The sequence below is a fragment of the Lycium barbarum genome, chromosome 4 (assembly GCF_019175385.1).
Source record: "Lycium barbarum isolate Lr01 chromosome 4, ASM1917538v2, whole genome shotgun sequence".
NCBI classification, from domain to species: Eukaryota; Viridiplantae; Streptophyta; class Magnoliopsida; order Solanales; family Solanaceae; genus Lycium; species Lycium barbarum.
This window is the reverse complement of record NC_083340.1, coordinates 133,914,033-134,058,211: the sequence shown is the minus strand read 5'-3', so window position 1 is coordinate 134,058,211 and position 144,179 is coordinate 133,914,033. Positions and strand designations below refer to the sequence as shown.

Below are 144,179 nucleotides of genomic sequence, written 5' to 3'. Positions count from 1 at the left end.
CCGCAGCCCGGATGACTCCTCCTATTTTACTTGTCTTATTCGCTACTTCTGAGATAGTATTTTATTTTGAGACTATGTATTCAGACTTTTAGTTATGTAGTGGTTCTTGTTCGGCTTAGACCAGACTTTGGGATTGATATAATATTTCTGCACTTATTTACTTATCTATTTCAGACTTATTAGATATTTATGTTGGTTGGGTTATTTTATTATTGTTTGAATGATGATTACGAAATGGGTTTGCCTACCAAGTGGGAAAAGGGTAGGTACCTGCACGTTCCTTGATTTGGGACGTGACACACAACTCTATTTGTTACCTTCCTTCTTTTTGCTTTTTTCTCTCTGTTGAACTACTCCTTCATCATCAGATATGTCATCTAGATAGTTTCAAAACTGGCAGCTTCATCTGAAGGGTAATAAGGCTTATCACCAGCCAACTTACCTTCCAAGGTGTCTCTATTACCACCTTTTGATTCATCATACCCCGCATCTTGCTCTTTCAGTCATGTTCCTAACTTAACGTGTTCAGGAACAGGAGGTCTTTCACCCCTCTTCCTTTTTTTTCCAGCCCTCTTTTCCTCCCTAAGACCCCTTAGCTCCCCATCTACATCACTCCCACTATGTACTTATTTTTCATCAAATGATCCATCTAGGTCTGATTCTAAATCACTATCAGATTCAACAACATCAGGGTTAGCCCTAGTTTGTGAAAATCCAGCAATAGTATAAGAGGCAGGATTTGATTCAGCAGTAGTATGAGGGGAAGGATTTGATTCAGTAGTGTCAACAGTTGGAGGAATAAAAGGGTGGAAAGGGACGTAAGTTGGAGGACTAGGTTGGAGAGGGGCAGTATTTTGATTTGGTTCAAATTGAGGCTCATTGAATGGCTCTAAATCAGCATCAAAAGATGCATTATGTACACCACTACCCCCAATGTCTTGACCAATCCCTTTATCAAAAGAAACACCAATTTCCCCCTCCACATAGCTTACATATTCTAATAACGGTGGGACCACTAGAGGCTTTTAAACCATATGACAAACGAAAGCCTCCAAAATATCCTCATCAGATTTAATTTCTACCAATGACACACTATTAGCCAATCTAACATAAAGTACGCATTTACCAGGGTCATACCCTAATTCTTTCACACAATCCAGCAATTCAAAGTAAGAAAACTTATCTAAATCCACATGTGTAATATCAATAACTTCTCCACAAACATAGGGATTTTTTCCCATCGTTAAATTCCCACCATGGTAAAATCTCAAATTAATCAGTTCAAAAGACATTGTACGGCCTGAAAACAGTACAAATACTTCAATTTCATATATAAAGTCAAACACTTAACAATGACCAAATCAACAACAATACATGCCACAACAACTTATTTTTACATATTCAAGTATTTACCCAATCATTTACACGTCAGATTGAAAAAAAATTAAAGACACCAAAAAACCCTAGTTCTAATCGCATTACATAGAAATAAAATGAGACAGGGGGCTAACCTTTTAGTAATAGAGACGATGAAATAGGTGTAACCTCTAAGATTGTCTTGCAAACATCAACAAAAATTCCAACTTTCAATTAGTCCAACTTCGAAGAATCACCAACACTTCAATTGTAGGTTTTAAAGATGAAGATAAACAAACAAAAAAATCTATGAAATCCAACAATATTGAGCAGATAAACTAAAAAACTCTATGATTTAAGCAAACATTGAACGTTTTCAAGTGGTGTCGTTTGGTTTCTTCGTTCTTGGGATTTGGACGACTGGGTTTTGAAATGGGTTTGGGTGTTATGAAATGGGTTCGGTGAAATAAAATGGGTTGGATTAATTAAATTTGTATATTTCCAAAGAATGGTGTAATTAGGAAATTAATTAGTTCATTTAATATGTGGCATCACCACAGGGCGAGTGTTTCCCATGCAATTCATTGGGGGTTTGGGTGTGCGAAGGGGTAAATTAATTCACTTTTAAGATATTCGGAGGTATAATAGGTCGCATGTATAGTTTAAATGTGATATCGACATTTTGGGTATAGTTTAAGGGTCATTTGATATATTTTGCCTTTTTTATAAGGTGCTATCTTCAATGTTTTATTCAAACGAAAGTGTCCACAGAAAAATTAGAATTAACTTTTATTTGCAATTATATATAAAATAACTATTGTAATATAATAATAAAAGATATATTAATAAATTAACAGGTATTATCTGTCCACATTATTTGAACACAATTTCAAATTGAAAACTTACATATGTCTAAAGGTAATTTTAAAAGATGATTTATTAAACCCCATAATGTATTTTGAAATTGTAATTTATATGCTCAATTGATGTGCAAATTTAATTTAAGCAATATACAATGTAAAATAAATCACTTTTTAATATCACGTCACAAAAGGATACCTATGATTAAGTTTTCATATAAAGTCAGATTTATAATACTAAAAATAAGGCAAGTTACGCATAATAAATAAATGAAATTTGATAGTGCAAAACTTCTTTACACTAACAATATATATGGCATAAATTCATTTAATATATATTGTTTGTTCCATTCTTCCATAGGTAATTTCAATGTATTAATAAATTGTCTATATTTTTCATTGTAATTCATATTATTTTATTATGAAAAGTAGCATCTGACATATCTATATAAATAAAAACAATTATCTTATCTAGTTAAAATACATTATTTATTTACTTTTACCTGTACATTATATTCATAAAGAAGATTGTACATTTTTATTGAAAAAGCTTTAGAATACGTATAATTTAATTATGTAGAATAATATCAAAATATATATTATTATTACCAACTAAATTCATTTTAAATGAGTTATATAATTTAATTACCTCATTGAGTTACTACAATTTGTATTACATTAATCTTTGTTGGTGTATTTTCTTTCTCTTTGTTTGAGGTAATATATTGTGTCATCGTGCATGCAAATCTTTTTGGAAGCCCTCTTTGCTTACTGTATTAAATTAGTGTATTTGCCCGCGCTTTGCACGGTCGTAAAAAATAAATTTAAATATGATTAAACTCATAGACGTATCTACAAATAATTTGACAGATATAATTTGTGAAAACTAAAGTATGTTAAATATCAAAAAATAAAGCTAAATCTAATATTATTTTATTTAGTGGAGGAGACCACTTCATAATAAGAGAAAATTCACATGAAATGAGAAAACATTAAGAGATAATAATTTATATCTAAAGATGTTAACTTTCCAGTGCAACATATATGATTAAAGAAGTTAAACAAAGATTCATAAAAATGGTAAATAAAGAAATGAGTTTTATAGAAGATTAATTTCCAAATTCTCTTTTACATTAATCATTTCAATTCAAACTAAATTTAACAAATCAACTATTATAATATATAATCGTCTAGGATGAACTAATACTTCTAAAAGAAATATTGGGCAGGAAATGTTTTACAAAAATAACTAAGAATAAGTAAATTAACATTACAATGACTATACAAAATGTCAAGAAAAGAGAGAGAATGAAAACCACATTTACCTGAATATTGAGGGGAGATGATTAAAGTTGTTTTTACCTTTTTAAAGTTTTATAATGAAGATTTGTAACTAATTAAAACGTCACGAGAAATTTCTATTTAGAGTAATAAGGGAAAAAATCAAAAACAAAAAAAAAACAAAAAAAAAAAGAGACAAAAAGATAGTTATGTTTCTTGGCCACAAAGAAGTGTCACACTATCTTTCTCATTTTCAATTTTTTTTTTCATATATCTCCGCTATCTTAAATTTTTTCTGAGCCCGCTCCTAAGAAGCAAAGCAATGGTATTGTACCAGCTTCAGAAAGTAGATTATGAATAAGGTAATTTAATTAAAATATTTTATGAAGCTAATAATTTATAAATAATGAATTAAAACGTAGAACTAAATTATTAAAAAATCCAACCAAATAACAAATACTTTTGCACATATTTACACAATAAAGTGCAAAGCCTCATAATCATAATTCTCATAACATCGAGACTACAAGCTTGCAAAAGTTAGTTTGAGTCATAACTTGTTTATTAGTTATTTACACATTGAAATGAAAGTTAAACGGGCAGAAGCAATTCATATCCTCATTAAAATAGTCAAAAAAAAAAATGAGAAAATTGATAATTATGTTCTTGACCAAAAAGAAACTGTAACACTACCTTTCTCATTTTTAAATATTTTATATATCTCTGTTATCTTATAATCTTTTCTTAACCCGCTCCTAGGAAGCAAAGCAATGGGATTGTACCTGCTCCAGAATGTAGATTATGAATGAGGCAATTTAACTAAAATATTTGATGAAGAAAATAATTTACAAATAATGAATATAAACATACAACCAACAAACTAATCCGACCAAATTGTGAATACTGTTTGTATATATCCACAAAATAAAGTTTAAAGTTTTATACTCACAACTCTCATCGCATCTGAGACTATAAGCTTGCAAAAGTTACTTAAGTCATAACTTGTATATTAGCCGGTCACATTTGAAATGAAAGTGAAACAAATAGAAACAATTCATATTCATAGTCAAACTAACCCACAACAAAATCTCTATGAGCAAATTTTTTGTCCTTTTCTATCTATCCTCATGTTGTCGACCATTTCTCTCCTTTCTTTGTGGTCCAGCGGACATTGTTTGTCAGAGATTTAGTGCTGATTTATCTGCTTTTTTATTGTCAAAAAATAAATTCAACTTGATAAAAAAAGAGTAAAAATAAATTATAAAATAAACTCAAAAACTAGATAAAATATGTTATCCAAAGAGAGAACATCAAGCTTATTTGTGGAGAAGGAAATATGAGGATAAGGAAAAGAATTAATCCTCCATTATCATCACATTCAAGAATATATTAAAAGCATTAAATTAATTTAGGTGTATGGAAATCGTGCCCATTCCTTTCATTTAAATGATCAAACGTTACTCATTTTATGTTAATCAATTTGTCAGCCATTGTGGCTCTTAATTGCATTCATAAATCTTTATTTAAGATACAAATGTGACTTCTAATTAATTTTTAATCTAGCACATAAATTTTTTTCTAATTAATTTTTAATCTAGCACATAAATTTTTAAACTAAGGAAAAATGAAAAAAAAAAAAGGAGAAAAAATAAATAAGATCCTTGGCCAAAGAGAGGTGTCACATTACCTTGTCTATGTAGATTCTACGTCTTCATACGGGATCTAGACTCTACCTCACAACTCACGTTTTCTTATAAGAAGCAAGTTTTATCAAACTAATATAGGGAACTGAAAAGACGCAAGATATTATATGTCTAGAACTTTAGCATTTCTTAAATCTTATAATGAAGGATTTATAGCGGAAACTTCAAGAAAAATTTATGTGATTAGTAACTGAAAATTTAAGAAGAATTTATATTTAGGAAATTTTATTTAGAAAAATATAGGGAACTCTAATGACTCAACATATTATATGTCTAGAATTAAATATTTCTTATAGCTTATAATAAAGGATTTGTAACGGAAAATTTAAGAAAAATTATGTGATTAGTAACTGAAATTATAAGAAGAATTTATGTTTAGGCAATTTTATTTGGAAAATATAGGGAACTCAAAAGACTCAAGATATTATATGTCTAGAATTTAATATTTCTTATTGCTTATAACAAAGGATTTGTAACTGAAAATTTAAGGAAACTTTATGTGATTTTAAATGAAAATTTAGGAAGAGTTTATATTTAGACAATTTTATTATTTTGAAAAATAGTATTAAAGTGAGAAAAGTTCCAAAAAAATTGAGAAATTAGATAAATAGTAATCCTAGCTCATTAGAGGTGTCACGTCACCGTTCCTATTAGCATAATTATATATATTATATAGATATATATATGTATATGGATTTTCTACGAATCATTTTGCAAATACAAAAATTGGCATGACTTCTTATAAGAGTAATAAACGAAATGCAAAAATTGGCATGACAACAACTACGTACAAAGAAGAACAACAAAAAGAAGAACATATGTATATATATAGATTTTATATGAAACAACTTGCTTCCAAATTTACTAAATTATAGAAAATATGATAAACAAGCAAAAAACTGGCATGACAACAGCTACAAAGAATAACAACAAATAAAAGAAAGATAAATGACATGATTTTAATCTCCATAACCATAGTGTAGAGTTCACACAACACAAGCTACTAATTTTAAGCTCATCATAAATTGGTGCATCTATAGAAAAGAAACAAATAAAAATTCTAATACCCCGGAAAATTGCTATAGTGAGATGCCAATTCATGTAACAATATCGGACAAAGACGGTTTATCTTGAAAATTTAGCTTGGATAGATAAATCAAAAATATCTATGACCCCTCACTGGCTCCATGCGCATCTCAAACCTCATCTAGATTATCTTAACAATAGATGTCTCGTAAGTCAGAATGTTTTCAAGTAGTGAAAATATGTTGAGGTAAATAAAGGTGTGAAGACATTTCTAGATTATCTTAACAATAGATGTCTCGTGAGTAATTTTTATCTTTATTTGGAAAAAGTGACTGGACGATTTGGATAAGCTGTCCTACTCTTCACTCTGTCAAATTTAGCTGTCAGTTTTTGTAGTTTTTTCCTTCAATATTTCTTTCTTTAATTTCACTTCGTTGTTGGTGATTAGAATTTGATAATCTTAACTTTCTCAAATGTCCTTTTTTATTCTATTTGACTATTTGTGTCTGGTGTGAGCTCTCTGTTTGAGTCCGGAGCCTAAAGGGTATAAAAATACACGGTTTTTACCAAAAGGGAACGTTAAAAATTTATTATACCAAAACGGGTATATCGTGGGCTGATCCACGATATACCCCAAATTTTTTTTTTTTTTTAAATTATCAGAAAACGAAAACGAAAAAAAAAAAAAAATTACAAGTATAACGTGGACTGATCCACGTTATACAAAATAAATTGTATAACGTGGATCAGTCCACGTTATACAAGTTTTAATTGTATAACGTGGACTGATCCACGTTATACAATTTATTTTGTATAACGTGGATCAGTCCACGTTATACAATTTATTTTGTATATTTGGACTGATCCTTTTGCCCTAATTTATTTACCTTCGTTCCCATCCCCCTAAAATCTTCCGCCGCTTCTTCATTCCCTTCGTTGTCTTCTTCATTCCCTTGCTAAAATCTTCAATTCTCCTCCATTAATTACAGAAGCTCTATTTTCTTCTACTTTTCCTTCTCCTCTATTTTTTTTAAACCCTGCAAAACAATCTAATTTTTGAAGTAGCATCTCCAGCGTATTCATCTATTATTGCTATTTAAATTGAGGTATTTTTTCTAACTCATATAATATTGTATATTTATAATAGATATAGATCTGTTTTTCTTATATATCTTAATTGTTATTTTTTATTTGTGTTATTTAATACGTTTCTGTTATTTTGTGTTATTTTAATTTGAACTTAAAATATGATTGTTAGAAGCATTATTATATAAAAGGTCCTATTTGTTTAGTAGCACTTTTGAAGAAATTTGTTGTTATGTTACTGTTATTTTTGTGAATTCTTATATAAAAGATCTGAATAACTAAATAATATATTTTGTTAGGAATTGTTATGTTGCTGTTATTTTTGTTAGTGTTGTGGATGTTTGTAAAACGTGGACTGATCCACGTTATACAAAATATAGTGTATAACGTGGATCAATCCACATTTTACAAGTTGAAACATTGTGGAACTGGATATTGCCAATAATAGACCGATGATGACATTTTCGGTACAGGAAAAAAGAATTGTGAAATGTGTCAAAGAATCGAATTTTTTCCTCTCTTTTTGTGAATGTTGCTTTGTTTGATGTATTTATGCATTACCATAGTAATTTATGACCGCAGAACCTGTAATTTCTTCAATATATTTTGTTATGGATTTTTATACAATATATTTTGTTATGGATTGTTATACAATATATTTTTTTAATAGTGAGTTACTCCAAATAACTTGATCTGGATTTCCTATTTTTTTTTTGTATAAGGTATGGAGTTTCCACGGGTATGCGTACATCCGGGGCCAGAAGTGTACGATGTGTTAACACTCCAGGAGAAGCATCGTTCAGAGGCTGTGTGGGATGGTTCCTTGAGAGGACCGACTGGATGCCTGTTTCCTCGCCGCGCGGATACTGAATTTTGGAAGCATGTGAGGCGTCATCCTTTTCATCCTCGCATCCTTGACTACTTTGGCCTGTGTGGATTTAGGGGAGTAATAGAGGTAGGATGTGTATCATATGATTGGGCAGTCATCACTGCACTTATAGAGAGATGGCGTCCTGAGACGCACACCTTTCATCTGCGTACAGGTGAGGCGACCATCACATTACAAGATATCGAGGTCATGTTTGGCTTGGTTGTTGATGGTTATCCCTTGAATAATCTTAATGCTAGATATATCGATATTGGTGGGTGGCAACAATTGATCCATGAGCTTACTGGTTGGGCACCCGGTCTGGATTGTTTTAATGGTGTTAGTAGGTTAGAAGTACATAAATTAATTGAATATATTAGAGGCTTAGATGATATTACAGATCAGACCCCAGAAATTGATGTGCAACAGCGGGTTAGGTTGTACTTGCTATGGCTTTGTGGCGGCACGATATTTCCGGATAAGTCCGGTGACTTACTGAATTTAGATTATTTGCTTGGCATGCGTGACCTTAGAGCAATGAATGAACAAGCTTGGGGATCGGCTGCATTGTCATATTTGTATACTTGTTTATGCCGTGCTTCGTTGAGGAAAGCGAAGGATGTGTGTGGATTCATTTCCTTATTGCAGGTACGTGACCTTTAAAATTATATAATTTTATTTGGTTGTCCTATTTGATAGTTATAAGGTTTTTATGTATTTATTTTTATTTTTTAATATAGGTTTGGGCTTGGGAGCGCATTATACCGATGCAGCCACCATGCAGGGCTCTTCCGCCACACACGGCTCTTGCACGAAGGTGGACTCATCGTAAATCCCACGAAAATGAGGCACGCGATGTTTTACCCATATGTAGGGATGTATTGGACAACCTAATAGATGGCCAGGTATTTTATCATAATTATGGTTGTTAATGGCGTTTTGATAGAATAGTTATGCTTATGTGTAATTTATGTTCTTTCTATCGTAGTTTGTGTGGCAGCCTTATTCAGAGGCCATCATCAACAGACTCCCTGAGTGGTGTCTGCGTGGCCGAGATATTTGGATGGCGAAAGTTCCCCTTATTTGTGGGATCTATCGAGAGTGGCACATGGTAGACCGCGTTCTCAGACAGTTTGGTAGGAAGCAACATATTCCGGGTCCATGTGCAGAGATTGATCCTTTTCATTACAAACGTGACAAGCGGTATGCTATAAAAGTGGAGGATCAAGAATATTTTACAGAAACAGACTTTTTGTGGGGAAATCGTCGAGATAGTTTAATTCAGGCCGAGTATGAAACTCAAGATCCACAGTCACTATCAGAGTATTTTTGTTGGTATCGACGTCACTCGCGCACTTTCATAGGAAATCCTGCGCATAAAGTGGATAGAGGATACCAACACATGGCAGGCAGGCATGAGGCACTGGTACGTACATTACATTCCATTAGATGTTTGATGTCTTTATATGTGTCTTAGACCACTATCAAATATCGATTTTTTTTTAGGCTTTAGGACATCAAGAATCATACAGGTTGGCTCAGCAGACTATCCAAGATCCAACCAAGTCTAATGAAGTGAAGGAAATAGCAGAGATGTTTAGCCACATTAATACAGAGTCCATGGCTGCTGCCTCTCTGGGGACGATGTTGAGTTTCGCTCCATATTATACACCACCGGCAGAGTATGTTGAGCCGCCTACTATGCAAGTGCCTCGTCATCAACGTCCTAATGTACCAAGACCTGCGGCGCGTGGTAGAGGACGCCAATCAGGTAACAGACGGGGTCGAACTCCCGTGGATCACCAGTTGGTTGATGAGGAAGAGGTTCGTTTTGATCAAGATATGCCCAGCTCAACGATGCATACAGATGATGATGCATATCACCCAATAATAGATTTTATGTCCAGCTCATCGACGTTAGCTCCCGAGGTTCAATCACCAGCAGTAATCAGAAGTGAGGGGCCTTTTCAGGCATTCGCATCGTCTGGGCCTATTAGCCTGGCAGTTATGGCCCAACATTTTAGTGGTCAAACAAGCAGCTCTTATGGGATGACTGAGGGGCCTTTACCTGCATTCACTGGACAGAGCTCTTCAATTGGGAGGAGACTGAGTTTTACCGATGTGAGTATTCTAACCACTCAAATAGCTTGTATCTTGTTTAAAGTAATGGCTACTTTAATCGTAAAAAATATTATTTATTTTGCATAGTCTCCCATGGAATTTGATGTTGGATCCTCACACATTCCTGTGCCGGATGTACAGACTTTAGAGCCACAGGTTAGCTTTTAATTCAATTTTTTTTGAGACTTGTGGTTGTTATGTGGTGTTTTGTCTTGGTTGCTTTGGTTGTTTGTGTTGGTATATGGTATTGGAGGAACTCCTTGTTACAGGGGAGATGCTGTCCGATTTTACGTAGACAATCAATGTTTGTTATGGCATTTACAGGATACAGGTGTGATACAAGAGGACGATCACCAACGTAGATCAAAATGAGAACGTCGTCAAACTCGGTGTGGCACGGGGGGGAAAAAGGGACACTGTAAAAATTAATTTTTTATTATATAGTGGGTAACTTCAAGTTGGGAAAAATTACTATTTTTATTTGCCAATTTCTGTCTATTTTTATTCAATTCTGGTTCACCTCGTTTCTGCATATTTAATGTGTGTAAAGTTTGCAACAAAATGGAATTGAAAAAAGTTGGAGTGTAATTTTGTTGGCCAAATATGAATTGCAAATCGTTGGCAACGTTTTGCAATTCATATTATTGCAAAACGTTGGCTGGAAAACGTTGGAGTAATTTTGTTGGCCAAATATGAATTGAAAACGTTGGCTGCCTTAAAATATTTCAATCCGGGGACCGTTGTTGAGTGGGAGCACCAATCAACTACAATACAAGGTGAACACATCTTCAAGTTTCTGTTCTGGGCTTATAAACCAAGCATCGATGGATTCAAAAGTTGCAGGCCTGTCATCTCAATAGACGGTACTCATCTGTACGGTAAGTATGAGATGAAACTGCTAATTGCTGTTGGAATTGATGCAAACAATAACATTTTTCCACTTGCATATGCTATTGTTGCACGTGAGAGCTTTGAGTCCTGGACGTGGTTCCTTGTGTTGTTGTGGAGACATATTGTTCGTGAGAGACAAGGAATTGGACTTATTTCTGACCGTCATCAAGGAATCTTGCAATGTGTCCAAACACATGATTGGTTACAACCACCATCCACACACCATAGGTTTTGCGTTCGGCATTTGAAAAGCAACTTCAATAAAAAGTTCCTCAATACTGACCTTGAGAAGCTAATGTGGTTGGCGGCTACAGAGCACCAGAAGAAGAAGTATAAAATGAGGATGAAACAAATCAAAACAATGTCATCTCTAGCGTATTTGTGGTTAAAAGCTCTTCCGGAGGAAAAATGGACATTGCATAAGGACAACGGTCATAGGTGGGGGGCTATGACAACGAATGTCTCCGAATCTTATAACGGTTTATTGAAGAAAGCTCGTGGATTGCCAGTTACTGCCATGGTCCGTTATACGTTTAAAAATCTTGTTGATCGGTTTGTTGAGAGAAGCACCCTTGCTGATTTGTTGATTGCGGATAAAAAATTTTGGCCGCGCGCTGTTGAAAAGAAGTTTGATGAATACTGGGAGAGGTCCCTAAAGCATACTGACATGCAGCAATACAATGCAACTGAAGGGGTCTTTGAGATTCTAACATTTGCACACGAAGGTAAGGGCGGAAATATACATAAAGTCTCTGCCGAAGGGAAAAAATGTTCGTGTGGAAAGTGGAGAAACTACCATATGCCATGTTCACATGCAATTAAATTTTGTGATATTCGCGGAATTCAACCAAAGACCTATGTTAGCAAGTACTACAGTTGCATGTTTTATAAGCAAACGTACAGTGAAAATTTTTCACCGTTGGGTGATGAGGCATATTGGCCACCTTCTCCCTTCAGTTTAATTGCAAACACTGAATACGAGCGAACTTCAGGAGCGCGGAGTACAACTAGAAGGAGGAATGAAATGGATATAGCTCCTGCTCGCATGGCTAGAAAATGTAGTACGTCCAAGCAAACAGGTCATAACAAGAATCGCTGTCCCGATAGAAATCAGTAGTTGTTGTTGCTTGTTGGTTTTTATGTTTTTTCTTAACTTGCACAATTGTTGTTTCCTTATGTACTCTTTCAAGAATATATAACATGTCTTGTGCAGTTTAATAGTTAGTATGTAATTTAACATTTACCATTTAGTTAATGTGTGACGTTTATTTAACTTATATTTAATTTTTTATTTCTGTTCGCATATATAACACATTTAATTATTTGCATGTGTTAAAATATTTATTTGAGTTAATCATGCTTTAAAAATTTAAAAAATCAATAAATTTTTTTTATTGATAACATAACCGAATATGATTTAAATCTAGACAACATTATTTGGTAAACGAAAAAAAAAATATTTACAAGTATAACGTGGACGGATCCACGTTATACAATATAAATTGTATAATGTGGATCAGTCCACGTTATACAAGTTTTAATTGTATAACGTGGACTGATCCACGTTATACAATTTATATTGTATAACGTGGATCCGTCCACGTTATACTTGTAAATATTTTTTTTTTCTTTTCCGTTTTCTGATAATTTAAAAAAAAAAAAAAATTTGGGGTATATCGTGGATCAGCCCACGATATACCCGTTTTGGTATAATAAATTTTTAACGTTCCCTTTTGGTAAAAACCGTGTATTTTTATACCCTTTAGGCTCCGGGCTCTCTCTGTTTTGGCAAGTTATTTGTTGCAATCTTTCTTCGTTGGTGATCAAAAGTTTGTGGGTATATATTTTTTTTCTTATTTGAAAATATCTGTCCATCGCATTAAAGTTTTGAATCACGTAGTAGCTATAAGTTGCTTCCTCCACTATTTCTTGCAAATATCACTTACAACTTTTGCAACAAAGGTGTTTGATGATATGTATGACTCATTCTATTTGTGTAACAAAACACACAAATCTTATTTTCCACTTCCCCTTGGTAGAGTTATGCTTTTTTAATGCTTTCAAGTTGGCTTCTCAGGTAACAATTTAATATTGGGTGCAACATAATGTGTGATTCCTTTAGAAAATTCTTCAGAATAGAAAGATAGATTATCTCTTAAGTGATAGGTGCAGAAATTCTCATTTCTTTTTATAATAAGGAAAGTGAATCAAATGAAAAATCCTTTCGTGGAGCTCCACATTTTGGTTATGTTGAGTTGCTAATAATTTGGCTAGTTTTACCTCTATTTATTTACTTTACCAAGCAAACGAAAAAAATTAAACCAAAGGACATGAGTAGATAGGAGGTAATTCTTTATCCAGGTGAAAGAGTATACCCTCTAATTTATCATAGAGAAGCTCCATCTGAAAATGGACTCATACATCTATTTTTGCACATGTGGCGAGAAATCAGAGCTAATTAACAATATTTTGATTCAACAAATTCTCTATGATCTGAAGTTGATGCATCATTTCTGAGTGGTTGTAGTGTTCCTGTAATGGTGCGCAGATCATGCACAGATAATGAACCGAGAAAGTATCTACTTCATTTTTTTTTTTATTTTTTTTTTTTGTGATTGATTCGATTTTTCGTCCATCTCTCGCTTCTTATAAAAAAAAATTTAGAAACTGCTACACATATTTCTTTGAACTGGTATTTTAGACTCTATATGTTTATTTGCATTGAGGAAACATAATATATACATATACATATATTGTTCTTCTAGATGATGATCTTCTAACTTCCCTGACAATAGTGGTGGTTTAGACCAAAAAAATAATTTCAACAACTTAACAATAGGTTCTTTCACATGTTGCCAACTTACTCATGCATATGCAGGTAGTTAGCTGATCATCTAAATAATGTTTTTACAAGGTATGTATACCATCCATTTTTTTTTTCATAGTTAATTAGTTGGATGTCATTTTGCCAATGCATACGCCTGATTTATTTGTCTCCGAAACTTAAAAAGTATGTGTTGTATAACTTCATTTTTAGAAGGTACATATAAAATTCATTTTGCTTCATAGTTTAGTTGGAGATGTTGAAGATTTTCAGAATTTATCAAAAACATGTAGGTGTTTCTACTAAACTCTGCTGACCCAGATTGCCTTCTATATTTCCTAATGGATTCCTTGTTCGATTGACAGTGTCCAAACCATGGGAATGATTTTCAAATTCCAAGGAAGACTAAACAGTACCTTATCTGGGAGCATCTTATGAAGCCATTCAAGGAAAACTAAACAGAACCTGATCTGGGATCATTTTTTTTTTCAAGTTCAGTGTGTATTTGTGGATATGCCATTTTGTTGTTTGAAGACTTCCACCACATGTATTTGAGATTTCAAATGGAATATAGTTTGAAATGAATGGGACTTGCTTGCATTAACGTTAGAAGATATATATATCAATGAATTATTGGTCATCAAAAATTCCGACCTGCTGATTCATCAAGTACAAGGCGAATGGGCCACCAAGAATGAAAAGATCTTACCCTATGTAAACTTGGCACAAAGATTGTGCAAGAAGTTCAGTAAGATCGAATTTTGACATACGCCGAGGGCTCAAAATGAGTTTGCTGATGCACTAGCAAAAATAGCATCAATGATCCAGCATCCTGAAAGAAGTCACATCGACCCGTTAAGGATAAACCTGAAAGAAGAACATGCCCACTGTTGCCATGTGGAATATGAGCTAGATGGCAAGCCATGGTACAACGATATCAAAATGTATCTGGAAGGATGGGAATACCTCGAAGGCATTACAAATGGACAAAAGAAGACCATAAAAAAAATAGCAAATGGTTTCTTCCTAAACAAAGAAGTGTTGTACAAACGGATGCCGGATTTGGGCCTACTTAAATGTGTAGATGCCGACGAAGCCACCAAACTTCTGTAAGAGATACATGCTGGGACGTGTGGGGCCCATATGAATGGATTCGTACTAAAAAAGAAGATTTTACGAGCAAGGTACTATTGGATGACTATGGAGAGTGATTGCTGCAAATATGTGCAAAGGTGCCATCAATGCCAGATCCACGGTGATCTAACCAAGGTCCCTCCAAGTGAGCTTAATGTTATGAGCTCACCATGGCCTTTCATTGCTTGGGGCATAGATGTTATTGGACCCAATGAACCCGCAACTTCAAATGGCCACCGGTTCATTTTGGTTGCCATGGACTATTTCACTAAGTGGGTGGAAGCAACGTCCCACAAATCAGTAACAAAGAAAGTGGTGGCGGACTTCATGCGAAACCACCTCATATGCAGATTCGGTGTGCTCGAGTCTATCATAACAGACAACAGAGAAAATTTCAATAGCCACCTGATGAAGGATATCTGTGAGCAATTCAAGATCACCCACCGAAACTCGACAACTTACTGGCCGCAAATGAACTGAGCCGTAGAAGCAGCCAACAAAAATATCAAGAGGATATTGAGGAAGATGACTAATAATCATAAGGGTTGGCATGAGCAGTTGCCTTATGCTTTACTGGGATACCATACTACGGCCAGAACTTCAACAGGAGCAATTCCATGCTTGCTGGTCTACGGAACTGAAACAGTCATACCCGCTGAAGTTGAGATATCTTCCCTGAGAATCATTCAGGAACCGGGATTGGACAATGTTGAATGGGTCCGAGCTCGATATGAATAACTGGCTTTTAATTGATGAGAAAAGACTAGTTGCCGTATGTCACGGTCAATTGTACCGACAAAGGATGGCAAGAGCTTTCAATAAACAAGTCAGGACCAGACTTTTTCAAACTGGGCAAATGGTGCTCAAAAGAATTTTCCCACATCAAGATGAATACATAGGGAAGATTGCTCCCAACTGGCAAGGTTTTTATGTGGTCTGCAAAGTACTCTCTGGAGGAGCAGTAGTATTGGCAGAAATGGACGGACAAGAGTGGCCGAAGCCAATCAACTCAAATGCAATCAAGCGCTACTATGCATACAAAAGAAGTTTCTTAGTTTTTAATAGTACTCTTTGCTTGTAATTCTATTTGCTTGTATTAGTTGTTTCCTTTTGCTTGTATTAGTTGTTTCCTTTTTCTTGTAATCGTTTTGTAATATATAGGCTAAACAAAATACCTTGTGTAATATGAACTACGTAATGACCTGATTTCCCTATAGTGGGATATGTAGGCAATCCATCTGGGTCCCAGTCGCTTTATTCATAAAACCAAAAGTCCATTATTTTATTTCTGAACTACGGTCGAATTGAATTCCTGCTGCGACAAGATACATAGGTGCTCTTTGAGCTCGGTCGCATCAAAAGAAAAACCTAAGAAAACCCCTCGGAAGCCTCAGAGATAAGACTTTGCAAAGGAGCAAGGACTGCTGCACGCTCGACTAGGCAAAATTTTTGAAAGGATCTCAAAAATTCGCACCGTCATTCCACTACAAAAACTCAGCTAACCCAGAACTCTAAACTGGGGCAGAAATTTTGAGGTTTTCTCAAAATTTTCGAAAGATTCAGCATGAGAATTCATAGATCGAAATTTAAACTGGGGCAGAAATTTTGAGAAAAGGTCTCAAAAATTCCGTGTAAGGAAGCAAAAACCCCAGTCACGGAAGAAAGGATCTCCCTCCTTCAAAGCGCATGTCATGAAAATTAATAATGCTTTTATTTTTCCACAAATTAGATAACCTTATGGTAGCATTACAAAAATGATTTTTCTACATAATGAAAATAGGTTTATCTTTCAAATACCGGAGCTAAAGGGGTTTCGGGTCCAGAAAGCCGAAGATGCGATAGCGCTGGCAACATGGATCAACTTAAAATAGGATAAAACTAACCCATTTATTATGCAGGTCCCTAGGACATCGGAAGACGATATGTTTCTAACTGTAATGACTCGTTTTATCGTTACCGTGATAATTCCATTTTTGCCCTCATTGACCTATTCCTGAGTCTCATTAGAACTATTATGACCCAAGGAAATAGTTGGCATGACTTCCTAGGCATCGTTGTGGGCTTTAGAATGTTTTCTAGAAAAATTGGGCTTTAAGCGAAAATGAGTTGACTCAAAGTTGACTTTTGAGTAAACGGACCTTTCTTGAAAATTCGTCGATTCCGAGAGGTCCGGATGGTTGTTTAGAACTTGTGTGGATATTCATTTTGGTTCCCAGTTCCCAATGTACTTGGGTGCATTTTAGGACCTGGGTTGAAAGTTAGTTTTGAGGTATCGGGGGTTGAGTCGGTCAACGATACCTCTGATAGGAATTCTAAGGCTACGAGTGCATTCGTAGTACGTTTTTATGTATATCTGCATATTTGGTTTGTGTCCGAGAGGTTCCGGGATGGTTCTGAGGGTCAATTTCAAGTTTGGAAGACATTAGAAAAATCTGGTGTCTGGTGCGCGCATGAAGCGCACGCGAAAGCGCCGCTGAACAGCTGGAGAGCTGGCCGAACTGCTGGAGTGGTCGTGCGGCAGTACTAGCCAAGCCACTGGAGCCTTCGCGCTGTAGCACTGGCCGAACCGCTGAAGTGGCCGACGGGCCAGATTTTCTATTTAAAAACTTTCTAAAACCCTTAGACATTTCCCATAACTCCTAAACTTGTTGTAAACACTCTTGGAGGCGACTTGAAGGTCTAGAGATCCATTTTCTTTCTAGGGTAAGTGTCCTAACCTTATATCTATTGATTATGATTTTCTAAATATGATTTCAACCTTGTAATGACTAGAATCAAAGAGGGTTTTATGAGATTCATGTGAAGAAGGTTTAAAAATGAAATTGATTCTTAGATGATGTTTAATGATGAAAATATTGTTGTTCATGCTAGATAATGTCATATCTAAGCTTGTTAATCATTAATCTTCGATTCTAGAGTTGATTTTCCTGAATTAAAGTTAGGGTTCTTAGACCCAAATTTGGGGGTTTTCATATTAATGATGATTTTGAGAATTAATTGAGTATTCCTATGATTAAGTAATGGGTTTTGACCTTTTGGTATTGAATTTGGTATTTTGGTCATAAAATTTTTGTTTTGCCCTTAAGACCCGTTTTTCCTAAATTAAGGGTTGAAATTGGACCCGAATAGAAGGTAGCCAATATGGGTAGTATTATTCATGGTTTCTTACATAGAATTAATATGTGATAGAGTTTGACTACTTAGAGACGCTTCGAAGGACAAGGCAACGTGTGGGTTTGTAGCACCTGTTCGGCTGCCAGGTAGGTTACGGCTTCCCTTCAATAGACTCCGGTTAGTTTCTCATATTTTTGTATTAGAAGGAACGCAGAATACATGTGTAGGAAATCAGAGATTTGGGATGGAATCCCAGGATGATATTGTTATGTGACTTGTTTGTTCGGGCTTGTGGCCTGTAGATTCCTTAGGTTGTTTGATGTGATTTTTCTTGAATATCGGTGGATTTATGTGACTTGGGAGTAGCGGACGAAACTTATTTTTGTGCCTAATGATGAACATTTCCCGTAATATGTGATTACTTGTATTATGCCATTAATGGTGAATCTAGTGGATAAATGAGAGGATAAAATGTACCAACGATTGTGATTGAGTTTTAAATTAGTTGTGACGAAGGATTTTGAGTGTAGGGTGAGATTCTTGTTCTAAGCTAATAGGATGATTTAAGGAAGTGGTAATAATGTATATCGATTGATTGACCTGTTGTGTGTTGGAACTAGCCACCCCGTTGTGTTGTGTTTGATAGTTCTATTGTGTTGGCTTGATGCCATGAGTTGTTGATATAGATTAGACCCTGATATTCATCTTGATTTGGATATTTTATTGGCATACCCATTGTGGTATTTGTGGTTCGGATATATTGTTGGCATACCCACTGTAGGTATTGTGATATAGATACATTGTTGGCATACCCACTGTTGGTAATGTGATATTGATATATTGTTGGCATACCCACTGTTGGTATTGTGATATAGATACATTGTTGGCATACCCACTGTTGGTATTGTGATATAGATACTTTGTTGGCATACCCACCATTGGTATTGTGATATTGATACATTGTTGGCATACCCACTATTGGTATTGTGATATTAATACATTGTTGGCGTACCCCATTGTTGGTACATGTGATATTGAGCTTGAGTATTGATGTTGATACACTCATTGCATTCATTCTTATCCATTCATGATGCATGGCCAATACCCTATGATGATCCGGTATCGTTGATTGAGTGAAACCGATATTTTGATAAAACTCTTTACTTGAGTGATTGGGAGATGGCCGATGTACGAGGATCAATTCCGGAATCGTTGATTATGTTAAACTGATATTTGATAAAACTCTTTACTTGAGTGATTGTGAGATACCCGATGTTCGATGATCAATTCCGGAATCGTTGAATGTGTGAAATTGATATTTGGTAAAACTCCTTTACTTGAGTGATTGTGAGATGGCTAATGTCCGATGATCAATTCCGGCATCGTTGTTGCATGGCCGATCCCGATGATATTTTCGAATCGTTGTTAGTGCATGGACTCCGCGGGTCCCCCAGAGTGGTGCTGGTGAGATCCCCCCGTGGGCAAAGATCTGGGGTCCCGTCTGTCTGTTGGGCAAAGATCCGAGATGGGTAGCACTTAGACTTCGCGAGTCACGCTGGGTTGTGCTACCAAGACGTCGATATTTTCGTTCGGAGTACATGTGTATACCTCATTTGCATTGCATTCATACACTATTACATTTCATTGCATTGCATTCATACACAATTGTATTGCGTTGCATTATGATTTGATTTTGAGATGTTAGTGTCCAACTTATGGTGTCGGATTCGGAGTTGATAAATTCAGACTTGGCACATTTGGGATTAGATGCTTTATTTAGGCAATGACGTGTACTTGGGTTTGGATTTATTGATTAAACTTGTTAAAGTATCCCATATATCGTCCGTAAGATTAGTTATATATTTGGTCTCTATGTGATGTAGGATAACGGGTGCCTTAATGATGAGTTGACTACTAGACTAAAATGAACGATTAATGATATGTGAGTTGCGAGATTATTATAAGATTGGCTGGCGATTATTGGGGTGAAGTTAATGATTAAAAGCTATTGATGTATAGTGTGTGGTAGATAGACGTATGAGTTGATTGGGTTGTTATCATGTTTATCTTTGAATTCTTTTACTGATATGTGTTACTAATCATTGTCGGCCTATGATACTTACTCAGTACGCGTGGATTATGTTGATATTGCACTTGCTACACCCTTTTTGGGTGTAGATTGTTTCAGGTAGTTGATTGTGATATGAAGCGGAAATGTGCGGTGCTATCTGGAAGGCCTCCTCCCATTTCATTTCGGGACGGAGGTTGAGTCTTAGAATGTAGTGGTAATCTGAGATCATTAGTCGCTCTTGTGCTAGTCTAGACCAGGTCATGGGAAGTTAGATTGAGTCTGTAATTATTTATTTGTTGTAATCTCTTAAATACTTGAGTTTATGGGAAATATTATGATGTTTCGCTGTTATTTCTAAATATCTATTGGTTTAAATGAATCTTCTTTATTTAATTGATGTGTATTCAATGAGAGAATTCGCCTATCGAGATGGGAAAGGTAGGTGCCCGTGTGACCCCGAATTGGGTCATGACACTAACCATGCTTCATGTACAGGAAATGTTACGCTAAAAAAGGTCCAATCCGCTATTGAGATCCGGCTTTCGAAGTATATATCCAGCCGCGAGGGCTATGAAAGATTTTAACTATCGCCAAGGACAAAAGCCACAAAGGCTAAGAAAAATCAGAATACCATGAGGGTTAAGTATCCAGTCGCGAGGGCTATAAAAGATCAAAAGGCCATAAGGGCAAAATATCTAGCCACGAGGGCTCTAAGGTTTTGAAGGCCACAAGGGCGAGAATATCTAGCCACGAAGGCTATAAGGTTTTGAATGACAAAAGGGCAAATATCTAGCCATAAGGGCTATGAAAGATTTTCAATGCCAAAAGGGCAAAATATTAAGCCACAATTGCTAAAAAATGCCTGGAAATTGCCACAATGGCAAATGTTTAGCCAAAAGGGTCATAGTAAAACAATACGGCACATCCGACCAAGAGGGTCACAGCCGAGATAAAGGACGAAAGAAAGACGATTCAGCCGAAGGGGCCATATCTGTCATTCGCATCACTTCTTCTTATTTGCCAAGAGAGCCATTGCAAATCTATTTTCTGCTTTCAAGAGGGCCATCACTTCTTCTTCTTTTCCAAGAGGGCCATTGCAAATCTATTTTATGCTGTCGAGAGGGCCATCACTTCTTCTTATTTGCCAAGAGGGCCATTGCCTATCTATTTTTCTGCTGCCAAGAGGGCCATCATTTCTTCTTATTTGCCAAGAGGGCCATTGCATATCTATTTTTTTTACTGCCAAGAGGGTCATTCATACAAACGTGCCAAGAGGGCCATTCATACAAACGTGCCAAGAGGGCCATTCATACAAACATGCCAAGAGGGTCATTCATACAAACGTGCTAAGAGGGTCATTCATACAAACGTGCCAAGAGGGACATTCATACAAACGTGCCAAGAGGACCATTCATACAAACGTGCCAAGAGGGCCATTCATACAAACGTGCCAAGAGGGCCATTATTTCGATTGCCGAAAAGGCCATGCATATAAACTACCGGATGCAGCAAGACAACAAAGAGATGTAAAACCGGTCATGAGACCACAATATTCACCCCAAAAAGACAAAGAGATGTAAAACCGGTCATGAGACCACAGTATTTTCCCCGAAAAGATAGAGCGATATGAAACCGGTCATGAGATCGCAGTATTTGCCCCAAAAAGAACAAGACGATGTGAATCCGGTCGGATGACTGCAGTATTCGTCACCCAAAATCCATCAGCAGATTGGTAGCCGCCAAAAGAGCAGTTGATCAAATAAAACCAAGATAAATTTGCGGAGCAAACGTAGAACTTTTTCTTACGCAATCGATCGAGATAGAGTTCCCATGAGAGTCAAGCTCTCCAGCTAGGACTTGGAAGACCACTCCTCACCATGCTCAGCCGCACAAAAGTTTGCTTATTTGCTTATATGCTTGTTTGTTTTTATTATTCCGCAACCGGTCGGACATACACCGGAACACACAAAGGCATTCCCCCATAAAGGATACCCTTTTCCTTCGATCGAGTCGAACTACAAGTGACTTGATTCCCAAGAATAGGGATATGTAGGCGGAGTCAAAACCAGAGAGTTGGTCACACTCCTACCAATCACACCAGACATCCCAGCTTGACAGCCGGAGAATCTGAGAATTTGCTTTAATTTGCATTTATAAGTCATAATTGAGTCGAACTACAAATGGCCTGAATTTTCATGAAACCTGAGATATGTAAGAAATCTAGAAACCGGGGTCCGGCCATGTATTTTGAAAATTGCATAAAAATGAAGGGCAATATGACTTGAGTCAGTCAAAAATCAAGGTTAGTCAAATTTCGTTGCTCGGGAATTGTCCCGCCATCCCCGAACACCGAAGGGGAAGTTGTTGACACCTAATTTTTGACCTCCCATAATCTATTTTAATTGTTCAAAATGTTTGAATATTAAACGGGGGAATATTTTTTTTTTTTTAGAAAAAATCAGATTGATTTTATAAACTATGCAGATAATATTTTACCTTTATTGTTTGGTAAAATAATTTCTATAATGAACCATTTAGAAAATATTCCACAGCAATTAATGATTCATTTTTCTAATTTCAACTAGAAAATAGTGTAAAAGAGTTATTTATTTAATTGTGCAATTATCAGAAATTAATCAGAAAATATTTACCCCATTTTAACTCAAGGAAATTGATTTGATTGAAATGAATAGTAATTTTTACCCTCATAGTCTCATTTCTACATACCCATTTATACAGGCAATTCTCAAATTAATTATAACTAATTTGGATAATTAATTATAGCATATTTTTAAAATGCTTATTATAGGTTTAATTATAGCTATAATTGAAATAATCAATTAGTTAGTCAAATAGGGCCATAATTGAAATAACAAAATTCATTGTTTTATTTCAATTAAGGTCATACATGTAAAGCCAATGTTTTGTGAAAATCAGTTGTGGTTTTAAATAATTGATTATTTAGTTTTAATTAAATTTTTTAGTAATCAATCCTTTTTTTTACTTACTCATTAATTTTCATTTTTAATCCCTTAAAATATATATATATATATATATATATATATAGGGAAAATACATAAATACCCCCCCCCCAACATATACTCGGATTAATTATGACGCACCCAAGCTTTGCAAGCGATCTATTACCCTCCTGACCTTATTTTTTCTGTATTTTTGTACCATTTTTTGGCTGACGTGGCACAAAAATAATTAGATGCCCAGTTGCACAGTGGAGAGTGTTGCACACTCTCCGCCACATCGGTGTCATGTCAGTGCCATATTGGCGCCACGTCACTAAACCCTTCGCCATGCCAGTGCCGCATTGGAGCCACGTCACTAAACCCTTCGCCATGTCAGTGCCATATTAGCACCACGTCACTAAACCCTTCGCCATGCCAGTGCCACATTGGCGCCACGTCACTAAACCCTTCTTCTTCTTCTTCTTCTTCTTCTTCTTCTTCTTCTTCTTCTTCATTCCACCCCACCCCTCATTTTCCCCACCCATTTTCTTCTTCTTCATTCCACCCCACTCCTCATTTTTCCCACTTATCTTCTTCTTCTTCTTCTTTTTCTTCTTCATTCCACCCGACCTCTCATTTTCCCCACCCAACCCTAACCCCACCGCCACCCCCATTCTTCTTCATTTTTGCTAATGTTACTTTTATTTATTCTTTCACAATTTTTTACTTTCTTTTTCTTTGTGCAACTCTTCTTCACTCTCATTCTTTTTTTTTCACTTCCGAAACTCCATTTTTGTCGATTCAATCCTACATTTTCCTCCAATGATAGAAAAATTAGAGGAAAATGTTATTGGGTTACCAATTGTGAATCTGAAATTTTTGAATCTGAAGTGGAGTAGTCGAATTCTTAATTCAGAAATGGGTAGTCGAAAATGTTGTTGGGTTACCAATTTTGAATATGAAATTTTTGTATGTTGGTGATTTGTTAGTCAAAATTGGTTTGCAAGAAAAATCTGATGGGAAAGCTGTTGTGACCTCCATTGTTACTTACTCCGGTGAACTCCATTGTTACTTGCGCCATTCTTTTTCTCTGAAATTGTAAGGGGAAATGATTGATTTATGGTTTGAGCCAAATGGGTTTACTTTATCAGCAATAATTAAAGCTTGTTTTGATATTGGGAAGTTGAAATTGGGCTATTTATTTCATGGTGTTGCGATTAGTGGTGGATTCGAAGAGAATAATGTGATTAACAGGCGAATTTATGAAGAAAAAAAAGAGGCGGATTGGCGTAGGGTCACCGGAGACCACCAGGTCCACGGCGATGACCATGGCGGAGTTGACCATGACGGCGACATTCGAAGTTGTATGCTGACTTGAAACAAGTTGAATAGTGAAAATCTCAGATCTGTATTGTTGGGTTCTTGAGATTGAAAATTGCAGCAGAAAAAAAATGGATGTTGTAATTAACTGTTGTTTAATCACCTGGGTATTACTATTTGGAGCTTAAAAACACTAGTGAAAATTGTTTGAAGTTGTTTGTTTGTGCTAAAGTTGAATTACAATTGAGCTTTGCATTACTTGATAATCATGGAAGCCGAAAAAGGGTACAAAAATACAGAACAAAAAGGGTACAAAAATACAGAAAAAATAAGGTCAGGGGGGTAATAAGTCGCCCGCAAAGGTTGGGTGCATCATAATTAATCCGAGTATACATTGGGGGGGGGGGGGTATTTATGTATTTTCCCTATATATACATGTATGTATCGGGCCGCCCCCTCCCTCTTTTTATTATTGGACCTATTCTAGCCCAACGGGGCAAGACCCGGCCCACGCCCCAAATATTTAACTCCCTCCCCTCAGAGAAATGGACCCCTAAGGGATCATTTGTATTTTGTGCCAAGGTTTCTTTAAGAAAACCTAGCCGCCAGGAGGTGACTCCCTTCTCTCTTACTTGTATCACCATTTTTGGCAATTTCTCAGAGTTGTCACAGGCATGGCAGTCGTGTTGGGTCTTTTTTTAGGAAAGCATTTAATGCGTCTTCCTCTTTCACTCAATACCGAAGCCAAACGAGGTATAACTTGCTTTTTCTACTCTACCTTTTTCGATTTCAACGGATACATGACTGGAAAACCTTAATGGGTTTTGTTGTATTTGATTTTGAACGATTGGTTTCTATTGGTCCTTAAGAGACCCTACATATCTACCTTTTGTTGGCCGATTCTTGTCCTTTGTTGTTTAATTTGAGTAGATCTCAACCTTACAATACGAGATTGTGAGGAGGAAACCCAAAAAGACTGGGTTTATCCCACATCGTGAACTTAGGGTTTTGATAAGTTTGAGATTCCTATATAAAGGGGCTCTTTACTTGCATTTAGAAAGAGGAGAAACAATATTACACAAAATATATAACTTAAACTCAAGTTTTGGCAATATTTTGCTTTGAGACTAAGAGTTTAAGGAGTTTAAATTTTATAACCTTGTTCGTGTTTGTGTGGTTGAGTCTGGATTTGGGAGCAAGGGATTTCTAATTCCTATTCTCGACAAGGTTGCACCAACAAGAGGTAAAATCCTTACCTTTGTTGTTTGTTTTATTCTATAGATCTAGTTTCTTTATGTTTACTTGCATCAAGGATCATGTGTTAGATTATATTTTTTATATGTTACAATAGTAGTTATTTTAGCCAATTGTTTGTTTAATTTATGTAGATTATGTTTAAAGTAATTAATCTTAGGGGGACCCTATCCCTACTTGTTTTGTGAGATGCATTTGTTGTGTGTAAATAAGCCTAGTGTGGGATTATATAGTTGTAACGACCCGTTTTGTCAATACCGTGATTCTTTCGTTTTTGCCCTCGTTGACCTGTTCCTGAGTCTAGTTAAACTATTTCACCCGAGGAGATAGTTGGCATGACTTCCTAGGCAGTGTTTTGGGCTTTAGAATGTTTTCTAGAAAAATTTGGCTTTAAGCGAAAATCGTTTGACCGGGAGTTGACTATTGGGCAAACGAACTTCTTTCGAAAATTCGTTGATTCCGAGAGGTCCGGATGACCATTTGTGAGTGATTGGTAGGTTTGGTTCGGTTCCTAATGCACTCGATTGCATTTTGGGACTTGGGTTGGAAAGTTGATATTTAGGCCATCGGGGGTTGACTTGGTCAACGAAATCTCCATTGGAAATTTCGAGACCACGAGGGCATTCGTAGAGCATTTTTATGTATATTTGCATATTTGGTTTGTGTTCGGGAGGTTCCGGGTGTCGTTTTCAAGTTTAGAAGACACCCGAATTTTCGGGTGTCTAGTGTGACCGCCGCAGCGGTAAGAATGACTGCTGCAGCGGTACCGCCGCAGCAGTAAAGGTGACTGCTGAACAGTAACCGCTAGAATAGTAAGGGCGACCGTCGTAGCGGTCGACGAGCAGTTTTTATGTTTTAATGCCTCGAAAAACCCTTATTTCCTTCCATAACTTCTATTATATTTTCTTACCACCTTGGAGGCGACTTGAGGGGTTAATGGTCAAATTTCTCTTGGAAGTAAGTTCCCTAATCCTAATCTCTTCCATTTTCTTTCCTAAGTAAGAATTCATGCTAGATATTCCTAGAAGCTTAAGATTAAGAGAGGGTTTATGGGGTTTTTCATAAAAGGGTTTTAAAAACTATTTGGATTCCTAAGTTATGGTTAAATGTTGTTGTTCATGCAAAATAATGTCATATCTAGGATTGTTAATCATTAATCTTCTATTCTAGAATTGATTTCATGAATTAAAATTAGGGTTCTTAGACCTAAATTTGGGGGGTTTTCATACTAATGATGATTTTTGAGAATTAATTGAGCATTCATATGATAAATGTAATGGGTTTTGACATTTTGGCATTGAATTTGGTATTTTGGTCATAAAATACCCTTTTTGCCCTTGAGACCCATTTTTCCTAAATTAAGGGTTGGAATTTGACCCGAATAGAAGGTAGCTAATATGGGTATTTCATGGTTTCTTACATAGAATTCATATGTGATAGAGTTTAACTATTTGGAGACACTTCGAAATACAAGGAAACGTGTGAGTTCGTGGCACTTGTTCGGCTACTAAGTAGGTTATGGCTTTCCCTTCGGTATACTCCTGTTAGTTTTTCATATTTTTGTAATAGAAGAAACGGAGAATTCATGTGTAGGATATCGGAGATTTGGAATGGAATCCTAGGATGGTATTGTTGTGTGACTTGTTTGTTCGGGCTTGTGGCCTGTAGATTCCTTAGGCTGTTTGATGTTGTTTTCCTTGAATATCGGTGGATTTATGTGACTTGGGAGTAGCGGACGAAACTTATTTTGTGCCTAATGATGAAGATTTCCCGTAATATGTGGTTACTTGTGTTATGCCATTAATAGTGAATCTAGTGGATAAATGGGAGGATAAAATGCACCAAAGATTGTGATTGAGTTCTAAATGAATTGTGACGAAGGATTTTGAGTGTAGGGTGAGATTTATGTTCTAAGCTAATAGGTTGATGTAAGGAAGTGGTAATAATGTATATCGATTGATTGACTAGTTGTGTGTTAGGGCTAGCCACCCTTCTGTGATGTGTTTGACAGTTCTATTGAGTTGGCTTGATGCGATGAGTGGTTGATAGAGATTAGACCCTGATATTTATCTTGATTTGGATATATTATTAGCACACCCATTGTGGTATTTCTGGTTCGGATATATTGTTGCTATACCTACTGTAGGTATTGTGATATAAGATACATTATTGGCATACCCCCTGTTGGTAATGTAATATTGATATATTGTTGACATACCCACTATTGGTATTGTGATATAGATACATTGTTGGCATACCCACTGTTGGTATTGTGATATTGATACATTGTTGGTGTACCCCATTGTTGGTACTTGTGATATTGAGCTTGGCTGTTGATGTTGATACACGCATTGCACGCATTCTCATCCACTTATGATGCATGGTCGATACCCATGATGATCCGGTATCGTTGATTGAGTGAAACTGATTCTTTGATAAAACTCTTTACTTGAGTAATTATGAGATGGACGATGTCCGAAGATCAATTCCGGAATTATTGATTATGTGAAAATGATATTTGATAAAACTCTTTACTTGAGTAATTGTAAGATGGCTGATGTCCGAAGATCAATTCCGGAATCGTTGATTGTATGAAATTGATATTTGATAAACTCTTTTACTGGAGTGATTGTGAGAAGACCGATGTCTGAGGTTCAATTCCGGAATTATTGATTGTCTGAGACTGATATTGGACAAACTCTTTTACTTGAGTGACTGTGAGAAGGCCGATGTTCGAGGTTCAATTCTGGAATCGTTAGTTGTGTGAGACTGATATTTTCAGGCTCTTTAATTGAGTGATTGTGAGATGGCCGATGGCCTATGATCTATTCTAGCATCGTTGTTGTGTGACCGATTCCGATGATATCCCGAAATCGTTGTTAGTACATGGACTCCGCGGGTCCCCCAGGGTGGTGCCAATGAGACCCCTCCCCCCTCCCCCCCCCCCCCCCCCCCCTTTGAGTAATTAGCCAGGGTCCCGTCTGTTTGTTGGGCAACGATCCTGGTCGGGTAGCACTTCGACTTCGCGAGACGTCGATATTTTCGCCCGGAGTACATGTGTATACTGCATTTACACGGAATTTCATTGCATTCATACTATTATCGCATTGCATTGTATTATGACTTGATCTTGAGATGCTTGGTATTGTATTCGTGATTGAATGGATTAGAGTGGATGTATTCAAACTTGGCAAGTTGCGGATTAGAGGTTTCACTTAACAATGACGAACATTTGGACTAGATTATATGTGATTTATATTATTGACTTGTGCCTGTTGAATTAACCTAAAATTACTCGTCAATTATTTCTAAGTGAGGTAGGATAAAAAGGTGTTATAACGATAAGCTTGCCCCTAAAGTCAAATGAATGACTTGGGAATTATATATATTGAGAATCTGTGTAGGGTTGATTGGTTGACTTACAATTCATTAGAGAGTAGTTGTGACCTAAGGCATATTGACATTGTGATGTACTATATATGGATGTGTGATTGATTTAGTTATTATCATCGTTATTCGTGAATTTTTTAACCAATATTTGTTACTAACCATTGTCGGCCTATGATACTTACTTAGTACGCGTGGATTGTACTGATATTGCACTTGTTACACTCTTTTGGGGTGTAGATTGTTTCAAGTATTTGATTGATAAATGTGCGGTGCCTATCTGGAAGGCCTCCTCTCGTTTCATTCCGAGACGGAGGTTGAGTCGTAGAATGTAGCGGTAATATGAGTCATTAGTAGGTCTTGTACTAGTCTAGACCAGGTCATGGGAAGTCGGATCGAGTCTGTAAATTTGTGTTGTTGTAAACATATAAACCTTGTGTTTATTGAATATTTATAAGTGGAATTCCGCTATATTTCTTAATTATCAAATGCTTTAAATGGAATGTTGTGTGATTAAGACGTTATATGAATAAGAGGGTTCGCCTACCAAGGTGGGAAGGTAGGTGCCCGGACGAGCCTAATTTGGGCCGTGACAAGTTAGTATTAGAGCTTAGGTTACCGGTCTACTGGGTACAAACGCAATGTGTAGAAGAGTCTCGTGGAATGGTGCGGAGACGTCTGTACCCATCCACGAGAGGCTATGAAGCATGTTAGGAAAACTCCCTTCATTCTTTCTATTTGTGCTATTTTGGTCGAACTGTATCTTGGTAGGGTCCAATTGGTAGCTAGACGAATTCAATCGGTATCTGTGTATTCTTTTTGTATTCTCCTTCGAATGGCAGAAATCCATTCTAAATTCTGTGCTATCGATTTTGTATGTCGGGTTGCGATATGATATGAGATGTGCCGTCTTGATTCGGACGCTTGACCAAGTTCAGTTTTAGCTATTGTTTGAGTTTTCGTTATGGAAATTTGGTTAAGACTATTTCATTGTTGGTTCTTTGAGAGATGGGGAGTTGGTAATAAGAGCCGAAGGATATCTGTGATCCTAGTGGTCGATTTCTCGGAAATGGTTAATGCATGAAGGCTTAGTAAGAACGATCTGCTTGTGGATAGCATTGGTTTTGGGAAAAAGTGGTTTTGACTCCGACAAAGGTCGTGAGGGTATGCATGACACATGTGAATCTATGGCAGATTAATGATTCTTCAATGGTTAAGCTTTTAGCATGGGTACGTGAAAACGTGTATGAGTTTGCTAGGGATTACCAAATTCGGCGAGTATAGTGGTTGCATGTGGTAGATAAGAGAAGTTGAGAGTAAGTACTAAAAGGACGAAATTGTGAGAGAGCATAGAGAATCCGAATTCTTAATGGGATTGGTATTTGCACTTGTTGTGTAGCTTCTGTGAGTTTTTTATTTATCGGTGTTTTTATCCGGTTGAGTTAATGGTATAGTTTCTTGAATGGTTAGGTGTGATTCTATCTCCAAGGTTGGTTCGGTAGTGTGCAAGACTTATGATTTGCGGTAATTGATTTAGTGGCTTCGAGAATTGGTTAGTGTTAGTCGAGAGTGGCGGGAATTAGGTACACCCTTGGGAGTACTTGAACCTATTTGAAGGTGATATTGTTGTCTAGTATGGAATAGACAAGCTTGTGATTTTTGTGTGATTTTGAGAAAGTAAGTTTATGGAATGGGTAGGTGATAAGAATTTGTGACCAGTGGCTGAGTGAGAAGTGAGATTTCTCGTAACCGACATGATGGCTTTATAGGAAATGCCTTGTGTTTACCCCTTGGACAGTTTCGCAGTACTTTATAGTGGAAGAGTTACCGTTAGTTTAAGAGGAAGGATTTGTAGAAGTCCTGGTATGATAAGGTTAGCATTATATTCTCGAGAAGGGACTTAGTTGTGCTAAGTGATCTATGTATGAGCGATATTGATGGAATGAATTCGGTCACAATGGAACTAAAGTAGTTTTGTCGATTAGCACAAGAGGTTCTGAGATTTGGTTCTTACGAAAGTGTTATGGGTTATCAAAATATTACAGAGGAAATTTCGATGGTTAGATGATTGATTTATAAGGATACCTGTCTTCAGTGTCGGAAGATGCGAGTGGTACCAGGTATGCGTATTGGGTAATGTTAAGGAATGTGAGGTTCCATTCGCAAGATTAGTTATCTAGGACCTTGAGAACAATTTGGACAAGATTCAGCTTTTAGAGTCGAGAGTGATAAATTATGGTTTACTCTGCGTGGTTGGTTGCTAGCAAACTTTGAGGTATTTCATTCGATTTAGCTTACGGGTTAGTACCACGGGTTATGATGGGCACAGTTATGTTTCGAAAAGACTATAAGTTTGTGATAGGCTCCGTCCTAATCATTGGAGTTTGTCGAGTTTTGTTCTACGCGCTATTCTTTGGTATGTTCCTAGATAAGTGGTTCGGAGAGTTAAGAAGACTTAGAAATGGCCAAACTGTTTGTGAAAAAGATGAGTTTCGGTGGTATGACTTAAAGTTTCTGTATGTTTGGGATTCTCCTTTGGAAATAGTAAGTCATGGTCCCAGTCTATTTTGTGTGCTACTAAGGAATTTGTGGCTTAAGGAACGACTTGGAAAAAGGGCGAAACAAAGGATTAGCGAGATTAGAATATCTTACCAGCCCAGAAAGTACTATGATTTAGTTATGTCTAAAGGTTCGTGCTATTCGATTAATGTATGTGAGGTGATTTCCTTGGTTACCGTAAGATTCTCCTACTCTCGTTCTTCACTCGAGGACGAGCGATGGTTTAATTGGTATCGAATGTAACGACCCGTTTTGTCGTTACCGTGATTCTTCCGTTTTTGCCCTCGTTGACCCATTCTTGAGTCTCGTTAAACTATTTTCACCCGAGGAGATACTTGGCATGACTTCCTAGGCATCATTTTGGGCTTTAGAATGTTTTCTAGAAAAAATTAGCTTTAATTGAAAATCATTTGACCAGGAGTTGACTTTTGGGCGAACGGAATTTTTCCGGAAATCCGTCAATTTCGAGAGGTCCGAATGACCATTTGTGATTGATTGGTAGGTTTAGTTCGGTTCCTAATACACTCGGTTGCGTTTTGGGACTTGGGTTGGAAAATTGATGTTTAGGCCATCGGGGGTTGACTTGGTCAACGAAACCTCCGTTGGAAAACCAATATATTATCAAGTGTTTGGCTTAACTTAGGAAGCGATAAATCCTTACTTGTTTAAATAGCCTAGTATATTGTTCCTTGTGGGATCGACCCCGACTCATAGTTGGGTAAATTATATTGCGACGACCGTGTACACTTTCTCTTTGAGGAGTGAATTTGGACGTTATCAGCAGTACTTTATGGTGGAAGATTTAGCGTGAGTTTAAGAGGAAGGATTTGTAGAAGTCCTAGTATGATAAGGTTAGCATTATATTCTCGAGAAGGGACTGAGTTGTGCTAAGTGATCTATGTATGAGTGATATTGATGGAACGAATTCAGCCAATATGGACCTGAAGTAGTTTTGTCGATTAGCACAAGAGGTTGTGAGATTTGGTTCTTACGAAAGTGTTATGGGTTATTGAAATATTACAGAGGAAAGTTCGATGGTTAGATGATTGATTTATAAGGATACATGTCTTTAGTGTCGGAAGATGTGAGTGGTACCAGGTATGCGTATTGGATAATGTTAAGGAATTTAAGGTTCCATTCGAAAGATTATTTATCTGGTACCTTGAGAACAATTTGGATAAGATTTAGCTTTTAGAGTCGAGAGCGATAAATTATGGTTTACTATGTGTGGTGGGAATGTGTTTGCTTCCGAATCTTGGAATCGGTTTGAGTGGTTATTGATGAATTTCTAAAAAGGTGCGTTCATTGTGGGTCATTATGGTTTAAATTGAAATGGTTAAGTCGAAATTGTAATTCTAAGAGAAATTACGGATTTTAAGTAAAATCAATTTTATGGATTCGAGAAGGGGCATTATGACCTTGAGGTTGGTTGCTAGGGTATTTCATCCAGTTTAGCTTTTCGGTTAGTACCACAGGTTGTGATGGGCACAATTATGTTTCGAAGAGACTATATGTTTGTGATAGGCTCCATCCTGATCATTGGAGTTTGTCGAGTTTTGTTCTACGCGCTATTCTATGGTATGTTCCTAGATAAGTGATTTGGAGAGTTAAGAAGACTTAGAAATGGCCAAATTATTTGTGAAAAAGATGAGTTTCGATGGTATGACTTAGAGTTTCTGTATGTTTGGGGTTCTCCTTTGGAAATAGTAAGTCATGTTCTAGGTCTGTTTTGTGTGCTACTAAGGAATTTGTGACTTAAGGAACGACTTGGAAAAAGGGCGAAACAAAAGGATTAGCGAGATCAGAATATCTTACCAATCAAGAAAGTACTATGATTTAGTTATATCTAAAGGTTCGTGCTATTCAATTAATGTATGTGAGGTGATTTCCTTAGTTACCGTAAGATTCTCCTACTCTCATTCTTCGCTCGAGGACGAGCGATGGTTTAATTGGTTTCGAATGTAACGACCCATTTGGTCGTTACCGTGATTCTTCCATTTTTGCCCTCGTTGACCCGTTCCTGAGTCTCATTAAACTATTTTCACCCGAGAAGATAGTTGGCATGACTTCCTAGGCATAGTTTTGGACTTTAGAATGTTTTCTAGAAAAATTTAGCTTTAAGCGAATATCGTTTGACCGGGAATTGACTTTGGGCAAACGGACTTTTTTCGAAAATCCGTCGATTCCGAGATCTCCGGATGACCATTTGTGATTGATTGGCAAGTTTGGTTCGGTTCCTAATGCACTCGGTTGCGTTTTGGGACTTGAGTTGGAAAGTTGATATTTAGGCCATCGGGGGTTGACTTGGTCAACGAAACCTCCGTTGGCAATTCCGAGACCACGAGTACGTTCGTAGAGCGTTTTTATGTATATCTGCATATTTGGTTTGTGTTCGGGTGGTTTCGGGATTGTTCCGGGTGTCGTTTTCAAGTTTAGAAGAAACTAGATTTTTTAGGTGTCTGGTGTGACCGCCGCAGCGGTAAGGGTGACCGCCGTAGCGGTAACCACTGGAGCTGTAAGGGCGACCGTCGTAGCGGTCGACGAGCAGTTTTTATGTTTTAAAGCCTGCAAAAACCCTTATTTCCTCCCATAACTTCTATTATATTTTCTTACCACCTTGGAGGCGACTTGAGGGGTTAATGGTCATATTTCTCTTGGAAGTAAGTTCCATAATCCTAATCTCTTCCATTTTCTTTCCTAAGTAATAATCCATGCTAGAAATTCGTAGAAGCTTAATATTAAGAGAGGGTTTATGGGGTTTTTCATAAAAGGATTTTAAAAACTATATGGATTCCTAAGTTATGGTTAAATGTTGTTGTTCATGCTAGATAATGTCATATCTGGGATTGTTAATCATTAATCTTCTATTCTAGAGTTGATTTTCATGAATTAAAATTAGGGTTCTTAGACCCAAATTTGGGGGTTTTTTCATATTAATGATGATTTTTAGAATTAATTAAGCATTCCTATGATTAAAGTAATGGGTTTTGACCTTTTGGTATTGAATTTGGTATTTTAGTCATAAAATACTCTTTTTGCCCTTGACAACCATTTTTCCTAAATTAAGGATTGAAATTTGACCCGAATAGAAGGTAGCCAATATGGGTATCATTATTCATGGTTTCTTACATAGAATTCATATGTGATAGAGTTTGACTACTTAGAGACGCTTCGAAGGACAAGGCAGTGTGTGGGTTCGTGGCACCTGTTCGGATGCCAAGTAGGTTACGGCTTCCCTTCGGTAGACTCTGGTTAGTTTTCCATATTTTTGTATTAGAAGAAACGGAGAATGCTTGTGTAGGATATCGGAGATTTGGGATGAAATCCTAGGATGGTATTGTTGTGTGACTTGTTTGTTTGGGCTTGTAGCCTATAGATTCCTTAAGTTGTTTGATGTGGTTTTCCTTGAATATCGGTGGATTTATGTGACTTGAGAGTAGCGGACAAAACTTATTTTGTGCCTAATGATGAAGATTTCCCATAATATGTGATTACTTGTGTTATGCCCATTAATAGTGAATCTAGTGGATAAATGGGAGGATAAAAAGTACCAACTATTGTGATTGAGTTCTAAATGAGTTTTGACGAAGGATTTTGAGTGTAGGGTGAGATTTGTGTTCTATGATAATAGGCTGATGTAAGGAAATGTTAATAATGTATATGATTGATTGACCTGTTGTGTGTTGGCACCGTTGTGATGTGTTTGACAGTTCTTTTGAGTTGGCTTGATGCCACGAGTGGTTGATAGAGATTAGACCCTGATATTTATCTTGATTTGGATATATTATTGGCATACCCATTGTGGTATTTCTGGTTCGAAAATATTGTTGGCATACCTACTGTAGGTATTGTGATATAGATATATTGTTGGCATACTCACTGTTGGTAATGTGATATTGATATATTGTTGGCATAACCACTGTTGGTATTGTGATATAGATACATTGTTGGCATACCCATTGTTGGTATTGTGATATTGATACCCATTGTTGGTGCTTATGATATTGAGCTTGGTTATTAATGTTGATACACCCGTTGCACGCATTTTCATCCATTCATGATGCATTGACAATACCCGGTGATGATCTGGTATCGTTGATTGAGTGAAACTGATATTTTGATAAAATCTTTACTTGAGTAATTGTGAGATAGCCGATGTCTGAGGATCAATTCCGGAATCGTTGATTGTGTGAAACTGACATTGGATAAAACTTTTTATTTGAGTCATTGTGAGATGGCCGATGTCCAAAGATCAAATTCGGAATCATTGATTGTATGAAATTGATATTGGATAAACTTTTTTACTTGAGTGAATGTGAGAAGGCCGATGTCCGAGGTTCAATTCCGGAATCGTTGATTGTGAGAGACTGTTATTTGACAAACCCTTTTATTTGAGTCATTGTGAGAAGGCTGATTTTCGAGGTTCAATTCCGGAATCATTGATTGATTGAGACTGATATTTGACAGGCACTTTACTTGAGTGATTGTGAGATGGCCGATGTCCGATGATCTATTCCGGCATCGTTGTTGCATGGCCGATTCCGATGATATCCCGGAACGATTGTTAGTGCATGGACTCCACGGGTCCCCCAGGGTGGTGCCGGTAAGACTCCCCCTGTGAGCAATTAGCCAGGGTCCCCTCTATATGTTGGGCAAAGATCCGGGATGGGTGGTACTTAGACTTTCGCGAGTCACACTGGGTTATGCTACCGAGACGTCGATATTTCTGTCCGGAGTACATGTGTACACCGCATTTACACGGCATTGCATTGCATTCATACCATTATCGCATTGCAATGTATTATGACTTGATCTTGAGATGCTTGGTGTTGTATTCGTGATTGAATTGATTGGAGTGGATGTATTCAAACTTGGCAAGTTGCGGATTAGAGGTTTCACTTAACAATCACGAACATTTGGACTCGATTATATGTGAGTTATATTACTGACTTGTTCCTGTTTAATTAACCTAAAATTAGTCGTGAATTGTTTCTAAGTGAGGTAGGATAAAAAGGCGTTATAACGATGAGCATACCCCTTAACTCAAATGAACGACTTGGGAATTATATATACTGAGAATCTGTGTAGGTGATTGGTTGACTTACAATTCATTAAAGAGTAGTTGTGGCCTAAGGAATATTGACATTGTGATGTACTGTATATGGATGTGTGGTTGATTTAGTGATTATCATCGTTATTCGTGAATTCTTTTACCAATATGTGTTACTAACCATTGTCGGCCTATGATACTTACTCAGTATGCGTGGATTGTACTGATATTACACTTGCTACACTCTTTTGGGGTGTAGGTTGTTTCAGGTATTTGATTGATAAACGTGCGGTGCCTATTTGGAAGGCCTCCTCCCATTTCATTCCGGGACAGAGGTTGAGTCGTAGAATGTAGTGGTAATCTGAGTCATTAGTCACTCTTGTACTAGTCTACACCAGGTCATGGTAAGTCGGATGAGGTCTGTAAATTTGTGTTGTTGTAAACATATAAACCTTGTGTTTATGAATATTTATAAATGGAATTCCGCTGTATTTCTTAATTATCAAATGCTTTAAATGGAATGTTGCATGATTGAGGCATTATATGAATGAGAGGGTTCGCCTACCAAGGTGGGAATGTAGGTGCTCGCACGAGCCCAATTTGGGTCGTGACAATGGTTAAGATTCCTTTTACTAGTTTAATGTATATATGGGGTTCATTAGTCTAATTCTATATACCAAGTCTATTTGGTTTGCTTCTGCCATTATAAGATCATATTATGTAAATTAGTTCACTTAGAGTTAATAAAGTTCATATTTGGGGTCATGTCTGTGAGATTAGGAACATGCTAAGTACTTTATGTTAAAATGCTACTGGACATATTCCTAATAACAAAGGCTTAAGTTCCTTATTGCGAGATGCTGACTGATTTCCTACCCTGTTGTCTTTGGATAAAATAGGACCTATAAACTGTGTTATGTATGGAGTTGAGTAGTATGTATAATATCCCCCTCTAGATCATTTCTTGCTAAAAAAAAGGATCTGTTGTTGAGGATTGCTGAAACTTGAGGCAATAGCACCTCATAACTTGAACCTACTGAGATATAGGTGGGGAATGTTGGTCATAACATACTATCACATCTGTTTTTAATCAGGTATACCTAAGTAGTTGACCTAATTTGTTTAATCAAATATGTTTAAGGGATTAGCTTTTGACTTGTCTACTTTGGGAAGGTGTTTATATGTAGTTTGACTAAATTGCTTTATTATGTGATGGTAACTTATACTAGGTGTTACACCTCGGAAAATTTCATGTCGTTGCACGGTAAATAGACTAACGTAGGGCAAGGAGTATATGATGTTCTTACAAGTAAGAAGGGGTACTTAATGGCTCTAATTAAGATTTCAAAGACATTTGAGGCAAGAGAAGAAAGTTCTTTGAAGAATGTCAAGTATAAGTCATGTCTTGAAAAGGGTTTGCAAAGTATCGAGCTAATGTTGATTTAATAATGTCTTGAGGAAAAGTTATAACTCTCCTTAGATTGTTAATGAAGTGTTAAACAAGCGTTAAGAAGGTTCCATAAGGATCGGAGATCAAACAAAATGACGAGAGCAACTTCGGAAAAACTGGGAGTTATACAGCCAACTTATACGGCCCGTATAACTTATACGGTCCGTATAAGGGACCGTATAACCTGTCCAGAGAAGGGTCCTCCACTGGAAGTATTACGTATAAGTTATACGGACCGTATATGTGTCCGTATAATACCCGACGGGCAGATTTTAAATTTTATACAAGGAGGCCCCAAATTCATTTCTTTCATTTCCCATTTCGCTCCAACACTCTCAAAACCTCTAGAACTCTCTCCACGCCATACCAACACATATCCAAGGGAAAATCAAAGATCAAACACCAAAAATTAGTAGAATCAAGTGTAGGAATGCTAACTAGGGTTGATGGAATCTAGAAATCTCCTTGGAAATGAAGTGAGGGTTTTCTCCAAGAGAAGTATTTTCATCCAAAGACCATTCCTACATAATCAAAGGTGCGTTTTATGTTCTTTTCATGTTATTAAGAGTATTGAATGGTTGAAAGACTTGGATTATAGAAGAAAGTGGATTATATAGTCTAAATATGGAAATAATGGTGTTCTTGAATAGTGACTTGATTTGAATTATAGTTCTTGACATATTATCAATATAATCTTGTTATAAATGATATTAATAGTGTTGAAGAAGCATTGTGTGTGGACGAATATGATGTAGTGTGGTAATTTGGGTTATGGATGATTTGAAATAGAATTGGGAGAATTGAATGATGTATAGCTTGATGAAGATTGTTGATTGTGATATTGTGGTGTTGTTAATGATGTTTGGGAGTTGTTTTCTATGTGGAGAAAGTTGTAGAAACAAGGGAGATACTGCCCAATTTTCGTTAGCTTTAGCTTAAGCTTAAGTATGTTTCCAGTTATCTAACCTTAGTACGAATTCTCTTGAATGTAGAATCGTGAACATTGGAGGGAAGCGTTTAATCGATAAAGTTAGAGAGGTATAAAGGTATGTGAGGCTAGTCCCTTATTTTTCTAAGGCATGACTCCTATAATATGATTTCCTTTAACTTTCCATGATTTTCTCATATTCCGAAACTATGAGTCTATGATTATTAAGAGCTTCCCATGAAATAAAGATAAGAGATGCATTGTGAATATGACAATGATAATGATAAGTCTATGTCTAGAAATTCCAAGGCTCACGAAATGATATACTTATGAAGCTAATGATCCTTATATGATTCCTTGATGTTATTCACTATTGCTAGACTCACCTTAAAATGCTAGTTCCTTCAAGGTGAGACATGATGATCATGACTACTCCATAATACAATTGGGGGTTCTCAACCTTACGTCACCCCGATAGAATTGTATCATTTAATTGATTTCTTATGCATGCTTTATGATATGTATATAATGATGAGATTACACCGTGCCTAGATGGCCGGGCATAACACCGCGAAGGCGGGCGGCTTATGATTACACCATGCCTAGATGGTCGGGCATGATACCGCTAAGGCGGGCGGCTTAAGATAACACCGTGCCTAGATGGCCGAACATGACACCATTAGTGGGCGGCGTGTGATGGTTACCCGGACGCGGGTTAACGATGATGGTATATTTGATATGCATACATATGTTTTCTTTTTAAAAGTTAAGCAAGCATAGTATTCGCCTCGAGAGGCAAATTATGTACTGGTTATATCTTCGCCACATGTTTCATTATTTCTTTACTATGCCATTATTATTCATACCTTACATACTCAGTACATTTTTCGTACTGACGTCCTTTTATTTTAGACGCTGTGTTCATGCCCACAGGTAGGCAGGGAGGTAGCCCAGATATATAGGAGCTACTCAGCAGATTTACAGGAGCACTCCACTATTCCGGAGGTGCCATTTTTGATATATTATTTTATTTATATATTTGGGCATGACGGGGTCCTGTCCCGTCCTAATGTCTTAGTACTCTAGTAAAAGCTCGTAGATACGGATGCGTGGGTAGTTGTTGCCTTATGGATACATCAGTGTATATTCATGGATATCATTTTTGCAGTCGTGAGGGCTTATGTATATTTATGTATTCCCTTGGAGAGTATATGTGTCCAGGATGAGCATGATGACTAGTGTAATGAGTGGTGCTAAATATTTAGCTCCGGGTACCCGTCATGGCCCCCTAGTCGGGTCTTGACACTAGGTACTGTTAAATTTGCTTGAAATTTGTATTGAAAAGGGGTTTTTTTTAGTTGAGTCCATACTTAACAAAATTTTGTTCATAGTTCAATGTATCTAATTAATAGAAAAGGTCTTACAAACTTGGCTGAGTGTGAAATAGCATTAAAATAGACCTGGATCTGTTAACACTAGTTGTCCAGGCTGTCTTGAACTTATCATTAACCTTGATAGAGTCTAAATGAAGGTTGAACAACCTGTGACTTGCTTACTATCCCTAGTATGTGTTTGCCCCTTTTACCTATTTGATAAAAGATTATGTTACAAGTTGTCTGCTTTTGGTTTTGGTCCTATTTGATCTTCATAAACCTCTGTCAACTTAAACGTTTGTGGTTCATCAGTGGAATACTGTCATAAGTGTATCCTCATTTTTATCCTACCTTGTTGCTTGCTTGTGCTCCTGTATGATTCTTTAAAGGCAAAGATATGCCTCTTTGAAGATTTAATGGTCCTTATCCCTGGTCTGATTATTTCAACTTGTGAAAGAGCTATTTTCATTTTATTTTACAAAGTATAAGTGTCTCAGTCCTTCATAAATCTGTTTGGTGTCATTTAGTCACTAATTTACCTATTTGAAGGTTGTTAAGTCAAATGAATTTAATACAAAACCACATAGGATCGCTAGTGACTAGTTTAAATACTTGCAAGGTTATTAAGAAAGTCATTTTGATACTATGGATTGGAACTTAAGAGTCATGTTTTTCCTTTGAGGCTGTTGCTATAATGATTCTGTTTGAAGGGTAATACCTGATTTATGGCAGAAAACAAGCAAGTCTTTGAAAGTTACATGTCACATTTTGTTTAATTAGGAATGTTCCACCTAGCAGTTACTGGGCATTGGAATTGTTGTTTTCTTTTCTTCTCTTTCTTCTTGCTCCCCTCTTCTGTGTGAAGTTTGGGTTGTGTATTGATTAGGTGTGTCTGTGAACCTAGTGTTGCCACAAGGGTTCCTTTTTCTTGTCTGCTATCTATCACTCATAGTTGAGATTGAGTGGGAGGTATATATCTCAGTATATTTGGTAACACATGGCCTGATTAATTGGGGTATATCACCTATGTTAATGGAACTTGCCTTTTTTTTTCTAAATCAGTATCTAGTTGAGCACTGGTTTTCTTTTAGCTTGATGAGACTGAGATTTTTTTGTTGCTTGCTAACCCTGCTTTTGTAACTTACTTGGGAGATCATGTTTTTCTTTACTTCTTCAAAAATTTTAGTCTGGTGTTGGGAATTAATTGTGCTGTGATTTCTTTTCTTTCTTGCACCATATTAGTTGATTAATTCTAGTATTGTATAATGTGCATTCTGTTTAGTTCCTTTTGCCATAAGAAAAACACAAGCATGGGATAAATTCTTCTCCTATGTATGTCATGGGTTCAATACATAAGTGGAGAATTGAAGTAGCACTTGGGTATTAAGTTTGAACCTCCCCTAATGTCTGCCATGTCTGGGATTCCTAGAAACCCCTTGGATCTTGTGCGACATTAGGAACAACGGGGTAAAACTTTCCTTTTTGAGCTATTTTTTACATCTCCATGGGTGTATACCTATGGTATATTGGCTGGAAAATTTGTATACCCTCGTTTGTGTAATGAATTCCATCTGGGCAGATGACTTTTGTGAACCTTTTTTTTTTATCTATTTCTAATATTGGGCTTTTCTCTTCTATTGATACAATTCATATCGCCTTTTCATATATTTGGGTCTATGTCGTATTTGTATTTGGGCCTGCTCCTTCTATCTGTTTCAGCCCAATATTGAGTAGGTTATCTTCAGTTCAATTGTTTGCTACTAAGTAGTATATATATCTTTTCATTATGTGATTTTTGCTATATTAAGTATTCTTTTCTAAGTTTAAGTGTTTGCTTAGATGCTTGCTAATCCTTATTTCCCCTCTTTTCTTTGCATGAAATACCATCCTTGGGAGTCTCTTATTGCGTAAAAACTATTGCGCCAAAGGCCCAATACCACTTCTTGATCGATTCCGCCTAAGAAGTAAATGGGAAATGGAAGCTAAGTTATTTGAAAGCCCAACTATGGGTGAAAATAGTTTACTAGTGGGCTTGGTAGGCCCACCAGCCTGAGTGTAACGACCCATTTGGTCGTTATAGTGTTTTTACCCATTTAACCTTGTTGACCCTTTCCCCAAGTCCCATTAGTATGATCTATTACTTAATGAAGTTATTGGGTTGGTTCCCGCAAGGTTCGAGTGTAAATTGAGTCATTGATGGAGAAGCTAGTTAAGTTAGCGAGTTAGGGTTGACCACGGTCAACGTCACATTAGGATGACTCCGTGTCAATGTTTTGGAAGTTCCAACATGTTAATATTATTATTTTGTACTTGTCCACAAGTTTTGGTGAGGTTTCGAAGAGTTTCAGATGGGTTTGGGTTTTGTCGCGCTCCTATTCGATGTTTTCGCCGTAGGTTTGTGGATAGAAATGGATCCAGATATATCAAATGACTTTTTTAGTGAGGTTTAAACCATTAGATCCGTATCGAAATTACGAATCCATAGCAAAAAGAATCATCGCGTTTCGCCTCTAGATGAGGGAGTTATGCCCTTTTTAGTGCGGACTGTTCCAGCAGGTCCACTATAGCGACCAAGAGGCTGCTATAGCTCAGCGGTCTGGAGACCACTGCCGCAGCAACCAACGGGGTCAGAAAGTCCTATTTCTATACGCCAACTCCGAACCATTACCCACAAGACCCCAAAGTCAGTTTTTAAGAGAGAAAGAGGCAAAATTCATACCATTCTTTGGTGAAAGCATCTTGGAGGTAAGTCTTCATCTTTATTTGTTCCTTTTCCTTTCTTCTCCAAGTTCCATGATTATTTTAAAGTTCCATTAATGGTGGGTGCAAGTTAGAACCCAAGAATTGATGAAACCTTCAATAGTTGAGGGGTTGGGAGATAACAATGGAAAACCATTCACAAGCACTTTGGGGTAAGATTCTAACCTAGTATTCATTATTTAATTGTCGATCATCATCATCTCATAGTCATCCTACACACTAATTATGAAGAACTAATGGGTTAAGAATCCTAGGGCTAAAAATAAGAAAGATGAATTGGATATCTTGTGATGAATAGAATTCTATAAAATTAAGATTGAAGGTTAACTAGATGATGGGTAACATAATTGTGCACCAAATTTCTCGTTTTACCTTCATGAACCCGGATTCACGTTGTAGGGGTATTTTGGGTATTTTTCTAGCAATATAGCATTGTGGGTATTGTTGGACTCGTTTAGACTCGTAGAGTACTATTTTGACTATAGTGTATCTGAATTTTCAATAAAATTACAATTTTTCCCTTGTGGTTCGGGTTTGGCTATTTTAGGTCAATTTTTGGGTTTTGGGTAAAACTATGACAATATAGGTATCCTTAGATTCGTATTTTGACATAGAATTCATATTTGATAGACGTTAATCATTTTGAGGTTCTCCAAAGAGGAAGGCAAGGCTAAGGTTTGGCGATTCGAGACTATTGCTCGGCATTCCAGGTAGGTTACGGCTTACTTTAGTTAGACTTTGATTAGCAAAATGTATGTATTGTGTAGAATTGATGGGAGAAAGCATGATTAGGTCTTCGAACATGGTGTTTTGGTTGGATACTTGCTAGGTTGGTATGACTTCTGATTTTGTGGGCTCGTCGCCATTACTTTATGTATTGAAATATGAGGTGTAGTTGTATCCATACTGTAGCAATTCGGGATGGATTTCTATTAGGTTGATTGTTGTTGATGGTGGCTTATTGCCCTATTATTGTGATTAGACTTATTTCTTAAATTGTCGTGTCGTACTTAGTTCTCTCTTATTGTGACATATATTATCGGAGAAAGGAAGGATAATGAGTTTAGGCATGAATTGTGATATAAACTTATGACAGTACGTAGATGAAAACTTGATGTACGATTTAATGTTAATGATAATATATAGAAAAGTGAAGCTTCATGGTGATACAAGACTTAGTTGTGAGGTGTACTTGCTATATGAGGAAGTAAAGAGGGACATAGACTCTTATGTTGGTTGAGACGATTTGTATGATTCATTTCATGGTTGAGTTGATCCAAGTCTTGATATGACTTGTGGCTTTGTGACTTTTACCTTCACGGTTGCTTTATTTGGTTTGCATTGATTTGCCATGTTTACACTCATTTATGCATTCATACACTCATACATGGTTCGAAAACGATTCATGAAAGACTTGTGGCATGATGCCTTGTGTTTGACATTGATATTGCTAATTATTCATAGTCCATGCATACTAGTGAACTGTAATACATTGAGACATACATTGTGATGTGAAATTAGTGAAGAAGTTAATATAATCTTCTTGTTGAACTTGTGATACTATTTGATACATGGTACTTGATGAATTGATCATTGAGAGTGATGTGACAGTGTTACTAGACATATGAAAAGACACATTTGATCGAGGGTGAGAATGTGGCCTAGTTGTGGGCTCGTGGTCCGAGGTTCGTTTCGGAACGAGGGATATATCGATATGGCCCGCGTCCGAGGTTCTTTCCAGAGAGGAGGTTTATGCTTGGGTCCGAGGAGTGGATTCGGAAAGAGTGGTACATGGACACTATGGGTCCCCTGCAGGTCATGACTACTGAGCTATGACATCAGTAGCATATGTGTACAGTGTGTATTTGGCCAGTGCATTGCATTACATTGCATTGCACATCATCATATTTTGCCCTGCACATCATTACATTTTATTTTGTATTATTATATGGCTCGTTTAGTTCTGATTTTGGTGTGTTTGCTAAAACGGCTATTGTGGTATTGATATGATCATTGACTGAGTTAAATTGTGGATTAGTAACTCTACCTAGGGAAGGAACTTGGGCTTGCGATTATCAGGTGAGATTATTAAAACTTGACAGACTTGTGGGTTAGAAGCTTCATCTTAGGTTATGACTCTGTTATGGGATATTCTGTGACTTGGATTTGAGTATTAAGTGTCTATATGTTTATCTTGTTGATATTGTACTTATATGTGTGAACTAATCTTAGTCATCCTATGATGCTTACCGTATATAGTGTTTGTACTGATAGTACCTTGCTGCACCCTTTTTGAGTGCAGATTGTATTCCAGAGATTTCATCCAGATTACATCTCTAGCTTGAAGCTAGTTTACTCTATCAGATCCGAGGGTGAGCTTTTATACATGTCATGCCACCTGAAGATCTCTCTTTCCAGATGTCTATTTTTATTCCAGACATTAGTTGTTATTATAGTTGAGATATACTTCATTCTTTAGACATCGTTGGTTAGAGTCCTTGTACGATGACTTTCAGATTTTAGCGGTGTAATAGTTAGACTTCCGCACTTATATTATCTATTAATTATGACTTGTTTTATTTATTCATTCATTCACTTATCTATTAACTGTTAATAAATGATTAAAGAAGTTGAAATTGGCTAATGATTAATGGGTTAATGGGTAAGGGTTCGCCTACTAGTGATAATAAGGTAGGTGCCCGCACGATCGGTAATTAAGGTCGTGACACTGAGTTCCCTCCTTATTTCCATTATTATATATTTCATGTATGTGTATTTGTAAAAACTCTAAAAATATTGGAACCCTATCCATGCTTAGAATTTAGGCAATCAAATGTTTAGTGCCTTAGGAAAGTCGTCAAACTTTTTAAAATTGGGACAACAAGCAAGTTTTCGCATGGCAATTCAAACACCTTAGATAATTATTCAAGTGGCATTAAGTAATATTGTTAATGGCCAAGCAGTATGAAAAAATAGGATTTTTCTATCAAAAACAAAAAGAATTAACGACTAATGCTTTTTCTAAAAAAAAAGTGGTAATTCATTTCATGACTCTAAAACGAAAAGGGCCACCCGACGTTTTTTGGATTTAAATAGTGTTGGAACAGCTCTTGGCAAGCTCGAGAAGTTGTCTCATTTTCGGTCTAAAATACAAAAAATGGTTATGTTTCCTGAAGACTAAAATTGGGCTGTTGAGTTTTGAAGAATTTGATAAAAAAAAAAGGCAAAAGATGATTTGGGCCAGGAAGCCCAATGGATAAAAATAAATAAAGAGATTTTACTTGCACCCAAAACAGAGGTAAGATGAATTTTGGACTTTAGGAGTGGATAGACTTTATGGGCTTCAAAGAATAATTTTTGGACCTAAAAAGACTTTTCTCATACTTATATACATATACCTATGTATAAATATAGGAGAATATTCCATATTTTCTTATATATAAAAACCTATAAGAACTAAACCCTTTTATTAGGCCTAGAATAGTAGCGACTCTACTCGGGAGAAATCCCTGGTGTGTTCTAGTCCGGCAATAAAGTGAGTTGAACACTTATGTTGATTTTTAAAACCAAAACCCTTTTTTACAAGGGGAATTTTTTTTGCCGCATTTTTTCTTGTTTGACATTTTTGCGGAAAACTAAACACTTTTGATAAATAAATACGTTAATCACACATTGAAACTCGTAGGTCAACCGTATTCTATAGATCTTTAATACTAGGGTGCGTAAAACCTTCCCTAGGGGATCACCAGAACCCTTACCTCGAACTTTGGTACCAAGAAAGATTTCTCTTTTGTTTGAAAAATCTTTTACCCGATTTTTTCTAATTTCCCATAATAAATTAATTGACCACTCTAAAAATACTAAATCTAATTAGAGCACCAACAACCTCAAAGTAACTTTTATGCCTCACCCACGTAAAAGCGAACCGTAACACCTGAGCTCAACAGGAAACATCAGCTGACCCCGGCCGAAGAGAGAGCGGGCCAGTCCACTATGTTGTCTTAAATATAAAAGATGGCAATTTGCGTGGGCGAAAAATTTGATGTGGACTTTTCTGGTGCATTTGCTGAGGTCCCTCACACTCCATACTCTCGGTCTCTTATGGGTGAGGAGTCTAGGCTATCGGCCGATGAGGATATGAACTCGTTGGACTTGATAGGGGCCGACATCACCGCTAGTGAGGAGGTGGAGTCGTAGATGGCAGAGGAAGAGAATGAAGACGATGCTGAGATGGAAGCCGAGCCTGAGGATGGTGAAGCTGATGATCTTGAAAGGATGACTAGGCCTTAGTGGGCCCCAGGGAGTATTTCGTACCTTCTTGCTTTTAATTTTTCCATCTAGATGCACTGAGGGCATTGCATGATTTTAAGTGTGGGGTGGCAAATACATACTTAGTTTTGTAACAACATTTTGAGGTTACGGATCATGACTAGTAGATGCCTTAGGATTTTAGGATTTTTTCAATTTAGTTTGAGTCTTAGTGTCGGGAAAAAAAAATAGAAAAAGTTGAAAATTTTCAAATAGATTTTTATTTTCTTTGTTTTTCTTTGATAACTTCTTAATTCCCTCATTAGTTGGCATTCATCCTCCACCCCCTTTGGTTTTCTTATGGTCTCGGTTCTTTCCCTAGGGGGGGGGGGGGGGGGGGGTTTAACCGGGCGTAGTTAGATTTTTTCAATTTAGTTTGAGTCTTAGTGTCGGGAAAAAAAAATAGAAAAAGTTGAAAATTTTCAAATAGATTTTTATTTTCTTTGTTTTTCTTTGATAACTTCTTAATTCCCTCATTAGTTGGCATTCATCCTCCACCCCCTTTGGTTTTCTTATGGTCTCGGTTCTTTCCCTAGGGGGGGGGGGGTTTAACCGGGCGTAGTTAGATGTTTCTTTTTAGTCGTAGAAAGGGCTTTTTCAAATGACAGGTGGATGACAACCTGCTTGAGAGAAAATTAATTCTTAGGTTAGTAACATTCAAATGCTAGGTGCGCGGCTTAGGCGACATATTGGCACTTGAGTGATTCTTCATTTTAAATTGAAAGCATTCCTTGAAATTGCATCACTTTCTCGAAGCACCTGAAAATTGGATTTGTTTGACTTATGCATGACCCACTTGACATTGTTGATGTATTTTTGTATGATTCCAGGGACAACTGGATCCCTCATGCGTTGATTGTTGATACACTCAAATTACACCTATTAATGGTATAATGCGGACGTTGTTAAATATAGTAACCCAACAAGGTTGGGTCGAATCCCACAGAGAATATGGTGTGAAAAGTTTACTAAACAAGCAGTATACAAATCTTGCGGTCCTGGTGTATTCCAGAAAAGGATTTTATAGTTGATTTGGTTTGTGGACTAATTTAAAGTGACTGAAAATTTAAAGTTGTAAATATATGGGTAAAAAGAACCAAGGTTGTGTCCCCGTCAGATAAAGTGTATGATCATGGGTCTCGATCTTGATATACTTCTAATGGAATGTTTGTATGGATGCACTTAACCTCTATATGAATCTAAACTATTTCCCAATAAGAAAAGATTATTTCTTTCTATGTTTTTTCCAAAGATAAGAAAGTATGCATGAAGAACGGTTAATTATGCCAAGTAAATTCCTCTTATTCCTAAGTGAATTTATTAAACAAGGTTTAAAGCCCTGAGTTCTTATTTGTTCTTTACCTAACCCTAGCTATTTTCCCAAATAAACTAAAGTTTATGGCGTGAGCTAATGTTTGCAACCACTAACTATATGATGAATACGAAGAACAAATAAACCCTAGCAATCCATTATGCGTATATCTTTCACGATCCCCAATCACAAAACACACATCCTTGGGTTCACAACCTTAGTAAAGGTGTTTAGCTACTCATGGCAACAAGAAAACAATAAAAGATTGAAAATTGCATAATTGAATTATTTTATTGAACTTACGAATAAAACTTGAAAGTAATGAATGTAATTGTCTGGAAATCTTCAATAGCAATAATAACTCAAAAGTAATTACTACAAGTCTAAAACTCCAGACGTCTAAAAAATAAAACCTAAACAGATATTTATACAAGTCAAAACTCGGAATAATCAATCCTAGTCCTGTTCCATCTCGGCTTGCACTTCGACGGGTCGTCTTTGCACTTCGACGGTCATCGACATGCTCGACGACCAACTCGACGATCTGAGTATAATTTTATCACTCTGCAGGAACTCCACCATCGAAGCACTTCGATGGACCGTCGATGATGTCGACGGTGCAAGTCGATGATCTGATGATGATATGATGAATTGTCACTTCGCAGGAACTTATCGACGAGGCATCTCGACGGGCCGTCCAGCATGTTGACGGTCCATCCTTATGCTTATCAGAACAGATTGTTTCTTTTCCTCGATTTTTCGCTTTCCGAGCATTCTAACTTCAAAACACCTGCACAACACACAAAACACATCAAACTAAAACAAACTTGCTCGAAAACAAGTAAAAATTATAGTTAAAAGCATTAGATGTGCCAAAATTCCCGGCACATCAACACCTCCAACTTAAAGTCTTTGCTTGTCCTCAAGCAAGTCAACTAACAGACTCAATCTACAAATGTCTCGATATCACAAAGCAAAGTTGTCTACAGTGGTTGTGGCAATTAACTTCCGACACATCAAGTGTATCCCTCTCCCCCCAATAAAAACAAAACCAATCAAGGACTCGTTGCAATTAACCATGAGGCTTCAATTTATGACATCTAGTTATCACGGAAACCATAGCGCACCCGAATCAAGACTCACGGGAAACCAGTCACTTAACAAATTCTAATGCCCTCACAAAGACCAAAGAATGTCCCAACATATATGTACACACAGAATGGGACAGAAGACAAAGGAGAAGAGAAACACTCACACTCACAAAAAAATCTCTAGCTATACATGCAAATACCATAGGCTTACCCTTATTTTCAGCGCCCTCAACTTTGGACAGTTCAGCTGTGATCACTCTAGGACTTTTTCAAGGTTGTAATGTAGGCTTGGGGATGGGTAGGATAGATATTTGGATAACAATGACTCACTCTCCTTGAACACTACATCTTATTCGTCTCTTTTACCCTTTTTACCTTTTGTTTTCTTCCCTTCTTTCTTTTTGTTGCCTCGGTGTGGTTCTTATTGTGATTCTACTTCTTTACACATTTTTCTCTTCTTCTTTTTTCTGTGGATTTTAGCTTCAATCTTAATATTCTAGTGCCAAGGAGGTACTGGGTGCAAAAAGAGATGGATATTAAGAACGGGTATGGTCTTGTTACGGCTAATCAAAGACAGGTTTCAGGCTCAAACTGGCTAACAAGGGATATTAATCTATGGAAAAGCTTATATTCAGGCTAAACAGGGGTTTCCTAACACAAACAAAGCCTAAGATCATTTCACAGCTTCACTTATCTTCATAATATAGGCACAACTAACCAGGCAAGTTCTAGATTACATATAAAACTAGAGAATATATCCAGAAAACCTCACAACACATGGCATCAGAATTGTCAACACACTAGTCTCCCCGCTATAATTCCGCACACAAGGTAACCCAATAATCTAAATGTCACACAAAGAGGTATGCATGTCAATTAAAAAACCAAGTCCATTTTATTCAAAATTTTCGAAAGGGAGTACTTTTTCTCAAAATCAAAATATGACAGCCCTAAGTTAATCAAACCACCACCACATAAGTCAACAATACTCTACTTTATCTAAACATGACCTAAACATTCCAGGTTCAACAAGAATTAAACCCCTCAGGAAAAGAACCATAGCAAATAAAAGGGGGGGGGGGGGGGGGTTCTAAACACATATGATACATCAAATGCCCCCATCCCCAACTGAAAAAGCCTGCAATGTCCCAATGCAAAAAAAGTAATACCAGGGAGAAAGAATACCTGTGGCGTACTAGGCGCGCTGCTCATCTCGCGAGTCATCGGTCTGCGAGGCATCAGGTGATACAATCGCACCAACAGCAGTCTCTGTAGCAGCATCAGCAGCAACATCAGTAGTGGTGCCCGTAGGCACTGGCACTGGAGTAGGAAGGGGTAGTGGCAATGCCTCACCACTGAGAGCACTGCTCGAGGTGGCTCCTCTAGTCCCAAACTGGACATTCTCCATGAGCGATCTCTGAATGGCCTCTGTCACCTGCTGCTCCTCTACACTCGGGCCCCTAGTGCGAGTTCTCTCTCACACCTCCTCCTCATCACGGGCCACTCTCTTTCTCTTTCCCCAACCACTTGTTGCGGCAGGCGCAACTAATTGCACCACAGGAAGCTCCTCCTCAATATCCTCCGCAACAGACAGTGGTGCTGCTACTAGACTCGGATCACAGGCCTTCAATAATGCAACATCAGCCTTAAGCTGCTCTAACTCTGCCCTCATGGCATCTGTGGAAGTGATTAGGCGAGCCATCTCCAATGCAGTCAATCTCAGCTCAAATCCATCCAACCACGCGGATAGTGTCGTCCTCACAGGATCTAATGCCTCCTCCACTCTCATCCTCACATAAGCATCCAGCTGGTTTACTATGATCTTTGACTGCTGGTCCGCTGTAGCCGCCTGTTTTGTAAATTTCCTAAAGTTGTCCATTGAGAAGGCATATGGATCAACTCTAGCAGTACCTTGGGGATTTGTAGCTGGACCCGTTGGCTGTGGGACTGAACTCGGAGGCGGTGGAGCCGAAGTCTGTGGGTCAGGAATAGCAGTCTGAGTCTCTACGGAATCATCACCAACATCAGCAGCTGGAGTCTCAGAATCTGCAGCCTGGACAATCTCAATAATAGGGGTAGCAGTGGCGGGTAACTCCAGTGTAGAGTCACCCGCGGCCCCAGGATGAACAGGCTCCTACGGTTGGGGTACCCCTCTAAGTGCCACTGGGAACCCATCCGCTTCCCCTTGGCTCTCATCCACGGCCTTATTCTTGCTCTTTTCTATCAAATATACAGACGAAGCTATAATCCGGTGGTCGATATCATCTATCCACCGCACTTGTGACCTCCGAACAAGCTCTGTAATCAGGCATGGAAATGTCAGGGAGTGTTGGGCTGGGAAACCCTCAACTGTATCTCCGTACTAGCCAATTCCCTAAAATCAATCGGGTATCTGGACATCAATGCGGCTACAACAACCTGCCTGTCAACCGTAAGAGCATTATCGGCCTGAGTGGGGAGAAGTCGCAACTGCACCACGCTCTACCAAAACTTTTCCTCTAGAGTCAACCACTACTTCTTTATTTGATTCTTCAAATTAGTACACTCGGCTCTCTTGGTCGGGCGACCAACCACTGTAGATACCCAGTCCCTGACGGACTGTTCCTTGCACCTCCGCAATTTATCTTCAAGCTCAATCGTCTGCCTCGGGGCGGTGTAGTTAACACCGAAATATACTCTGTTGATAGCCTAGGCAGATATATCAAAACTTACCCCTCTAATCTCAACCTCGCTCAGTGGCGGTATCTCCCTTAATTTTCGGCGCTTCTTTCTAACTTTTCTGATCAAAGCCCCATATGCAACATATATCTCGCGAACCAAGACCGAGCAATACTCCCCAGGCAACTCTCGCATGAACTCTAACTGATAGTGGCAAATGAGCTCCCTGGCCCTGGGTAAATCTCTAGCCCCTTAAAATTGATCCGTCGCTCCTCATTTATGGTGCGGTTCTCATGCTGAGTGTCGTCACCTTTCAATTTAATGCCATATTCATACAGTTGCATGGCACCCTCAATAGTAAAACTATCCTCGGGCCTTTTGCTTCTTAGTTCCCGACCCCTAGCTGCCTCGGCGTCAATATCAGTATCAGCCTCATCATCAGCCCCCGGCTGTGAGCTTTGACGTCAATATAGAATGTGCCTGAGAGGACTGAGCAGCCTCCTCAATAGACTGTGCTCGTGTAGCAGGTGAGCCATCTCCAGATGCAACCTCTGATCCCTCCTCTTTGGATCAATCACCGGACCCAGATGTAAATGATTCCTCCTCGTCATACTGGGAGAAACTGGGAGGTGTAGGAGTCGGTACTGTGACCTGCTTGTTCCACGGGGGAGGAGCAGCCTGGTCTTCTTCACGGGCATAACCTCAGGCTTATCATCCGACCCCTCGTCTCTCAGTGTGGGTTGGCCACCGGGCCTCCTTCGACCCGTCGCTTTTTGCGTTTGCCTCGAGCCACCCCCTCTGGTGGTTGTCAACTTAGATGGCGCCATACCTGTAATCAGCAAAAACCACAATCTAGTTAATCCGTACAAGTGAAATCTAAACAGTTAGTGTCTGAGAAAAAAAATTGCTTCAGTTCTCGGATGTCTCAGTCTGCAGACCGTCGATGTGCTTTGACGGGCCGTCAAACCGGTCGACGGACCGTCAAACGGCTCGACGGGACCGTCTTTGTACAAAGACGGTTCGACGACCTGTCGACGGTACCATCGATATGTTTACGGCCCTGTAACAGTAACCAACAGTCAACAGACATCAAACATTTATTTTAGCTTTGTGTTTTCCACTTCAATCAATTAGAGAACCAAGTATTCGTTATTAGGCACATTTGCGATTTTGGGTTTTCGGGTTACTCAGACTTCACCCTAATTTTTGACTTTAGGCAATTATTCGGGTTTTATTTGGTGGGTATAACGATATAAAACCAAGGTTTTTAATCAAAATACCCTCCGACCTGTTGGAGTTACTCAGATTTCGCTCTTTAAGCATCAAGTTTCAATAGAGAATTGGATTTTCCTTTTAAGACCATTGGCGGGCATAATGAACCAATAAGTTCATCAAAATGCCCGCCGACTCAATGGGGGCACGATATCTCGTCCTCACGAGTCCATTTAACAACAATCATACCAAATTCCCTTCCCCCATCCATAATTTCACACTTTTGCCAATTCAAATATAGATTTCATTCAAACAATACAAACCCTAATTAAGTCATAATTTCTACCCTTAGTATTCATAGCACATATATCACCCAAGTCTCCTCATTAAAAACATACCCGACTTATTTCAATACCATCAAATACAGCCTGGGTCCCATACCCAAATATTTCAATTAATTTAGGAACCCTAGCCTTTACTTTAGCAATTTTTGAACAAACACCAGCATTTCAACCAAGAAAGGGCTGAAATTTATGCACCATACCTGATTATTCAAGGAAACTTTGAAGAAAACTTGGCTAAAAAAAAAAAAAAAACAGAGCCAATTCGTAATTTAGGGCAGAGGTGGTTTGATTTTCAGTGGTGGTAAGAGTGAAGGGTTGTGGGATTGTAATGGGAGTGATTTTTAGATGAAATTATGGGGATTGATGGAGGAAATAATGGGAAGTTATGGAGGGAGTTCGTGGGAGTTACTGAAAATTTTAAAAGCCTCTGCCCTTTTAACTTGGTTTAAACACCTACTGTTGCCCTATTTTTTTTCAAAGTATTTGGACGAGTCGTCGACATGTCGACGACTCGTCAAAGCGTATTTACGACCAAAAAATGTAAGGATAGAGCATACCTATTGACGATCATTTCGACGACATCGTCGAACGTGTCGACGGTCCGTCAATATGCTCGTGGAGTTACTTACCTGCAGATGAGCAATTTCTAAGCCTCAGAATCTCAGCTCTGCATACCGTCATTGCACATTGACGGTCCGTCAACATGTCGACGGCCCGTCTTTGTGCTCTGATATAACTTTACTGGTTTTTTCAAGTTTCAGTTCCCGCGCTCTCAACACCTGTAAAAAAAAATCTAAAACCTACAAAAATAAAATTACAGAATTTTAAACTTGGGTTGCCTCCCAAGAAGCGCTTAATTTAACGTCGCAGCACGACGATGTCATCATTTTACTCTTGGTCGGGACTCGCCGCTTCAGCATTCGTCCCAAGGTGCTTCAATCGATATCGGTCCACAATTCTATCTCCGTCAATCGTACCATGGTAGTGCTTTACCCTCTGCCCATTCACCTTAAATGTCCGAGTTTCGTCTTTGGACTTTAATTCAATAGCTCCATGGGGTGAGACACTTACCACTTCAAAGGGGCCTGACCACCGTGATTTCAATTTGCCCGGAAGCAGCTTCAATCTAGAATTAAACAGCAAGACAGGGTCACCCTTGTAGAATTCCTGCTTCAGGATTTTCTTGTCATGATATTGCTTCATGCTCTCTTTGTATAGCACTGCACTTTCATATGCCTGATAGCGGAACTCATCCATCTCATTGAGCTGAAACAACCTGAGTTTGGACGCTTCTTCCCAATTCATGTTCAGCTTCTTCAAGGCCCACATGGCCTTATGATCAAGTTCAACCGGCAGGTGACATGCCTTTCCGAAAATTAGCTTGAAGGGTGAAGTTCCAATCGGAGTCTTGAAGGCAGTTCGGTAAGCCCATAGAGCATCATCGAGCTTGCGGGCCCAATCAATTCTATTTGCATTCATCGTCTTTGCTAGAATACTTTTTATCTCCCGATTAGAGACTTCAAATTGCCCGCTTGTCTGAGGATGATACGGGGTTACCACCCTATGATTGACTCCATACTTCTCCATCAATCCCGCAAAGGCTTTATTGCAGAAGTGAGAACCACCATCACTGATTATTGCCATTGGGGTACTAAAACGAGTAAATATATTCTTTTTCAAGAATACCATGACACTCTTAGCTTCATTATTAGGTAAAGACACCACTTCTACCTATTTGGAGACATAATCAATAGCCACCAAGATGTATTTCATGCCACAAGAGTTTACAAAGGGACCCACAAAATCAATTCCCCAAACATCGAACACTTCAACTTTCATTACAAAGTTCATAGGCATCTCTTGCCTCCTACCAATATTCCCCTACCTTTGGCACTAATCACAAGAATGCACCATCAGATTAGCATCATGAAAGAGAGTAGGCCAATAATAACCACATTCGAGGACCTTTGCAGCCGTCATCGTACCACTATAATGTCCTCCAACTGGAGAGTCATGGCAAGCCTTCAAAATCTCCAATACCTCACTCTCTGGGACACAACGCTGAATAATGTTATCAGCGCAAGTTCTGAATAAGTATGGTTCATCCCAATAGTACTGACGAACATCCCGCAAAAACTTTTTTTTCTAATATGATTTTATCTCGTCGGGAATGACACCAGTCACTAAGTAGTTAGCTAAATCGGCAAACCAAGGTCCACTTGCATCGACACTGCCAAAACGTGCCCATCTGGAAACGCATATTCAATGTCAAGTTCTTCTACTGGCACCCCAGTTTCTTCAAGCCTAAAGAGATGATCTGCGACTTGATTTTCGGATCCCTTTTGATCTTTTACTTCGAAATCAAACTCTTGTAACAGAAGGACCCAACGAATCAGTCGCGGCTTAGCTTCCTTCTTTGCCATCAAATACCTCAACGCAGCATGGTCAGTGTACACCACAACCTTGGACCCTAGCAAATAGGACCGAAACTTCTCAAAAGCATAAACTATTGCAAGTAGTTCTTGCTCGGTCACAGAGAATATGGTGTGAAAAGTTTATTAAATAAGTATTATACTAATCTTGCAGTCCTGGTGTATTCCAAAAAAAAGTTTTTATAGTTGATTTGGTTTGTGGACTAATTTAAAGTTGTAAATATATGGGTAAAAAGAACCAAGGTTGTGTTCCCGTCAGATAAAGTGTATGATCATGGGTCTCAATCTTGATATACTTCTAATGGACTGTTTGTATGGATGCACTTAACCTCTATATGAATCTAAACTATTTCCCAATAAGAAAAGATTATTTCTTTCTATGCTTTTTCCAAAGATAAGAAAGTATGCATGAAGAACGGTTAATTATGCCAAGTAAATTTCTCTTATTCCTAAGTGAATTTATTAAACAAGGTTTAAAGCCCTGAGTTCTTGTTATTTGTTCTTTACCTAACCCTAGCTACTTTCCCAAATAAACTAAAGTTTATGGCGTGAGCTAATGTTTGCAACCACTAACTATATGATGAATACGAAGAACAAATAAACCCTAACAATCTATTATGCATATATCTTTCACGATCCCCAATCACAAAACACCCATCCTTGGGTTCACAACCTTAGTAAAGGTGTTCAGCTACTCATGGCAACAAGAAAACAATAAAAGATTGAAAATTGCATAATTGAATTATTGTATTGAACTTACTAATAAAACTTGAAAGTAATGAATGTAATTGTCTGGAAATCTTCAAAAGCAATAATAACTCAAAAGTAATTACTACAAGTCTAAAACTCCAGATGTCTGAAAAATAAAACCTAAACAGGTATTTATACAAGTCAAAACTCGGAATAATCAATCCTAGTCCTGTTCCATCTCGGCTTGCACTTCGATGGGTCGTCTTTGCACTTCAACGGTCGTCGACATGCTCGACGACCAACTCGACGATCTGAGTATACTTTTATCACTCTGCAGGAACTCCACCGTCGAAGCACTTCGACGGACCATAGATCATGTCAACGGTGCAAGTCGACGATCTGATGATGATATGATGAATTGTCACTTCGCAAGAACATATCGACGAGGCAACTCGACGGGCCATCGAGCATGTTAACGGTCTGTCCTTATGCTTATCAGAACAGATTGTTTCTTTTCCTCATTTTTTCGCTTTCCGAGCATTCTAACTTCAAAATACCTGCACAACACACAAAACACATCAAACTAACACAAACTTGCTCGAAAACAAGTAAAACTTAGAGTTAAAAAGCATTCGATGATGTGCCAAAATTCCCGGCACATCAATTGTGTGCCATGTGTGTGTTAGGTTTTGCTACTGTATTCATGCTTGGTATTGACATCTAGAACTTTCCCCGTATGTTCGTGAAGCGAAATGAAGTTTGAGTGAACCTAGGAAGCGATAGAGGCATTTCTTTGATTAGTCACTAAGAAGCCTAAATTGGTCATCCGCCCAATGTGTAAATATGACCCTAGTTAACCCCTTTGAGCCTTTGGCCTTTTCTTTGATAACAGTCTATTAGCCCGTGCCTCTTCGTTCTACTTGGCTTGACTTTTGATTCAAAATACTCCATGACCACTGATAAGTTGGTATTTTCCAACTTATTTCTTCTTTAATCTTAGACTTTTGAATTGTTTGATTGATAAAATGGTGCATTTACTATGGTTTACTTCAATTTTATAGGTTTATATGATTGAAAATTCATCATGAATAAATCAAATGAAAAACAAGTCAAAAAGAGGTCAAAGTAAAGAAAATGACAAAAGTGGCTACAAGTGCAAAAAGTGGCCAGAACTGCAATTTCGGAAATCTGAAAATATGGAGGCTGTTTTTGTCATTTTTAGTAGAAAAACTGGGGGAACTACAAAAGAAGACATGAGAGACATTATTCTCATCTTTGGCCATTTTTACACAAGTTTGGGAGCTAGGGTTTTATACCACACTTTGAAGTTGAAGATTTGGTTGAACACTTTCTTGAACCTTTACTTCATTTCTTTAATTTCTTGCTTTGTAATGAATATCTAAGTGTGTAGTATTTATTTTCTTCACTTGAATCTTGTTTGTGGAAATATTCTATGATTAAAGTGTTGAATCAAACTCTTGTTTTGCTTATGTATTAAATGATTTTTATTGCTAATGAGTGGGTTAATATTGTTTTAACTAATCTTGTTCTTTAATGTTTCTTAAGGGATTAGCTAACCCTAAGACCCGCTCATTTACTTCGATTTGAGCTCGAGAGAGGAAGATTGAGGTTGGGAAAGATTAATTAACAAGAATTTGGGTCATTAAATCCCATCTAATAACTTGAGCTAGAGATAGGAAAGTTACTTGAGATTATATTGATTGTGCTTAATATCAAACTCTAAGGCTTGAGAAAGCTTAGAGTGAAATTCATTGATTTAGTCGAGAGACTTTTGATGAGATTTTAGAGATCATTATCTAATTAGCATAAACTCACTCATAGTTGTAAAATCATAAAATACATTGGATCGTTACTTGAGTGTAATTTCTTTTGTCTTCATACTTGTGGCCATTGATCATTTGAACCGCTTTCTAGTTAGTTTTATCTTTGTTAGTTATTAAACCAAAAATCAAATATTGAAAAAGACTTTGGCTTAGCTTAGTTGGTGATAATTCCTTACTTGTTTAAATCGCCTTTATATTGTTCCCTGTGGATTCGACTCCGACTCATAGTTAGGCAAATTATATTGCGACGACCGTGTACACTTTCTCTTTGAGGAGTGAATTTGGACTTTATCAAGCACTTTAATGATTGAAATATGTAATGGGAGTTGGGATGTGAATAAAAAGGGGGATTGGTTGTTGATTGAAATCCGGGAAGTCTATGGGAGCACCAAATAAAAAGAACAAATTCACTTGTTAGTTGGGAATTGCTTAAAGAAAAAGAAAAAAAAAAGATATGAGCATATAGAAAAGAAAAAAAAAAGTTTCCCTTCTAACTTGTGCGATAATAAAGAATGGTGCTTCAAATGAAAAAAGAAGAAAAAGGGTGAATTGGGAGAAGTTGAATGTTGGTTGGTGGTTGGTTTTTTGCTAGTGAAGGAAGTGTGTGAAATAATAAGTGTATATGTATTAAAGTGCTTAGGGAGGTTAGCCACTATTACCCGAATATTTCCTATCCGTCCCTTAGCCTACATTACAACCCTCTAAGTCCTACTTGATTCTAGGTTCATCATACTTAAATTAGTAGAGCGGTTACTCTACGGGCAAGCCTATGGTATGTCTTATTGAGCATGTGATATTCTTTGTGAGAGTGAGGCGATTTGTAGATTCTACGTCCACTAACATAAAGATATATGTGATTCATGTGAGATATAGACAACTCTCTTTCGGTGAGGGCACATAGTTGGCAATAGAGTGGTGAAGTGTTGATCTCTTGAAAAACTTGCTTAATATGTTTAAAGTGGTGTCGATTTAGTCAAGTGTTCTAAAAGGGAAGTTTTTTGAGATAGTGGTTGTATGTACTAAAATATGAGATATTTTTTTATCTTTGGCATGACTTTCGGAAATATTGGCTCATTGTGTGGTTTTGAAAGATTTTTTGTGAATCTGCAGTATTAGCCAAAACCCGTTGCAGACCTGTTTGAATGGCTGGGCGTGAAGTGTAGTTTGGTGTTGATCAAGGTTTGCTCGAGGGCGAGCAAAGTCTAAGTGGGAGGTGGTGATATTTGGCACAAATATCTATGTTTAAGTGTCACTTTACCTCTCGTTCTTAAGACTTTAATCGCTAATTATATGTTGAAATTGTTGTATTTGCGCTTATGTTGGTATATTTTGGGTAATCAGGTATAACGAGGACAAACGATGGAAAATCGGGAAATTTTGGTTGACTTTGGGATAAATGAAGCTTACACGAGGTGACGAGATAAGAGGCCTGAAGTTTGGAACTGATGAAGACATAAGGAGGCAGTAAATGTGCTAGCCCTGCGTCGTGGGCCCATGACAAAAAAACACAGCTGCGTAATATGGACAAATTCGTGTCATCGGGCTCAGCACAAATGGAAGCCAAAATCACTGAAGACCCCGTGTTGGATCAGCGAAGCGTGGCCAACGCGAGAAGGCCCAGTTTTATCCGATTTTAACTAGGATTAGGACCTTTTTATTTGGTTAATAACCCTAAACTATAAATAGATGTTGTATGTGTTATTTAGGACGTGCTGGGGATTATTCTAAGACTTGTAAGTCGTCGTCTTTACTTTCTCTCTAAGTTTTATTTATTTTCATCTTTTCTACCCTAGTTTCTTTATGAATTCTAGTTGTTCATCGAGAATCATGAGTAGCTAAACTTCTTAATTTTGTGGTTGTGGCGAAAGACATGATAGTTGGTTTGACGACGATTTCTATCAATTAAATTTTCGTATTTTAGGTTGCTTATTTATTCTTGATCTCAATTGTTTGATTATCTAGCCAATAGTTGAACACTATCTGTGGCGTGTGAATTAAACTAGGGATAGGAAATTTGCATGCGTAATAATAATAAATAAGGCTTGTTCGATATAATCATTTCGCTAATGAGGATAGGAATATACCCTTTAGCCTTGCTTAGTTGGGTATGAAGAATTAAATGCGTTCTTGTTACCTCTGACGACCATAGGGATATAGGCAGCATCTACATGCTTGTGAGCAACTCGGAAGATACTCATAAAGTTATAATTAACCTGTCAACTAGTAACCCAGGAAATAAGATAGGTAAAATTGTCAGAAGATCAACTGGATTGTCGAAAGACATGACCCTGGAACTCTCCATCATCTGATAAACCTTACAATCTTTGTCGAAATATTCTCAATCACAAAAATACCCATCATAAATTGTTTACTTTTTAGTTTTAGTTTAGTCACAATAAACACTTTGATTTTCACTTTCTTGAATAGTTTTATTCGAATTTGAATTAGTTTAACAGTAAAATCTAAGTCTCTGTGGGATCGATATTTGGACTTAAAAGTTATATATTACTTGTACGATCACGTATACTTGCGTGTGCATTTGGGAGCAACAGTGTCTTTTAAAAATATGGTACGGGATCTTTGACATTACTATCATACATAATGATTCATGTAAATCGTCATACATTCATATTCTATTGTATATTCATTTAACAGAAACAACAACAGAAATAAGAGGGTGTTTGGATTGGCTTATTTTAAGTGTTTATTGGCTTTTAAGCACTTTTAAAATTTGTGTGGTGTTTGGCAAAGATAAATGGAGAAATTTCAATAATGTACAATCCAGCATAAGAAATTACATCCAAGTAGCCATATTTTTAATTTGCATTCGCATAGCCAATTTTTCACGGTATACAACATTATACAGCAATGTACAGCTTTATACACCTACTGTAAATAATGTATCAACCTTGTATAAAAGTGTATAAGAGGTGTTTATACACACTTTTATACTGTTATACAATATTATACAAACTTATATAAGAAGTTTTTATACATAAGCGGAGTTTATATATAATGTATAAGAGGTGTTTATACACACTTCTATGCTATATAAAAGTGTATAATAATGTATAAGAGGTGTATAATCATAACTTTCACAATGCACTAGGTGAACAGGCAGAAAGTTCAATTAAACAATCACTCACAGAATCATAATGCACAAGTTTTCAAAGGAGACGCAAATTCAAACAATGTAGGCAAAAGCTTTTTCCCTGAGCCTTCACTAAGCAAATCCGAAGAGAAAATAACATCACAAATCAATAGCAGCAACATATTTTTTGCATTAGAACAAGAGGGAAGAACCATTGAGCGTTTGAATCAGCGAATCGAAATGATGTTGTCGAAATTTCTAACAACAGCTTTGCGGCACACTGTCCCTAAACCCTCTGCCATTTCTCCACGACGACAGCGGCGTCGGTCGGAGAATCCAACACTACCGGCATAACAATGAAAGGTGTAAAAATCTGAGATGACAATAACAATGATTTCTATGGGTCGAGGGATCTCTGTTGAGGGAGATGAGAAATTGGGAAGTAGAGTATATGTTTTGTGGCTTATTCGAGTAAAATATTAAAAATGGGCTAAAACGAGTAATTATTTTGCCTTGATTGTTATAGAGTGTAAAAATCTCAAGATAAAAAGTGCTTTTAAGCACCTACTTTTAGGTAAGAAAAATATAAAAATAAGTCAAAAATTAAAAATTGAATATTTTCAACTTATGAATTTTAGTTTAGAAGCTACTTTTAAAAAATCAATCCAAACACCCTCTAAGTCTCCCTTACGTTGACTTGTCATAAATGATAACGTTTGGCCCATTATGTCTTATCTAAAACAACAGTGGATGTAGGAATCAACAATGAAAGAAATCTTTCGTAGATGGCATTCCTCCTTTACTTTATATGCTTACTCGGTATGAGTTTGAATTAGTCGAGGTCCAAAGGATGTAACGAATATCGAATGAAAGATAAAATAAATTTTAAGTATATCTATTGTCAATGTAAAAACTTTTTACATTATCAGGTTATTGTTACTTTTATAACAAACTAACAGGTAACATATCTTATACTGTTACTTGTTGTAACAGGTAGCATATCTTATATTCAAGATTGTAAATCTCATATTTTAAGAAGATTTCCGGTTCAAAAAAAAGTATCCACTTAGCCTTTATTTTTTGTTAAAAAGAGTGTTCACTTACCAAATCAAGAAAGAATTAATCTTATTTTTCCATATCTACCCTTATTAAGTGTTAAGTGACCAAATTCCAATACCTATTTAATTAGGAATAATTTAGTCAAATTTCTATTTTTGCGTAGAAATTAGTATTTTCTTAAGGAGTGTGCAAATGGCTAGTAAACACTATTTTTAAACCGGAGAGAGTATTTAGTAAAATGACTCAATAATGTAAGAAATTATTTACTGCATACAACTTAAACTCTAAAAGAATTCAATTACAAGAGGTCCTATTTAAAGGGGATCATTAATGCACAGAAAAGCCAATGGACGCTATCACTTCTCTTTTAATGGAATTTTATGTCAAATTTGCTAGTCCTAGAATTTACAATGATGTTTTGACTGTAATCCAGACACACAATTTTTAACTATTTAAAATAAAATTTATATATTTGAAAAGTATGTATAAATAATCAACAATTAAAAATAATTAAAAGACGTAAGAAAAAAATTCTAGCTAGTCAAAGAAAAATTCATTTGATTCTCGATATTGGAACTTGGACATAAGAACTAGGGAGTGTCCCAAAATAATTATCAATTATTTGACTAATCGTCGGAGCTAAATTAAATTAGATTAATTTAATATTTTAAAATTAAAATTTAGATATACAAAAACTATATGAAAAATACTTTAAGTTGCAATTTTCTCATGCCAATTTGGTTAAACAAATCATCTTAAAGTATTGGTGAAAGTTCAGATAGTTTAACTTTCGAGAAACGAAACATGACAAGTATCTTGGGACTGAGAGTTGGAAGGTACCTTTTAAAAGATAGTAATAATTATTAGGCTTAATGCATATGCAACCTCCTAAATTCCACTTTTTTCATTTTAGCACCTCAACTAAGTGTTGTTCCTATTAAACCCCTGAACTTGGCCTCAAGTGTGTCTATCAAATAATCCAACTTACATAGTAAACATATATGGTGAGTTTCATTTTCTAGTGCGTGAATGTCAATCGCATCATATGTGAAAAATTCAACCAATTAAAACACAGCCCCCATTTTAATTATACACATCAGATAGGAAAAAGTGTGCTACTGTATTATACAAGTGAAGAAGCACTACTTACACCAATCAAATAACAAAACTGGAAAATAAGAAATTAAAATTGGAAACTAAAAGTGAAAATTGAAAAATACGAAACCAAAACTGAAAAATAAGAAGCCAAAAATATTAAGCAACACCAAAAATAATATGTTATTCCACAATCCCAAAAAAGCTTCAAATCAATCTCAAAAGGTTGGTCTTCAATTCCTGGTTGGTCGAATTCGTTGGTTCTTGAAAAAAGGTCGTTATATACATTTTTTAAGGATGTGTATAATTAAAATGCGTGGGGGTTTTAATTGGTTGAATTTTTCACGTAGAATGTGATTGACATTCATGCTAAAGAAATGAAACTTACCATATATGTTATGTAAGTTGGACTGTGTTTGATTGTCACATTTGAGGCAAAGTTCAGGGTTCAATGGGAACAATACTTAGTTGGGTGCCAAAACATTAATGATGATTACCGTAATTATTTTAATATTTTATTTTTATACATAATATATTTCTTACAAAATATTATTACATAATATTTTAGTATGGCTATTATAGAGAGGTAATTTTATAAAGAGTGTATCGCTAGAATGAATATCATTGTTGTTACCGATAGAATGTTATTATAGAGAAGTAAAATATAACATGAAAAATTGATTCCAAAAAAAATCAGGCTTTTATACTAAAATGCTATTATAACGAATGATAATTATTGAGCTGTTTGACAGCATATCATTATTTAGTGTGAATTCATGCTTTCATACTCTATTATATTAATTTATTAACAGAATCAACAACGGAAATAAAGGGGGCGCCTCCCGGATACTGACTTGTCATAAATGATAGCCTTTGGCCCATTACTTCTTATCGAATCAATAATGAAAAAAAATCTTTGGTAGGTGGTGATGAAAAAAATCTTTGGTTAGTGGTGATCCCCCTTTGGATATGAGTCTTACTCAGTATTAGTTTGAATTAATCGAGGTCCCAAAGCGTAAAACAAATATCGAATGAAAGAAAAAAAAATTAAGCATATATATTGTCAGTATGAAAATTTCTTACACCATTAGATTATTGTTACTTGTTGTAACATATAACATATTTAAAATTTAAAATTTCAAATCTCATATTTTAAGAATTACGTATACATATTATTTAGTAAATGATTCAATAATATAAAAAGTTATTTACATTAACTATGCATACAACTTAAACTCTAAAAGAAATCAATTACAAGAGGCCCTACTTAAAGGGGATCATTTATGCACCTAAAAGCCAATGGAGGGTTATCACTTCTCTTTTATTGGAATTTTATGGCAAATCTACTGGACCCAGAATTTACAATGATGTCTTAGACTGTAATTCAGACATATAATTTTTTATTTTTTTTTAAAATAAAATTTATATTTTCAAATTACGTGCTAATAGTTACCAACTAAAAATATTTTTAAAAACATCATAAAAAAATTCTAGTCAAATGAAAGACACTCAAAATTCAAACTTGGACATATGGACTAGGCAGCCTGCAAAATAATTGTCATGTTTCACTTTTCAAGTGTCAATTAATTTGACTAATTAATCTTCAGAGCTAAATTAAATTAAATTAATTTAATATTTTGAATTAAAATTTAGATTTTCAATAATTATATGAAAAATACTTTAAGTTACAATTTTTCTCATATCAATATGGTGAAAAAAATCATTTGTCAATTAATTTGACTAATTAATCTTCAGAGCTAAATTAAATTAGATTAATTTAATATTTTGAATTAAAATTCAGATTTTCAATAATTATATGAAAAATAGTTTAAGTTACAATTTTTATCATATCAACATGGTGAAAAAAATTATCTTAAAGTATTAGTCAAAATTCAGATAGTTTAACTTTATAAAAACAAAATGTAACAAGTATTTTGAGACGGAAGAGATACCTTTTAAAAGATAATTATTATGTTGGTCCAACTTTATGAAATTAAACAAGTCAAAATATCTTATCAGTTCTAACTTCTAGTTAAGTACCTGCATAATATTAATCCTTTGAAGTTTCCCCAGTTTCCAATTTCTCGTACAACTAACTTTTCTTTTCCTTGTAAAAATAGATAGATAGTTAGCTCTCTTAGGCTGTATGGAGTTGTTAATTTTCATAAATTTTCTCTTAAACAAAAACAACATGGTAGGTGAAGACCCAGCTTTGTCTTTCAAAGAAAAAAAAAAACTAAAATAGGGTATCTTGCACCTACTAGTATACCCACTTCTTATTTAGATTTCCATATGTGGAAAAAATATGATCCTCCGTTCATTTTTATTTCTCCACTTTAGCATATCAATTTTTTTTTTCATGTTTTACCTTTAACACTAATTACTCATTTTCTAAATTATTTTTCAAGACTTAAGACTGTACAATAATTAATATGGGTGAGGGCATCCCGATGCACTAAACTCCCGTTATGCATCCAGGAAAGGGCCAAAAAATAATTAATATGAGTATTATAGTAAAATACACGCTTAATTATTATTTCTTAAAGGGAGTGCAAAATTCACTATGAATAGTTAAAAGTGAATGGAGGAAGTTAAAAAGAGTACTTTAAAAGGCGATGGTGTTTTACTTAATACGGGCGAAGCGTAAGCCCCACAGATCTTTAACATTTTAATTTATACTTTAATAAAATAGAATAATAACACAGAAAATGTAGAAAGTACATTAAAAGTGTTAAGAAAATTAAAGAAACTATAAATAATACAATAGTGTTAAAGTTTTCACGAGATACAAATCAACTATATGTCTTAACTTTCAAACAATTGAAAAATCACAATTTATTAAAAAATATTACTCCATTAAGTTATACATTTTACCTCCCTAAAAGTAAATTATTAATAAACATTATAGCACTTTTTGTGAATAAATACAAAATTGCTTTTCAAATAGCAAAATGATAAAGTCTAATAATTGTAAGAGATATAGAACTAAGACATTAAAGACCAATAGAAAGTGAAAATATAAATTTCAGTTGTGTAGCTATTTTTAGAAGGATGTTCAAATGATATTCGTACTGACGATGTTCTCAACTAGTATTATGTAATAAAATGACTCGTTATTTGAGTTACTCTCGATCTTCATATTTTATAGATGATTTGAACTTTTATTATTCATTTTTAAAGAATTTGAGGGTTAATATTGCTAATTAGGAAACTTGACACATAATTTTGAAAGGAACTATTGAGCGAACCCAAATCTTGAACGTTAGGCGTGTTTATGACACATAATCGGGCGCCTGAGGCGTAAATCTTATAGAACTAAGTCTCACACATGAATCTCAACACGTTTTGCAAGTGTACCGCTCCTGAACGCGTCCCGGACGAGTCCCAAAAGAACCTTTTAAAACATAAGTAAAAAGTATACGAAAGTCCATCGGTAGGTGGAGTATTATTTATAAAAATAAAAAATAAAAAGTGTATTGCTTTAGGCTGCAAAAGTAATTGAGCCTTCCCTCTCTGGCTTTGTGGTAAAACTCTATTCGCACCGATAGTTACCTCTCAATCAATAAATAAATGACATATGTTACTTTATTTAACTATAATTATTACTATTAGCTAACCATAGTTAACCATGTACCACTTGTTTTGGACTTGATCTTAAATAATAACATAGAAAATAGTTAAATATTTGAAAACCTTAACATTAACGTCAAGTAGATTGACCAAGGAATAGCCACAAGTTAGAGAAAACCCAAAAATCAGTTGGGAAAACTCAAGCCTTTTATCTACCTGTAAGCACTCATTTATTTTAAATGTTATTCCACAGATTGTACAACAAAGAAAATATGCAGTTTAATTTACTAGGTAATATTGATAATTAAAAGGAAAAAAAAAAAAAAAAGACGAAGAAGCAGACTACTTTTCCTTCCCGGTACTTTAATCTACCGATTTACTTAAAGAAAAAATTTTGCATTTATAGTAGTTATTGTTGTAATTATTTTTTGCTTACTTCTTAGCAACAAGAAGTAATATCCTAGGCTTATACGTAAATCTTGTCTCCATACTATGCTCTCAATTGAGTTTTAGTATGACAGTAATATAACCTTAGGAAAATCACCCCCTAAAATCTAGTTATTGAGGTGGGAGAGCTTAAGGCTATATAGGCTTCACATTAGATTTGAATTTCTCCTATGTAGGAATTAAGTCACATTCCCTGCGGCTGCAATAATATCATAGCAAATCGTCACACTTCGCATCAGTCGTCTTTGACGGTTGTGCGCTAGACCATTTCTAGCCCTGGCCAACTCTGCAATACCGATGTCACCATCCAAGGCACGAAAGGCATGGGTGGCTCTGATACCATTGATACAACTTTAGGAGAACCACATCTCAAAAGTTAGTTATTGAGGTGAGAGAGCCTAAGGCTGTATAAACACCACATCAGCTTCTTATTTAACTGATGTGGAACTCAAGTCACATTCCTTGAAATAATAACATAATTGACAGCAATCTCCTAAATTTTTTAACGTTATGTTATTACAACTTTATTTCTTTTTATATTTATTAAAAATTGGAATCCTGGTAGATTTTAGCTTGTCTATGGTTAACTAAATTAAATTGGGTGTAAACACTCGAAGCGAATAAATTTTTATCTAACGTTATCATGTTTATACATCAATGCTTAAATAGGATATCTAGAAAAACTTTATGGTAGGTGAGGCACAACCAAGAAGTAGCAAATCATTTTAGTGCTACGATCTCTTTCTGCATAGAGCTGTCAGGATGGTTAAGATATGGCCTCTGCAAAGATATCAAGTTCAAAACGATGGATGAAATTGCAAAAAAGACTTTTGAGAAGTAGACAGAGACTTAGTTGATACAAACTTATGAATAGGAAAACGAAAACAGGTAAGGCTCCCTGTGTGAGGCTCCATTCTATTTTTGGCACATGAATTGTGGGGCCACTTGAGCACTTTACACACCGCTCACCACCCCTAAGACCCAGTCCCCCTCTTTTGCCCACCCATCTTCTTCTTTCATTTTCTTATTTTTCTTATCCTGAAGGGGTTGTTTGGTTGGAAATAAGTTATCCCAGGATAACTTATATTGGGATAAGTTATTTCGGGATTGGTTATTTCACCCTCCCACAGGGATAAAATAACACTTCAATCCCGGGATAACGAATCTCGAGATTAGTTATGCCATCATTTTATCCCAACCAAACGTGGGATAAATTCATCTCAAATATAATTCCGGAATTATTTATCCTTATCTCTTGTACCAAACGTGGGATAATTATTTCAAAGAGTTACGGAGAGTTACTTTGTAAGTAATTTTAGGTTTAGTTGAGTGTAATTATATAATTTTAGCATATTTATCTTATCGAGTATCCGATTAAGTAATTATTTTGTTAGTAAATAAATGGGTGTAATTGGGAGGAGTAACTGCACACTTTAATTCTTAAAACCGGAGGTTGAGAATTGTTGGTAATTACATTGTGTAATTATAATTTTTTTTGTTTTACTATTAATTTCTGTTCTTTAAAAAAAATCTATTCTAAATATTTCTATTATATTTATTCATTTTCTTTCTATACCCCTACTTGCTACAATAGTACATTTGTGCACTGTGTTAGCGGAAGAACGGGAAGATTACTTTAATGAATGTTTATTCTTGCTCTAATGTAATTTAACAGTTAAAATTCATCATTTTTATTCTTATCATATTCTTCTTCATTGTGAACGCCTTTAATTAATCTTTTTATCCCAAAATAAGTATCACCTTAATAAAAATTACGCTGATTAAGAAATTAATTAATACAATGTTGAGTTTACTAAAATATCCCTATCTATTAGCCGATTTTTTATAATTGAGCAATTTGAGCAATATTAAAGAAGATTACTTCTTTAATGCTAAGGGCATATTTGGAAATACTTGTAATTTTTTGTGTTAAATTTCTAAAGTGATATTTATTTTGGATAATTTTTTTATTTGCTAAAGTGACACTTATTTTCAATCGGTAGAAGTAATTAGTTACGGAAATACTAATTTCAGGACATTACTAATTCTTTCACTGCTTTTTTGTTGTGTTTTTTAAAATTTTGTGCAATCAAATGACTTGTGTAAACAAACTAAAAAATAAAAGCATTTTTGTCAAGCTTAGTCAAATGAGATTAATGATTAGTAAGGGAGGTTGGTGTAGGCTATGGGAGGTGTATTTGGCCCGGGGGGGGGGGGGGGGTTGTTAACGTGGTGATGGGTGAAGACCGAAGATAGACAAGCAGTAGAACCCACGATGTGTACTTTTCAATAAAAATCCACACACAAGTACAACAAGATATGCCTCACCTACCATCAAATTTTTCGGGATATCCAACACCTTCTAATGGAATTTTATTCGAGGAAATTTTAATAATGTATAATTTAGTATATAAAATTATATTTACGTAGCTATATTTTTAAATTACATCGCACATAGCTATTTGTTTACAATATACAATTTTATACATCTAAAGTAGACAATATATTAATCTTGTATAAAAGTATATAGTAATGTATAAGATGTGTTTATATTTAAGAAAATTCCATTGTATATAACAATAAACAACATTTTTTCAATTGTAGTAAGGGTATAAATATACAAGAGACTTTTGAAGTGGAGTTCGGAATCAAAATGATTCAATAAAAGATCAAGTGAACCAAAATATAAAAAAAAAATATAAAAAAATACTTTTAATGCAATAAAATACTGCATTAAAGAACTTAACCAAAATATGCCTCACCTACCATCAAATTTTTGGGGGTATCTAACATCTTCTAATGGAATTTTATTCAAGAGAAAATTTGTGGAAACAAACTACTCCCTTATTAATTGATGGGTCCCCTGATGCATGTAGCAAATCGACAGTAGTGTTATGGGCAGGTTCAAGGAAACAAACAACCCCCTTATTAATTGATGCATAACCTTGATTCCTGAGTAGTTGGACAGTGATGAACTAAGGTAAAAAGGGAAAGAGCAGTTTGACATATTTCTTCTTTAAATGCAGGAAAAAGGGTTAAATATATCCCTCTATTTTAATTTATTGATTAAATATATTCTCCATTAGTTAAAGTAGTCAAATATATCACTCTGTTAGTCAAAGTACACAGATATCCCTGAATGAATGAAAAATTCCAAATTACCCATTTAACAAAAATTATTCATGCCCCATCACTTAGACCCGACCCGACCCACAAAATTATTTTCCCTCACCCTAATATACCCCTCTACGCGACCTAATCTGGTTAGTGGATGTCCTTTGTTACAGCATATTCCAACACCAAAGGATGCAATAACTCCCACTGCAAATATTAAACTTGTCATTACAAAGTACAAACCCCATTTTCTTTCCAATCTCACCATTTTGATAATTTCTGCAACATTATGATTTAAAAAAACTGGTTAATTGGTACAAAAAAATAGCAGACACACAAAAAATATGATGAAAAAGATAACTTGAAAAATGAATAAATTATAATACCTCATCTGAATTGATTCAAATTATTGGGTTCTCAAAATGGGTTTTGCAAATGAGAGAGAAAAAGAACTGTTCACTGTTGACAAGAAGAAATGGTGATCTCAAAAATATTATAACAACATATATTAGTACAAGATTTAGTAATTAAAATATTTTCAAAAGTATTTGGTATTTTATTTTCTTATTTTTGCTTCAAATGTTTATTATTATTATTATTATTATTATTATTATTATTATTATGTGGGTCGGGTCGGATCTAAGTGATGGGGCATGGGTAATTTTTGTTAAATGGGTAATTTGGGCTGATTTGAGATTTTCCATCCATTCAGGGGTATATTTGTGTACTTTGGTTAACAGAGGGGTATATTCGACTACTTTGGGTAACATAGAGTTATTTGACCAATAAACTAAAGTAGAAGGATATATTTGACCCTTTTACCTTAAAATGTATGGAAAAATTATTGATTATTGTAAACGCACAAACATAAAAGTGCATTCTAGAGGGACAGAACAGTTGCACTCTTTTTTTTCTTTTTGGATGAGTAATTAATATTGTATTTCTTCTATAAACTATGAAAGAATTCATTGATTACAGTAAATAGTGAAAAAACATAAAATGTCATCTTGGAATATTTTCCTGTGAAATGAAAAATGCCAAAATTTGAAAAAGAAGCATGTTACCCGAGTGTTGAATATCAGTTTGTGCAGTTCAATATCAAATAATTATTGAACTGCAAATCACAATGGTCATTTAACTATCGTTTCTAACACAAAAGTCATTTAACTTTGAGTATACTAACACAAAAGTCATTAAACAACTTTCCGGTGTCACTAAACCACTTTATGGTGAATAACTCATCTTTTACTCTCTTTTTTTAAAAAAACTAATAAATTAAAAATTACTTAAAAAGGTTCAACCCGATCCAAAATTAATTATTACTCTCTCTGTCCCAATTTATATGACACGGTTCGAATTTTGAATCAAAACAGTTTAATTTTAACTGTGAATTTGGGCATGTGATCTTTAAGTTTTTTGAAATAAAAGGTGCATATTAGAAAACTACGTAAAAAAAAAAACTATAAGTCATGACAATTGACAAGTCAAAATATTTAAAAGATATATGAAAAAAATTACGATCAAAGAAACACTTTTTTGAATCTCAAAATCCGAAAGGTGCCACATAAAAAGGGACGGAGGGAGTAAATTTTTTGGGTCGGGTTGAACCTTTTTAAGTAATTTTTAATTTATTAGATTTTTTTTTTAAAAGAAAGTAAAAGATGAGTTATTCACCGTAAAGTGGTTTAGTGACACCGAAAAGTGGTATACTCAAAGTTAAATGACTTTTGTGTTAGAAATAATAGTTAAGTGACTTTTGTGTTAGAAATGATAGTTAAGTGACTTTTGTGGAAAAAAAACGATAGTTAAGTGACTTTTGTATTAGAAATGTTAGTTAAGTGACTTTTGTGGAAAAAAAAATAGTTAAGTTACCATCTGTGAAATTTACCCAATTTATGATGAAGACGAGCGGTGAGCCATCATCTTCAGTGAGAGGAAGATGAAAATGTCTAATTTAATACTGACATTCCACCCAACCCATTTTTTTTTCTCATTCGATATCCGGTACCCGTATTGGAGCCCGACTAATCCGAATTCGCTCTGTGTAGGGCTCATTCGGGGGAAACGCTCCCTACCAAGATTTTTTTCATATCCAAAACTCGAACCTGAAATCTATGATTAAGCGAGGAGCAGCCCATCCGCTACACCACATAATATCCTATATACCCAACCATTCAACACTAGTGTATCATGTTGTAAATCAAATACTAGAAAACTCAACTAAAAAGATGTTATGAGAGAAATGAATCCAGGCCTTGTAATTTTTATACGTTATTGCTTTATTCTGAGACGAGAGTCTATTGGAAACAACCTCTCTACCTCCCAAGATAAGGGTAAGATCTGTGTACACTCTATCCTCCTAACCCCACTTGTGGAATTGCACTGAATATGTTATTGTTATTGTTTTTGTAATTTTTATGATATACGTGGCTAGTAGCTATTGGAGTGTATATTAGATGTTACTGGAGCTGATCCCCTCCCTGCATCTTCTGTCTTCACTCTGTGTTGTTTCAGTTTTTCTTTTGGTTAAATTAGTGAACCCATATGAAATATCTCCTCTTCTAATTTATTGTTTCCATTTCTGTAATATACTTTCCTATTTAGTCTATTTAAAAAAGAATTATAAATTTATATATTTAAATAATTTAACTTGAAACTTCTCTTTTTACCCTTAATGAAATGATTTATAACCATACAAATATCTATGACTTGTTTTAAATCACAAGTTTTGAAAATCTTTCTTTTTTTCTTAGTTTCATGCCTAATCAAAGTATATCACATAAATTGAGACGGATGGAGTACTAGAAATCACTTTATAATGAAGCCTATTGGGTGTGCGAACAAAGTACCACATTGATAACTGAAAAGAAAAAAAAAGTTACTTATAAGGTGTTGGATACTCTTAATGGCGTGAGGCCTTTTTGGAAAACCATGCGGGCTTGGCCCAAAGCGGACAATATCATACCATGTTAAGAGTATCTTTGGACCATTTAGCCCAACAACTGGTATCAGAATCAATAGCTTGGCGGGACGAGTATGAAGATGGCAGAGGGTGGCGTGGGACCCGAGTTAGTGCCTTTGCCCTTCTATGGACCGGTTTACGACCTTTACCCATAGCCTTGAAGACGTATACACAACCTTTGGGCTTCGGTGACCGTAAATACTCTGACGATGTGGGTGACACACAAACATGTTGAATCTCTTGATCAAACACGTGAGTTTTGGAGTTCTAAATTAGTTTAAGCTTTGCTTTTCCAAATTTCAACAAACTGAAGAGTTAGGTTGCTTATGGCTGGGTCTTGTAGACTACCGTGTGATGTCCATTTCTCATTCAGGAAATGCCACGAGGTGTCTCCAAAAGTGTTCCGTCTTGAATTTTATTCCTGCTTAATAAATTCTAAAAAATGATCTTAACTTGAAAAAATACGCTAGGAAAAACTTCTGTTGCCTATCAGACATAAGTTTTAGCTTTTGTCTATAAGACAGAATTTGTGATCAATTGAGCAAGTTCATTGTATTGAAATATCACGAACTTCTGCTTTATAGGTAAAAGCTAGAACTTATGCCTGGTGAGCAGTAAAAGCTTTGCCTCTGTTGCCAATCAGGCATAAGTTCTACCTTTTGCCCGTAAGACAAACATTGTGATCAATTAAACAGATTCACTGTGTTGAAATATCACAAACTTTTGTATTATATGCAAAATTAATTTATGTTCACAACTTATGCCAGATGGGCAACATAAATCGAAACGGAATTCAGATTTGTTGATCCATCAAGTACAAGGCGAGTAGGCCATGAAGAATGCCAAGATCTTACCTTATGTAAACCTCGCACAGAGGTTGTGCAAGAAAAGGGGACTCTTTGACCAAAATAAGCTATTATTTTAGCCAATTCACTAAAATAATACATTTTTTTGAAATTTTACAAAACTAGAATAAACGTATTTCACAGTAACGTGTTAGACATTATTTTATTCAAAAAATTCAACGGGCAAAAAAGTTAAAGGTTAACGGTGTTAAAGGGTAATTCGTTACTGTGAGTAACGTTTTATGGTTAATACGTTACTCTAACGACTCTAAAGAATACAAAATCTAACATTGATTGATCTTAAAGTCGTAACTCAGAGTTACAACTTCAGGCTAAAACGTAACTGACAGTAACGTTTCTACAGAATCCAGGCACGAGCAGTTAAATCCTGCAAAGAATTCTTCAAATTACGAACCCTTCTGATTGATGTAATTAAAAAAAGGTATCGCTTAGCCTTACAAAAAGATACTGATTAGCCTTAAAAAAATATTGATTAGCCTTATTAAAAAAAGTATTGATTAGCTAAACAACACCAGCAATTTTTCAATTTCAAAACAACACCAGCAGTGGGAAATTATATGAGCAGAAGTTAGTTAATTCTCCCTTTCAACATTTTCTTATACATTTTAAAGTGCAAGATGGTTAAGACCCAAAAGAAATTAAAGATACAATGTCTTAAGTTTACAACAATAACTACTGGTAATTAATGCTTATATATCACAGTCTTTTCATATATGAAAATTAAGAAGCAACCATCTTTCATATCTACTGCTTAACGAAAAATATTCCATCTTCTAGAAACAAAACAACAGCTAAATTTGGTCTTCTAGAAACAAAACAACAACTAAATTTGGTCTCTCAATTCACTTCGCTGGAACTAAATTTGTATAAAGCAAAACGGCAGCTAAGAATGGTTTCCATCAAGTTGCAGACTAAGAGACCTTAGCGAATCATATATACTCCATAAAATAAAGCACTCAAATCAGCTAGGATAAAATAAAGAACTCAAATCAGTGGAACATTGAAACCATTAATTAACTATAAAACGTTACTCACAGTAACGTATTAACCATAAAACGTTACTCACAGTAACGAATTACCCTTTAACACCGTTAACCTTTAACTTTTTTGCCCGTTGAATTTTTTGAATAAAATAATGCATAATACGTTATTGCGGAATACGTTTATTCTACTTCTGTAAATTTTCAAAAGAATATATTATTTTGGTAAATTGACTGAAATAATGGCTTACTTTGTTAGAAAATTCAGAAAAGGGACTACAAATGAAAGGACGAAGAAATTAATTAAAGCCTAAAATTTAGCAAAATCCATGATATCCTGGTCACCGACAAAGGAGTTCATGTACGTTTCCTGCAAATCCACTTGCACTGCAATGCCAGTCTCATCTTCTGTATCATACAACCAAAAGATTTGACTATGCCTTGAGCCAAAGTGCATTAAACTTGGTTTTCCCCAACCAAAATCAGCTTTCTGCATGGGAAACCTGCACAAACTTGAGCATGTAAAATGCACAACTTCGCTATTGCCTCCCCATTCTGATCCAGCATAGCTATCCTTGTATAAGTTGACAACCACAGAAACTATCTCATCTGGAGTAGCATTGACACAGTTACTAGCAGTCTCTTGAACTGAGTCTCTTATCAGTTTTACAATGTGATGCAACGACTCCATCTTTGTCTCGTCATCATGTTCAAATCTTATGGGAATTTCGATGATAAAATTTCCAAAAGAGTTCGTAGCATGAGGAAAAGCTGCAACCTTACCGCGCAAGCTAAATGGAAAGGCCATTATAGACCGTTTCAAATGCGGATTTCCAGCTCCAGCTGCACGGATTAGAGACCTCCATAGAAGTGTTGTTATCATCTCAACTCGTGAAGGTTTGAAACTCAAAGCTTCCGTATCAAATTTCTTTCTGAGCTTTGATATTGCAACTTCGTCGAATACAAATTTCCTTGCAATCAACTTAGATTTTGTACGTTTGCCTTCGTCAACAGGATCATCAAGAATGGCGGTTAAATCTTTGGCAGGGAAAAGAGTTCCCAAATTGAAGCTCATGAAGTTAATCTCCTTACAAGGAGTCCCAAATTTGCACACTTTGACCCATTCGTAAATGAATGTGAAAGCCGTGAATCCGTCCATAGCAGGATGTGAAGTGCTAATAGATAGAGCTAGGCCACCACATTCGAACGTTGTGACTTGCACAACCATAAGTGGTGTGACGAATATATTCGTGTCGTCCACTTCCATAATGCCATGAGGCCAAAATGGTAATGCTAGGTCAAGGTCTTTGTGTGCTCGCTCGAGGAAATCGTCAAGATGACAATTGACCGTTGCTTTTATGTAAGTTACACCTTGGTCGAGACACAGAACTGAGGATTCATCTTCTGCGAATCGACCCGCTAAAGGGTAAACATGGGTTAAAACCCTTGACAAGGATTCTTCAAGCTCTTCATTTTTCGAGTTGTTATTACAATGAGGATAGAAAAGAACAAGAGGCATGTGTGCTTTATCAGCCACTTGATCAAAGAAAGATAACTTGTAATCTTGAAGGTGGTCTGGCGTTGGTGATGATGGTTTTATGAGGCTTTTGGACAAGATTTTAACTTGCATTTGATCCTTCATGTCTGATGTACTCAAGTTGTGGTAAGGGAAACACAATGAAAGGACTTTATTAATATAACTAAGAAGGTTATGCTTTCCCTTTATATAGGGATCATTCTGCTAATTTTTTAAGGCACATGGATGTCATTTAAATAAATGCACCGCCAGGACAAGTTATTCTGTCTTTTTGGCGATAGAATTTTTACACTTGCCTATTTTGCACTTTTTCTTTTTTGGAGATAAAATTCAAAATTTTTGGATAGGGGTGGATGGATTCTGTCCATTCACCGCAAGCCTAGATATTTCCATTTTTGTTTTCCGTTAGGTGAGTAGAGTACGAGTGGATGACAGTTTACGTAGGATACATCCAAATGCTATTATATGAAAATTCAATATACCGGAGGGTTCCTCATTTATGTCTGTATAGCTGTATGATAGTCAGGGGTGTTCACAATTTGGTTAAAAATTGATTTAAATTAAAAATTAAAATCAAACTGACTAAATAAACCGATATTTACTTGGATTAGGTTTGGTTTGATTTTGAAATTTAAAAAACCGATAATCTCTGGTTTAGTTTTGATTTTACTAAAAGCAAACCGAATAAAAGACCGAACCAAACCGACAAATTTTATACATAATTTATATATATATATATATAGTTTTTATAAATACTTTTAAATAATTTATATACTTTTTAAGCAAAATTTTATTTATCTCTAATAGGTTAATGAACTTTATATTGTAAGCCGATTTAAAAAAAAAAGAAATCCATGAATTCAAACTCATTTATTCAAAGAAACAACTATATGAGATTTACCTAGCTCGATTTATTTTTTGTATTTCTTATAAACTTTATTCACTTAATTAAAATCATAAATCTTAAGATATTTTCTCCATAATGCAAGAAACTATAGCAATCACAATAAAGGGTAATAACGGATTATAAGTTGGAAAATGATAGAAAATTCTCTCTTAATTGTAGGAAAAAAACATGAAAGAGAGAAATATCGTTAATTTTCTTAAAAATCGAAAAATCGACCCAAACCGAACCATATGTTATATCCCGTGTTTTCGCACATTTGGAAAATTAGAAATAATCTTGACTTTTAAGAAGTAAGGCCATAATTGATTCTAATTAACACATGAGTTGTTTATGAAAGAATATTAATGTGGAAGAGTCGGGGAAGCCCAAGGGAAAAGTTGGAGTTTCGGGAATTATTTTCGGGAATTACAAAATAACATCCGCAACCAATTGGGCTCAAAAAAAATTAATGGAATGGAGGCCCAAATTAAGGGGCATGGCCGGCCAAGCTTTGGCCCATGATCCACATGAATTAGTCATGTGCTTGGTCATGTGACAAGTTAATAAAGGGACCATATTATATTAGTTGTCATCTCTTAGAAGTTTCAAGAGAAAGAAGAAAAAAACCAAGAGCAAGACAAGGAACCCATTTCGGGTTTGGCCATAGAAAATTTACCATAAAAAATCTTGCTTCAAAAATTAATTTCTTGTTGAATTCCTACTAATTCAAGGTCCCTTTGCAACGTGGTGTAGTTGTTTTGGAGGAAGGAGCCATTGGTTCATCAATTTGATCATATACCCAAGTGAAGAAGACTAGAGAAAAAGGTAAGGATTCATTCCTTTTTATTGTGTTATGAAGTCTTGTTGTGTTGTAGTATGTAGAAATGAGTTGAAAGTATAGAAATATGGAAGATTTCAAAGTGGTTTTGGGATATAGTGTCTAGCCGTGTATGCCTATTGTTGTATATATATGGTGAGTTAAAATTATGTTGTATTCTAGTTATGTTTATGGTGGAATTCACATTGGAAAGGAAAGTTGAATAAATTTGGTGGAAGTTGGAATATAGAAGTTGGCCGTGTGGTATGGTGTTGGGAAGATGGCAATGAATTAATTTATTTGGTGTGTTAGTTGAGTTGTAGGAATCCTTGCTCGTAAATGAAGATAAAATGACGTAAGTTTGTATTGAAACGGAATGTAGAAACTTATGTCGCTTAGTACAATTTTATGATATTATGAAAAACGAAGTTGTTAGGTTGCAAATTATGATGATCATGGATAGATTTGGAAGATGGAATCATGTTATGAATATGTATGCCAAAGATTAGAAGTTTTGAATGAATTATGACCTTAGCGGAAAGTTGTATATTATGTATATCGTATGAATATTTTGAATAAATGATATGAAATGCTTCTAAACTATATGGTGATGATCTTGATTAATGATAAATATGAAAACATTGAACTTGGGTTGGAAGTGTGAAGTCGGAATAGAAGTTATCGTAGTATGTCGCAAGGTAGAACTAGTTATGTTATATTGTGTTATATTGTGAGCGTTGTTGTTGTTGGTATTGTTATTGGGTTGTTGTTGATTGTTTTGGGCCGAGTTGAATTCTCGGGGGTGCTATATGTATAGGGGAGGTGCTGCCGAAATTTCGGTAGACAAATGTGAACTTAAGTGAATTCGTAGAATCCATAATTTACAATTGGTAAATGTGACCATTTGCAGATTTCTGACGAAACGGGAACTGAGTTTGGAAAGGTATAAAAAGCTCAAAAGGTATGTAAAGCTATCCAGATTCTTCTCTTGGCATGTCCTAGATGTACTAGGCTTGGATTTACGCCTCGGGGATTATTCTGTTCATCGGAATCCGCGATTGAAATTGTCGCATTTTCATTCAATGGAATTGAACACCTTAAGAGTCCTTTTTGGAGAATTATGCATATTTTCCCCAAATGGTCTAGAAAACTACGGAATGCCCTAGAGTCTTTCTAGGTGACCTCATAAGCATAAAAATGCGTAATTTGAGCCCACCGCCTTGCTTGTCCCGAGGTGGGCGCACCATTCCCGGTTTTACCCTTATTGTACTTAAGGCTTGTTTTCGAGCATTTTTTGAAAGAAATGTCCTAACTACTCTTCTAATTACTAAACAAAAACTGTTTTAAATATTCCATTAAGTCTTATAAATTGTTTTGGCACCCGGAACAATTTCAGAAAGATTATGCTTCTGTAATTCTTTATGACATCCGAACCCCACGTATTATAACTCCGTCTGACTTCATTGGATTTGTTTGTCATTAATATGCCTCATCGAGTCTCTGAAAATATTTATGATATTTTAACTGCATTTAGTTTCTCACTACTCTATTCGTGGATGCCCCAATGTTTCCCACAATGAGCCCGGGCCAAGATATGTTGTCAAGCGTAATCCCCTGCATTGTTCACCGTGCCTCGATGTGAGGGGGCAGGTATACGCGTACATGGGTTTGTGGAGTATGCTGTGCCATGTACGTTTGTTCTGATATGATTTACTATGGCCATCTGATATGACATATTATGTTACGGGGTTATGCCCCTATTCTGATTCTTCTGTGTTGTGGCACCAGCGTCGGGAGGGTGGCCCCGTTCTGTCTGCCGAGTCCCTTGGCAGGGGCCGGATTTGATATGACATATGTTCTGTACACACTCTGCATGTTTTGGAAATATGTATCTGATACTTTGGATTTTCCGTTTACTTTCTGTATGTTCTGCACCAGTTATGATTTTGTTTCTGTAACTCAGGCTTTACATATTCAGTACATATTTCGTACTGACCCCCTTTCCTCGGGGGCTGCGTTTTCATGCCGCGCAGGTACCGACGACAGGTTTGCTGATCCGTCCGCTTAGGATCTCATTCTGCTATTTTTGGAGCGCTCTTTTATTCAGAGCCATCTTTTGGTATAGTCTGTCACTTCTATATATGTATATTCTCGTTCATGGGTACGGCGGGGCCCTGTCCCGTCATATGATTCTGTCGGTCTGTTTAGAGGTCTGTGGACATGTTTGTGGGTTGGGGTCTTTCTGTACAGATATGTGTATGTGTTGTGTTTGGGCGATCCCATTCGCCGCGGCGGCCGGTCCGCATATATTTAGATGTTACTCTGTTGGCCCTGTGTGGCCTTTGTTGGTATTTTCTGCGTGCAGGGTATGTGGGATAGTCCGTAAAACAAAGGAAACTCTGCCGAAATTTTTCTGGAAATTATCTAAATTGGAAATAAAGCCTTGTCGGCTTCTGCTTTATACTAGGATGCGTTTGATACAATTTGAGATAGCATTGAGTAGATGCGTTCGGGTGCCCAGATCGGGCACTAGTCACGGCCTACGGGGTTGGGTCGTGACACCATACCAATGGATATGTATTATATTTGGTTTGGTTTGGTTTTAATAATTTTCAAAACCGACTAGATTGGTTTGATTTTGATTTTAACTTAAAACCGACCCAAATCGATTCATGAACACGCCTAATGATAGTTCACGTGATAGGAATAGGATATATGTCAAAGGTCTTGTATCGTATTTGTAAGATGCTTAATCCATTGATAATCCCCTGAAATTTGGAGTAAATTATTTAGTCACACAAATTATGATTGTTCCATTAAACATCGATAAAAGATTTCTATTAGATAACTTTCGGTTCAAATTTTAAAAAGTTTTTGCGCGTCTTCTCAAGCATCTATTATGTATTTAAGTTAATCACATAAAATAAGTCATTTCCTTTATTATACACATCATCCTCAATTAGAAAACGCCTGAGGTTTTACGGCTTATTGAGGGATGCACATAATTAAAAGAGGTGACATATTTTAAGTGATTAATTTATTGACAAAATGAGCATTTGAGAACGCGCACAAAAGTTTTTCCAAATTTGAAGCGAAAGTGTCTAATAAGAATGTTTTATCATGTGTTTAAGTGCTCACTTAGAACACGCAATAGTTCGAGTATCCAAATGAAATTTGGTGACAAGTTTAAGGGGATCATATGAAATTTTAAGCCTTTTGAATTTGTATGTTTAAGAAATTCAAATTACAGTCTATTTTAATTGAGCACTTGAACTTATGATAAAGTATTTCTATTAGATACTTCCGATTCAAATTTTGGAAAAGCTTAATGTGTGTGTTCTCAATTGCCAATTACATTGATAAGCTAACTACATAAAATATATCACTTCTTTTAATTATACTTATATTGTCCCAATTTATGTGAAGCTATTTGACAGAACACACCGTTAATATAAAAGAAAGCTTTTTAAAGCTTGTGGCGTAAAATAAGCCCTAAAATTTTGTGGCTATATATCCTCTCATTAAGGGTAAGATATAATATTGAAATTAAATTGTTTTAAATATAGAAAGATGTCTTTTTTGTTTTGAACTAACTAAAGGAAAAAAAGTGTCACACAAATTGGGATGGAAAGTACACATGCCTCAATAAACAATACAACCTCAAGCTTTGTTCCAATTTAGGTTAATATGGACTTATAATTAAAGGATATGACATATTTTAAATTGTTAGTTTATCTATGTAATGAAATCCTGAAAATCTGCACAAATCTTATTTAAAATTTGAGTCAGAAGTGTCTAATAGAAAGACTTTATGATTCATTTGGGACAAACTATAATTTGAGTGTCTAATCTTGCATGAGATATACTGATAAGTTTAAGGGGCTGAATGTATTCCGCTTTCTAAAGAGGAGAACGAGATAATTTCATAAACCTCCCTCCACATTTTCCTTCATAAACACTTAGCTTACTCCACTTCCTTTTTCGTTCGAGATATTACACTGACCTTTCTTATTTTAATTTTTTAAACCAAACTAATTTTAAATAGTAGTAAACTATTCCAATTTTACCCTTTTGTAACTTAATTATTCAAAAATGTTTTATAGCACTTCTCTCCCGTTAAAAATCTTATTATATTAAAATATTTAGGCTAAAATTCTAAAACTTTTTGATATATAAATAACATTAGAAACAGGAAATTATGAGAAATCCTGAATCCTAATGTTACTGTAATATTTCTTTGTTCTTGCAATCATGTTATTTGGTTAATAACAATATTTAGGCTAGAAAAGAGCACAATTCTCGTTTTTTTTTTTAAGGAATGAACTCCTAACTTTGGTAAGAAAATTCCTAACCCCTCAAATTTTGGAAACCGTTAGCTTTTATTTTATTTATTTATTCATTCATTTATTTATTTATTTATTTATTATCAGTTCTTTCATTTTATGTCGTTTATATTCAAATATAATATTATTTAATGAGATTGAACTATGCACCCGATATTAGCTAAACGTATCAACTTCTCCTCCGCTCCTCTATATAAACAATTTTGATTATTCTGCTTCGATCTATCATTTGTTATTTGATTTTCACCTCCCAACTTTACTTTAAAAATCAAACTCTCTCCTCAACTATAAGCAATAGTCATTCTCCCCACTTTATCCTATGCAATGTCTATTTTACCCTTAACATTTTCAATCCTTCATCTACGTAATACCTTTTTATATTATATAAAATTTATAGTTTTAACCTAGGTATTTAAATTTTTTATTTAAGTTCATATTATAAGTAGAATAATATATTTGGAATTTATAACAAAATCTAATTACTTTTTATGATTGATATTTTAATATTTACATGCATTAAGAGAGAGAGAGAGAGAGAGAGAGAGAGAGTGTAAAGAGGGAAATTGGGAATTTTGTGCAAAGACTGAAAAATCCCTATTGTAATGAGTTTTTAATGAGGAAAAAGGGTATTTAAGGAAAACATAAAATGAGTACAATGCTAACCTACTAGTCATGGACCAAGCCACCGCACAATGAAGCGAGGACGACGTGGGACACGACAACAACTTTTGGTTCACCTCGCACACGGAGTGCGAGGGACGAAAGGCAACTAATGCTACGTAATAACGCCAGGGCATTAGGTATGCAACACAGGAAACTGACTCCGAGCAAGCCTAAGCAGCGCTTGCCCCACGACTGAGATGGCTACACTCATATTGTAGGTTAGCAAATCCCATATATATTATATATACACGCACACAAACAAACACATACATGCATGCATGCATATACATATTACCTATTATTTTACATATATATGTATATGTATATTTAAGTTTCACTTATCTCTTATTCTCCATTGTCAATATATAAACGAGTGTCATTATGGAATAAATTTTAAATAATAATTTAAATTCATTTACAATATAAATAGATAATCTTTTAGGAATTTGTTATAGAATATATTTTATTAATTAATTTGTATTACCGGCATTGAAATATATTTATAAAGTTATTGTTACCTGTTAATTTTACTTGCATAAATACCGATATTAGAGTTTTGGTTATTATTAATAAAATAAAATTCTTATTCTTCTCATTTATTTTATTATAGAAAAATATTAACTTATATACTCAATTAGAATTTCTTACTTTTTTTTCCGTCTTGAAAATAATATTTATTTTCTTATAGGAAATAAGTTACATAGATATTTTTTATCATGATTTATAAGAAATAAAAGAAAAAAAACCACAAGTTGATAATGTAAGGGTAAAATAGGAATTTTAAAAAGTTAATTAGGATAAAGGGGGGAGAATGACTATTGTTCAAAGTTGAGGGAGGAGTTTGATTTTTGAAGTAAAGTTGGGGGATGAAAATGATTTTTACCCTTTGTTATTTACATTCAGTTTTTTTTTGGTCTATTAAACATCTAAAATTAGTAAATGCCCCTCAAATAACTATGCTTTAATTTTATATTACAGAGATAGATTGCAAGAAAGAAAATTGTAGGAGATAATATAATTTTTTGGTTAAAAGGCAAATAAGTATATAACTACTCTTTACGTACAAAATATTCTCATTTATTTAGATGAATATTACATCTGGGTGTAAAAAATGTGATTGAATATAATGATAAAAAGTACAATTGAATATAATGATATTAATGGATTCCTAAATTTGTGGAAGTTGAGATTTTTTTTGGAGAGTAATTTCCCAAATTTTGAATTTAGACTTGAGAATGCTCCTCCTTTATATGCATTTTATACAATCTAATTTAAATTAATTGTACCAAACCAGAATTCTCAACACAAATATATATAATCACTGATAGCCAAATTACAACAAATTACTGAATTACAATGAGTAATACTGAAATCAAGTAACTTAGGATAGAGATTTTTTTTTTTCCATTAAACTTTGGTGGCGTGTGGCCTTTTTATTAATATGCAATCTAGCCCACAAAAGCTAGTCCAAAAGCCCAAAAATTGGGTCCAAAAAACAAAAAGTAAATAAAGGAAATTAAAAAGACAATAAAATATAAATGATGTCCTAAAATAGCCTTTGCCCTCAATTTTCGACCACCTCTAACTTCATCAATTTCTCTCTGTAGCAGCTTCCTCGATTCACCCGCGATGAAGTCTCTCCGACCTTGTTGAATTGAATTTTACCTCCTCTGATGATGATTGAGCTGATTAATCTGAAGGGGAGCTTGAATTCATTTGTATTCGCCTTGTTGTCTCTAATCTCAACTGCTCCTATGTGTTCTTGTGTTGAAATAATGGTATAACTTCTGATCCGCCTTTTGAACACACCATCGACCTTTTCTTGTTGACAAGTGCTGCTATCTTCCAGGTAATTCCCATTCTTTATAGTTATCTTCATTTTTTTGTACGCACATCTAAACATTTCCACTTTTTCATATGCATGAGCTGCCAAGATCCAATTTAGTTGTTGTTGATGTTGATAGTACCATCTTACAAGTTCCAATCTGCTCTTCAAGCCATCGTGTAAGATAACTCTCCTCTCTGCTTGTTAAGTTTTGATTGTGATGCCTGTAAAATTAAATGTTTGCTACTGCCAATCCTTATGCCTCTGAATATTGTTTGTTTGTACCGCTTGAATGTGTTACCTGCCTTTATACTAGTATACTCAACCAAAACTTCAAACATGTTAGCAATTTCAAAGAACCCTGATCCTTAGATATGGTATCTGGCTTTTTTCACTGTTTAGGATTCTTCTCAAGTCAACTTTTAATTCTTGAAAAGTACGACATTGAAAAGAACCCTTATCCAGAGCTTGGTTAGCCAAACCATCTACTAATTTATTTCCTTCTCTTAAGATATGTGAATACTGAATTTGCATACTGTTGCCCATTTCTAGCACTTCATCAACCCAATTAGCAATGTTCCAAGGTGGTTTCTATCCCTCAGATAAAATTTTCAATATCAATTGAGAGTCTGATTGAATTATTACCTGAGTGATGCCTTGTCTTTGTGAATGTTTCAAGGCTTCAAGAATTGCCATCATTTTAGCCTCTGTATTGGTAGCATAAATCTCTGCAGCCTGTGCATATATTAGGTCTCCTGCATTGTCTCTCAAAAAAAAAACCATAAGCACTTGTCCCTGGATTGCCTCTTGATACCCCATCTGTATTGCATATGTACCATCTAATTGGGGTTTTTTTTTCCATAAAACCTTAGTAACTTTCAATTTTGCCCTTCCTCCTTCCATGAATTGAATCAAATCACTCCATTTGTTAGGTATATCAGTAATAGATAGATTTCTCACATGTACCAACCTTTTAATTGTTGAATACACTTGATAAATCACTCTATTACCTGATCTAGTTCCCCCATGCTTGATACAGTTCCTCTTCTTCCACAATTCCCATAATATTATTGCAGGCACTGCTTTGTCAATGTGTTTTAACCTCCCATTAACAGAAACCTACCACCATTTCACAATTAATTGCTGCAATTGTACTCTTTCCATGCTTATACCTGCAAAAGAACAAAAGTAGGACCAAGTCTTGTTAACTATAAAAAATGTGATGAACAGATGCTGGATTGTCTCCTCCCTAGGAATTGAACAACACCAGCATCTGGACACCATGTTTTAGCTCATCCTTCTTAGAACATCATCCAAAGGTAGTTTATACTTCCAACACATCCATAAATAGAAAGAGATTTTGAAAGGTAAACCTTTAACCCACATGTATCTAAACTTATTCAATTCTTGGACTCTCAATCTAATGTAGTCCCACGCAGACCTTAATGTAAAATCCCCCTTATTCTCTAGTAACCACCATGGTTTGTCTAACCCTCTCCCATCTCTAGGGGGTTCAATTGTGGTTGTTATATGCTGAAAAATGTCTGGGGAGGTAATAACTCCTCTAGCCTGTTCCTGTCTCATCTATCATTCACTACCAGCTCATGCACATTCACCAGTCCAGTTCTCAATCAAAATTGGGAATTTCCCAATTTAGTTTGCCACCAGATCTGGTGATCTATCAAATCTCTTGATTGCAACATCTTTTTCCAAGCTTGAGAACTATGCTTCCAAGCTATAATAACAATGTTTTATTTCTTACAGTATTTATTACTTAAGAAAGCACTCCATAGAGAGGCCTTGTTCTAAAACTCCACCATAACTTACAATACAAAGTCAAAGAGACATCATGAGGGGATCTGAAACCTAGCCCCCCTTCACTAGTTGGAATACATAACTTATGCCAAGCAACCCAGTGTCTGCTTTTTTCCTCAATAGTATTGCTCCAAAAAAATTGGGCAAACAACTTGTGCATTTGTTTAATAACCCTTTCAGGAGGATTAACTGCTGATAACATATGAATTGGCATACTTTGCAATACATTTTTAATCAAAATTCCCCTTCCTCCAAATGATAACATTTTTCCTTTCCAACTTTGTAATCTGTTCATGATCTTAAGTAATATAGCATTAAAAAACTCCTTCTTTCTCCTGCTGTGGTAAATTGGACAACCTAAATAAGTAAATGGGAACTCCTTTCTAGTTATTCCAGTAACAATCTCCACTGTAATGCTAACATCTCTTGGCACATTATTGTGCATATACACTGCACTCTTTTCCTTATTGATCTTCTGTCCTGATGTTTGTTCATACTTCCTTAGAACTTCCATTATCAATTGTAAAGACATCACATCAGCTGATGAAAAGATGATCATATCATCAGCATAAGCTAGGTGATTTAATTTAGGACTCTACTTAGGCATACCAAAGCCTCTGAACCGTGACGCATTATGAAGATTGTTGAGATTCCTACTCAAAACCTCTATAGCAAGGATGAATAAGGTAGGTGATAAAGGATCACCTTGTTTCACACCCCTAGAGGACTGAAAAAATCCCTGTTGTTGACCATTTACCCAAACAGAGTACCAATTATTATGACTATCCCGTAATCTATATCAATTAGTCTTTCAGAAAAGCCTAATTTCCTCAGAACCATAGTTAGGAACAGCCAGGATACCCTATCATATGCCTTTGCCATGTCTAGCTTCATAACTACTTTAGCATTCTTTGTCCTTAACCTAATGTCAGAAATGATTTCCTGAGTTAACAACACATTCTCAACTAGAATCCTATCTTTGACAAATCCAGCCTGATTCAATGAAATAATATCAGTTAACCCTTCTACCACCTTTTCATGAATAAGTCTTAAGATGATTTTATTAGAAAAATTACTCAAACTAATAGGTCTCATATCAGAAAAGGTAGTAACAAGATCCTTTTTTGGTAGCAGGACAAGATTAGTATGAGTAATAAATTTAGGAAGTTCAGCACCATAAAAGAAAGCCTTGACCATATCTGTCACATCATCTCCAATAATATCCCAGCAGGACTGAAAGAATAGTCCTATAAAACCATCTGGCCCGGCAACACTTTCTCCATTAAGTTGAAATACCACATTCCTTACTTCTTCCTTTGTAGGTATCTGCTAAATTCCCCAATTTTGTTCATCAGTCACCAACCTTGGTACCTGATCCAGCAGTTCAAAATCAATGGGATCTCCTTCTTTTGTAAATTGTTGTTGGAAAAATCTGATGGCTTCCACAGAAGTAGCATCAGCATCCTCTATCCAATTTCCTTCACCATCTTGGATTCTTTTTAACTGCAATCTTCTTCTTCTTCTTCCTTGCACATATGAATGAAAGAACCTGGTGTTTCTATCTCCATCTTGAAACCACTGCATACCAGCTTTCTGCTTCCAGAATTCTTCCTCTAGGTGTAAATATCTATTCAAATTAGCTTGCACCTTATGAAGTATTGCTCTATTTGCTGGAGTAGGGGATGAGAGGAACACACAGTTTCTTCATAACCGCATAACCTATTTTACTCAAACCAGTTGCTATTTATCAACTCGGATTCCATACAAGGCCACTTAATTTAGTGTTGGGCTGCTTTACAAATACTGGTCCAGGCCCATTCTTAACAAGACCTCCAAGCATGCCCTTTGGGCCAATATCGTTCATAACATTAATCAAAATTTGAAAATGTATAACAAACACCAAATGAAAAATAAAATGATTAATATCAATAGGCCCTATTTAAAGGGGATCATCTATTCACCAAAAGTCCAATGGACGCTATATAATATATCACTCCCCTTTTCTTGAATCTTTTTGTCAAACTTACATTGTTGTTATACTCCAAATTTTCACCGTAAATTCGGAGGCAGAAGTTTTTTGTTTTCTTGTTTGTTTACATATGTGAAAGTTACATCAAAAGTATCATAAATCACAATAACTAACAATTACAAATATTAAAAGATATGAAAAAATTGCAATCAAAGGAAAGCTTGCTTGATTCTCGAAATTCGAACTCGACACATAATTGGGATTAAGGAATACATTACTTTTTAAAAGAATAATTATTATGTTTGTCCAACTTTATGAAATTAAACAAATCAAAATATCTTATATGTCCTAAATAAGTACCTGCATAATATTAATCCTTTAAAGTTTCGCCCATTTCTAATTTCTCGTATTACCGACTTTTCTTTTCCTTGTAAAATAGATAGTTAGCTCTCTTACGCTGTATGGGAGTAGTTAATTTCCATAAATTTTCTCTTAAATAAAAAAAGTACTTTGGTAGGTGGTACACCTACATTCCTTATTTTTAGCATGTATACGTATGTTGAGCATCTGCTATTTATATGATCAATGTATTAGAGGACATACAGTTACATAATATTGTGTAAAAAATTTGCAACAACAACAACAATAACTACATACCCAGTGTAATCCCTTAAGTGAAGTCTGCGGAGAGTAGAGTATGCGCAGACCTTGATTACCGCTATCTCGAGAGATAAAAAAGTTGTTTCTGATAGACCCTCGACTCAAGTAAAAGCATATAAAAAAAAATTTGAAAAAAGAAAACGATGAGAGAGCAGAAGCCATGACACAACACTACACTTATAAAGAAAGCATGCTAGAGAGTTATTAAAAAGGAACTGTAACAAAATAATATGATAGTGGAAGTAGAAGAAACATTACAAAGGAACAAAAGCCGAATAATTACAAGAAACTACAAGAGTAATACTATGACTACTAGTATGTAAGGATAAGCAGTACAACACTCAACTACCTAGCTTACCTTCTACTCTGGTCTGTGTCCTCCATAACCTCCTATCTAAGGTCATGTCCTCGATCAACTGAAATTGCGTCATGTCCTGTCTAATAACCTCTCCTCAATACTACCTCAATACTACTTCGGCCTACTTATACCTCTCCCGAAACCATCCATAGCCAACCTCTCATACTTCTGCACCGGGGCATCTGAGCACCTCCTCTTCATATACTAGAACTATCTCAGTTTCGCCTCCCGCATATTGTCCTCCATCGAGGGCACTCCCACCTTATTCCATTGTCACACCCCAACCTTGGGGGTTGTGGCCGGTACTCGGCACTCGAAGGTCTGAGCGAACCAACCATGGCATCTATGACCTGTAACATGAACATAGGGCCGACAAGGTCGTTAGATGACAATAATAAGAATCAATGTAACAACCTGCAAGCAGAAGAAGCCCAACGACAACATATATCTATATCTAAGGCCGACAAAGCCGCATCAACAGTCACGACAGCTATCCAGGAGGCCAAGAAGGCCAGACAAAACATATATACACTGACTGTTAGTCTGCAAGCCTCTAAGAGTAGAATACAGTGTCAACAGGTCGGGACAGGGCCCCGACATACCACAAAACTATATTTATATCAGAACTTGCAACTCCGAAGAAGTGGAGTGTGACACTCAATCGCTGATTTCAGTGTCCTACTGAGGAGGGGCGCGGACCTGTCTATTAGCACCTGTGGGCATGAACACAGTGCATAAAAGAGGCGTCAGTACGAAATATGTACTGAACATGAGAAGGGATATAGAGACAACCTGAAGCTCCGATCACGGCCACTGAGGGCAACCATAACCACAACATGAATATAAATATATGCTTGTAAAATCATTCCTCACTGTGAAGGCATATATCATATCATATAATAATAATAAATCCCTATGTGGGGTGAGCTTATCATCATAACATCATCTCGGCCCAACTGATCAGTGGCATGCACAGCTACGTGCCTACCCGCCCGTCTATGACACGCCTAGGTGCACATCTATGTGCCTACCCGGCCGACTATAGTGCAACTCGGTAATGAAAGTCAATACATATATATAAGTGAAATGAAAGACCGACCCAGAAGGTACATCACAAAGAGAGTTGGAGTGACCTATCATCGTTATCCTCTGACTATCGTTATTGTCGCTACGTTCTTTGTCTTTTAAATCATAAAACCACAAGTACAAGAGATATGACAGATACATGTTATAAGTTTCATATGAAGCAAGCGTTATCCTTAAGCTATCATAAAATATGATCGGTATGAATGTTAACAGAAAGAATGAACCAAAATGAATGCTAGTCCTCATTGGACAATAAACAAGAAAGATGAAAATACAGAATATTCTTCGATATGAACTGTTCACGAGAAGAAGCAGGTTAACCATCTTTATCATTTTGAAGTGAAACGACTCAAGTGTGACGGAAACAATTCAAACAAACGGTTATTCAAATTCTAGTCATGCCGAAAGGTATAAAGAAAGCCCTACATACCTCGATTACTTCTTAATTACACGGAACCCCACTGGTTCCTAGCAATCAAAGAATGATAATCTCGAAGAACAATACTCGAACACCCCTTTCTTGAATCACTTTGGAGTAATCCCTTGAAGGTTTGATTGGAAGATAAGCACGATTTGAACCTATGCGTTATTTCCATGTTTCCCTTTACAAAAATATTGCATGACTAAAAGCTCTACGTCACGACCCAATTTCACTAAGTCTTGTAGGCACCTACCTTTCCCACCTCGGTAGGTGAACCCTTAACCCAACATTCACAAATAATAGAAAATAGCAGAATAAAGTAAAATAATGTAAGTCTCACAGATATAATATAAATAAGTGCGAAAGTAAATGAAACCCACCCCAGTATCTGGTCTGGTCATACAAGAGCATCTAAACAAAATACTACAAGTCTGAATAATAATATATAAGTAGTCTCAAAATCATGTCTCATAATAGGAAGCAAGACATAAGTAATAGGAAGAGTCTTCGGGCAGCGAACGTCCTCATGCTCACCCTGAAGAGACTTGAATCAGCAATCCTTGAATATCAGCCACGGGGGTAGAAGTAGATCCAACCTGGTATTCTGTATTCATAAAAGAATGCAGCAAGTGCAGGTCAGTACAAACAACAAGTACTGGTAGGTATCATAGGCCGATTAAGACTAGCTAACGTATATAAAGACAACAAAGCAAGATAAGCACGTAAAACAACAAGGTACAAGTCAACACGAATCCATAATCATTGTATAAGTCATCACCTATGTTATAGCATCTAAACCCAACTGTGCAAAGTCTCAGTATAACATTATGAACTAGTATTTCACAAATATAGCACCACACGTCATCACCTATGTTATAGCATTTAAACCCAACTGTGAAGTCTCAGTATAACATTTCGAACCAGTGTGTCACAATCATATCACAACAATATCACAGAAACCAAGAGGTACAATGCAATGCAATAATGGATAAATGATGAATGCAATGCATATGCACCGTACATATGCACTCCCACCGGTGGAACATCACATCTCGGTAGCACAACTCATGGGGAACCCACGAAGTCCATGTACCAGTCACTCCGCACACAGCCCAGAGATGACTCCTATACGTTTCGTACTAGTCATTCCGCACACTGCCCAGAGATGACTCTATATATAATGTGTTTCAATGAATCTGTATTTCCTACTCACTTTCTATCCTCAGTACCATAACAATGCAATATCAATGTATCATAAAAGTGAATATGAAACGATGCAATATAATATCAACAACCAATTCAATCCCAAACAATACAACACACGACACACAAGTAGTATCAATAAATCAGGCTACACAATAAGACACAATGGAATCACAATTCTTATCTCAATATCAAATCAAAGTAAAGTACCGCAATATCATAATCATACTATATCACTAATCACCAATACCAATGTCTCAACATGGAAATGAGCCAATAAGTAAATAGATCAAGATTAGTCAATAACACAACGGGGTGGCTAGCCCCCGAATCATTCAACAAGGCCCAACCTAAGGCAATATCCAAACCAACTCATACCCGAAGGTTTACATGCATTCTCCGACAATATCTTCTAAACACACGCTTTGCTAATCGAAGTCTCACCATAAGGTAAACTGTAACCTACCTGGAAGGCCGAACAATAAACTCGAAGTGTCAATCGTGTGCCTAGCCCTTTCGTTGCGTTTCAAAGTAATGAAAGTCTAGCCATATCTGAATATGGAATTAGAATCAAGAAGAAGGCACCCAAATAACCAAACTCCTATTTAACCTCCAAATCTTAACCCAAGGAATGGGATTTATAAACTAACAAGTTGAAATTAGGAATTTATAAGTCTCAACATGAAATTAGCACTCTAGGTGATCAATTCCCATCAACAATTAACTAGTTTAACTCATAGATTAGAGAAATTCGGATTCTAGAAGAAACCCCCAAATTTGGTTATAAACCCTGACCTTAAATCCACAAATTTATCACTTACAACAGAAGATATAACCTTATCAACAATGATTTCATCCAATCCTATGGTTACAGTAGCCAACTTTATCATCAATTGGTCCTTAGGAATTCTAGAACTCGTTTAGAGAAGAAATCATAAAAACCCCATTTTATCCTTCAAGTTCTAAAGATTTCCTACCATGGATTCTTACTTAGGGAATGTAAATGAAAGAGATTAAGATTAGGGAACTTACTCTCATGAGAAATCTGATCAAACCCTCCTCAAATCACCTCTAAGATGCTAAGGAAATGTAATATAGAGAATGGGAGGAATAAGGATTTTCATAAGGCATTTAAATAAAAATCTGGTCCATCGGCCTCTTCTGCGGGCAGGCCACCGCTTTAACGGTTAGGCCACAGTTTTCGTGCACTGCTTTCGAGCCAAAGCGGTCACCAGACAACAGAAAATTCTACTGTCTTCCAAACTTGAAATCGACCCCCCGAACCTCCCGGACACAAATCAAATATGCAGATATACATAAAAATGTGCTATGAACACATTTGTGGCCTCGAAATTCCCATCGGAGGTCTCATTGACCAAGTCAAGCCCCGATACTTCAAAACTAACTTTCCAACCCAAGTCCTAAAATGCACCCTAGTACATTGGGAACTGAACCGAATATACACACAAGTTCTAAACGACCATCCAGACCTCTCGGAATAGACGGATTTTCGATAAAGATCTGTTTACCCAAAAGTCAACTTTAAGTCAATCCTTTTTCGCTTTAACCCAAATTTCCATAAAATTGCCCAAATCATCTCCAAAAATCTCGAGAAGCGTGTCAACGGTCCCCTCGAGTAAAATGTGAGCTAACAAAGCTCGAAAAAAAGTCAAAAATATCAAAAAAGCAATAACGACAAAACGGATCATTACACTCTAAGATCCCCCACCTTAGCTCTTCAAGCTGCTGGAAAATAAAGGTTGCCAGCACCCACCCCCCCCCCCCCCCCCTCTTGATGCTTCAAGAACGAACCAAAGGGATTGGGATTTTTTTTAAATATTCTAAGTTCACTTTGGTTTTGAAGATAAAATATATACAAAGGCCCTATATCCTAGTCATTTACACGTGTAGACCACAACTAATTTCCATAAGTAGTCATTCCCCATTTAACATGTATAATAAATAGTGGGCCCACCAACTAAATTTTAAATACATTGGTGGAGGAAATATAACACACATTAGATCCTATACTGCATAGTAGTGCTTAAACAATTACTAAATAGCCAACTCCGAAAATTGCAATATATACAATTCCCTCCGTCCCAAAAAAATTAGCTTAGTTTGACTTGACACAGAATTTAAAAAATAAAAGAAGACTTTTGAAATATGTGATCTAAAATAAACCTTAGATATTTGTGTGACTGTAAATCATCTCATAAAGTTAAATTATTTCTAAATATAGAATGGTGCCAATCTTTTTGAGACATACTAAAAAGGAAAGGAAGACAATCTTTTTTGGACGGAGGGAGTATTAAATAACTAGAAGTATTTAGTTATTTAAAATGCATTCACTAATAGTTCATAAAGATTAAGACATTTACAAAATTTATTTATCACATTCTAATTTCTGACATATTAATAAGAGTACAAATATTTACACTATAAATTCTCAAAATGTAAAAAAGATAGTTTCTTATGAGAATATAATTTCTGTTGTTATAACAAATAAAATCACATTTATAAACATTCTCATGCCATGTATATAATTTATGGCATATCTGAAAAATAGTAACAATAAGAAATAGCTAAAATCATATTTATGAAATTTTTATAATAATGAAATCCCATTTATAGACTTCCTCATCTCGTATGAGTAATTTAAAGCATATCTGAAAAGTAGTAATAATAATAATAATAATAATTACATAAAGTCATACTTATCAAACTTTTACTAACAAGTTTCACTTAAAGGAAAATATATACACCATATCAAAATGATATCTGACAGTATTAAGGTTATCAAACTTACGGGGTCTTACACTAACACTGTTATAAACCATCTATAATCTCACGAATGACCTTAATCCCTTCAAGCCTATATGAGTTTACTACGACACATCCTAATGATGGGGTACGGGGTGTTATATCTAGATATCTTCATTTCTTAGCTTATCTCTCCTATTATGCTCACACATTTATCTCAACATCCTCATTTCTGCAACTTTTATCTTCTGAATGTGAGGGTTCTTGATTAACAAACATTTTGCTCCATACAACATAGTCAGTCTAACAACCACTCTGTAGAACTTGCCTTTATGTCTTGGTGGCACCTGCTTGTCACGCAAGACTCTGGAAGCGAACCACCATTTTATGCACCCTATACCAATACTATGTGTGACATCATACTCTATCTCCCCATTACTTTAGATAACAAACACTTAAATTCTTGAATTTTTTATTTTTTATTTTTATTTTTTTGGATAGTCTGAGTATCAAGCCTCACCTTCCCATATTATGCTTGGTTACGAATGTACAGCACGTTCAGATTAAACTGAAATTTTCTAGTGTATGAAATTTCTTAATATGCAAAGCAACTCCTTTTCCCTTCTTATGAAACAAAAAGAATTACAGAAATAACTAATTATATTAAAATGAGCAGATAGCTTGAAAACTGAAGTAAGCAACCACTACCAATAAAATTTTAATTCTATTAATTTAAAAAATTAAGAAATTTATAATGTCAATTTTTGTAAGTAGACCCCAAAACGTACCTTAGCTTTCTCTTATTAAATGTTACACAACTAGTTTATATAAGTTGAATCAAACTTATATTAGTTCATATATTTAAATTTAACTTCAAATGTTTTAAAATGACACAAAGTAAACAAAAAAAAAAAAAGTACAGTAAATTACTATTTAAAGTAAAAATTAAGTGTTATCTTAATTTTTTTTTTTGGTTAGAATGGTTTTTGTGTTGGGCAAAATTCGTAGGTATAGCCGGATAAATGTTGTAGTGACACGCGGCAATGAGGATGAGTCAGATTCGAGTCAACAAAAGGAGTCCTTGGAGGTAATCTCTTGGCTCCAGAGACGCTGTAAGGTCTTTTTCTCCGGGAAACACAGATTTGAAGAAGCCCTTGTGATAGCCAACAATCAATCAATACGTAGAGACATTGAGCTTTCCACAGAGCATTAATAAGCATTATAACCATCTTTATTACCCAGCATTACCACAACATTAATTCGCAATATTAAGGGAGGCGTAACTCATGGAATATGTATCCCGCAGCTCAAGTATAAATAGGCACTCTCATTTCATTTTAAGATCACTTGAAAATATATACAAGAAATACTTTACTCTTAGTTTGGTCTTAGTTTCTAATTGTTCTTGATCAACTAAGCAAAGTTCCAATCGCTTGCTTTCCCGGGGATTCTAGCCCAAAGTTCTTTCAAGGCCCAGGCTATGCGAACTTATTGCCTTTGATTACATTTCGTTTATATTGATTTCTATTGCTAATTGTCTCATTATTTTGGTCATATTGATTCACATGTCCTTAATTACGTATATAAATTCAACTGTACCGATTTATAGTTAAACAATTTTTGTTGTCACTACTCTAAGCATAGCAGTAATTTTTTTTTAAGAGTTTGTCATTTCAAGTTTTCTTTTTATCTCGCAAAGAAAAGAAAGGAAAATAAAGAATGATTGAAAATATTGGGGTGTGGGGATAACTTTTGCTGGTAGAGTCCGGAAAAAAATGACTCAATAAAAATCCAAGTGAACCAAAATACCCCCCAATTTGTTTTTGGCACAACAGTAGCTTTAGTGCAGTAAAATACTGCGCTAAAGCACTTAACCCTGACGAAGTCGTTCAATGCTTTAGCACAGTAAAAGTTTCTCTCACCTATAGCGCAGTAAAATACTGCGCTATAGCACCCGACCTTAAAACCCCTTCGGCTCCACCATTGGTCCCTCCAGTGGCGTTAAAGATTTTCAAAAATGCCATTGGAGGCGATTTCGACGTGGTCCCCACAAAAAAAATGTCGTTTTCTATTAATTTTCGTCGGGAAAGTTTAGATTCTTGGTCTATTCAAGTCAAGCAGCAAGATTCTAACCTCGAATTGTGAAAAAAAGCGGCATACAACTCGCTTAACACAACTCTACAAAAATCTTCGATTAAGGTTTTCTACTATGAACATTTGTTATTAATTTGTTATATACATTATATTGTATGCATGTTTTACATTTAATCATCGTTAATTTCCAAAAAAGAAAAATCGTTTTTTTTTTTTTAGCTTTCATCCGCTGGGCAGTGGCTATTGCCATTGTTCTCTTTTTTTTTTTCCATTAATTGTTAAATGCGTATGAATTATTAGTTTGTTAAATGTTTATGAATTTTTAAGTTGTTTTATGTTCATGAGTTGTTAATCTGTTAATTGTTTATGAATTGTTAGTTATTTATGAATTGTGAATTGTTAATGAATTATTATTTTGTTAATTGATTATTTGTTAAATATTGATTATGAATTAATTAGTTGTTAAATATTGATTATGAAGTGAAAGAAGTTGATTGTTAATGAATTATTAATTTGTTAACACTTTGTTTGGATGATTGTTATGTATTGTTTCATAATGTATGGTATTATGTTGTACTGTATAGGACCAAATCAGTCGTTACATAAAATAGGACCTTTCCACGTTACGTAACGATGGATTTAACGATACGATACAATAAAATAAAAATAACAATCAAAGCAAACATTGTAGTTAAACTAACAATACAATATAATACAATAGGTAACAACCATCCAAACAAGTTGTAAATGATTATGAATTGTTAAATCTATATTATTTTAAAAGCATGAATATATATGTTAAATAAAAAAAAAAATCTAAAAAACAATAGTTAAAGTTCTTCTTTTAATATTTATGTTCGCGGAAATAAAAATTATTATGAATTTCAGAAGTACATACGTTAACGATAAAATGTATAGGACCAAATCAGTCATTACATAAAATAGGACCTTTCCTTGTTACGTAACGATGAATTTAATGATACGATACAATAAAATTAAAGTAACAATCAAAGCAAACATTGTATTTAAACTAAAAACACAATATAATACAATAGGTAACAACCATCCAAACAAGTTGTAAATGATTATGAATTGTTAAATCTATATTATTTTAAAAGCATGAATATATATGTTAAATAAATATTATCTAAAAAAGAATAGTTAAAGTTCTTCATTTAGTATTTATGTTCACGGAATAAAAATTATGATGAATTTCATAAATACATATGTTAAAGATTTATACATTCAAAATAAATATTGTATTCAAGATAATAAGTAGATATTTTCTTTCCAAGTTAAAATTATTAATTAGTTAATATAATTTCTCTTTCATTTTGAAGAGTAATGACTAATTTAGTTTGTACAGACTAGACTTTTTCATGGATCCGAATGTTCCACCGGGGCCGGCTGTTCACCCTGGGCCCGTTGATAGATCAGTATTGTCTTTGGAAGACAATCATAGGTCAGAGTTATTATGGGGTGGTACTATAGGAATATCAACTAGGCTCCGTCCCCGTAGGCTGCAGAGAGCGTGGACTCTTTTACGCGAGCACCCCCACACCCTCGCGTCTTAGAGATATTGTTTCGGGGCGGCATCTATCGTTGCATGTCCGTTGGTCGGGTACAACATGATTGGGCGCTCATTACGTCCATGGTTGGGAGGTGGAGGCCAGAGGCACATACCTTCCATTTTCGCACTGGTGAGGCCACGATTACACTTCAGGATGTGGAGGTCCTTTTTGGATTGCAGGTAGATGGAGATCCATTATACACTCGGTACGAGCCTCCTCATGGTAGGACATGGGTGACAGAGTTGACTAGGCTCACCCACTTCGTGCCTGGTGGCGAGGGCCAGATGTCGGGACAGAGTCGGGTTTAGATTAGTGCACTCTGCACTTATTTGGACTGATTTGTAAAACTATTTAACTTTACATTATTAATTTAATTAAACGTCTTTTCTACTTGGTTATCACTGATTTGTATTTATATGTTATGCAGCTATTTATATGGACGCCGTATGCTGCTATATTAGATGGTTTGCTGGCCTTTTGCAGGGCAGGTCAGGGGGGGAGGTCGCATTGTCCATTGATACACCTGGACATCGTAGAGGACCACATGCCCGAGCATGTCTTATGACAGTTTGGGTCTACACAGAGTATGCCCCCTGACGTCCGTCATGAGCTCCGACACTACCAGCGGGACGATCGGGCTGCCGCTGATGATGGTTTTTTGGCTTTCAAGGCTGTCCAGCTCCACCGTTGGGAGAACAGGTTGAGCATTTTAGCGGTGGTCGGCCATTTGACTCCCGTTGAGGATTACATGCGCTGGTATCATCAGATCACACGCTGATTGATCAGCAACCCAACTTTGGGTCCCGCTAGGGATGTAGGATACTAGCACTGGCGGGGCAGTACGAGACATTGGTAAGTTTATCATATTTAGATTTATTTAATTGCATTAACTGTTACGTTTTAAAAAATAATTTTTTTTTACAGTTGAACACAAATGCAGCTGGTGGCCGTACAACGATTACGCATGTTGGGGTTAGAGCATATGCCTTACCCCGAGCTTGCGGGGCTTGCAGCGGAGATGGTACGGATATCTGAGGATGGTATCCGGTAGGCAGGAGAGATTAGGCGCATGTAGGAGCCTGTTCTAGAGGCTGAGTATCAGCCAGTACCCGGAGGAGGACCGGGTGCTCTTAGAGGAGGAGGCCGTGCTGCCAAAGGACGTTGTGCGCGTAGAGGACGCGGTGCTGCTGCTAGAGGACCTGGTGGTGGAGGACGCCATCTGGTAGATAAGGAAGATGAGGCCAATCTCATTCCAGAGGACGTTCCCCTTCTAGTCCATCCGCAGCCGTTCTAGGTTGGTGGCAGCTCACCCGGGGACTCACATACGTTTGCGCCGGCGCTCCTACTTGCTGAGATACCTGGGTCTTCATCACAGCTGAGCCAGAATGCATACATGGAGGAGCGTGATAACATCGATTGGGCGGCGTTACGCGCTTCATTAGCTTATCAGCGACCTGTGAGAAATTTAGAGGGAGCTAGGATTCTTGACTTCGATGAGTTTTTGATTCCAATTAGTATTTAAAATGCTTATTTGTTCATTTAAATTACTTATTTTAAATATATATGTTACTCATTATTTAGTAATATTTTATATTTTAGGATTCGGCGCCAGCGGGTCCAGCAGAGCCACCCACTCAGGCGTTTTCTCATGGGCCTGCCGAGCCAACAGTGTCTTCCCATGTGACTGTCGAGCCACAGGTAAGCTTTTTATTAAAATTAGTTTTATTCAATATAAGATCAATATTTAAAATACATATTTGATTATTTAAAGTACTTATTTTAAATATGTATGTTACTTATTATTTCATTTTTTTCATCTTTTAGGATTCAACGCCAGTGGGTCCACAGGATAGGCGCATTTAGGAGCCTCCTCATCAACCTGCCGAGGCAGAGGTGTCTTCTCATGAGACTACCGAGTGCAGGTAAGATTTTTACTTAAAATGAATTTTATTCAATATAAGATAAATATTTATTTAATTTTTATAACCTTTATTTGGACTTCGAATAACATCTCGTCCAGGAGACTACTTCACATTCTGCACCAGACCCATCTCAAGAGCCTACTCAGGTGCCCGTTGATACACAGGTTTGATGATTATTCAACAAACATTAATGTATTCAATATAAATAAGAAATGATACTAATTATTATATACTTTTCAGGTTCATCCTTCGGCTCCTGCGGTGGTGACTCCCAACGAGGAAGAGTTCGAGTTTCCAGACCCATGTCAACATGAGGTTCTGCCCGTGCTAGTGGGACTAGATCCCAAGAAGAAGCACATTCTAGTCAAGGGCGTACGGGCCAGGGGAAGACGAGATGATCATGACTTGGAGCACCCGGTTATTAAGAGGAAAAAGGGCGATGGAGACGATGGCGAGGGCAGTGGGGATGGTATGAGCCTTAAGCCTAAAGATAGTCTCACGCATACCACATGTGGGACCCATCCACGATAGTGTATATACATTAGTGTTGTACAGTTTATCGTAAATATTATATAATTTTTGCATATCTATTTATATTTATAAATATTATCTTAGTCTTTATTATTATTTATAGTTTCACATCCTAAATTGATAATAAAAAAAACGTGACACATTCGAAATAAAGTTAAGCATTAATTTAAAAATAACACGAAATCCTAAAAGATAAATAACGTAAAGCTAATGACTACAAGTCTTCAAACAAAAAAGGATTTCGAGCACTTTTCAACCACCAAAACGACAATCCAAACTTTTGCGTATCCTTGAAGTATTGAACCTACCTTATTAATCGTACAAATATAAGTAGGGTTCTATATAAAATATTGAAGTTCCGGAGTTTCAAAGCATGATTAATATATAGCTAAACTACTTAAAAAAGTGTGAAAATGTAATAAGTGACTGTTTTGGGAAAATGGTGGACTCCTATAGCGCAGTAAAATACTGCGCTATAGGGGAGAGACAGTTTAATTTAGCGCAGTATTTTACTGTGCCAAAGCACTTAACGGCTCCGTCACGGTTAAGTGCTTTAGCACAGTAAAATACTGCGCTGAAGGTATTTATGTCACCTTTTTTTTTTGTTAAAATATTTTGGTTCAATAGATTTTTTTTGGGGGTCATTTTGGTTCCGAACTCTTTGCTGGTACACCCTGTGGAGCACCTTAAAAAATGGAAAAACAGAGGAGCCCATTTAATATTCCAGCTATTATACGAGCATACGGATATAAAAGTTTAAAGTTTTTAAAATAATATTTTTATATATTGAGAATCTTCAAGAAATATACTATAGGTTATAATAATAAAATAATTTAAATGTTTAAAAAGTATATAAAAAATTATGATAATTTTTTTGTTTCTCTCAAAATTTGAACAGTCCATGGCTTGAATCTGTGACCTCCTGATCACATGGCAGCAACTTTACCAGTTATGCCAAGGTAAGGCTGCGTACAATAGACCTTTGTGATCTGGCCCTTTCCCGGATCCCGCGCATAGCGGGAGCTTAGTGCACCGGGATGCCCTTTTACACTTAAATTGAGAAGAAAAAAGTACTCTTTCTGTTCAAATTTATATGATAACTTTGTTTTTTGAGAGTCAATTTGACTAAATTTTAAGTTAAATTGGATCAGATTAACTCAACATTGTAAGATTAAAATTTATATTTTGAAAACTACACGAAGAGTATTATAAGTTGCAACTTTTCTCATATCAATGTGATAAAAATATATTTAAAATGTTGGTCAAAATTTATGCAGTTTAAATTTTGAGATGTAAAAAGTATCACATAAATTAGAATATGAAGTAATTATCACATAAATTAGAATATTGTTCTGAAATGATAGTGAATGTCCATGTAGTGGAGATAGTGGAGGGAGATAGTGGATGACCAAAGTTATGATGACAAAGTCATGATGATGTTGCCATGTGAGCCCATATGACCATCATTGTAGTAATATATCATTCTCAAGTAATGAGGCTATATATATCCATTCATTCTGTTGATGGATGGCAGAACAAAAATTAGTAAAACAAAGTATTCTTCGTTTCTCTCTGTGTGTGTGAGTCATACTACTTACTTATTTTTAGTGCTTAGTTTTATTTTATAACACGTTATCAGCATGAAACTCTACCGTCTCAAGGAATTTTTGAAGGTTAAGGTAATATTTTTATTCTCTCTATTTTATGGCTAACCTTACAAAACTCGAGTTCGTTGCCCTTGATATTTCGGGCAAGAACTACCTATCATGGGTGCTAGATGCTGAAATCCATCTTGATGCTATGGGTCTTGGAGACACCATTAAAGAAAATAATAAAGCATCCAGCCAAGAAAATGCTAAGGCTATGATATTCTTGCGTCATCATCTTGATGAGGACTTGAAAATTGAATATCTTACTATTAAGAATCCACTCATTTTATGGAAAAACTTGAAAGAAAGGTATGACCACCTGAAGATGGTCTTCCTCCCAAAAGCACGACATGAATGGATCAATCTAAGGCAACAAGCTTTCAAATCAGTTATGAAGTATAACTCTGAGATGTTCAGAATTACTTCTATATTGACACTATGTGGAGAAAAGATTAGTGATTATGATAAGCTAGAAAAGACGTTCTCCACTTTTCATGCCTCGAATGTGCTCCTGCAGCAGCAATATCGAGAGAAAGGTTTCACAAAGTATTGTGATTTGATTGCTCATCTTCTTGTGGCTGAACAAAATAATGATTTGCTGATGAAAAATCACGAGAATCGACCTACTGGCGCTGCACCACTCCCCGAAGTGAATGAGGTGTATGCCCACTACTCCAGGCGTGGAAAAGGTCGTGGCCCTGGTCGTGGTCATGATAATAGTCGTGGTCGTGATAATAGTCGTGGTCGTTATAATGGTCAAAGAAGAAATTATTTTCCTGGTGTTAATCACTCTTCAAAGAAAAATCACCACCAAAAGGGGAAAAGGAAGGATGATAGGCATGAAGTGCCAGAAGCACGTGGCTCAGAAAACAAATGCTATCGATGTGGTGGAAGTGGACACTGGTCACGTACCTGTCGTACGGCAAAGCACTTGGTTGAGCTTTATCAGGCATCAATTAAAAGAAAAGAGAAAAATCTTGAAGTTAATTTTATCTCTGAAAATCAAATTGACATCACACACTTGGATGTAGCAGATTTCTTTGAGCACCCTGAAGGAAAGATAAATCACTTGATTGGTCATAGTTCTGTGGTTAGAGATGATTGAGTTGTTTATTTTAATCTTTACTAGTCGTAGTAGTTGATGAATAAAAGACCATGTGATAGTAGCTGTTTACATGAGTGCTATTTTTAATTGGTCTAGATTTAGTCAGTTTGTTATAGTTAGTTATTAATAAAATTTTAATTTGATTTGTCGTGAGTAAATCATTAATGAAGGTGCAAATTCTATAACCAATTTGGTTAAACATTATAACTGCAATTGCATTGAGTTCTATTATATACATATAACTATTTAATTTCCATTTTTTTACTTGATATATATGGAAACGGAAGAATAGAGAAGTGGTTACAAAGTGATTGGGTTGGATTAAAAGTCAACCATGTTTTCACCGCATATTGTTACTTCTTTACACCACAATATTTGCCGCAATTGTGATATGATGTCAATAGGAATTTAGTTTACAGTGAAAGAGATCCAAGGCAAGTATAATTGATTAGCAAAGCAATATGCAGAAAGCTTTACAAATGATGTCAAGAGAGAGTGAGAAAAGAGGCTGAATGCGAACATATTATTTTTGATAGTAGAAGAATTTAATATTTGTTATTCTCGTCTTTGCATATTGCTTTACGATTGATTCTCACGTGATTAAGGAATATCATGTGTAATTTTTTTTAATTTTATGTACTTGCTTTACACCTCGTAAATGCTTATTTTTCCTAACTAAAGAAAGGAAATTATGGGTACATTACTATTTATAGCGATTGTTTACAGCAACTCTGTTAATCATAATTTTTAATTTCGAGTCCTTGTTTCGGTATAAGAAATTTTTGGTTATCCACAAAAATGTGTTATTAAATTAGTCTGTTGACCTAATAAGTTAAGTAAAGATCCTAAATGATATATTGGCTTGGATTATTATATTGAAACGTTGTATTGGTATGTAGTTTCATTTGTTTGTACAACTTTGGTTTGTATTTAGTTTACTGGAATTTCTAATACTTAGTATTTATTTTGCTTTGTTTGTGTCATTTCATTCGAAGATATGGATAACTCTCAAAGTAAATTTGGATTAAAATCCAATTATGAAGACATATGTTTGATTGATTCTGCTACCACACACACGATCTTCAAGGACAAGAAATATTTTTCTCATTTACTTATGGGTAAGGCAAATGTTGATACCATTTCCGGTAGTACTAATTTGATTGAAGGCTCCGGAAGAGCCGCTATAATTTTGCCTAAGGGAACAAAACTCATTATAAAGGATGTCATGTTCTCTCCTAAGTCCAGAAGGAACTTATTAAGTTTTAAAGATATCCGTCAAAATGGTTACCATATTAAAACAATGGATGAGATGAATCTTGAATATATTGGTATCACCAAGGATGTCTCTGGCCAGAAAGTTGTTATAGAAAATTTTCCTGCTTTGTCTTCTGGCTTATATTGGACAAAAATTGGAGTAATTGAGGCACATTCTGTCGTAAACCAGAAGTTTATGGACTCCAATACGTTTGTACTTTGGCATGATCGATTGGGACACCCTGGATCTATAATGATGAGACGCATTATAGAAAATTCAAATGGGCATCCATTAAAGAACCTGAAGATTCTTTTAAACAATGAATTTTCTTGCCCTTCTTATTATCAAGGCAAGTTAATTATTAGGCCATCACCTACAAAGGTTGAGTTTGAATCCCCTGAATTTTTGGAACGTATACATGAGGATATTTGTGGACCAATTCACCCCCGAGTGGGTCATTTAGATATTTTATGGTCCTAATAGATGCTTCATGTGTGCCTACTGCCATCTCGCAACTTGGCGTTTGCGAAATTATTGGCACAATAATTCGATTATGGGCACAATTTCATGATAATCCGATAAAGTCTATTCGCCTTGATAATGCTGCAGAGTTTTCATCCCAAACATTTAATGATTATTGTTTATCAATTGGGATAAGAGTTGAACATCTTGTAGCTCATGTTCACACTCAAAATGGCCTTGCAGAGTCATTAATTAAACATTTGCAGTTGATTGCAAGACCATTACTCATGAAAACGAGGTTGCCCACGACTTTCTGGGGTCACACTATTTTGCATACAGCAACACTCGTTCGTCTCAGACCGACAAACTATCATAAATTTTCTCCGTTGCAATTGGTTTTGGGTCAAGAACCTAATATATCACATCTAAGAATTTTTGGATGTGCCGTATATGTGCCTGTGGCACCACCACATCGCACCAAGATGGGTCCCCAAAGAAGATTAGGAATATATGTTGGGTTTGAATCGCCCTCCATTATTCGCTACCTTGAACCATTAACCAAAGATTTGTTCACTGCTCGATTAGCAGATTGTCAATTTGATGAGACAATTTTCCCAAAATTAGGGGGAGAGAATAATGAAATAAAAAGGGAAATTTTGTGGAATAATTCATCATTGTCTCATCTTGATCCACGTGCTTCTATTTGTGAGCAAGAAGTTCAAAAGATTATTCACTTACAGAAAATAGCCAATCAAATGCCAGACGCATTTACAGATTTGAAAAGGATTACCAAATCACATATCCCTGCAGAGAATGTCCCGATTCGGATTGATGTCCCTGTAGGACCATCTACTAGTGTCATAGCTAACGAGTCCAAAGCACGCCAGAAGCGTGGTAGACCATTGGGTTCTAAGGATCGAAATCCTAGAAATAAAAAACAAATGGTCAAGATGACACTATGAAAGAACCTCACAAAGAAATTCGAGATTTGAGCAATAGTGATATTCTTGAAGAAATCAATGAGCCTGAGACTCAAGAAAATGAGGAAATATCAATTAATCCAATTAATGTTGGGACTAATTTGAATAGATTGGAAATAAATGTGGATTATGTCTTTGCCTATAATGTTGCAACAAGAATTATGCAAGATAGTGAGGATCTTGAACCCCAATCTGTTAAAGAATGCCAAGAAAGACGTGATTGGCCAAAGTGGCAAGAGGCAATTCAATCAGAGTTAAACTCACTTACCAAGCAGGAAGTTTTTGGACTTGTAGTCCAAACACCTAATGACATTAAACCTGTTGGTTACAAATGGATTTTTGTGCGAAAAAGAAATGAGAAAAATGAGATACAAAGATATAAGGCACGCCTTGTTGCACAAGGATTTTCACAAAGTCCTGGTGTTGATTATGAAGAGACATACTCCCCTGTTATGGATGCAATAACATTACGTTATCTCATTAGTTTCGTTGTCCATGAGAGACTTGAGATGCATTTGATGGATGTGGTTACAGCCTATCTATATGGATCACTTGAAAATGAAATATACATGAAAATCCCTGAAGGATTTAAGATGCCTGAAGCATGTAATTCAAAGTCTCGGGAAATGTATTCAATCAGATTACAAAGATCATTGTATGGTTTGAAGCAATCCGGGTGCATGTGGTATAACCGCCTTAGTGAATATTTGTTAAAGGAAGGCTATACAAATGATGGAATTTGCCCATGTGTTTTTATAAAGAAAGTAATATCGGAGTTTGTTGTACTTGCTGTATATGTTGATGACATAAACCTTATTGGAACTCCTGCAGAGCTCAAAAAGGCAATTGATTATTTAAAGAAGGAATTTGAGATGAAAGATCTTGGAAAGACAAAATTATGCCTTGGTTTGCAAATTGAACATTTGACAAATGACATTTTTGTCCATCAATCTGCCTATACAGAGAAAGTGTTGAAACGATTTTATATGGATGAAGCACATCCATTAAGTACTCCGATGGTTGTTCGATCACTTGATGCGAATAAAGATCAGTTCCGACCTCAAGAAAAGAATGAGGAAATTCTTGGTCCAGAAGTACCATATCTTAGTGCAATTGGTGCACTAATGTATCTTGCCAATACCACAAGGCCTGACATAGCATTTTCAGTTAATGTGTTAGCGAGACATAGTTGTGCTCCTACAAGGAGACACTGGAATGGAATTAAACACATATTGAGGTATCTAAAGGGGACTATCGATTTGGGCTTATTTTATTCTAGCAATTGCAGTCCCGATCTTGTTGGTTATGCCGATGCAGGGTATTTATCTGACCCACATAAAGCTAGATCTCAAACAGGCTATGTATTTATTTGTGGGGGCGCTGCCATATCTTGGCGATCTACAAAGCAGTCTATTGTGGCTACCTCATCAAATCATGCTGAGATAATAACTATTCATGAAGCGAGCCGTGAAGTTGTGTGGCTAAGGTCAATGATACATCTCATTCGAGAAAAGTGTGGTTTGAAATGTGATAAAATACCCACAATCTTATATGAAGATAATGCATGCATTGCCCAATTGAAAGGAGGTTTCATAAAAGGAGATAGAATGAAGCATATTTCACCAAAGTTATTCTTCACACATGATCTCCAGAAGAATGGTGATATTGATGTGCAACAAATCCGTTCAAGTGACAATCCTGCAGATTTGTTCACCAAATCTTTACCAACTTCAACTCTTGAGAAGATGATATTCAAGATTGGAATGCGAAGACTCCGACATCTGAATTTTGGTCTTCGTCAGGGGGAGTGAAATACGTGCTGTACTCTTTTTCCCTTAACCAAGGTTTTGTCCCATTGGGTTTTTCTTGGTAAGGTTTTTAATGAGGCAGCTCTCAAAGTGTATTACTAGATATGTGTACTTTTTCTTTCACTAGGACTTTTTCCCACAGGTTTTTTTTTTCCTAATAAGATTTTAACGAGGCACGTCATCTAATTAATGAACATCCAAGGGGGAGTGTTATGAAATGATAGTGGATGTCCATGTAGTGGAGATAGTGGAGGGAGATAGTGGATGACCAAAGTTATGATGACAAAGTCATGATGATGTTGCCATGTGAGCCCATATGACCATCATTGTAGTAATATATCATTCTCAAGTAATGAGGCTATATATATCCATTCATTCTGATGTTGACATGTGAGCCCATATGACCATCATTGTAGTAATATATCATTCTCAAGTAATGAGGCTATATATATCCATTCATTCTGTTGATGGATGACAGAACAAAAATTAGTAAAACAAAGTATTCTTCGTTTCTCTCTCTGTGTGTGAGTCATACTACTTACTTATTTTTAGTGCTTAGTTTTATTTTATAACAAATATGAAGTAATAATTTGTTAAAGCCTTTTAACAGGGTCCGTAATAATTAAAGAGGAAAAGCTTAAAGGTATAAAAAAAGAAAGAATAGTAAATGCAAGTATAAAGAAAAAGAACAGTAAATGATGCATGTTGGTTGTGACAAGCTCATTCCTTGCACACTGCACAAGAAGAAGATAACCCAACTTAAAGTAGAGCTTGCTCCTCATATAGCCACACAACACCTGTACGTGACAACGCAAAATTTTGAACCGAAACAAAAGAAAGATATCGCAGAACTTTTGAACCACGGAAAAAAAAAAGAAGAAGAAAAAGACAGCGTACAAATTTTGAAACCCCGCCCCCGCACGCAAAAAAAAAAAAAAAAAACAAAGACAACGAAGAATCTTTTAATAAAAATAACAAGGGATTTTTACACTCTATGTTAATCAAGGCAAAATAATTATCCGATTTAGCCCACACTTTTTTACCCGTTTTGGCCGTTGGAGGTCCATCTCCTTTATCTTCCCTGCTAGACTCCATCCGTTGGCTTTCGTTCTCACCACCAATAAAGCATCCTTTGAGAAGCTCATTTTTTAGCTTTCAAGTATATCATTTTTCACCCAAAACACCAGTCAATAATCGCACCCACCACCATTAAAGCACCATGTGAGAAACTCGTTTTTCAGCATCATCATTGAGCTATCTAGTGCAATAGTATTTTAAAGATTTTGTGACAAATGATATTATTACTTGGAGAAGTGGCAAGTTAAATTTTGTGTTGCAAATTGCATGGAAAGATTTTGACACCTAAGTGACCAAGTGTCATGTAGTGGCTTCATGAATCAATGTGGCAAAGGAAGAATTATCCGGGTAACTCTACACTTGTCAATCTCATTTACACTTGTCAAGTTTGAAATTAATTCTCATGCCTATAAATTCACATTCTCTTCATCCGTAGAAAACACACAACAAAAGTTTCTACTCCCTCTCTCATTTAACACGATTCCCCTCACTACAAGAAATTAGACTTTTAACAAACAAGTCTTAACGAAGGGATATGAATCCGGTCATTAAAAGTGCATTTATAGCGACATAATTTTTTTCCAGACGTTAAAAGACAACTTTCAGTTTAATATTCACGACGGAATAATATCCAGTCATTTTGAACATTAATATCCGGTCATCATTAATTAAAAAAAGGGCGCAACATTTTCCCTCTTTATTTTCACACCCATATCTCTCCCACCACCCTCGTTACCCCACCCCTCCTCAAATAGAGATAAACTCAAGCAACGTCTCTTCAGTTCCAGTTAGAGAATATCAGCAAGTGATAAGTTGGTATTTTACCAACTTATTTCTTCTTTAATCTTAGATTGTTATTATGTTTTGATTGAAAAAATAGTGCATCTAATGTCGTTTACTTCCATTTTATAGATTCATATGATTGAGAAGAGCTTTGGAAGAAACTAAGTGAAAAACAAGTCAAAAAGAGGCCAAATTGAAGAAATAACAAAAACTGGATAGTTTTACAAAAAGTGGACAGTTATGCAAAAACGAGACAAATGTGCAAAAAATGAAAATCAGGGGTTGTTTTGGTCTAATTTTGAGTGGGAAAATTTTGGGACTACAAAAGCAAGACTTAAAGGCATTATTTTTCATCTTTAGCCATTTTACAAGTCTTGGAGAGCTAGGGTTCTAACTCCCACACTTGGGGATTGAAGATTTGAGGATTGGATTGAGAACATATCACGACCCAACCAGAGGGCCATGACGGGCACCCGGAGCTAACACATTGAGCACCTCTAAACATACATCTCATAAACGTTTCTGGGTGGACCATAAAGATAGCTCCTGGATATCATGATCTGTAAAGACATATATCACAATATAACGACACATCTCTATATAATCTTCAACAGTTATGTCCATCATCACCAGCTGACAAGGCTACAAAAATGTTATACAATGATATGGACCAGTAGGGTTATGAAATGTCTAACTATACACACATGTCTACGAGCCTCTACATAGAATACAAGTGACCATATAGAACAATACCAATATACTGCAGCTCCAAAGTAAGTGAAGCGCTCCTGAGATTTCGCTGATGAAGCTCCTATGGGTCAGATCCGTCTACCTGCGAGCATGAGCGCAGCGTCCACAAGAAAGGACATTAGTACGAACAATGTACTGAGTATGTAATGCATAAATAACAACATAATGAAAGTATGAAGATAACGTAATATAAAAGAGATCAACCTGTGTCTTTGAATGCCTTTTTTAGGCGGATGTCATGCATGCTTAGTTTTTTTTTTTTTTTTAAAGACTTTTCCATATATACATATATAGTATCTTGTCCGGCCGTTAAGGCGCAGTAATTTATATATATATATATATATATATATATAGCATCTTGTCCTGCCGTTAAGGCGCAGTGAAATATATATAATATCTTGTCTAGCCATTAAGGTACGGTTTTGTCCGACCGTTAAGGCGCGGTAATATATGTATAGTATCTTGTCCGGCCATTAAGGCGCGGTGTGAAAGAAAATACTTACATATATATAAAGCATGCATGACAACCCAAATAAAAGCCACAACTCTATCGGAGTGACATAAGGTCGGTAACCTCCGATTTATGTTATGGAATAATCATCATCGCTATATCTCACCTTGAAAGAACAATTATCATAAGGAGAGATCAACAATAACGAATAAAATCAAGGAAATCATGAAATAAGCTCAATATTCTCATAATAGCATTAAAATCATAAGCTTTGGAATTTCTAGAATAAAAATCACCATCATCATGTTCATCATAGAAAACATCTCATCTTTAGTATCATAAAAAGCTTTTAAGAATCATGAACTTCTAATGTTTGGAAGTAAGAAGGTTATGGAAAAATATATGGAATTATAACATAGGAATCATGGCTTTTGAAAGAAAGGGACTAACCTTAACATACCTTTTTGGTCGCCTTAACTTTAACTCTTTAACGTTTATCCTCCCAAGCTTGTAAAACTACATTCAAGAGAATTCATATTATCGTTAGGCTTATCGTCATATGCTTGTCTTAAGCCCTCAAATTAATTCCTTTTAGAATCTGCCGAAATTCGGGCAGCATCTCCTATGTTTATATCCCTAGCCCGAAATCACAATACCAACAAAACAACAACAATAGAAATACTAATATCAACCACATCATCATCAATACCAAAATATTCCATTAAACATCCGACACGATGTTTTTCAACATACAACAACAATATACACTTCCTTTCTTCCCAATCAAGGAGCATAATCTCATTAACACACCAACAACATTAGATACCATCCATATAAATGTAAATCATTCCAACCACACGTCCACAACATGCTCAAAACAGTCCATAAACATAACAACTACAACACAACACCTTATGACCTTTCCTCCATAACTATTTTCACTTTTAAGACTTGCTAAACTTTCAAATCAACTCAACATAAGAGATAGGATGAAGAACATACCTTATACTTGAAGAAATGTAGCCACACCAACTTTCTTCAAAACCAACATCAAGTAGAAGCAAGAACAATCACCTTTCATGGACTAGTTTGGTGTAATCTTGTTAAATTCTTGATTTAATGGGCTATAAATGTTTGGGGGATGTGTTAGGAAGTTTCTAGGACTGATGAGTGTTTAGAATGATGAAAAAATGGGGTTGATTGGGGGGGGGGGTTTATACCCCTCATAAGTCAGTTCCACCGACTTTCCCAAGTGGGACCCGCGGAAGCCATTTGGCAGCTTGGATGGGTTATATATCTTAAAATGGCCATAACTCCTTACTCCGATGTCGTTTTGATGAGAGGTTTATTGCGTTGGAAACTAGACTCGACAAAATTCATTTTAGGCTTTTGAAACACCTTAAAACTCCTAATATAGCTGGAGATATACTCCTCCAAATTTGACCCAAATTCTGTCTAAAATTCTGCCAACTTTTTTTTAAATTTTCGACAAACTTATTTTCTTCGATTTGCTTGGTCTCAGAAACTTCTGAAACTCTCCATACATAATATTTATCATTAATCATATTTGACAATGGTCATGTCCTTTGGTTCCATGGTCGTCCTTCCCGATTACTACTTACGAGATTGTAATTCATCCTTTACTTCATTGTTACGTACTTCCCATGACTTTTATCTTCCAAAACTTCATGGGACGTGTCCGATACTCCATTAATATGGTGAAATACGTGGCATACTTATGCTATGAAAGTGTGAGGTGTAACATCCTTCCCCCCTTAGAAACATTCGTCCTCGAATGTTGTAGCTTGTGAGCTTACAACACGTTCATTAGTTTCTTGAAATGGTTGTCCTCTTTTAGTTCCTGATCTCCATGCCCTTATACTATGGGCTCATTAGTCTTCTTTCATATTCTCTCAATTCTTTATCGAACTCATTCATTAGTTCCATATCCTTATGTTCTTATGTATGTACCCAGTGGTCAACTGATATCTAGCTACCATCCTGGGACCTGTTTCCATTAAGATGGTCTTAACTCATGATTGCTACGGCTCCCCGTGGATATATGAGCACTCTTAATTATTGTACTCTTTCGCCTTGTTCCTTATCTCTCTACTAGTAGACAAATTCTCTTGTTCAGATAGGACACCCTTTCTTGCTTGCATCTTTGGTGCTATTTTAGATTATCCTTTTTTATACTAGTCGACCTTATATGCATACAATATCATCTCCTTTTACTTTATTGGTGGGACTCTTTGATTCCTCACGATATCATCATAGTTCCATCTATGATAGCGCCCAGATGATTTGCAATAGCATTTCCTAGCTGATGACGTATTATTCTCAGTGATTATTTTACTTCAAATTATCGATCCAGACATCCTTTCATAATCAATTCACAACAACAACCTCAACACAATCCCTCATATACGTGTATATAATACTCCCTCATCATCATTATTATCCCTCGTAGAAGAATTATACTCATAACATACTAATAATCCCAGATCAAGCTAATTTACAACTCAGAATATCATCAAATTCATATTTGAAAATTTCCTCCAACTTTCTCTCCTCAAATCTTTACATAATTACAATATAAACTCATAAACATGGGACTAAGATAAAATCGTACTTAATCATAACTTCCTTTCACTACGAGTATGCTTCCCTCCTTAAATCCTTGGCTCTCTTATACCAATGAATAATTGAGACTTAAACTAACCTCTATTCTTCTTTGGCTCCTTATCGTCGTCCCTGCACCATTTTGTTAGCCATTTCATCATGGCGATTATTTATATGGTTCTGTGTCATACATTCTCACAAAGTACACCCTTTCCTTTCGGCTTTCATGGAGTCTTCATCTTCTTTTATGATACTACAACTTTTGTACACATATATAGATATATATCTCAAATTTTCTCGGTTTTCTTCATGATCACATCTTTGCATCTTTCACGCAACCATTGTCTTATAATTTCAATTTGTTTTTCCTTGGGAAAGCCTACTGATTCACTAACCTTCTCCTTGTTGTTGGCGGCCACATAATTCCCTTTAACCATTTTATTGACACCTCCTCCTTCTTTTAGTCCTCATAGTTTCTTTTGTTTTCCTTTACTCGTAAAATGCTTGTTTCCATTAGTCATCCTTTACTCTTAGGTTAGGAAACCTTGGAGTGTTCCGTTACGAGTGAGAATCCCTTTTGACGCTGAAAATCTCTTCTTAAGGTACTTTCTTCCCTTAAATAGGTGTACCAATCATGGGTTCACATCCATTCTCCTAGTTAAATCTCAGGAGTTTAAAATTCCCTCATCGCTCTCATAAGATCTATTTATTTCTTCTCAAGGATGCACCTTTATTTATTAGTTACAACCTCCTTGGTTATAATTCTGAAGACGTATAGGTTGGTTCCAGGGTCCTCACGTTCATCCCTTATCACATACAACATTACTCTATCTCCCGTTGATTTATTTAAATTTGATCCTATCGTCTGTTTTCCTGCTTTCATCCTAACCTTTTCCTCAAATATATATTACGTGACCCTCAATGGGTATACGTTTTCCTTGTCCAAGTTTCTCTCCCCTTCATGATATCATAGCCTTCTTTTTCCTAATGCTCTTTGTTACATTGTTGGTCGCGTTACCGCTATCAGATTTTAATTCTCGAGAAAACCCAATCCTGATTCTCTCTGTAGCGCTTGCTACCTCAATTTTGACATATAACACAATCAATATTTTTAACATGTCGTAACATCAATCATAAGGGTATACATAATACGTGATGTAGCCACTCATGACTTATCGTTTTTATCAATTTTCAACACCTTTTTCTTGCGAGATATCCCATTACCATTTGATCTTATTCTGAATTTGTGGCTTTAATACATCTGCCCTCTCTTTTTGTCCAGCTAGCCAGAGAATTCTAATTGTAAAGCTCATATGCTCCTAATTTCCCTCGGGCTATTCTGGTGTCTCATATTCTTTTTCTGTATGTCTAAATTTGTAAGCCTTCCTAGCATACCTTCCTACGTCCTAATTGTAACTTCTGGCGATATAACTTTACTTAAAAATCTTTACTCATACTTGTACCCTGCCTCTTTGTCTAAAATAATCAACCTCACATCCTTTACTTTCTTGTAGCAACCGAATCGATCCTTGCGATATTTTATCTTTACTTTTACACCTACTTTCTTTTTTCCTTACACATAAGCCGACATCGCAGCTAATTCTCTATCATCAAATAACCTTCACAACACCCGTCTAAAAAAATTGAGGTGAATCCTTCTTATAAGGATTAGCTAGAAATACATCATACATTCCAAAGGTTGATACAATCTCTACTTCCTTCGTCAGCCACACAACATCACATTTAGAAGTTATATAAGCAATCTAGAAGACAATCATAATTACATTCCAACTTACCTATCTATTTCTCATTCTTGAGTTCAAGGTCATCATTATACCCGAAGTAACTTAGCCATAATTATTCTTAGAATAGTACAAACTATCAAATACTCAGAAACCCCCTTGAAATCGAATGACTGGTGACTTCTGAATCCCAATGTAAACTCACATCATATAGGAAAGTCCGATAAAACGAGTCTGTGCGCCTGCCATCAACCCGTCCTAGTCTTATGTATGTATAAACTTCTAGTGTAAAACTTTACCCGACTCGTTAACTTCCTTTCCCATATCAATATCTTTTCGTTATCTCTTACTCACCAATCTATAAATCATAATACTGCATTTGAATTCTTAATGACAACTTTCCCTATATCTTCAATAAATCTCAATTCTCTGAAATCTCGAATGCACTCATTCCAACTTCTTTAATTACTAATCATTTTTTCCCTCCAGGGTTCTTCCCTTAAATTAAAATCATTCTAAAACTTTTCTTTGAAAACGTCTCATAATGGGTCATTCAATCATGACTTACCAAACATCCGATTGTCACATTTTCCCTTCATCATTTCTCTATATCCTAGACATTCAAACAATTCAATTTGAAAAAAATCTCGGCAGAGTTTCCTCTAGACTGCTTATTGCCTCATTCCTGCACACAGCCTAAAAAATACATCCAATGCCTCACAGGGCTATGACAATACCCGTAACATTTACCTCAGGTTCTCGTATCAAAGTCTATCAATATCAATAAGACAGGAAACATACCTTCTGGAGTAACAACTTCAGTTCTCATCAATTACCTCATAACGGCATAATCAACTGCTTATCAACAATCAAAACATTTAGGGTTAGAATCAGAGACGTCACATCTTATAATTTAGCTTTACGACATGATCCAAGATGAGAAAGAAAGGTCAATCATTCTTAAATGCCCTGCAACCTCTTGTTTATAAGTGTGGCGCGATTCACACCCATAAACAAGACTCTACTGGACCCGACTCATAGACATACCCTAGGAGGAACTGCTTTGGTACCACTTTTGTCACGACCTAATCAGAGGGCCACGACGGGCACCCGGAGCTAACATATCGAGCACCTCTAAACATATATCTCATAATGGGTGGACCATAAACATAGCGCCTGGATATCATGATCTGTAAGGACATAAATCACAATATAACGACACATCTCTATATAATCTTCAACAGTTATGTCCATCATCACCAGCCGAAAAGGCTACTAAAATGTTATACAATGATATGGACCGGTAGGACAATGAAATGTCTAACTATACACACAAGTCTACGAGCCTCTACATAGAATACAAGTGACCATAAGGACCAATACCAATAGACTGCAGCTCCGAAGTAAGTGGAGCGCTCTTGAGATTTTGCTAATGAAGCTCCTATGGGTCAGATCCGTCTACCTGTCCAGCTGCGGGTATGAGCGCAGCGTCCACAAGAAAGGAAGTCAGTACAAACAATGTACTGAGTATGTAAGACATGAATAACAAAATAATGAAAGTACGAAGATAACGTAATATAAAAGAGATCAACCTGTGCCTCTGAATGCGTTTTTAAGACGGATGTCGTGCATGCTTAGTTTTTTTTTTTTTTTGAAAAAAAGACTTTTCCATGTATATATATATATAGTATCTTGTGCGGTCGTTAAGGCTTGGTAATATATATATATATATATATAGCATATTGTTCGGCCGTTAAGGCGCGATAAAATATATATAGTGTCTTGTCCGACAATTAAGGCGCGGTCTTGTCCGGCCGTTAAGGCGCGACAATATATGTATAGTATCTTACCCGGCCATTAAGGCGCGGTGTGAAAGAAAATACTTACATATATATAAAGCATGCATGAGAGCCCAAATAAATGCCACAACTCTATCGGAGTGACGTAAGGTCGGTAACCTCTGATTTATATTATGAAATAATCATCATCGCTATATCTCACCTTGAAAGAACAATTATCATAAGGAGAGATCAACAATAACGAATAAAATCAAGGAAATCATGAAATAAGCTCAATATTCTCATAATAGCATTAAAATCATAAGCTTTGGAATTTCTAGAATAAAAATCACCATCATCATGTTCATCATAGAAAACATCTCATCTTTAGTATCATAAAAAGCTTTTAAGAATCATGAACTTCTAATGTTTGGAAGTAAGAAGGTTATGGAAAAATATATGGAATTATAACATAGGAATCATGCCTTTTGAAAGAAAGGGACTAACCTTAACATACCTTTTTGGTCGCCTTAACTTTAACTCTTTAACGTTTATCCTCCCAAGCTTGTAAAACTACATTCAAGAGAATTCATATTATCGTTAGGCTTATCGTCATATGCTTGTCTTAAGCCCTCAAATTAATTCTTTTTAAAATCTGCCGAAATTCGGGCAGCATCTCCTATGTTTATATCCCTACACTGAAATCACAATACCAAAAAAACAGCAACAATAGCAATACTAATATCAACCACATCATCATCAATACCAAAATATTCTATAAAACATCCCACACGATGTTTTTCAACATACAACAACAATATACACTTCCTTTCTTGCCAATCAAGGAGCATAACCTCATCAACACACCAAAAACATTAGATACCATCCATATACATGTAAATCAGCCCAACCACACAGCCACAACATGCTCAAAATAGTAGATAAACACAATAACTACAACACAACACTTTATGACCTTTCCTCCATAACTATTTTCACTTTTAAGACTTGCTAAACCTTCAAATCTACTTAACATAAGAGATAGGATGAATAACATATCTTATACTAGAAGAAATGTAGTCACACCAACTTTCTTCAAGACCAAACTCACCGCAACATCAAGTAGAAGCAAGAACAATCACCTTTTATGGACTAGTTTGGTGTAATCTTGTTAAATTCTTGATTTAATGGGCTATAAATGTTTGGGGGATGTTTTAGGATGTTTATAGGACTCATGAGTGTTTAGAATGATGAAAAAATGAGGTTGATAGGGGGGGGGGGGGGGGGGATTTATACCCCTCATAAGTCGGTTCCACTGATTTTTCCAAGTGGGACCCGCGGAAGCCATTTGGCAGCTTAGATGGGTTATTTTAAAATGGCCATAACTCCTTACTCCGATGTTTTTTTGACAAGAGGTTTGTTGTGTTGGAAAATTGACTCGACGAACTTCATTTTAGGCCTTTGAAACACCTTAAAACTCCTAATATACCTAGAGATATACCCCTCTAAAGTTGACCCAAAATTCTGTCCAAAATCTGCCAACTTTTTTTCAAATTTTTGATAAACTTATTTTCTTCGATTTGCTTAGTCCCATAATCTTCCAAAACTCTCCATACATGATATTTATCATTAATGATATTTGATAATGGTCATGTCCTTTGGTTCCATGGTCGTCCTTCCCGGTTACCACTTATGAGATCGTAATTCATCCTTTACTTCATTGTTACGTACTTCTCATGGCTTGTACCTTCCAAAAATTCATGGGACGTCTCCGATACTCCATTAATATGGTGAATACATGGCATGCTCATGCTATGAAAGTGCGAGGTGTAACAAAACATTCTTAAATTTTTTCCATTTTTTTGATTCCTTGCGTTGTGATGTCTATCTAAGTGTGTAGCATTTATTTTCTTCACTTGAATCTTGTTTATGGCAATATTCTATGATTAATTAAAGTGTTGGATGAAACTCTTGTTTTGCTTATGCATTGAATGATTTTTGTTGCTAATGAAGTGAGTTAATGTGCTTTTAATTAATCTTGTTCTTGAATATTTCTTAAGGGATTAGGTAACCCTAAGACCCGCCCTTTTACTTCGATTTGAGCTCGAGATTGGAATATTGAGGTTGGGAAAGATTAATTAACAAGAATTTGGGGCTTTAAAACCCATTTAATAACTTGAGTTAGAGATAGAAAAGTTGCTTAAGATTATATTGATTGTTCATATTTTTCACACTCTAAGGCTTGAGAAATCTTAGAGTGAAATTTATTGATTTGGTCGAGAGACTTTTGATGAGATTTTAGAGATCATTATCTAATTAGCATAAACTTACTCTTACTTGTAAAATCGTGAAATATATTGGATCGTTACTTGAGCGTAACTCCCTTTGTATCCATACTTATGACCGTTGATCATTTTACCCGCTTTCTATTTAGTTTTATCTTTGTTAGTGTTAAAACAAAAATCAAAATTCTTGAAAAAGTGTTTGCCTTAGCCTAGTTGGTAATACTTCCTTACTTGTTTAAATCGCCTTTATATTGTTCCTGTGGATTTGACCCCGACTCATAGTTGGGTAAATTATATTGCGATGACCGTGTACACTTTCTCTTTGAGGAGTGGATTTTGGCATTATCAGCAAGTAGAGATACACTAAGCGTGTATCTCTCTAGGTTTGTTCACGAAAAATCGGCAGTACGTCTCTGTTCCAGCTTTTTAAAATGAAGTCAGCCTCTCTATGTTTTGACACTGAACACATTCCAATCTTTTTAACAAAAGAAAATCAATCTTTCCTACTTGTTGCTCATCGTGGCTTGCGTTTTACGAGTCTAGTTGTTGTGTCTATAGTATCCGGATAGATTCTTGGAGTTTCCTTCTCATCAAGGTAAGTTTCTATTGTTTAACTATCATAAGTTTCTGTTCTTTAGCTATGAATTGCTTTGTCGAAAGCCTAATTTTTCCCAATTCTGAGTTTACACTGAATGATTCCATCTATGGTTTTTTTCTTTTCTTTTTTTGGTGTTCTAGAAATTTATAGTTTTTTTTTAAATGTTAATATCCTTGTTACCATTAATTGTGTTTTCTGGTGTCATTAACTATGTTTTCTAGGAGAGATTAGTATTTTTAAGAGACTTATCGTGGAATAGATACTAAAATATGTATCTTAGTTATAGAAAAGGTACTTGCTATGAGTTCTTGAGTGGCAGAAGACATTTCCTTAAGTTTTACCTGGTATGGCTGTACCAAAGTTAGGATTTCTATGATATATAAAGTAGTTTAGATAGGCTTGGTTCCATTAGTGTGCCTTTTCAATTAGAAAGTCATGTAGCTTGAAGTTGTTGCTGTAAAAGAGAGATTGTTATTACAAAATGCTTCCCGTATAATTTTTGTTAGTAATAAGTGTAACGACCCTCCGGTCGTTATGGAAAATGTAGGAACACCCCACCAAATCGAACTTTCCCAAGGGTAGAATGAGCTAATAGAAACTCAGTCGTATAAGTTTAAGAATTGAAAACTTTACTTATTTATGATTGTTGCTTGTTTGTGTTGAGTCCATCGGGGGGTGATGTAGGGAATTGGAACTCTGTTGGAAATTCCGAGGCCAGGGATGGGTTCATATGGTGTTTTTATGTGTATGTGCATGTTTAGTTTGTGTTTGTGAGACTTCGGATGAAATGTTGGGTGATGAAGTGAAAAACTGGGAAAAATTGCAAGCTTACTGGCGAAGAGGTACCGCTGCGGCGGGGAAGGTACCGCTGTGGCGGGGGAGGTACCGCTATAGCAGTGAGCCTCCCGCCGCAAGCGGTCGGTTAGTGTCCCAGGGTCCGCTGCGGCGGGCAAGGACCGCTATAGCGGGACCAGGTCCGCCATGGCAGAGGTGAGTTTTCTTTTGGTCCGCTATAGCGGGCACTTGGCCGCTATAGTGAGACCGCTGCAACGGTGAGTTGACCACCGCAGTGGTCGATGGGGTTAGAATTTCGGGTTTTAAACACTTAATTATGAATTCTTTATTCATAAAGCTCCAACCATTTCTCCACAAGCACCTAGGGCGAATATCCAAGCTAGGGCAAGAATATTCTTGAGGTAAGTCTCATCCGTCCCTTTCAATCATTACGTATCATCTTCATGGTTATCATACCTTTTATGGGCAGTCAATGGTGAATTAGTAATAGTAACCCTAGAACCTCCTTCTATAATGGATGGGTTATGATTGTTCTCATTTATTTATCATCTAATGGCTTGGGTTAACTCCTCTTAATCATGAATTGAACCATTAGAGCCATGAACTAAGTGAATTGAGACTTAGGGTTTCATAAAAAATGGTAGCTTAACCATGGAAACTGCTTGTAATTGATATGTTCATTAAATATTGTTAGGGATTGATGATTAGTGGTTACTAAGGCCCTTATTAGGTTGTTTTACACCTAGAAATCATTAACCTATTGGAATGGGGCTAAAGGGAAGGGTGTCTTGTATTGATTTTATGACTAGAGTATTTGTGACTCATTTAGCATTCTAATTTCTAGACTTTAAGCGTTCCGAGGCTTTACGGAAGGGAAAAGCTGTAGTAGAGTGATTCGCGTGGTTCCAGCTCTACGGTTGAGGTAGGTTATTGTTACACCTCGAAAAAAATTCTGTTGATGCACAGTGAATAGATTAACGAAGAGCACGAAGTATACAGTATTGCAATAAGTAAGGAATGACATTTGATGACCTTAATTAAGATTTCGAAGACATTCGAGGTAAGAGGAGAAAGTTTGCCAAGAGAAGGCAAGGCATACGATATGTATCAAAAATGATTTACGAGTAACAAGTTAATGATAATTTAATGGTGCTCTGGAGAAGAGTTATAATGTCCCTCAGATTGTTAATGAGGTGATAAATAAGTGTCAAGAAGATTCCATAAGGATTGGAGATCAAACGAGTCGACGAGAATGAGTTCGGAAGAACTAGGCATTATACGGCCCAATATACTGGCTGTATAAATTATACTGGTCGTATGTTTTGCCATACAATCATCCCAGATGGCCAGCCTCACTGGACCAAATCTACGGCCAGACATACGGTCAGTGAAATTTATACGGACCGTATGTTGGTCCGTAGATTTGGAGCGGGACAGATTTGAGTATTATTAATAAGGGGTCCAAGTTATTTCATTTCATTTCCCCTTCACACCCATTCTCTCTATAACTCTCTAGAACATTTCTCTACACTTCTCCCACAAAACTTCAAGGGATATTAGTGATCAACTTCATCAAACCAAGAGAATCAAGTGTAAGAAACCCATTAAAGTTCATCCAAGACAAGGAATCCAAGTGAAGGTGAGACTAGGGTTTTGTTCAAGTGAAGTGTTTCCACCCAAGGTTCATTCCTACACCATCTAAGGTAAGTTTTATGGTATTTCCATGTTGTTTAAGGTATTGAGAAGTTGAAACACTTGGATTGTAGAAGGATATAGAAAATGGGTCATGAATGTGGGAATAGTGTCATTTTTGAGTAATAGCTTGGATTGAGTCATGATTCTTAATATGTTGTGATTATGGTTATGTTATAAATGATGTTAAGAACATGGGATAGACATTGTATATGAATGAATGTAATAGATTGCTATGACCATGGATATGGATGATTGGAAGTGAATGGAGGAATATGAATAATGTAAGTGAATAAAGACTATTGTTATGATGTTGTGAATGTTATTATTGATGTTTGGGAGTTGATATATGATATGGAGGAAGTCGTATATATAAAGGAGATGTTGTCCAATTTTCTCTAGCTTTAGTCATGTATGCTAAGCTATTGATTTTCTAATGATAGTATAACTCTAATGAAGGTAGAAACGTGAGCATTGAAGGAGAACGTCAAGTGATAGAATAGTTGAATGAAGAGGTGTGTAAGGCTAACCCTTCTTTTATAAGGCATGGTTCTTTGGCCAAATATCTATTCTTATATGAGCCTATGATGTCCTCCCAATGATTCCATCTTTGAAAGCTACTAAGCTCATGATTCTCGATATGTTACGATTGTACTAAATTCCTTATATGATGAGTAATCCTCTAGGGATAGATGTAATGAACGACGTAAGTAATGATGCCAAAGATGCTTATGAACTCCTATGTATATGTGTCTATGTATCATTATTATGCAATACCGAGCTTATATGGTCGGGTATGTTATGTATCGCACGCGCACCACTGTAGTTGGGTATGGATAACCCTGAGCCTTGGTAGGGCCAGGTATATATACTCACCGAGCCTTGCCATGGTCGGGTATGTGAAACACCGAACGCTCATGGTCGGGTATGATATGTACATGTTATGGATATGTATACGATATGAATATGAATATAAATACGAATATGCTATGAATACGAAAATGGATACGAAATGTAAATGAGTACGAATATGAATACGGATACGGATATGGATGTATGTACAAAATCACGTATTAGAAATGGAAAGTCCCTATGAAAAGCAAGTAAGTGTTTATGACGATGGTTCTACTACCTCCCATCTTATGCTATATCTTATGTTGTTTATTATGCTTTTAGCATGATATTAATCATGCTTTACATACTCAGTACATTCTTTGTACTAATGTCCTTTTGTTTGTGGACGTTGTGTCATGCCCGCAGGTGGCCAGGGAGACAGGCTTGATCCATAGCTTTATTACTCAGGGACTACATAGCGGAGCTCCATTTCATTTGGAGCTACAGCTTTTGGTATTTATTATTTTGTGTACATATTTACGGGCATGGCGGGGTCCTGTCCCGCCTATATGATATGACATACTCTCCTTAGAGGCTCGTAGACATGTAATATGGTTGGGTGTATTTGGCCTTGTCGGCCTATATTTTGGATATCATTTTGTTAGCTTCGTCGGGTTATGTACATTGATATGGGCATAGTTGCTAATGATGATATAAATGTATTGTTGCCTAATAGGATTAGTATGATTAATGGAGTATGATTTAGCTATGTGGCTCACCTAGATGTAAATGGGAATATATGATAAGAGGTACCCGGGTGGGTTAGCACCGGGTGCCCGTCGTGCCCCTCCAGTTGGGTCGTGACAAAAGTGGTATCAGAGCAGTTCTGTCGTAGGGAGTGTCTACGAGTCATTTCCAATAGAGTCTTGGTTATGGGTGTGTTGCACGCCACACTTATAAACAAGAGGCTGCGGGCATTTTAGGAATGAATGACCTTCTTTCTTCATAAGATCGTGCGATAGAGCTATGACATAAGAACTTCTTTTTCCTTAACCGTGTGTTATGTATTTCAGAGATGCCTGTAAAGAGAACGGCTACGGTAGCCCAAAAGGCCAAGACAGCGACAGAAAAGCGGGCTGAAAGAGCACCGCCAACGGTTGTAGAGGAAAGTGAGTCCAAGAATGTGGCTTAATCTTAGTACTCCCATTCAGTGCCTATTTCTGAGGAGCGTGAGGGAGCCTCAGCCCCAGCTCCAGCACCTCCGGCTCCTCCACCGGATGCTTCAGGCCAAGATATAAATAAGGCCATTCATTTGCTTACTCAATTGGTTGCCGCCCAGACTCAGCGGCGAAGTACAGGGCAAGGTGATAGGTCTGTTAGTACAAGGGCCCGTGATTTTATTAGCTTGAACCCTCTGAAATTCTTTGGATCAAAGCCGGATAAGGACCCTCAGAATTTTATTGATGGAATGTTGAGGACATTTCGGTTGATACATGATTCGGACACCGAATCGGTGGATTTAGTATCCTATAGGTTGAGGGATGTTACGGTCATTGGTACACGGTTTGGATGGCTTCATGGGGAGCCAATGTGCCTCCCCCGGTATGGAAAGAATTTGTAGATGCCTTCCTCCGACATTATTTGCCTCCAGAGGTTCGGCGAGCTAGAGCCGATAAGTTCTTGAATTTGAGGCAAGGAAGCATGAGTGTTTTAAAGTATAGTCTCCGCTTCAATTCTCTAGCTAGGTATGCTTCAGCCATGGTAGCGGATATGGGAAACCGAGTGCACCGATTTGTGAGAGGCCTAGGGCCACATTTGATAGATAGGTGCTTGACTGCGTCCCTTCAGGACAACATGGATATTTCACGCATTTAGGCCCATGCTCAAAATTTAGAAGAAAGCCTACAACAACAAACAAGTGAGCGTGAGCATGATAGAGGGTATAACAAGAGGGCTAGATCTTCGGGTCCGATTAGTGAGTATAGAGGTGGGCACAAATAGCAATTTTCGAGGCATTCAGGCCATTCTATGACTAGTGCACCTCCACGATTTTTAAGCCCGAGATTCGATAGGTCTACTCATTTCGGGCTGGGTCAGAGTTTTTAGGTTCTCAGTTCAGGGGTGATTCGAGTCAGGCGAGGCCACCCGTACCACGATTTTCCCAGTGTGAGAAGTTACATTAGGGTCAGTGCCGATTGGGTTTAGAGGTTTGCTATTCATATGGTCGGCCAGGCCATATTATGTGTGATTGCCCTTCAGTTAGTGGTAGAGGTAGGACCCAGCCTTCAGGGTCGGTAGCCGGGTCTTCGTCATCTATACGCCCTATGGGGCCAGGTTCACATGCACTAGTCGGCCATGGTAGAGGCAGAGGGAGAGTCCCCAGTTCTAGCGGCCCTCAGCACCGTATTTATGCTTTGGTTGGATGCCAAGATCTTGAGTCTTCTCCTGATGTTGTCACGGGTATATTATCGGTATTTTCTCATGATGTATATGCTTTGATAGATCTGGGCTCCACATTGTCATATGTTACTCCATATATTGCGAGTCGATTTAGAGTCAAACCGGAGTCGATCAAACCTTTTGAGGTGTCTACACCCGTTGGTGAATCGGTAATAGCTAGCCGAGTGTATAGAAATTGTGTAGTTGTGATTTGTGACCATCATACCATGGTTGACTTACATGAGTTAAAAATGGTGGATTTTGATGTTATTATGGGCATGGATTGGTTGGCTTCTTGTTATGCCAATGTTTATTGTAGAATGAAATTGGTTCTTTTCCAATTTCCGGGAGAACCAGTTTTAGAATGGAAAGGGAATATTGCGTCACCAAAAGGTAGGTTTGTTTCCTATCTAAAGGCAAGGAAAATGATCACAAAAGGTTGCATTTATCATATAGTTTGGGTTCACGATATAGAAGCTGAGCCGCCAACTCTTCAGTTAGTTCCCGTAGTGAATGAATTTCCGAATGTGTTCCCAGAAGAGCTTCCAAGCCTCTCTCCAGAGTGGGAGATTGATTTTACTATTGATGTGTTGCCAGACACCAAGCTTATATCTATTCCTCTTTATATAATGGGTCCCGCAGAGTTGAAAGAATTGAAGGAGCAATTGAAAGACTTGTTTGACAAAGGCTTTATTAGGCCTAGTTCATCCCTGTGGGGAGCACTCGTATTGTTTGTCCGAAAGAAAGATGGCTTCTTCCGAATATGCATTGACTATCGGCAACTGAATAAGGTGACGATTAAGAATAAATATCCTCTTCCGAGGATTGATGACTTATTTGACTAATTTCAAGGCGCCAAATGGTTTTCAAAGATAGATTTGAGATCCGGGTATCATTAAGTGAGAGTTAGGGAGAAAGATAACCCTAAGACAGCCTTCAGAACAAGATATGGCCATTTTGAGTTCCGGGTGATTTCATTTGGAATAACTAATGCATCGGCAATGTTTATAGATTTGATGAACTATGTGTTCAGGCCTTTCCTAGATTTATTTGTGATTGTATTCATCGACGATATCTTGGTGTATTCTAGATCCGAGGCAGAGCATGCAGATCATTTGCGTACCGTCCTTAGAGTTCTTCAAACTCGAGAGTTCTTTGCAAAATTTTCTAAGTGTGAGTTTTGGTTGAACTTAGTGACATTTTTGGGGCACATTGTTTCAGCCGATGGTATTCGGGTAGATAGCCAAAAGATTGAGGCCTTGAAGACATGGCCAAGACCCAAAACTCCTATGGAGGTTCGTAGATTTTTGGGCTTAGCAGGTTATTATAGGAGATTTGTTGAAGGGTTTTCTTCTATTTCTGCGCCACTAACAAAGCTGACCTAGAAATCAGCAAAGTTTCAATGGACAGATGCTTGTAAACGTAGTTTCCAAGAGCTAAAGGATAGATTAACTTCTGCCCCAGTCCTGACACTTCCGAAGGGATTGGAAGGTTATGTTGTTTATTGTGATGCTTCAGGCATTGGGCTAGGCTGTGTGTTGATGTAACATGGTAAGGTGATTGCGTATGCTTCAAGGTAATTACGAAAACATAAGAGAAATTATCCAACCCATGATCTAGAATTGGCTGCAGTGATTCATGCATTAAAGATGTGGAGACATTATTTGTATTGCGTTCATGTGGATATTTACACAGATCATAAAAGCCTTCAGTATATCTTCAAGCAAAAAGAATTGAATCTGCGGTAACGATGATGGTTGGAATTGCTAAAAGATTATGATGTTGATATCCTATATCACCTCGGAAAGGCAAATGTTGTGGCTGATGCTCTTAGCCGTAGATCTATGGGGAGTTTGTGTGATGTACGACCAGAGAAAAGAGAAATGGCTCGTGAGCTCCAGCAGCTGGCTAGCCTAGGAGTTCGAGTAGTGGACTCAGGTAGCAGGGGAACTACCATTCAAAATTCAGCAGCCTCGTCGCTAGTAGTGGAAGTGAAAGAGCGACAATACGAAGATCCCATGCTAATGCATTACAGAGATACACTCCCTCAGAAGGAGAAGTCCTGATGTGGAAGGACTACGCCACCAAATATTGAGAGAAGCCCATTGCTCCCGTTATTCTGTCCACCCCAGAGCAATGAAAATGTACCATGCTCTTAAAACTATATATCGGTGGAATGGGATGAAGAATGATATAGCGGAATTCGTAGCTCAATGTCCCAACTGTCAACAAGTGAAAATAGAGCACCAAAAGCTGGGCGGATTGTTGCAAGCTATGGAAATTCCAACTTGGAAGTGGGAAGTAGTTAACATGGACTTCATTACAGGCTTACCTCGTTCTCGACGTAAGTATGACTCTATATGGGTGATTGTGGATAGGCTCACGAAGTCAACTCATTTCTTACCAGTCAGAACTACATATGTGGCAGAAGATTATGCAAAGCTTTATGTTAAAGAGATAGTGCGACTCCATGGTGTCCCAGCATCTATTATCTCAGATAGAGGAACTCAGTTTACAGCTAATTTTTGGAAGTCCTTCCAAAAGGGTTTGGGGACTCAAGTGAGCCTTAGCAGGGCATTTCACCCGCAGACTGATGGACAAGCTGAATGTACCATTCAGACCCTTGAGGATATGTTACGGGCATGTATGATAGATTTTGGAGGTAATTGGATGATCACTTACCACTCATTGAATTTGCTTATAACAATAGTTATCATTATAGCATCGAAATGGCATCGTATGAGGCTTTATATGGGTGAAAGTGTAGATCCCCAATTGGGTGGTTTGAAGCAGGAGAGGCTAAATTGATAGGGCCAAACTTGGTCCAGCAAGTCATAGAAAATGTTAAGCTCATACAAGGTCGACTATTAGCAGCCCAAATTCGTTAAAAGTCCTATGCGGATAACTGTCGAAGGGACTTAGAGTTCCAAGTTAAAGATTGGGTATTCTTAAAGGTGTCACCGATGAAGGGCGTTATGAGATTTGACAAAAAGGGGAAGCTTAGTCCCCGATATATTGGGCCTTATGAGATCGTGCGCAAGGTAGGCAAAGTGGCTTACGAATTAGATCTACCTCCTGATTTGAAGTCAGTTCACCCAGTTTTCTATGTTTTGATGCTTCGTAAATGTGTTGGATATCCTACGAGGATCGTTCCAGTAAATGATGTTCAAGTGACAGAAGAGTTGACTTATGAAGAGGTACCCATTGCCATATTAGATAGGCAAGTACAGAGGCTTAGAAACAAAGAAGTGGTCTTAGTTAAGGTTTGTGGAGAAACAATAACCGAGAAAAGATGAAATGAGAAGCGGAAGAAATTATAAAATCCAGGTACCCGCACTTATTTCAACCCCCGGAAGAGACCCAAGATGAGACATCAAAATCATGAGGTATGTATGTTTTCCTTTTTATGCATTTGGGTCGTGTGTGGCCAAACTCTATTGCTATTATGTTGTGGCCCTATGAGGCATTGTTATTATGGGCTGTTGTGACAGGATGGTAGTGCCATGTTACAGGGGAAACTCTGGCGAAATTTTTATAGAATCCCCAAGGACTTAACATTCGAGGATGAATGTTCTTAAGGGGGGAAGAATGTTACACCTCGAAAAATTTTCTGTTGATGCACAGTGAAGAGACTAAGAAAGAGCACGAAGTATATGGTATTGCAATAAGTAAGGAATAACATTTGATGACCCTATTTAAGATTTCGAAGACATTCGAGGTAAAAGGAGAAAGTTTGCCAAGAGAAGGAAAGGCATACGATATGTATCAGAAAGGATTTACGAATAACAAGTTAATGATGATTTAATGATACTCTGGAGAAGAGTTATAATGTCCCTTAGATTGTTAATGAGGTGATAAACAAGTGTCAAGAAGGTTCCATAAGGATTGGAGATCAAACGAGTCGATGAGAATGAGTTCGGAAGAACTGGGCATACTGGCCGTATAAATTATACGGTCCAACATACTGGCCATATAAATTATACTGGCCATATGTTTGGCCGTATAATCAGCCTAGATGGCCAGCCTCACTGGACCAAATCTACGGCCAGACATACGGTCAGGGAAATTTATACGGACCGTATGTTGGTCCGTAGATTTGGAGCAGGACATATTTGAGTATTATTAATAAGGGGTCCAAGTTATTTCATTTCATTTCCCCTTCACACCCATTCTCTCTATAACTCTCTAGAACATTTCTCTACACTTCTCCCACAAATATTCAAGGGATATTAGTGATCAACTTCATCAAACCAAGAAAATCAAGTGTAAGAAACCCATTAAAGTTCATCCAAGACAAGGAATCCAAGTGAAGGTGAAACTAGGGTTTCGCTCAAGTGAAGTGTTTCCACCGAAGGTTCATTCCTACACCATCTAAGGTAAGTTTTATGGTATTTCCATGTGTTTAAGGTATTGAAAAGTTGAAACACTTGGATTGTAGAAGGATATAGAAAATGGGTCACGAATGTGGGAATAGTGTCATTTTTTAGTAATAGCTTGGATTGAGTCATGATTATTGATATGTTGTTATTATGGTTATGTTATAAATGATGTTAAGAACATGGGATAGACATTGTATATGAATGAATGTAATAGTGTGCTATGACCATGGACATGGATGATTGAAAGTGAATGGAGGAATATGGATAATGTAGGTGAATAAAGACTATTATTATGATGTTGTGAATGTTATTATTAATGTTTGGGAGTTGATATATGATATGGAGGAAGTCGTATAAATAAAAGAGATGCTGTCCAATTTTCTCTAGCTTTAGTCATGTATGCTAAGCTATCGATTTTCTAATGATAGTATAACTCTAATGAAGGTAGAAACGTGAGCATTGAAGGAGAACGTGCAAGTGATAGAATAGTTGAACGAAGAGCTATGTAAGGCTAACCCTTCTTTCATAAGGCATGGTTCTTTGGCCAAATATCTATTCTTCTATGAGCCTATGATGTCCTCCAAATGATTCCATCTTTGAAAGCTACTAAGCTCATGATTCTCGATATGTTACAATTGTACTAAATTCCTTATATGATGAGTAATCCTCTAGGGATAGATGTAATGAACGACGATAGTAATGATGCCAAAGATGCTTATGAACTCCTATGTATATGTGTCTATGTATGATTATTATGTAATACCGAGCTTATATGGCCGGGTATGTTATGTATCGCGCGCGCACCACTGCAGTTAGGTATGGATAACCCTGAGCCTTGGTAGGGCCAGGTATGTATACTCACCGAGCCTTGCCATGGCCGGGTATGTGAAACACCAAACCTTCATGGTAGGGTTTGCTATGTACATGTTATGGATATGTATACGATATGAATACGAATATAAATACGAATATGCTATGAATACGAAAATGGGTATGAAATGTAACTGAGTACGAATATGAATACGGATACGGATATGGATGTATGTACACAATCACGCATTAGAAACGGAACGTCCCTATGAAAAGCAAGTAAGTGTTTATGACGATGGTTCTACTACCTCCCATCTTATGCTATTTCTTATGTTGCTTATTATGTTTCTATAATGATGTTGATCATGCTTTACATGCTCAGTACATTCTTTGTACTGACGTCCTTTTGTTTGTGGACGCTGCGTCATGCCCGCAGGTGGCTAGAGAGTCAGACTTGATCCATAGCTTTATTACTCAGGGACTACATAGCGGAGCTCCATTTCATTCGGAGCTACAACTTTTGGTATTTATTCTTTTGTGTACATATTTACGGCCATGGCGGGGTCCTGTCCCGCCTATTTGATATGACATACTCTCTTTAGAGGCTCGTAGACATGGTATATGGTTAGGTGTATTTGGCCTTGTCGGCATATATTTTGGATATCATTTTGTTAGCCTCGTCGGCTTATGTACATTGATATGGGCATAGGTTCTAATGATGATATAAATGTATTGTTGCCCAATGGGATTAGTATGATTTATGGATAGAAAGTATGATTTAGTTATGTGTCTCACCTAGATATAAATGGGAATGTATGATAAGAGGTGCCCGGGTGGGTTAGCACCGGGTGCCCGTCGCGCCCCTCCGGTTGGGTCGTGACAGTTATGGTCTACTTGAGTTAGACTTTGATTAGTTGAATGTATGTGTTGTGAATTTAATAGTAGAAAGCACGTCTATTCTTCATGCATGATATGTGTATGGTTGAACTCCTATATGAAATTGATTGAGTGACTGTGTGGGCTTTGTGCCACTATTCATTGTGTTAAACCTACAGTTTGATGTTGTTGTGATGGGAAGTTAATATGATCTTCTTGGTGAAATTGTGATACAAAATGATGATTGAGCATTGATAACAAGAGGATAAGAAATACTAAGGTATATATACATGAAAAGGCACACATGTGACCTAGATTATGGGCTCGTGGTCCGAGGTTCACTCCGAAAATGAGTGATACTTTGATGTGGACCGCGTCTGAGGTTCTTTTCAGAGCGAAGTATTTATGGCTCGAGTCCGATGAGTATCCGAAACGAGATGTACATTGACACCATGGGTCCCCTGCAGGTCATAACTACTAAGCAATGACATCAGTCAGCATGTGTGTACAGTGGGTTATGTGGTTATTATTGATAGATTTGTTCCCGTTTGTTGTTTCCGTTGATGTGATTCATGATATCTTTGGGTGACTTATTTGATTATCTTGTGCTTGAATGAGTAATAAATGATTGAATAGGTTAATATAAAAATGGACTTGAATGAATAGAAAACTTATGTGTTGGTTCGCCTACTAGGAGTTAGTGTGGGTGCCGGTCATAGCGGGTTGGGTCGTGACAGAGTTGGTATCAGAGCTTTAGGTTCACCGATCTCGGTGTACAAGGACATGTCTAGTAGATTCTTGCGGATCGATACAGAGATGTCTGTACTTATCTTCGAGAGGCTACCGGACACTAGGAAAATTCCCTTTTCTTTCTTTCGTGATACTTGATTCCAATTGGTATCTGAGTGATTCAAATTGGTATCTGACTATCCTTCATTCTCCCACAGATGGCGAGAACATGCGCGGCAGCAGGCAGGGGCAGAAGTGGAGGCAGAGGTGCTAGTAGAGGGGCGGCATCAGCTGGGGGCAGAGAACAAGTAGTTGATCTCGTGCCTTCAGTGGCTCCTAATGAGGCCGCGGGAGATGCAACAGTACCAGCCCAGCTAGCGGAAGTACCAGTTTCGCCAGGAGCTACAGCTGCTCCAGGTATACCAGATGTTATTGTGCAGGTGCTGAATTGGTTGCATGGGTTAGCACAGGCCGGGGCTATACTAGCTGTTCCAGCAGGTAGAGGCGCAGGGATAGCAGTCCTAGATCCCGATAGAGTTTAGGCTCTGGGAGTTCAGCATGCCGCAGCAGTGGCACATCGCGTGGATGAAGTTTCAGGTTTTGAGGCTTATCCGAGGCCAGTTGCAGGGCCGGTGATGATGGGTGAGGAGCATGATTTGTTTTGGAGGTTCACTAAAATGAAGCCTCCAATTTTCTATGGTACTGAGTCAGAAGATGAGTACGAGTTCATTATAGACTGCCATGAGAGGCTCCATAAGATGGGGGATGTGAACAAGTATGGTGTAGAGTTTGTGACCTTCCAGTTCTTGGGTGATGCCAAGTTATGGTGGAGGGCAAATATGGAGTGCAGGCCAGCTGGGTGACCTTCATTGACTTGGGTTCAGTTCTATTCAGTGTTCTTGGATAAATATATCCCGCGTACTCTGAGGGACCGAAGGAAGGATGAGTTTGCTAATATTGATCAGGGAAACTCATTTGTTGCTGTGTACAAGTCCCATTTCCATTCCTTGTCCCGTTATGCTCTTTAGTTACTGCCTACTGGGGGGGAGAGGATCAAGTGTTTCGTGAAAGGGTTGAACATTAAACTTCATCTATCAGCTCTTCAACTTGTAGCCACTGGACTTCACTTCAGGTGGTAGTGGAGCACGTCCGTGTTGTTAAGGGGATTAGACAGGTGAGTCATGCAAAGCAGATAGAGAAGAAAGCCTAAAGGGGTGGGAATTTCAACAAATCCTTCTCGAGGGGTTAGAATTCACAGGTATATTTAGGACGTCCGGTTCAGTCCGCTAAGAAAGTATCTGTTGGGGAAGGGAAAAATTATCAGGATTCAGGTCAGCATGGGGGTTATACTGCTTCATTAGCTTCTATTCAGCGACCTACACTGGACCGTGCATATTACGAGTGTGGTGAGATAGGGCATATATAAGAGGTATTGCTCCAGACTCAGACATGGTGGATAGAGGACTCAGTATCAAGCTCGCCAAGCCCCATTTGCACCAGATAGAGGAGGTAGGGATCGCGCACCGGTAGGGCGGGGTTGCCACACCGCGAGTAAGGGTGGCGCCCAGCCTAACCAAGGCGATCCTCGGGCAGGTAGAGGGGGACAACAGCCCGGCAGGGGCGGGGCTCAGATTGGACAGGGTAATTGCGGTGGTTCAAGGCTACAGGAGGGCGCGGTCATTTGTACACTTTCCCCGGTAGACCCAAGGCTGAGGCTTTTGTTGATCCCATCACAGGTACTATCTCAATTTATGACCGGATGACTTCTGCTTTATTTGATCTGAGTTCTACTTTTTCATATTCTTCGTATTTTGTTGTAGGTTTGGATATGATATGTGATACTCTTGATGTCCCTATTTATGTATCTACTCTGATTGGGGATTCGGTGGTGGTAGATAGAGTCTACCCTTCTTGCGCGATTACATTTATGGGATATAGTACTTGGCTAGATTTGATGATCCTAGATAAGATAGATTTCGATGTGATTTTGGGCATGAGTTGGTTGTCCGCGCATTATGTCATTCTTGATTATCACTCTAAGACCGTTATCTTAGCTATGCCTGGGGCACCTAGACTTGAGTAGAAGGGTAACCTTAGTCCCCTCCCTAAGAAAGTCATATCCTTCGTTTGTGCTAGGAAGCTAGTGGAGAAAGGTTGTCTAGCTTATTTGGCACATATCCGTGACACCAGTGTAGATACTCCACCTATTGATTCAGCTCTAGTGATACGCGAGTTTGCGGATATGTTCCCCACGGACTTTCCAGGTATGCCACCTGACCGTAACGTTGATTTTCGAATTGATTTAAACCCAAGTACTCGTCCTATCCCTATTCCACCTTATAGGATGGGTGTAACGACTCTTTCGGTCATTATGGGAAATGTAGGATCACCCCACCAAATAGAACCTTCCCAAAGATAGTACGAGCTGATAGAAACTCAATGTTATAAGTCTAAGAACTGAAAATTTGACTTTTTTGTGGTTGTTGTTTTATTGTATTGAGTCCGTCGGGGGGTGACGTAAAAAATTAAGACTCTGTTAGGAATTTTGAGGCCATAGATGGATTCGTATAACTTTTTTATGTATATGTGCATGTTTGGTGTTTGTGAGGTCACAGATGAAATGTGGGGTGATAGAAGAAAAATTGGGCAAAAATCGAGCTCACTGCCCAAATGTCACCGCTACGGCGGTATCGCTGTAGCAGTGGGCTCACCGCTAGCAGCGATCAGCCATGGTTATTGTGTCCGCTGTGGCGGGCCATGCGCCGCTATGGCGGTATCGCTATAGCGGAACATGGGCCGCCATAGCGATGGTCGAGTTTTCGATGGTCTACTATAGCGGTCCCTTGACCGCTATAACGAGATCGCTGCAACAGTGTTTGACTGCCGCAGTGGTCGACGGGAGGCACATTCCGTGTTTTAAACACTTAGTCTCACATTCTTTATTCAAAATACTCCAACACAGTTCCCCACAAGCACCTAGGGAGAAATCTCAAGCTAGGCCAAGAAAACGCTTAAGAGGTAACTTTCATCTATTTCTTCCAACCATTTCGTATCCTCTTCATGATTATCATCACTTTTATGGGTCTTCAATGGTGGAAGTGTAATAGAAATCCTAGAAATTAATAAACATTCTAAACTTGATGAGTTATGGTTATTATCACTTATTTATTATCTAAACGCTTGGGTTAACTCCTCTTAATAATGAATTGAACCCTTAGAGCCATAAACTATGTAAATTGAGACCTAGGGTTCTATAAAAATGGTAGCTTGACCATGAAAACTGCTTGTAGTTGGAATGTTGATGTGATATTATTATAATCGGATGGCTAGCGATTACTAAGGCCTTTATTAGGTTGCTTTACACCTAGAAAATCATCCACCCATTGGAATGGGGTAAAGGGCAAGGTATTCTTGAATTGGTACTTGTGATTTGAGTAATTTGTGACTCATTGAGCCTTCTATTTCTAGACTTTGAGTGTTTCAAGGCTTTAAGGAAGGGAAAAGCTATAGCGGAGTGACTTGCGTTGTTTTAGCTCTACGTTTGAGGTAGTATGGTCTACTTAAGTTGGAGTTTGATTAGTTGATTGTATGTGTTGTGAATTCTATTGGTGAAAGCATGTTTAGTCTTCATGAATGATATTGTCTGTTAGAACTCCTATATGTGATTCATTGAGTGACTGTGTAGGCTTCGTGACCTGTTCATGTTGTTGAATCTACATTTTATATTATTGTGATGAGAAGTTAATATGACCTTCTCGATGGAATTATGATATGAATAATGATTTAAGCATTATTAATGAGAAGGTAAGAAATACCGTCATGTAAAGAGGTTTGGAAAGGCACAAATGTGACCTAGATTATGGGCTCGTAGTCCGAGGTTCGTTCCGAAAATGAGAGATACATTGATATGGCCTGCATCTGAGGTTCGTCCCGGAGCGGAGGTTTTTGCTCGGGTCCGATGAGTATCCGAAACAAGTGGTACATGGACACCATGGGTCCCCTGCAGGTCATGACTACTGAGCAATGTCATTAGTTAGCATGTATGTACAGTGAGTATGGTTATTATGGTAGACTTGTTTCATTTGTGGCCTCCGTTATTGTGATTCTTGATATCTTGGGTGACTTATTTTGTAATTATCCTTGGTTGATTTGTTGTGGTTTATTGATTTCGTGAATGTTGGTTGGCTTGCTTATTCTATTGATTTTATGAGATCTATATGATACTAATCTTAGTCGGCCTATGATATCTACCGGTACATAGTGTTTGTACTGATACTACCTTGCTGCATTTTTTTAAGTGCATATTGAGATACAGAGACTACTACCTGCCCTCACATCTAGCGTTGAGGACGTTGCTAACAGATTTAGGGTGGGCTTCTATCCATGCAAGGCCGCCCGAAGATCTTCCTCTTATGATGTCTTTTCCTATTCTGGACATTATGGATATTAATTAGACAGATTCCATTCCATAGACATGTTTTAGATTAGAGTCCTTGTACGATGACTATCGAATTTTGAGAATTTTGTAATAGATACAGCTTCCGCATTTACTTAATAGATACAGCTTTCGCATTTACTTCAGTATTTTTATGGCATGACTTATTTTGATCTTCATATGTTTGAATGAGTAATAACTGATTAATTTGGTTAATCTAAAAATGGACTTGATTGAATAAATGACTTATGTGTTGGTTCACCCACTACGATTTAGTTGCGTGCTAGTCATGGCGGGTTGGGTCGTGATAATAGCGCCAGCAGAACTTAGGAAATTGAAAGAACAGTTGCAAGATCTTTTCAGTAAGGGATTTGTTCGCCCGAGTGCCTCTCCTTGGGGTGATCCTGTGTTGTTTGTTAAGAAAAAGGATGGGTCTATGCGTATGTGTATTGATTACCGTTAGCTGAACAAGGTGACTGTCCGAAATAAGTATCCCATCCCCCGTATTGATGACGTGTTTGATAAATTACAGGGAACTTCTATGTTCTCTAAAATAGTTCAGGGTATCACCAGTTGAAGATTCAGGCAGAGAATGTTCCTAAGATAGCTTTCAGGTTCAGGTATGGACACTATGGGTTCTTGGTTATGCCTTTTGGGCTTACTAATGCCCCAGCTGCATTTATGGATTCTATGAACAGTATGTTTAAACCCTCTCTAGACTCTTTTGTGATAGTGTTCATTGATGATATCCTGATGTATTCTAGAAGTAAGGAGGAACATGAGAAACATTTGAGGATTGCTCTTGGATTACAGAAAAAGGAGTTGTATGCTAAATTCTCCAAGTGTGAATTTTAGTTATCTTCTGTGTCATTTTTGGGGGATGTAATTTCGAAGGAGCGTATCATGGTGGATCCGCAGAAAATTCAGGCAGTCAGGGAATAGGCTATGACCACTTCAGTGACAGAGATCCGTAGTTTCGTGGGTCTGACTAGCTATTATAGTCAGTTTGTGAAAGGGTTTGCCTTTATTGCTTCTCATTTGACTCGCTTGACTTAGAAAGAGGTATCATTTCAGCGGTCCGATGAGTGTGAAGAGAGCTTCCAAAAGCTCAAGACATTGTTGACTACAACACCTATTCTAGAATTGCCTGTGGCGGGCAAGGATTTGGTAGTTTATTGTGATGCTTCACATTCTGTTTTAGGTGCTATTTTGATGCAGGAAAGAAGATGATTACCTATGCTTCTCGGTAGTTGAAGGTGCATGAGAAGAACTATCCTACTTATGACTTAGAATTGGCAGCGGTGTTCATGTTGAAAATCTGGAGGCACTACTTGTATGGTGTCCACTGTGAGGTGTACACTGACCATCACAGCTTGCAGCATATGTTCACTCAGAGGGATCTGAACTCTAGGCAGCGGAGATGGATGGAACTGCTGAAAGATTATGACATCACCATCTTGTATTATCCTGGTAAAGCAAATGTAGTGGTTGATGCATTGAGCATGAAGTCAGATAGTATGGGAAGGCTCGTTTGATTTCTTCAGAGCTTCCGCTAGCTAGAGAGGTTGGGACTCTGGCTGACAGTTTTATGAGGCTGGATATTTCTAACACGGGCAGGGTGTTAGCTTGTGTTGAGGCTCGGTCATCATTTTTGGAGCAGATTAAGGCTAAGCTATTTGAGGATGCTAAACTATGTTAAATTTGTGACAAGGTGTTGTGTGGTGAGGCCAAATTGGTCGTGATTGACGAAGAGGGGTTGCTGCGGATTAAAGGGCAAGTTTTCATGCCACGTGTCGGCAATTTGATCAAGACCATTCTGGCAGAGCCTCATAGTTCGAGGTATTCTATTCATCCTGGCCCTACTAATATGTATCGCGATTTGAGACAGCACCACTGGTGGACTAGTATGAAGTGTGATATAGTGAAGTTTGTTGCTCAGTGTCTGAACTGCCAACAGGTAAAGTATGAACATCAGAAACCTGGGGGTACACTTCAGAGGATGTCCATTCCTGAGTGGAAGTGGGAAAAAATAGCCATGGATTTCGTGGTTGGTCTTCCGAAGACGTTAGGAAGTTTGATTCCATTTGGGTTATTGTCGACAGGTTGACTAAGTCTCCCCATTTTATTCCTGTACGGATAGCTTATGATGCGGAGAAGTTAGCAAAAATCTACATTCGTGAGGTGGTTAGGCTTCATGGGGTTCTTATCTCCATTGTGTCTGACAGGGGCACAACGTTCACATCTAGATTTTGGGAGCATTTGCATGAGGAGTGGGGTACAAGGTTGGACCTTAATACGTCATTCCACTCTCAAACTGACGGGCAGTCTGAGCAGACTATTCACGTTCTTGAAGATATGCTTCGGGCTTGTGTGATAGACTTTGGTGGTCATTAGGATCAGTTATTGCCTTTGTCTGAATTTGCATATAATAATTGCTACTACTAAAGTATTGATGTGGATCTGTTTAAGGCGTTGTATGGGAGGAGGTGTAGGTCTCCTATTGGGTGGTTTGATGTGTTTTAGGTGAGACCGTGGAGTACGGACCTTCTGAGAGAGTCCTTAGAGAAGGTGAAGGTGATTCAAGCTAACCTTCTGGCAGCACAGAGTAGGCAGAAGGAATATTTCTCAATGTGTCAACCTTAAAGATTGCAAACTTTCAGGCTTGAAAAGGCATGATTTCCATGTTATTCTACAACATTTAATCCCACCAGCGATACGTGGTATGTTCTGCAAATCTGTGCTTGAACCAATTATTGAGTTGTCTATATTTTTCAACATGCTTGGAGCGAAATGCTTAAGAGTAGATGAGCTAGAGAAAATAGAAGCCCAAATTCCTATAACTCTGTGCAACTTAGAAAAAGTTTTCATTCCTGCATTTTCTGATATCATGGTCCATTTGCCAATTCATTTAGTAAGATTGCGGGACCTATTCAATATCAATGGATGTATCCAGTGGAACGATGTCTATACTTTCTGAAGTCTTTTATTCATAATAGGGCCTGCCCAGAAGGTTCTATTGCAGAGGGATATTTAGCAACTGAATGTATGACCTTATGTTCAAGGTATTTGCATACGATGTTAACAAAATTTAATCGCAATGAACGGAATTATGACAATGGTGCTATTGAATCTGATGGAGGTTTATTAATTTTTTCTCAACCTGGAAAATTATTAGGCAGTGTCGACACACCGGGCAGTCTTGATTCATTTGAATTTGAGCAGGCACATTTTTATATTTTGAAGAACTCTAATGAAATTCAACCATTTCTCGAGTATGTATTGACTCAGTCAAATAATTTACTTTTACCTTTTCCATATTTTCTTACTTAAAATGACATGTTACACTTCAAATTCTTTGCAGAGAATTTTCACAAATTCCAGTTGATACGTCTAAAAACAATTCAGATATCGAATGGAATAGACAATTCATTAGTTACGTTAAAAATAAAGGTGAGCAGTTATGAATTTTTCTTTTTCAAACCGATTTGTGAATAGTAGTTTCTAAACTATGTACTTGATTTTGATAGGTTGGGGAATTGCACAAACACAATGATAGTAAGAAAAAAAAAGGATTTGCATTCATTGTCACGTGGCCCTCTGCCATATGTGACAAGTTTGAAAGCCTACATTACTAATGGATATAGGTTTCACGCGAAAGACCATGATACAGGTTTGAGAACTCAAAATTGCGGGGTGGTTGTAGTTGGTGAGACTGATGAAGAGAATGAAAATATTGTTTACTACGGAGAGTTAACTGAGATTCTTGAATTACAATTTACAGGGGGAAGAAGAGTGGTGTTGTTTCGATGTTTGTGGTTTGATGTGTATGACCAAGAAAGGGGAATTAAAGTAGATAAATATGGCTTCGTAAGTGTTAACCACCAGCGGTTTTTGAAAATAAATGAGTCTTTTGTATTAGCCAACCAAGCATCATAGGTATTCTATGTTAACGATCTTTCGAATAAAGGCAGGCATGTTGTACGAAAGGTTCAACCTCGTGATTCTTTTGATGTTGGGAAAAAAGAGGAAGATGATTTAGAGGACCTACCATGAATCTAGGAAGCAGTTTGGTGTGGAATAGCTGGCTGAAGTAATTACGAAGAGGGTTCTTAATATCTCACAAAGAATTCAATGGGATCGATGGAATTTATTGATTTTACAAGTTTCCGTTCATGATTTGCAGTAAAGGATATTCTATTTGGTCACTCTGTACTCATGTTTGGTTTCTGAGTTCTCATTTTTTTACTATGGTGTTAAGTTGGATCCTAAAAATACTCATGTTTTGATTTCCATTTTCAAGTACTTCCTTCACGGTTCTTTGATTGGTTTTTATTACTGAAGTGTGCTATGATCATTGCCTGTAATGATTTTTGCCTAGGATATATTTATTTGTTTGGTTGATTAAACCTATGATGTATGCTAATTTAAAAATAACAGTAAGATATCGTTGGCAGTAGATGTCATGACACAACCAGAGAGCCATGAGGGCACCCGGAGCTAACACACCGAGCACCTCTAAACATACATCTCATAATCATTTTTGGGTGGACCATAAAGATAACTCATGGATGTCATAATCTATAAAGACATATCTCACAACATAACGGCACAGCTCTACATAATCGACAACAACTATGCCTATCGTCATAAGCCGACAAGGCTACCATAATATTACACAACAACATGCACTGATAAGGCTATGAAACGTCTAACTGTACACACATATCTACGAGCCTCTAGATAGAATACAAGTGACCATAAGGACCAACACCAATAGACTACATCTCGGAAGAAAATGGAGCGCTCCTGAGATTCCGCTGATGAAGCTCTTATGGGTCAGATCCGTCTACCTGCGAGCTTTTACACCTCGAAAAAATTTTCCGTTAATGCACAGTGAATAGGCTAACGAAGAGTACGAAGTATACGTTAT

General features: G+C 36.7%; 2 protein-coding genes and 3 long non-coding RNA genes across 5 annotated transcripts; 4 read left to right on the top strand and 1 right to left on the bottom strand.

Moving 5' to 3' along the window:
- Window positions 1–7,072: 7,072 nt before the first annotated feature.
- Window positions 7,073–10,809, top strand: LOC132636571 (serine/threonine-protein phosphatase 7 long form homolog). Its single transcript, XM_060353498.1, has 7 exons — window positions 7,073–7,332; window positions 8,035–8,828; window positions 8,921–9,085; window positions 9,169–9,606; window positions 9,687–10,301; window positions 10,389–10,457; window positions 10,626–10,809. Exons 2-7 carry the CDS (start codon window positions 8,037–8,039, stop codon window positions 10,671–10,673), a joined length of 2,127 nt encoding a protein of 708 aa, XP_060209481.1. The 5' UTR covers window positions 7,073–7,332; window positions 8,035–8,036; the 3' UTR covers window positions 10,674–10,809.
- A 2,227-nt stretch (window positions 10,810–13,036) lies between these two features.
- LOC132636572 (uncharacterized) lies at window positions 13,037–14,601 on the top strand. The gene is made up of 2 exons (XR_009581313.1): window positions 13,037–13,269; window positions 14,382–14,601. It is a non-coding gene; the product is annotated as an uncharacterized LOC132636572 (long non-coding RNA).
- Window positions 14,602–76,681: 62,080 nt separating this feature from the next.
- LOC132636570 (acetyl-CoA-benzylalcohol acetyltransferase-like) lies at window positions 76,682–78,197 on the bottom strand. Its single transcript, XM_060353497.1, has one exon. It carries the CDS (start codon window positions 78,091–78,093, stop codon window positions 76,762–76,764), a length of 1,332 nt encoding a protein of 443 aa, XP_060209480.1. The 5' UTR covers window positions 78,094–78,197; the 3' UTR covers window positions 76,682–76,761.
- An 8,084-nt stretch (window positions 78,198–86,281) lies between these two features.
- LOC132638625 (uncharacterized) lies at window positions 86,282–102,898 on the top strand. Its single transcript, XR_009581833.1, has 7 exons — window positions 86,282–86,701; window positions 100,890–101,314; window positions 101,387–101,918; window positions 102,062–102,160; window positions 102,287–102,384; window positions 102,483–102,548; window positions 102,625–102,898. It is a non-coding gene; the product is annotated as an uncharacterized LOC132638625 (long non-coding RNA).
- A 7,985-nt stretch (window positions 102,899–110,883) lies between these two features.
- Window positions 110,884–126,314, top strand: LOC132638624 (uncharacterized). Its single transcript, XR_009581832.1, has 2 exons — window positions 110,884–111,599; window positions 126,008–126,314. It is a non-coding gene; the product is annotated as an uncharacterized LOC132638624 (long non-coding RNA).
- Window positions 126,315–144,179: the final 17,865 nt, after the last annotated feature.

What these genes read in the sequence shown, in the direction of transcription:
- LOC132636571 (XM_060353498.1), top strand. Translation starts at nt 8,037, where the DNA reads ATGGAGTTTCCACGGGTATGCGTACATCCGGGGCCAGAAGTGTACGAT. An exon ending in CAGGCAGGCATGAGGCACTG is followed by an intron (nt 9,607 to 9,686) that starts GTACGTACATTA and finishes ATTTTTTTTTAG; the next exon opens with GCTTTAGGACATCAAGAATC. An exon ending in GGAGACTGAGTTTTACCGAT is followed by an intron (nt 10,302 to 10,388) that starts GTGAGTATTCTA and finishes TATTTTGCATAG; the next exon opens with TCTCCCATGGAATTTGATGT.
- LOC132636570 (XM_060353497.1), bottom strand. Translation starts at nt 78,093, where the DNA reads ATGAAGGATCAAATGCAAGTTAAAATCTTGTCCAAAAGCCTCATAAAA.